Raw genomic sequence first — 144,179 nt, forward strand, 5'->3', positions numbered from 1 at the left:
GTCCATGGACCCGTGGGGGTCCATGGGAGTTCTGAATGGGGCCTGCAGGAACTCTGAAGTGGCACAGTATGTGGGGGGTCTGGGCTGTATGTTCAGCTTCTACTCTTCTTTCCAGCCTACATGAGGCACAGTTGCCATAGTAGTCATAAAAGGGAGGGGTGGGAGCAAAACGAGGACTAAGGGTAGTGATGTCATTTCCAGGGTGTGCCAGCTGGCATCATTTCTGGGGCTCCTTGAAGTCTGAAAAATTATTTCAGGGGCTCCTCCACGGTCAAAAGTTTTTTTTAAAAAAGGCTGCTGTGGACATATGCAACACATTTTCACATATGTATTTATAGCTCAAATGTGATTGATTTTGTTCTAAACTGAAATATCATGATAAAACACATTCAGGGTTCCACATATTATACAGTTTAATTCGATATACAACCATGCTACAAGCCTTATTGTGAGGGCATGAGATTATTTATTTTCAAATAATACACTTCATTATGTTTCCTACAAAATTTTTGCTCTCTCTTTTCAGCTGTTGTTTCGCTGTGTGTGGTAACCTAGCATTGTGTGCAGCCATTTGCAGCTCTAATAATGGCTGTATTCCAAGTTATAAATGATGTGTTTTATGCTGTTAAAAGTAAAATCAGAGAGTAAAAAGTAAACATTACCTATGTTTCTATTTGCCCAGCATGGGGAGAAGGGCCTATTTGGGGGGGGGAATCCTACAGAAATGTCCCCTGTGGTTTCAAAACTTCCACAGATTTTACAGCTTCACCTATATATAAATGCTTGCAGCAAAACGTCCAGATCTTTGAATTTGTGGATGTCCCAATGTTATTATTGCATTGTTCCTAAGGTCAGCCCTAGGGCTTGGCTTCGCATTGTAACAGAGGCATGCTGCGTTTACGGAATACAACCTTTCCAAAACTCCTCCACCCATGTTTTGCTGCCAATGAAAGGCCTCTGGCCCAGTGTAGGGCAACAGTGATCTCATATGATGAGAGATGCTAATGTACTAACTATTAATGATCCCCCCCCCACCAGGTCTAGGGGGCTTGTGGAAAATATCACTAGACGAGAGCACTGGAACATGACAGAAATGAGTAGCCCCTCCACTACCTTTCCCCCTTGAACAATCCCAAGGAAAAATCTATCCCAGGACATAAAGACCTTTCATTATTCATGACAGGGAGATAAAAGGAACCAAATAACCCTGCCTGTTTCAGGAACTGAGAAATCAGGGGAAGTGTTCTGGGCCACCTAATTCATTGCTGTCCCAAAGTACAAGCATTCTTCAGATATTTTCCATGGGTTTTTCCTGCCCAGGCAAGCAAAGAACTTTCCAGCAATTTGGTAACTATACGAGAGTATAGTATTGTTAACTATAAGAGAGTCCACAGTGGCACCTTTAAGACCAACAAAGTTTTATTCAAGGTACTAGAGGTAAAGCCAGCTGCATCCAGAAATACAATGGGCGCTAGCCCATACACCTTCCTGGGTTCTGGCCATCCCCCACCCCCACCCCCACTCCCCGCTCGATCTAGAGATCCAGTGTGGTGAAGTGGTTTAAAAAGTATCAGGCTCTAATCTCTAGAGCTGGGTTTGATTCCTGGCTCCGTCTCCATATGCAGCCAGCTGGGTTGCCAACTTCCAGGTGGTGGCCTGGAAACCTTCAGGAAGATAAAAGAGAGACAGGATGAAAAAGAGAAAAAGAGACAGAGAAAAAAGGAAAAGAAAGAAAGAGGGGGGAGGGAAGAGAGGAGGGAAGGAAGGCATCAGGGAAAACAGATCCTCCTACCCCAATCTCATACAACAGTGTCTACATGGGTCATCACTGTCCACACCTTCTGATCAAATCCCACATCTTCCAAAGGCCAGGCCTAACAGGCCACAGAAGCGTGGGCTGCCACCTTCCCACCTTTCACATCTTCCAAAAGACAGGCAGGGAAGGCTCTGGGGGGGGGGGCTGCCACCTTCCTCCCCCCCCCCCATATTTCCAAAAGGCTGGGCCAGGCAGGGAAGGCCACGGGGGGGGGGGGGGTGCCTATTTGCCATCCACCCCCACATTCCCCAAGACCAGGCTTGTTGGGGAAGACAATAGTGGATGGGCTACCTGCTTCCCACCCCCCACATTCCCCAAAGAACAGGCTGGACAAGTAAGGTGGCTGGAGCTGCCTTCTGCCCATCCCCCCACATTTCCCATGTGCCAGGTTGGGTGGGGAAGGCTGCTGGATCCCTCCAGCACCTCTGAGGAAGGGATGGTGGGAGAAAGCAGAGCACTACAATTGCCAGATGCAGGGCCATGGGGAGGTGTTGTGAGCCCAGGTGTTGTGAGCCCTGGTAAGGAGGACTCCTTGGAGGAGTTTAAATTCCCAAGTTGTTGCAGGAGCTCCTCATTCCTCTGTGCAGCTTCAGCTTCCTGTCTTGCCAACCCCCCTGGCTCACCTCAGCCAATTAAGCAATGTCAGCTACATGCTGGAAGAGATCTGCATTCTAAAAGGTATCACACCATGTTAGTAAGACAGTTGCTGACCGCAGAAGACTGTGAGTCATCACAGAGTAAGGACTGAGAGGCTGCTGACAGCCTATATTAACTTGGGGTTGGGAGGCCTGGGTTGTGGATACAGCCTGTGATCTAGTCCTTCTGCTGATGCCCTTGGACTGCCTGAAGGAACCCTTGACTCACCAGACTAAGTCATTGCATTCTGTCTGTCCCTTGGCATTCTGTTTTTGAAATACTGATTCTCTCTGTCTCCCTGGCCTATTTTGCCTGCCCGAGTTGTAAGAATGCTGGACAGGTAACTGAAGCCCCAAAAGATATTTGATGTAAATGGTTGGCTTTAAAACAAGATGCTTAGTCTCCTGTGTGATTGGGAGAAGGCTGCCTGCCAGATCACCCACCCACCCTCTTTCCCAGCTCATTCCCCACCTCCAGGAAACAGAAAAAGGGTTGTGTTTTGCCTGCCTGATTCCAAAAAGACCTTGGACACTTTAAAGAAGAATTTATTTCACCTTTGACAATATAGGTTTGTGATTGCACTGCAACACAGACCACACCACTTTTTAAAAAATTACTTGGAGCAGAAAATGGAGAGGGCAGGCGTGAGGGTGGGACAAACCTGCCGAGACTATTGGAAATTTCCCCTTCTATTTGGTCTTATCCCTGGTTGCTCACTGATTACTCACCCTGTTAGGATGTGCAGTTTAGGATGGTAAATCCAGATTTGGCTATTCCTGAAATCTCAAGTTAAAAATGGCCAAATCGCAACCTGGCTACTGGACAGCCTTGGGATGTAGGTAATGTCATATGGAGGAGGCTCTAAAAGCTGCCAACATTTGAAGGCTATCCAGGAACATATTCCTCATGCAGAAATGGTCTGCAATTTGAACTAATTGTCTCTCAGTGGCAGGGTGCTGTCCTCCAATTGGTGGCACCCCCCAAGGGAGGGCCAATCAGGTAGAAAGTGAGTTCTCTGCATGCAGTTTGAACTAATTGGCCCTCACTGGCAGATTGCAATTTGAACTAATTGGTTCTCATTGGCAGACTGCTCTCTTCCTATTGGTGGCACATCCAAATGGTGGGCCAATCCGGTTGGGAGTGAGTTAGCTGCACACAAATTGAACTGATCGGCCCTTTTTAGCAGAATGCTCACTCCCCATTGGTGGTAGGGCCAATCAGGTAGAGAGTGAGTAATCTGCACCCAACGTGAGCTTTATAATGTTTAGCAATAGCGATAGTGATTAGTGATGAGCTTTCATGCGCATGCACATTTCCTCGGATACCCACTTGAATCTATAAGAGAATACAGCAGATATCTCACATGAGGCCATTTCTCCTTCATTTTGTCTGTCCAAACTTAAGAGGTTACTTCCAATTTGGGTTTTTACACTTTTCCTGATGCCTGTCTAAGGACAAGTAAGGTGGCCTCAGAATCATTGCTGGCCTGTTCCTGAGGACCATCAAAGCACTTCTTAGTAGAGAAAACCAGTCTGTGACCTAGAATGTTGCTTTGTTTTGCTTGGCTAAGACCTCGTAAAAGCAGCTTTCAAGAAAAGCAATGCTCTTTCATCCAAATGATAGCTATGGAATATAGTAACCCCCCCCCCCCCGACGCTTTTATTACTCTTTTATCACTATGGCTATGATGCTTTGTATTAGTTTCTGTTGTTTGGTAAATTCTGATCACCAGAACAGCACTAAATGTTGACTAATTCCCAGCATGAATAAAATATAGGGGCTTATTTGCCTCCTGCCTGATCGGCAGCTTGAGGCCATGTGATTTGAGATTTGCCAGCTTCCGCTCTCTCCTCCCTCTGCCCTCTCATGTGCCTGCTGCCCCTGGCAGTGCTTTGTCCGGGCAAGCACAACACAACAGAAAACAGTTCTGGCTTCACCAGGGCCGAAAAATGTCAACGTGACAGTGCCAGGACTTTAAAAGCATCCCTGTTGCTGGCCTGCAGGTCAAGACTGGAGTTTATATTCTCCGTAAAAAGAAGAGCTGACTTCAGGCTCTGCCTAGGCACCCTCCTCATTAGGCAGAAGACAACAGGTGGCCTCATTTCAGGTCAGCATGCAATTCCAGCGAGAGTGTCATGGAACAGTGCGGGAGAACGTATGCCATGAGCCACAGAGACCTCAGTTCAGCACAGCCTGACTCAGTGCTGTTCAGCCCGGAACGTCTGTGTGGGCTTTGACAAGTCACTGTCTCTGCTATATCAGCAACATGGCAACAATTACTGAAGGCAGCTTTTTAGGCTGCTGGCATTACTGAGGCGATGTACTATTACACGCTCACCACTTTTCTGAGATATTCCAGGTGGCAGCTGGGCTGGTTTCCTGGGCCTGTTTATCCATGTAGCACGTGCTGTGGGTCCTGCGCTTTCAAGGGCCCCGGGCGGTGCCTTCTCCCCATGGATCAGGGCCATAACCTCTCTCCTCCCCCCTCCATTCCCTCTTTAAGGACATTTTAAGGACATCCTTTCCACTGTGGGGGACCCCTCTGCCCCCAGTCTGGCTGCTCCCACAGCAATTGTAGGGCCCCACAAATCCTTAAACTGGCTCTGGTGCTGTGGGAGCTGTGAATCCTTAAACACCTATTATTAGAACATGATAGCAAAGTTCTGAGGCCTATTGTGACCATCAAAATAATTGTAACTGGCAAATTAATATCAGAATTTGGCATAAATTTAGCTATATTACCCATGTGTGTGCTAAATGGCAACACAGAGAGAGAGAGAGAAAACAGGGCATAGTGTGATTACTCTTTTGCTTTAGCTGAGTCCACTGAACCCACGAGGAGGCACTTCTGTTTTCTGGGAGAGAATAAAACAGAGCCAGAATTAGGAGTCTGTTGTTCCTTAGACAGCCGCAACAGAATGCCTGGACTGGGATCCTCACACTACCTGGCTGCAGTGATTTGCCATGGGGAGGGGATGAGCCAGTAAAGATGTGTTGGAGGGCTGCAGGTTTATGCCTAGTTGGCTCCTCCAGCTCACAACATTTTCTTTTAAAAGCCTCAAAAATGTATTTGCAAGGTGACTTCCAATCCGATTTTTGTAGAAATGAACCAATCAACAGTACTCACTCTTAGCGAGAGGCTGCAGTTATTGTGTGAACCCTGAGCCAATTAAGGTCTTTTGTTATTGTTGTTTGTCTATTGCTTGTTTTCTTTCTGGGCCTTCTCAGGCATCCTAAAGCAGACTCTGGGCTCTAGGACTGTGGAAAGCCACTAGGAGCCCACAGATAAACATTCCCTGAAGCGCCCCCTCCCCTTCCGAGGAACACAAACTACTTGAATAGAAGCAACACCTTGCCTATTTTTCCAGTCCCCCAAAATAACTCCCACCAATCCCTAGACAGCCCACATGCATTCATGCACAGCCCTGGTGGCCTTGAGAGCCCCCACCTTTAACCATAATTTTCTGTCCGCATTTTTGCTCCCAAGGCCAGAACAAAAGCAGCAGCAAGTGCTGTGACTAAACAACCAGCATTTGCTGAAGTAAACAACCATCATATGAGAGTCACATTTCTTCACTCAAGGATGTGCAGCAGACTTACACTGGGGTGTGTGTGTGTGTGGGGGGGGGGTCACAGCTGACCCACAGTGCTTTGCTGTGCATCCCAGTCGCATTTTAGGTGTTTATTGTAGCAGCAGACAGGATAAAAAGAAGCTTGCCCTATAAAATAGCCTTGAGAACCACCAGCCCTGGTTTTACTGTACGTGCTCATTTAGAATAACTGTAGAACAGGTCCGCAGTTTATTTTAATATTTTGTGGGAGTTCCTCTCTGGCAAGTGTATTTAGGACGCCAGCTTTTATTATTAGAGGCTGGGTTTTTTCATGCCACCATAAAAGCGGGACGCTCAAAGTCCATTCTCCTCGTGAGGCCCTGCCCTTCACAAAGCGACGGCCCATGTAACCTTCCCCACAAGCGACTTAGTTTTCCGGAGTCTGCAATAAAAGCACTCTGGACCAACGCAGAGGGATTTATTAACTCAGTCTTTCAGCAGACAGACATCCACCGAGTTTTGTTTGAGAAGAGCCCCAAGATGTCTCCCCTTTTGTGTCTTTGAAAACTGGCCTCTCTGATAAGCTTGACATTTGGAGGACAAACAAGCCCCTTTGCCTCTCCCTGTGACCCCCATCCCTGGAGAAGGTCAAGCTTCCTTTCCATGAAAAAAAGCACCAGCCACCCACAGAGCTGTTTAGAAAAGGAGTTTAAAGGCCAGCTCCCTGACACTCACTTCTACCCACACAGGTTCCCTTTTGTCCCTAAAGCAACTGGAGGGGCCCCCTCACCCTCTAGCCTCCCCATTGCCTCAAGTGCCAGCAGATTGCATGAAGTCTAGCCTCTGACCAATTTGCCTTGTTCACAATGGCTACTCTGGTTACAACCAGATTTTCGAGAAAGGGTGGATGGGGATGCCTTCGTCCCTTGGCAAAGCTGCCCTCCTTTTCAACCTTTCCCACTGCCCTACTGAATGCTTCAATGTGGAAGCTGCTTTCAAATCACAAAGATTTAGGGTTGCCAGGCACAGCAGGAGATGAGGGAGGTGGGGATTTCTGGAGAGGGTGCCTGGAATCGCTGGAGTGATGACGTCACTTCCGAGACAACATGGAAGTAACGTCATTGCGCCAGGGAGTGTGCTCTAGCGTTTGTATGAACGTCCATGGTTTAACCATAGAGTTTCAGGCAAATGACTGTGCATCAGGTAGTGAGATGACAGCTCTTCCAGGTCGTACCATTATCATAGTAGGGATGCCAACTGTGATCCCCCCCCCATTTTGCTCAGCCGTTTGTTTCTACTGCCCAGTTTAGCAGCAGTGGGCAATAGGGACCCAGCAGCACTACAAAAATAGTAGATAGCTATGCCAAGAGTCATCACGCTATTGCTTATCTTATTCAAAAAGCAGGTTCTGTAGTAATAAAACAAAATTAACCACTGAAGAAAGGCAACAACCTCCCTACTTTCTTATAATGACCTCTCCTCTCATACCTCTTCCAGATATGTCAAATTCCTGTAGAGCAGTGGTCCCCAACCAGTCGGTACCGAGCCGCGACTCTCCGTTCTCCTCCCCGGCTGCTGCCTCGGGGGCTGCCCTGCCACTGGCTCACCTTTGATGCTCTCCAGCAGCCGCCATGGCTGGGGCTCCCTCTCAGCCTGGCACTGCGCTGCTGCTGCTGGCAGCCCTCCCCCAGTGGGCAGCAGGAAGTCAGGGGCACCGGCGGGAAAGCAAGTGGAGCAGGGGCTCAGGCGGCGCCAACATCCCTTGGCAAAAGACTACCCCCCCCCCAGGGCCTCAGTAAAATTGTCAAGCGTTGACCAGTCCCCAGTGATAAAAAGTTTGGGGACCACTGAGCTACGAGTAACCATAAAGGTAAAGGTAAAGGTATCCCCTGTACAGATCCAGCATCCCATATAGTTGCTTCCGAGACTTTTGATCATTTTTTCCTACTGTGTTTCTGCTTTACCCCTTCACTTTACTCTTCATTTCCTTTAGCAGACTGGCTCTTCACCCAGCTTTCTATTTTGTCATTAGCCCTCTCCTAGGTTCAGTGTATTGTGTTCACCGTCCTGTTGCCTGGATACTTTTTTGAGAAGAACCTGCTGGGGCGCCTCTTCCAGTATCTCCGGGATTTGCTTGGGCTTTGGGGAGCCTATTTGATGTCGGCAGAGTGCATGTTTGCAGTGACGACGCCCTCAAGACCTAGCATGGTGCAAATGTCCCCTTGCACATTTTTAATGGGCTGTTAAGTCCATAAAACGTGTCACTAGGATACAAGCACCCCCTTTAAGTAATTGAAATGCAACAACACGGCACAGCTGTCAGGCCGTATTTTCAGTTGACCTAAAGGACTGGCTGAAAAACACACACATGAGGCTATCCTTTTGCCCTCTCCCTCCTTCCATAACTCAAAAGAAAGCCAACGCTGTTTGTTGTTCAAGACCTGAGGCCTTCTGCTGACTGAACTTTGACAGAATGTGTCAGGCTGTGAAGCAACATTTTATAGTATGGAAAGAAAGCACTAGGGGAGGGGGGGGGTTTGCAGTCGTGGTTATTCCCTGGGTACCGTAAAGTTAGACAGGGTCAACATAAAGACTTCTTTCATTTTACAAAGCTGCTTCAGTTCCTCCTATAAGACTCTGGTCCTGTTCACTATTTCAGAGAACAAGGTGTTTTTTTGTTTTCCAAAAAGGTTTTCTGATGTCCAAACAGAACAGATGCCACAGGTGAGAGGGGCCATTCTCTTGGCTGTGACAAAGAGTAAGGATTTGGTTCCTACTGTATCTCTTGTGCTGCGTTACTGCCAGTTTCCTGGTATGAAGAGACTAGAGATAAGTACACCCCAAGCCACAAGAGACTTACAAGTACGGTAGTATGTATGAGAAGAAGAGCTGGCTTTGATAGCACGCTTATCTTGAACAGAAGGAGTCTCAAAGCAGCTTACAATCACCTTATTTTTCTCTCCCCACAACAGAGCTGAGAGAGCTCTGAGAGAACCGTGTCAGGCCCAAGGTCACCCAGCTGGCTGCATGTGGAGGAGGAACAGGGAATCAAACCTGGGTGTCCAGATTAGAGGCCGCCACTACACCTCTCTGAGAGGAAATGGTATATTGGGGACCTGCAACCTTTTTGAGCCTGTAGGCACCTTTAGAATTCTGATTGGTAGGCAGAACCACAAAATGGCTGCGGCAGGAGGTGGAGCCAACCACAGAATCTCAGGAAGTGAGGTCATGTATTACTCTAATAAGTAATTCTTCAACAGTTCAAGCAGAATCTCTGTTTAACAGGATATCTTAAAAATGAACATATTGTTTTAAATTATTTTCTGGCGTGGACACAGCTTATCTTCAGCTATACAGTGAAGATCCTTCTGCTGTGGTAGCTGAAGCAACTGTTTAAAAGTCTGCACAGCAAATCAGTTCTCCAGTGGCCAATCAGAAGCCCTCCTCGGCAAAAGTCCCATCTGGTCCCACCCACTTTCCTATCCTTTGATTTAAGCATCTTGACTAAAAATCCTGAGCAGTCAAAAAGTCTTCCGCTAAGTAGCAGCATCCAGACTCAACACTAAACCAATGGAAAAATCTTCCAGCAGCAAGGGTAAGGTGAGGGAGTCTGTCAGATGAAAGGAGTTAAACTAGCTTGTGATGAGACAAAGATGAAAAATTATCTAGATGCTGTGTTAAAAACCTATTTCTAAGGCAAATATTAAGAGGACACTCTGATGTATTAAAATACCTGTTTCGCCCTGAGAACAATCACAAAGGCGGTCTGAATAAGGAATCTTTCTTAATCCCCCCTTCATGCCCATGGTGGGAGGACAGCATGCCGTTCTCCGCCAGCATGCTGTGGGGACCCGGTCCCTCCCCACTCCCCCCCAGCCGTTGGCATTGCCAGGCAGCATCTTGGACTTCCCATCCTGATGCACAGTGCGTGTGCGCGCACTACGCCGGGGCATCCATGTACGCTGGGGGAGACCTGCCCCCATGTGTATATGGGGAACGGCGGGGCATCCTGCCCGCCACAAGAGCACAACAGCCACCCGGCGTAGCAGCCGCCGTGGGTAATGAATCTAAGAGATGCAAAGTGAAGAAGCCTCACAGTGAGATGCAGCCCACAGATATATTAATTTGGGTGCCACAATTAGCTGCAGGCAGCTGCTGAGTTTAAAGTTGGCTTACTTCCACATAGTGCATGAAACGGCTTATTGGGCAGAAACAGTTTTGTTGAGAGTTACTAGTAAATGTGTCTCTTTGCCCTTTGTGTGACTGAAATAAAAACATCCATAAAATGGAGAGTTGTTGAAGAGTCACTGGAGAGATAAGAAACAGCTGTTGGGAACCCTGCTGTAAAACTAAACAGAAGAGCCCTCCTCTTCTCTCAGGAGCTTTCCCACTCCAACACGGCAAAAAAACCACGCACCGAAGAGAACTTGAGATTCAGCAGGAGTTGTTCCCTGGTCAGTTTACAACATCGATGGTTTTGCTTGGTAATGACTACTCAGGGACACTCCAGCCAATTCAACACAGCTATGTTCTTTCCAAGTAACATCGTCAATAAGTAGACGGCTGACCTTAACAACAGTAATGGATCCTTCAGAGCTGTTGTGTGAAGGACACAGTGTTAGAAACACAGGTCCTTCACTCCCCTTGGTATTCGGAGGGAGATTCACACCAAGGCTCCTTCTTTTTAAATCCTGAAAAATAGATCTCGTATGACTGGAGCACGGCAGAATGGGATGGAATGTAGGGATGGGTAGGTAGGCATTGGCTCAACAAAATCCAGACCAAAAATGCACACAGAGATTAATGACATCAATCCCAACTGAACCATTAATGTAATATTCGAAAACCTATTCTTTGGACGTTCCGTGGCTGGCTGGCTTAGCATTCAAGGTGATTGGGGGAGGGGGGTAAGGAGAGTGTGACTCAGCAAAAATGTAAAAACTCCTCATAAATAAAGGTTGTTGAAAAGCACTTTTATTAGTACAAGTAACCAACCAGCCAATGAGTAACCAATGAGCCTCTTGTGGTGCAGAGTGGTAAGGCAGCAACATGCTGTCTGAAACTGTCTGCCCATGAGGTTGGGAGTTCGATCCCAGCAGCCGGCTCAAGGTTGACTCAGCCTTCCATCCTTCCGAGGTTGGTAAAATGAGTACCCAGCTTGCTGGGGGGTAAATGGTAATGACTGGGGAAGGCACTGGCAAACCACCCCGTATTGAGTCTGCCATGAAAACGCTAGAGGGCGTCATCCCAAGGGTCAGACATGACCTGGTGCTTGCACAGGGGATACCTTTACCTTTACCTTTACCTAACCAACCAGCCAAAATGGATTACTCAACTTGCAATGACATTTATCTGGTGAAATAGAGATGTGTAAACCCACTCTTGGGTTTATAAGGATTGCCTAACCTACACTATGCTTCCCCATTGGAATTATGGTAGAATTAATGATAAAAGCAGTTCCAATAGTGGGCCGTGATGAATGCTTCTGTACCTTTCCCTCAGGGCCCCTCTTCCCCACCATCCTAGTTCTCCAGTTATGTGGCTTTGGGGGCCTTGAGGAGCCATACGGCTTAATTTGGATATTATGACACATGATGGTTGGTCATCTAGTCTGGGGAAGAGTGCATACACTTGAAAGCTCATGTCCTGAATAAATCTTTGTTGGTCTTAAAGGTGCTACCGGACTCAGATTTTGTTGTGCTACTTCAGACCAACACGGCTACCCACTTGAATCAATCAAAAAACTATTTACTCTGGAACTGTCCATTAGACCACCACTAGAGTGTATTTCTCAGAGTTGTATGAGTTTGTCATGCAATGATCATAGAATCATAGAGTTGGAAGGGGCCACACAGGCAGGATCAGACTAAAGCATCCATGAGAAGTATCTGTCCAGCTGTTGCATAAAGGCCACCAGTGAGGAGGAGCTCTCCACCTCCTTAAGCAGCCAATTCCACTGCTGAACTGTTCTGACTGTGAAATGTCCCCCTCTGATATCTAGCCAGTACCATTCCACAGGTAGTTTAAACCCATAACTGCGGGTCCTATCCTCTGCGGCCAACAGAAACCGCTCCCTGCCCTCCACTAAGTGATAACCTTTCAAATACTTAATGATGATTGCCTGTATTAAGTAAAGTAATCTAATCTGTCATATATCATTGTTGCACTCAGCCGTATTCTGCTTAGGCAGCCTTTTACCTTGGTGACAGCTGCTTAAGCGATACACGTGGGTGAGATACCCCTTAGGAAATGTCTAAAATGAAAAACAAAACAAAACAAAGCCGTTACTAAGGAAGAGGCTGCCTGTTAGAGGAGAGAACCTTTTAAAAATTCTCCCAAGACCTAGCTGTTCTTGCTTCTCTTTGCATAGGTAAACATTAAACATTTTGCTGCTAATAAAGTTCTGGCTAGAAAAGAGATTGACTTTTTAAATTAATTTGAAACATTTATGTGTTCGTTTATCTCCTTATACTCAAGGTGGTTAACAATGCAACAGGTCACAAAAGCAAAATTTGAGTCCGATGGCATTTTTAAGATCAACAAATATTTGAATAAATCTTTGTTGGTCTTAAAGGTGCTATTGGACTCCAGTTTTGTTGTACTACTTCAGACCTACACAGTTATCTGCTTGAATCTAACTTTTAAAACAACTGTATAGTTAGGAGGCAATGTTCACCACATCATGGGATGCTCTAGGAGTCACTTGAACATCTATGGTAAAAACCAGAAATGGTGCCACAGCATCAATAGACACAACTATTTTTTCTTACCCTGCCCCTCTGAGTGCCAGAGGGGGAGAGCAGAGAACAGAGTATCCAAGAGTATCCAAGGAAGCTGTTACCAGATGAACAAAACAAAGAAGAAGAAGAAGAGTTGGTTCTTATATACCGCTTTTCCCTACCCGAAGGAGGCTCAAAGTGGCTTACAGTCTCCTTCCCATTCCTCTCCCCACAACAGACACCCTGTGGGGTGGGTGAGGCTGAGAGAGCCCTGATATCACTGCTCGGTCAGAACAGCTTTATCAGTGCTGTGGCGAGCCCAAGGTCACCCAGCTGGTTGCATGTGGGGGAGTGCAGAATCGAACCCGGCATGCCAGATTAGAAGTCCGCACTCCTAACCACTACACCAAACTGGCTCTGGAGAGGACAACACAAGCAGAACTTAAGCAGATGAAGGTTTTCCTTCCCTCTTTCCTTGAATATAAAATAGACTTCTTTGAACCGCAACATTATAAAGTCGATTTCATGTTTTATTATAATTCCAAAGTACCAGAATCTGGAGTAATTCTAGACCTCGTTTTACTTATGGCTCCCGCTAAATGGCTAGGGAAGCTGCCCTGCTAGGTTTCCTATGCCATTCCTTGTTTTTGATGCATAAAGTTATCCTGTGTTAACTTCAGAAGAACCGCAGCATATTCCTAACTCCGAGTGGTTTGTCTTTCATAAACCTGAAAGGTCGAAATCAAGTCTGAAGGCTTCTTAGAAGCTGAAACAACCAAACCGAAGATCTTGTACTTTGGTCGCCTTTATGAGAAGACGAGAGGAACTGAAAAAGACAATAATGCTAAGAAATATTGAAAGCAGCAGGGAAAGGGGGAGACTGGACATGAGGTGGATTGACTCCATAAAAGAAGCCATGTACTTCAATTTGCAAGACCTGTTAACGACAGGATGTTTTGGAGCAGGGGTAGGATATTAAGGGTCACCATAATTCAGAAGTAACAATGGCACCTCTCTCTCTCTCTGACCTGTAGCCTTACTTATCCAACAGTGCTTGGTAAAATGGCAGGGGGGAAATGGAGGATAAAACCATAGAGTTTCAGGTGAATCCTAGAGAGCGATGGGGTCATGATGTCATCACTACTAGATTCTTGCCCGAAGGCATATGGTGGGGTAGGCACTTGTGGAAGATGGCAAAAACACCAAAGTGATATGGAGCCTCAAGCATGGAAATCACATGTGTGGGAAAGTCCACAGTCCAATAGACTGAAGGTAGCATAGGGGGTGGGGTGGGGGCTTATCTGCAAGCCAAGTAATCTTGCCACCCTTTATACTTCTCTTTTTTGCGGTCCATTAACCTCAATTTGATCTGCGAGCAATTAACAGGTGGCATTATTTAATTTCATGCTCTTGAAAGCTTCAAAGGCCAATTTCTACTCATTAAACAGTTCAGGACATTCCCTCCAGTTCAGCTGGCAACCTGAAACGCAAAGCCTGATAAGATCTGGGTGTCAATACCTTTCCAGACCCTACCACTGGTTCTCTGTCTACTTTGGCAATAGACAATAGTGCTGGTTGGACTGTAAAATAAGGTGAAATTGTAATCCTAGACTTGGTGCTGGGGGCATCAGGGCCTAAACCCTCCTTTATCTTCCACATGTGCATATCTCTTGCAGTGCCAACTTTCCCTTAAATGGCTCAAGAGTTAGGGATGCCAGCCTCCAGGTGGGACCTGGAGACACCCTCCCCCCTCCCCCAAATGACAACTCATCTCCGAACTACAGAGATCTATTCCCCTAAAAAGATGGATGCTTTGAAGAGAGAACTCTATGGCATTCTACCCCACTGAGGTCCCACCACCGAATTTCCAGGAGTTTTCCAACCGGGATCTGGCAACCTGATCCCCTATTCCCTGGCAACCCGCTGCACAAAGAGTTGGGCCTCTGCATAACTGTGTGCTTGATGTTTCCAGTAAGAAACACAAGGAAGTTGCCCTCTCATCTATAGGGTACCATTTGTTGTTACCAAAGGGCCGCAGGTGCCAAAAGTAAGCCTCAGAAACAGTGCAGGTGGGGACCTCTTTAAAAAATCAGACCTTTTCTTTCCACTCTTGACTTGCATAACCAATTTTACTTTAGGAATTTTGTCCAAAAAATAAGGGAAGCTTTTAAAAGACCCTTTTCAGCAGGCTGTTTGCTGCAGCTGGCCTTTTTATTTTGAATGCGTTCAATGTAATCAAACGCCTATTTAGGGCAATTCATTCTTCAACTTTTACTGCAATTGAAGCATTCAGAAGCATTGAAACATCTCCAGCTGTACATCCTGATCCTGCCCCACACCTTGGGGCCTGGAATCAATATGTGTGCAAGCAATAAACAGGACATTTCGCCAAGCACCTGCTGCTTGCATTGTTTTGGAAAATGCCGAAGGATCTGTGTATTTTCTTGGGCAGAAGTCCCTCTAGGTCTCCACGGCCCTTTCTCTGACATATTGATAGCTGCATGATGTCATCAGTTTTTCATAGACGCTGTCAGCAACTTGATATTTGGAATGGTTCTCAAGCAATCCATTCCTTCTTATTAGAAGACTGAATGCCTTACCTGGTTTTTAAAGCATCTCGCCAAAGGAATGCTTACAGGTAAGCTGCAGAACCGACTGTCGTGAGACTTAGAGACAAAAATGCTCTTTAATTCTCTACAGCAGGTTCTGGACTGTGACTCCTGAACCAGAAATAACACGGAGGTCGCCTTGAAGACAGAGCTGTGGAGCACAGATAGAAATTCAACTAAGCAAAACAGGTTTTCCATATCTGAACTTCTGTCTCTTTTCATGTTGTAGTCATGGGAAGGCAGGCAAGAACCCAAAACTAGTATTTTCAGATGAAGCAGGAACCTTTCTTTCAAAACGTACACTCCACTATGCCACAGTTCAATCAAAGTAGGACTATGAAAACAAATCAGACCACCAGGTGATTTCTGAGCAATTTCAATTTTCTGCTTGTCTCTAAAGGGGAAATAGACAAACTGATGTAGGATAAGGCAATCAGTTCCTGTTAGTCACAGTAGCTAAGTATATCCTCCATATTCAGAGGCAGTGTACCTTAATGCCTGTACTTGGGTACAACAGTTGGTGGAGACGAATCGTCATGCCCAGTTTGAAGAAAGCTGACCACCGTGGGAAATAAGATGTTACAGAAAATGTATTTTTGGTCTTATCCAACAAGGCTTTTTCTCTGTAATTAATTTAAAGAATTCACTCAGTGACACACACACTGGGCAGAGGCCAATTTTATGTCTTGCCATATTTTTAATCAATCTGTTTTTATTTGCTTGGCTCATTTGTTAGCATTGTTTTAGTTGTGAGCTGGCTTCAGTAGGTTCCGGGGATATGGCATACAAACTTTCTCAAAAAACCATGCAGGAAGGATTTGTTTAGTAATTGAACATATTTATTATTTATTACGTTACTAATTAAAATATTCCTGCCTTTTCTCATAGCTCAAGGCAGTTTAGGCATCACAAATTAAAGTATGCAGATGACCTCTTTCAACTCAGCTGTGACTTTCGCTTCCAGTTTGGTAACCTGCCAACACCAGCGTTGTCCCCACAATCCTCCCAAACTCATGTCTTTTGGCAACCCAAGATCCTAGTCAGATGCTTGGATGATGACACATTTTGACCCCAAAATATTTCGACTGGATTTCATCATGTAAATTGCTCTGGATTGTTTCCACTTCAATAGCTCAGTCTTGCTGTCATGTACAGCTATGGTTCTATTCTGTATCTTAGCTAAGTCAATAAAACCTAACTTGGGTAGGCATCCATCACATTCTTCTTCTTCGGTCCTTCCCTGGGAGATTTTATTGCATTAGACTGAGAAGTGTGTATACATTGAGCTCAAACAATCCCTACCCCAGAGTCCATGTGCTCAGTTTACATGTGTAGAGAGTGATTTTCACATGCCTGCCTTGTCACAGAGGGACGGATTTAATTACCACCAAAAATGCAAGATGGATAGGATACCATGCAGAGCACTCATGGCCAGAGATACAAAATGAGTAGGGCATTTCTATAACTAAGCTGTCCATTCACTGGCACAACACAGCCGAACAGACCGAACTTTTCCCATTCCCCTCAATTTCTGCCTATGAACTGGCCATTTACAATTCATGTAGTTACATATTTATTCGTAGAAGAGGCTTCAGCTTTCTCTTGTGAGACCACACACAAAGACGCTCACTGGCTGTGTGGCCTGGGAAATTGTCTCTGACCCATTTTTCTTGCCACCCAGTTCCCTCACCACAGACTTAGGACATTCACTACGAGTGTAGCTTTCATCAGGTCAAACGTGCACACATCAGGTCAAACACACATTCATTAGGTCAAACACGCATGAAACATTATAGTCAACAGTGAAATAAAGGATGTATCCAGAGATGCATTTCAAAGGCAAAGTGCCAAAATAATTTTTAAAAACAATCTGAAGGAGAGAGGGGCTGAGGAACAGACTACATAATCAGAGAAACAGCAACAAAACAGAGCCAAGGGACATACTAAAGCGGGAAGATAACACATAAACTAAATTCCCAAATACTGATATTAATAAATAGATTTAGGAGTAAATGCTGACCTGGGCCAATTTTGTACACATCGGACAATGCACTTTCAATGTGCTTTTGCAGCTGGATTTTCCTGTGCGGAACAGGATAATCTACTCCTAAAGTGCACCAAGAGTGCGTTATCCAACTTGTTAATGAATACATGTTAATGTGGACATGTTAGTAGTAATCAAAGAAGTCTTGCTTGTGTTCATTGTTGCCAGCCCCACAGTCCCTTGCTGATGGGAGTCCTCAGTTTGGGCATATTAAAGAGCATTTCCAAGTTCTAAATGCAAGAGTCAAAAAGCGAGGTTTTGATCGTCCAGTTCCCAGCCCCACCCCCCTTAAATGTATGCATTTATTATTCAAATAGACAAGACGTTGAGCAGCTTTACAGATTCCCAATATCAAACAAAAGTGCTGTTGTTTCACATTTTGTCAGACTCTGACAACTCGGATGAACAAACGGTGACCACCACCCCAAAGAAACTTACTGACTCAGGGAAAGTTTTCAGTCAACCCCTGGCCAGCGTTTTTGCATGTGAAACAAGCTGTGTTAATAACGCAGTACGCTGTGATCTCCAGACTGATGCAGTCCAGAACTAGGTGTCTCTTTGGATAGGTTGTGCTGTATTACTAACCCTTAGGGGTCAAGAGTTTTGGGAACCTATGCAAAAACATTCTGTCCTGCGATAGGTACAGAACATTCGCTAGTAACACTAGGTTTTTTGTTCCGAGACTTGTATTATAGTCAGTCATTTTCTCTTAAAGATTTTTTGTTTTAAAGAGCCTCGTGAAACATGTTTAACTCCTTGTGTCTACCACACCACGATTAAATACGAAATCGCTCTCTAATAGAGGCTTGCTTGTTGCATACTTTAAACACTGGCAGGAATAACGGTAAATTAAATCGACGTTGCTTTCCACGGACGCCTCTTTATTTCCCCGTTTTAATCATCCAGGCAATTTAGTTGATTCTCTTGCATATTTTCATGTAAAGAACTCTGAGAAACTGTGTTAACAGAGTACTTGCTGCCTTGTGGGTACAGAAAGATCCTCCTTTTATTCGTTAGGAACGTAGGGTCATTCATATCCTGGCAAGGCTTAACGTTCATGACAACTAGAGCGTTCCGGACAGAAAGCTCTTAAGGATGGAATGTTTGTCCTCTTCTTTGTGCTCTGTGGACAGAAGGGTCTCTCTTGAGGGCCGGGCCGAGATAAGTATTCCAGAAAAAAAACCCGAAGCTTCCTTGGAACTAGTTCTTTTTCTTTTTAAATGGCAGGGCACTGATTTTTTTTCTTCCGGAAATCAAGTCTGTGCTGCTAAAATATTGTATGCAAATATCTCGTGCAGAGCACTTTTATAACTTAAGAAGAGTTCAAGGCGAATACCATTATACCGTGGTGTGATGATGGTCCAAGCACGGACGGGAAAGAGGAAGGTGGCTCATGCCTATTGGTCTGCACTTGCTCCCCCTCCCTGCCACCAGCCAGCCTCCAGGTGGGGCCTGGGGATCCCCTGGAATTACAGCTAATCTCCAGACTCCATAGATCAGTTCCCCTGGAGGAAAAGGCTGCTTTCAAGGATGGGCTCTATGGAATCGCACTCCATTGAGTTTCCTGTCTTCCCCAGGCTTCATCCCCAAATTTCCAGGAATTTTCCCAACTGGGAACTAGCAATTCTCTGCTAGGAAAGACCTGGCGACCGTGGTCTGAAACCAGTTAATATGCATGCAAAATTATTTGCACGGACTTTGTGCACACTGTTAGAGATCCTGCACACACTGGTATATGCAAAGACCTACAGTTAGGGAACACCCTGTAAAACCAGCCTGGTTTGGGTCCATTTCCAGTTCTGCCCCTGTTTTACTGCCATCAACAGCATACCTGGTTTGTCCTGAATACAATGTTCAGTAGTAGAAAAGTTAAAATACCATGTCACAATGCATATTTTTGAGGAAACGCACACTTAGCTTGTTCTGTTTAATGTAAGGGGGATTCCAAATGGCCATGTTTGACTGTAGCAGCAGATGTTATAGATACGCACTTCTAGGCTTTGGATGAACTCAGGCCCGTCAAAGCTCATGCTGGAATAAGTTTCTTAGCTTTAAGGGGCCACTGCACTCCTGTCTCATTTAATCCGAGGTGGCTTCATGGCCAAAATCACCATGAATTCATTTAGCACAGCTTACCAGGTTTGTGGGTCAGGTGTTTGTATTTCCCAAAGAGTCAGCTAATTGCTTGAATGAAGCCGTGCGGCACTGGAAGGAAGGTTCCCTGCCATCGTTTCTGAATCTACCTTGTCCTTCCACCCCGCGCAGAATACTTTGGGCCTTCAATCCAACTTGGCTTCATTCCAGCACAGAGCAATGGAATTAAATGGAACCCTTCCTGACTGATTCCAATACGAGCACCTAGGAACCAAAACTTTGTTCTATCGGCAGAGACCCCCTGTTGCCACTTCTCAGCTTTGTGCAATAGCTGCCGCATGACTCAGAAAGTCAAGGGGGTCTGGTTGTGTCTGATTCAATAAGACAGCCCGTCAGTAGCACTTGACAGCAAGGGAAACATACTGTAGAAGAGCCTACCCAACCTGGAAGCGAGAGAAGGTCAGGAGACCTGCAGGGGCCCAAGAGTTCCACTTTTAAACCCCCGGGGCACAAAGTTTTATCTCAGAGCCGCCAGCAAAGTCTTTGGAATCTTCTTCTTAAGAGCAGCTCTTATGACTGACCCTTTGCCAAGCCATCAAGCAGAGTACTTTAAAGATAACTACCCTGTGTAGAAAGGGCTTGCTGGCTTTGATGGTGTGCCTTTGGAAGGGAACACATTCCGGAATAAGCCCATCTTTGTTTTGATGTGTTGTTCTGCTATGAAACAAGCCCTGCCTCTCTTTTGCCAACAGAGGCTGCTTCCATATGGACATTTTCCTTGGCCTTGCATCCCAATCTGGAGCGTTTTGAATGGGGAAAGTCTTAACAACATCACTGTGCGACTGTCCACATTCTGGTTTTTCTCCTGCTTCACTGTCACTCCTCCCAGACCTGCTTTGGTACAATCCTTCTGGAAGTATTGTAGTCTAAACAAGTTTTTATCCCTGACGAGGCTGATTTTTAACTTCCTCACCCACGCTGCATCACTTTCCCCATGGTATCTCCTTGTACCCACTGTTCTCCCCTTTGACAACACTAGCAAGATTCTCTGGTTTAAAAAAGAAATTGGTAGTTGCGTCATAACACTCTAGCAAGGTACTGACTACCGACATTTGAAATGCTGGCAAAAAGCCAGCACAGGGTGGAGGAGGGTGGCAGGCATGAGGGAATACCAAGAGAATCACACAACTGTCCTCCAGGTAGATTCTCCATTGCTGTAGCAACGGATTCTGCATTTGCAGTGACAGAATTCACAAGGGGCAATTGCTGCCATGTAGGTGCATCCAAAGGAGGACAAAGTTGAGCAGTAGAGTACATGATTTGCATGCAGGTACCCAACACTGCCAGTTGATCTCAGGTAGCAGATTCTGGGCATGACCTTCTGTCTACCTGATGTGCCCTGGAAAGCCATGAGCAGTCAGACTCCTCGGCTGAATGAGTCAAGGGCCCAGCAATAAGGCTGCTTCCCCTACTTAGAGGTGGGGGAGAAGCAGCAGAACGAAGTTTGAGTCCAGTGGCCTCTTTCAGACCAGCTATGTTTTCTTCAGGGCATAAGATATCTGAGGAAGTGTGCATGCACAAAAAGGCTTATCCCTTGAAGAAAACTTGGTTGGTCTGAAAGGGGCCACTGGACTCCAACATTGTTCATCCATCAATGCACATTCAGCTCAAGAATGCAAAGAGGATGGGTGCCTGCAGCAACGGAGCTTATATCCCAACAGATGGCAGCTTCCCTTCTCAAGGCAGCACTCCAGGACCGTTTCCATACTGGAAGCCTGGTGCCAGGCTGGAGGATGGAGTTTGAATCAGGGCAGATTGCCCCACCTCTTCCTGCTCCCGCACGAGGGAAGCATTTGGCCAAGTGCACTTTGTCCACACTGGATTTGTGCTCCCATATGAGAGCCAGGGACACAAAGTTCCCAGTGCAGAAATAGTCCAGGATCGGTAGGTGATAGTGTGAGGGTGGAAGGGGGAGATCAGCCACCAGGGATCTCCCAAAGGAAGCTGATTTCAGCTCACAAGTGCAGGTTCACTTAATCCAGGGAAGCGTTCATTCCTTATGGCTAAAAATCCTGAGTACAATACAGAGAAAATATATGTTTAAAATGTAGTTATAATACTGGTGGGAGGAGGGCGGCAGCAGGGGGAAGACTAAGAGGACTTTCCCTTTCGTATAGGGGCTGCCCCTCGTCCATTGACCACAGGCACTGAAATCTCTATGCGCTCTGTGGGCAGCACTGCAGAATATTCTCCATCTGTAGTTGGGGTTAAAATGTTATATAGCCCAGGTCGAAAGAAGTCCATTTTCAGCGGACTTTGTATGGTGTCTGAACTGGTCTCCAGGGAAAGGAGGGACTGGCACATATCCATCAACATGGACTGAGGATAGTTCTGTTGGTGGTTCACTCCTTTGGCAAACAGCTTAGCTTCCCCACAGTTTGCAGCTTATAAAAATGGGAGGCAGTTTCCTCTGTCCCATAAGCAGCATGCTCATTCCTTAGAAAAACACCCTACTGTTTTTTTCTATGTGATAAACTGGGATCAAGCAACAGAACAAAATGAGATCTGTAATGATTACATACTTTATGGAAGCAGTTAACTCATGCAGAAAGAATAAAAATCTACCAACAAGGATTCTCACCCCTTATGTGGAACACCCCCCAGACTCCCTCCCCCTCCCCCTCCCCCCCCACTCCCTTCCCTCCCTTCCCTTTGGGCCTCAGAAGCCGGGCGGCCACAGCGCCTGAGCAATGAGCCCCAGCACTGAGGCCCAATCATTGCTCTGCTGCCACCGCCACAGGCCCATCTACTGGTGCGCTCCCTAAGGGGGGAAAATGGATGTCACGTCCGTTATCATATCCGTTATAGGGACCATGCCAGTACATGTTCCACATCAAGAAAAGAAAACCCCATGGAGTCTAAAAATAAGCCAACATATTTTTGCTTACATTTTGACTACCACTCAAACAACTGGGATAAAACGGCTACCATGTATTAAATGCCTTAATCTGTGCCATCTCCCTCTCCCCCAAACAATACATTTAGTTCTCAATGAGGGGGTAAACCTGTTCCTAGGCCATATCAGATGGCAGGGGAGGGTTCATATGACTGAATGTTCCTCCATATAAGAAATTCCCCAAGGATAAAGGAAGTATCCCCTTTCCCTGACAAGTTAACTTTCTGTGAGATTCCCCACCCCACCCACAAACACACACACACCCTTATTGGCACGGAAGAACATTCAGTCATGTATACCCCCACTTGACACTGGAATTGGTATAGTCCAAGTTGACCAGTGATTGGATCCTGTGAGAAAATATATGGGTTTCAGTGTATTTTCCCACCAAAGGCCATTTCAATGCTTTGGGGACGGTGTTCCACATTGTAGAAGATGTATGGGAGAAAAGTGTTAAACAGTTCCTTTCTCCCGTGACCTTTTCCTGATCTTCAGAGCAGCTGCCTGGAGCTGCCAACTCAGCCTTTAAAAAAAAAGGAAAGGAAAACCAAGGAAGAGCCTATACAGGGGGTCAAACTCTGCTTCCGCCGAGACACTGCGGACCAAAACGCTGATTCATAATTGCCTGTGAGACATAAACAATGGCGCTATTTTCTATTACATGACTTTTGGCTTAATTTGATGTTATCTGTATATAAAAAAAGATGTTCTGTCCTAGAAGTGTGCTAGTTGCTGGAAAAAAAAACCCCACATTCCACTGGTAATAGCTGTCTGAGGAGGCCAAACACCTGCTCCAGGTCCCCGAAGCCTCACTGCAGACTGAGCTGCCTTGTTATAACTGCTGCGATCCTCCTCCTGGATCCATCTAGAGAAGATTCTCTTCTGCTCGATGACTGCAGCGCAGGAAGACCGGGCCCACTTAGGTTGCTGCACTTGTACCAACTGTGGGGCGGCACTTTCGTGGCTCTTGAAATGCCACAGATTCCCGGCGGCGTCCTTCCTCTCCCACGATTGGAGCTTTTGTCACCGTGGCCATTGACCAAGCCAGCAGGGGAGAGGAGGTTGCCCTGACTGAGAGGACCCCGTGATGATAGGAAATTTCCACTGACCTTCTTGAGCTCCAGGACTTGTTCTCTGGCCTGGGCCAGAGCTTCAGTGAGCTCATAGCGTTCCTCGCACTCCCTGCGCACCGTGTCCTGGAGAAGAGCGTTCTGCGAGGAGACAGAAAGGCATATTTCATCAGATGCTGCCAAAAAATTAAAAATAAAAGGAAGCATGTGAAACGTTTGGGTGGCTTCTTCTCTTTTCAGTGTTTGAGAAGCGGAGGGCACATGCTGGCCTGGGATGTGCTGGGACGCCGCCCAGCATGCCATGTCTACTTTATAAAACCATTTCTACTTTTTTGGCGACTGCATTTTGTTATCTTGGCTTCACGGGCCAAAAAAAAAAAATACACAGCTGATCTCAAAAGACTTATTTTACAGAACCTTTGAATGCGTTCGTTTTGAATGGTCACATCAAAAACAGCTTTTAAAAAATGTTGCTTCTGAAACTGCTCTGTGTTCCAGAAGAGGCTTCCTTCTCAGTGATCAGGTTTCAGGGGTTGGGGAGCTGCTGCTGTGCGGTTTGTCAGACCCAGGCAAAAGCTGGGCCATAAGAACAACCCAAAGACTTTTTCTTCTAATGTGTCTTAAATTAATAAGGATCCCGTATCCGTCAGTCTGACAAATTATATAGCCGAGCCGTCAGCACAGCTTGTGGCAATGAATTCTATTAGCTCCGTCATTTGTTTGTGGGGAGAGAAAGAATGGCTCAGTTCCCACCTAGATTTCTACAAGTGCAAGAGGGGAATTCCCCCCTTCTTTTGGGAGTTCTCCAGTTTCCCAGCAAGCTATTCCTCAGGCTCCTTCATTCCCCAATAGCATCACAGGGACTCATTATGCACGGCAGGAGCTACTCCGTGATGCTGCTGTACTGTTGCGGCAGGGCAAAAAGCCCCGCTGTCCCCTGTGTACACACGGGGGCGGAGCTCCGCCGGCTGTACCGGCACAATGGCCCCGTGCATGCAACTTGGGGCTGGAAGGACCGGGAGTGCTGGTAAACAGCGGCAGCAGCTGTGGGGGGGGAGTGGGGACAGGGGCCCCCAATGCAGGATGGTGGGGAGCAGCATGGTGCTCACCCACCATAGCGGGGAGTTGCCCCTATCAGCTCCTCGGAGCTACGGAGTCGGCAGAGGCGAGAGCCGTCCCTGCAGGGACACCATAGCTCAGGGGAGGAGCCGGGCCGAAAGCCTAACTCCTCCGATTATGCACGGCGCTCGGGCAGCCTGGCCATTGCCTGTGTCCTTAGGAGTTCTGGGACTCTGGAAGAACCTGTGTTTCATTAATGCGGGTCTTCCAAGGGCCTGGGTCGGGACCCGCCCATGCTGGCGCTGGCAGCATGCATTATCAAGGATTTTCCCCAATGACCTTCTGCCACAAGCGCAAGAATTCTGGCCCGTGCATAATGTCTCAGGGTGAGTTTTGGTCAGCGGCAGTCAGGAGGACTTGGCAAAATTCAGCCCTCCCTCATACTTGCGTGATCCTAGACAGGATCCAAGCCAATTTCTACTCATGCTACCCATTATGTTTTTCTACCCAATCTTCAAGGGATTTGAATAGAGACGTAGGAGCTGGGGGTCCCCACCCTATTGACATCCATTTCTAAAGCTATAACTTACAGCTCCTAAACACTGAAGACCAAAAACACTTTGATCCTGTAGAACCTCCAAGACAGCTACCACGATGAAGATAGCTCGTTTCCAATGACAACCTATGGAGTGTGGTCCATGAGGAACAATTTAAAGCAGTCCAAGGCACATTTCCATCCTAATTCAGCTTCCAACTGGTTCAACCAGATGACGATCTATACTATGTCAAAGGCTGCAAAAGATCTGGTGCAGGTCTGCTACTGCTCTCTCAATTACTTTTCTAAGAAAGGGCAAAACAGAGACTGGGAAATAATTGGACACATCATCCTTTCTGAGTGGCTGGATATTTGACCTAGAGAGCCCAGGCAAGCTGATCCCATCAGATCTCAGATGCTAAGCCCTTAGCACTAGGAAGGGCAACCTCCAAGGAATGCTAGAGTCATGATGCTGAGGTGGGCAATGGCAAACCACCTGCAAATGTATCTTGCCTGGCAGCCAGCCAATCTAAGCATCTCTTGGCTATATTACACACATGACATATGATAGATAGATAGATAGATAGATAGATAGATAGATAGATAGATAGATAGATAGATAGATAGATAGATAGATAGATAGATAGATAGATAGATAGATAGATAGATGGATGGATGGATGGATGGATGGATGGATGGATGGATGGATGGATGGATGGGAGAGAGAGAGAGAGAGAGAGAGAGAGAGAGAGAGAGAGAGTTGTGGCTGGGTGAAGGTGCCATGAATGATCTATGATGGACATCAAGAGCTCATTAATATGGTTCTTATATGATTTTAGCAACCAGGAGAGCATGGATCCAATGAACAAGGAGTGCCCTTGGTAGATCCCAGGATCCTGTCAATGTCCATCATGGTAATTAGATCAACATAGCCCACAAGCAGCCCAGACAAAGTATTATGCATTTCTTCTGCTTGGACTATATTACAGGCAGTATACAGTTCAGAGTGTGTTTGTTTTATTTTATAACCAAAAGCTTTGTGAAGGTATCACTGCTACGTGTCTGTTCCTGAGACAGTAAAGGGTGAGATTTAGGAGTCAACAGATGTCAAGATACCTTGACTGGGATGGTTGTCATGTAGATGATATAACGGTCACAGAAAATGACATTTCTTTGCTACCATCATTACTGCTCCATAGCTCTTCTAAGGCTTGCTCTGTCCGATTCCCTATCAGTTTTCTGCCAGTCTTTCCAAATGTCATCTGGCACTTTTTAGATAAGCAAGCTCTGCAGTCATCCACAAGGCTGCCTTCAGCCCAAGGCCGGGAGAGGTCAATAACAAGCAATCTTGGCAAGAACTTCGAAGAAGTTAATATTCCAAGCTCCCACTGAAATACTAGATATTCATGCTGGTATTAATTCCGTAAGTACAACTTGAATGCGTTGTATTGCAATTAACTAATTAATAATGGAGCAGTACTTGTTTTATAGAGTCATATGGTATGGCTCTCAGAATCTGTTCATCAGTTGAGGTCATTAAACACTGTTTCATAGGGCTGGGAGGCCTGGCCTGTTAAACCATCAGGAAGAGTATGTAGGGTAACAATATGCAATTTCTAGGGAAAATTCAGAGGTGACATCAGTCCTTTCTAGGAATTACTGGAAAAATTGGGATAAGGCGATAGAGGATTTGACAATTCCTAGAGAGGACTGATGTCACTTCCATATTTTCCCTGAAAGTTTTTTTTTTAAATACTCTTTCCTGTGCCGGCTGCTGGCAAGGCCCGCTAGGGGTGGGCGCATGACAACCCTTCTCTTCTAGGTACTCACAGTTTAGGCAAGGGTCTACAAAAGACAGGGCCTCTTCTGTGATTGTCCCTTCCTATGGAACTCCCTCTTAACCTGGTACCATCTCTATTACCATTCAGACACTTTTCAGACCTTTTCTCTCCTGCACCAGCTCCCAGCTAGCTCTTCAGTCCTTTCTAATTTAGGTTTCACTGCTATCTTTATTGCAACAGCTTTTCATTGGTTTTCATATCACTGTTTGGTTTTTACATACCACAGGCCACTTTGAGTGCCCCACTGAGTCAGAATGACATTGTATGCAAACGTATACAACCAGCGAGAAATTCTCCTGCAGAAACGCCATTGCAAGCACTTCCATTCCAGCTTGAATGCTGTGCGATTAATTGGTAATGTACATGCTTTCCAGGACAACATCATGTCAGCAACAGAAGAAAGTCTGAGTCTGGCGGCACCTTTAAGACTAACACACTTTTATTCAAGGGTTTAGTCTGCACGGGGCTTTTTACCCAGTCTCAGTTCAAATAAATCCCTCCCTTCTACAATGAATTTGATTTCCATTTTGATTTTGGGTGCTTTAAAGTGACCCTACCTTTCCCCCACAATATCCAGATGTGGATATAGTCCTCAATATTTGAAAAATCGCCATCAGTAAGTGTACAGATTTCTGCTTTTTGCAAATTAACTTTCTTTGTGCCTCATAGCAAAGCAGTCTCCCCTGATTGGTCAGGGCAATAGTTCAAAGACTTCCTTGTACATGATTGCAAGGCTTGCCTTGCAATCAGGAAGACTGCGCTCCAGAGATTTGCCTCTGCTGTCTCCAATTCTCTCTCCCCACCCACTTTGGTCAAGGAAAGAGACTCCTGCTGTGCTTGGCTCCCCACCCCACTCTGAGCTTCCCCAATCAAGTGTAGAACCCTTTCCGCTTCAATTGGGGGGGGATAGAGGAAGACCCCAGTTCAAATCGATCTGAATTCAGCAGGATCTACAATGGAAAAAACAAAGTAAGTGCAGAATCAGCACTTTTGTGTGCATGCACACTACACCAATACAATTTTGCCTGCATTCACACTTACACCTTGAATAAAACTCTGTTGGTCCTAATGGAGCCACTGCTTCAGGCCCATCTGAATTCATCATTCCATTAAATTAGAGGTGGCTGCCCCCCTCCCCCCCGATGCACCTGAAATGGAGCAGGTTAAGTGTGTCAATAATGGAAAATAAATGCTAGCAGTACATCAATAATCCCTGATCATGAAGACGTGGGGAAATGTTAGCTGTGTTTGCATTTTTAAAGGAAGCTTTAAGAACACACACACACACACTAAGGACCTAGTGAAGGATCTAAATTAGGAACCCAGTAATTTTAAATCTGATTAGTGCTGAATCTGAAAGTAGACCTCATTATACAAGAAATAAATTCACTGCAATTCAGTTTCCCACACAGACACACACCATTTCTTCCTGCCCAAAAGCACAGGAGGAAATAGACTGAAAGGCTGAAAGAATTATCCACAGTCCAATACTGACTAACCTCCAGTGACAGAAAACCAAAGTTAATCAAGGAAGTTTGAGTTAGGCAGAAAACAGAACTTTCCCCTGTTGCCATGTAATTGCCAGTTTTCAGATCTCTGGCAGATAGGGCTGGCAACAATCTCAGGTACAAAAATATCTACCTTAGTTACCAATTTTTTTAATGTGTTAAGAACGGTTAGTAATAAGAACCTGGTCTTGGATCAGTCATGATGCCCTCATACGGCATCTAAGAGGCATAGAAGAGATGGTCTGATTGAAAATGCATTTTGTGGGCACTTTTGGAATTTTAGGTATAGGTAATGGGTCAAAGGCATGGGCAAACAATCACAAAATGATTGCACTGAAGGCATGGTCCATTTATAGCATGTTGGAAGGGTTCTCCAAAGGTTCAGAGCCAAATCTCCTATCATGGAGATGGTGCCAAGAAACACAACGGAAGTTAGTCATGGTGGCCAAAGATTAATGCTTTTGGTGCTACAATTTCATCAACTTGGGTTAACGTTTGGATTTCAGACATCAAGTAAATGTGCTCAGTTTTTCATCACATCACTCACACAAAAGGATAGAAACCTGCTCCTTATTCTTGGATTTCTCTCCCGTAGGATATTCACTTCTATGCATTCCTTTCCCCACCCGCCCACAAGCCTGAAAACATTCATTTTTCTTCTCCATTTCCTTTCTGAACTCTGTTCCCTTTATTTATATAAAGTTTCTTGACTAATGGTCTTTCTACTCAGTTCATAGCCTACTGTCTAATTGTGCTTTTTCCATTCTTTGCCCTTTCCCCTTTTGAGTCAGGTCTGTCCACAGCTGGATTCTTTTCCTCGCTTTAGTTCTTGTACTGCATTTGGAAGTTTTGTAAATGATTTATAAATAGAAATTGATGATGACAGCAGTCGTAACTTTCATGGATGTCAACGCAAACTCCCATAACTAGAAAGAACTTCACGATATTTTCCAAGAAACTGAGGCTGAGGTTACCCAAATCACAGGCCCTTCTGTCAACGTTTGGCATGATTTCATATCATGTTACCTAGTTAGTTGTCAAGAGAACAATTTGGATGTCCAGCCTGGATTGTCTTCCTTTGATAATGGGCTTGTGAGGTTGGTCTAAAACCTCTGTTCTTTGGATTACATTAAACTTTCAACCATCTGTTTTATGGTTACGGCCATTTATTTTATTATTAAGCAAGATTCAAGGCCATCATCACAGGCTGGCTGGACTTACCCATATGGGGGGAAAGGAAAAAAACTCACATTTTTTTCTAAAGATAGGCAATATTCTCCCTTCCCACTGCCTTCTAAAGGAATTGTGCTCTTTAGGTTCCTTATCCACCTTTCCATACTCCTGTATGCATACTACAAATTAGGCATATACCACCTGGCCCTGCATTAGAGGGAAGTTCAGGCATGCAGGTTCATCCCTCCATGGCTGTAGTGTCAGGCACTGTTAAACAGTTAGCACAGATTAAACACTGCTCAAGGATGGATTTCCTTTTCAGTTGTTTTTCTTCCAGATCTCCTGGCATCAGTTCAGACCCTAGACCAGCCAGGGGAGTACCTTTGCAATGTGTTTTTGGTGCTGAACTATTAAGTGATGAGACACTTGGCTATACAAAATCAGTTTTAGTATATTATGGCAAACTCTCACCTCTTCTTGAACTTGATTCAAATCCTGGATTAACTGTGTTTTTTCCTGGGTCATTTTCTCCAGTTCAGAGCCGTTCTTTTTTAATTCTTCCGCCATGTTTTCTGTGACTGTATGATGGGTCCTCCTCTCTTCTACTAGCTGGGTCTCAAGGTCTGCCACCCGCTTTTCAAGGCTTTGCCATTCTTCTGCCTTATTGTTTTTCTCTGAGAGTTTGGCCTGGGCTTCACGGAGCTCTTTCCCAAGGGTTTCCATTTCCATTTTCAGCTTATTAGCGTTTTGTATCAATGAAGGTACCTGGAAAAACAGATCTGGCATTCATTTGTTTGCAAGGCATTCCTTGGTTAAACAGTTTTAAAATATTCCTAAGAAATTTTTGCAAGAGAAAGTTACAGGAGTGTAGCCTCATCGGTCTGCAGTAAAGAGGTAGATTGGAGTCCAGTAACAACGTAGAGACCCACTAGACTTTTTTTTGGGGGGGGGGAGGTATCAGCTTCTGAGAGTCAAAGCTCTCTGAATTATCTGTTGGTCTTAGCATCTAGCAAGAGAAAGGACATGTAGCACTAATAGTATTCTGTGCTTGTCAAAAATGAATGGTATGAAAAGTGCTTTACAGAAATAAAACATGGAGGTAGGAAGAGAGAACCAACTGCCCAAGGTCACAGCAGCACTTGAAATGGCCGAACAGGAAATGGGCCTCCTGCCTCTCAAGCTCGGGGTGGGGGCACGCAGAACTGTTTTGGATTATCCTCATTAAAGTGAGCTGTAGAGCGGTAATGCTTAAATGGTTCCAGGACACACAAGTACACTGAGAAAGAAATGGTTTGTGTGTCCTGACATATCAAATAAATAATTAAAGACTTCTAAAGCCCACCCACCGATACGTCTGCCCAGGGTATATGGTATGATATATTTATTTACATTATTTATAGATTGCCTTTCTCACTGGGACTCAAGGCAGATTACATAGGGTAAGTCAAATATAATCAGCAGCATGGAACACCCAACAAAACAGTGCAAAAGAGAGGCTGGATAACAGAAATCAGAAACAGAGCTGAAACAAAACTCAAGTGTAACCAGGCTCCACTGAAAGCAGGCCATTTGGTAGCTGATTAAGAAGCAATTGGATGGACCCCTAAATGTTGCCCACTGCACAAACACAGCAGGCTCCCCGCACAAGGGAGATGCCAAATGTCACCCCAGATGTTCCTACTCTGGTCTTGCTCGGAGACAGGGCTTCTGCAGAGGCACAGAGGGCTCCTCTAAGGGTAGACAGCCCTTACTACTACATGCTGCAGATGTAATTCTCTGTCTGTAAGGAGGCTGCTGCTGATTCTAATTTGGAAATAAATCTATCACATATTTGAGGAATACTCCTTCGGAGATTGTTCAGAGTAGTTTGCTTAATCTTAATGGAGTCATTATACAAGACAATAAATCTTTGACAAATTTCATGCACCAAGCAATTGCCAGGGCTATTCTGCAAGTCATTATGTACAAAAAGAAAGAAGTAACGTTAAATTTGAGAACAGAAAATACAAACAACAACAATCCCAAAACAAACAAACAAACAAACCAAACCTCTTCCAAAATGGAAACATATATTGGGGGCTGGTATTGCCTCTTTAAAATGGCTAAATGTGCTTAAATTACAAGTTGGGAAAAGGTGAAGGAGAGGCAGAAATTTGCAGGCAGAAAGAAGAAATATCAGCAATACAATAGGAGAGCAACTGAATGCTAGAGCCAGGAATATATATTTCAGAAAATATTCATAGGAGCACTACTTAAATTTGTCCTCTAGTGCAGGGTTAGTCAACCTGTGGTCCTCCAGATGTCCATGGGCTACAATTTCCATGAGCAAGGGGCTCATGGGAATTGTAGTCCATGAACATCTTGACTTGCAGACAACTTTTTGAGGCTGGGGACCGGCAGGGCAACTGCCCGCCCGCGCATGCCGTGCATGCGCAATTTTGGCCACGCATGGCGCATGCGCGGCCCGGCCGTGCATGCGCGATGCACGGGCGTGGCCCTGATTCCCTCTCACCCCTCTCCCGCAGTAAGAAGCTTTTTACTGCGGGGGGCGGGGAGAGGGAGCCAAGGCCCGGAGCCAAGGCCTTCGCGGCCCAACACCGGGCCGTGGCCCGCGGGTTGGGGACCACTGATCTGGAGGACCACAGGTTGACTATCCCTCCTCTAGTGCCATCACAGGCAACAAGATAAAAGCATTTTATTCTTAGGAATGGAATCCTAGGATGAAAAATATAAACATATTCAGGAACAGGCTAGGTGTTACTGCATTGGGAAGGCAAGGTCAGGAGGAGTCTTGCCCCATCAGGCGTACTCTTTAAAAAGCCAGAAAATGGCTTCCACAGATACAGTCCAAACTACGGAAAGTATTGCTAAGGATACAATGGCTGTTGGGGTGGTGAGATGCAGTGGCAAGTGCTGAATAGTCAAGGTTTGAGTTGAAATTCCCACTCTACCACAAAGCTCACCGGGGGATCGTGGGCCATTTGCTCTTTCTCACCTAACTTTACTCACACAATTATTGTAACGTTCAAATGGAAGAAGAAAGAATCACACATGGGGCCCTAAAGCCCTTAAGGGAAGGAAGGGATAAACACATAAATGACATAAGGCGTCCCGAGTCCATTTTGGAGAGAGGTAGCCTAGAAACACAAGATAAATAAATAAACAATCAAATATAATATCATGTTTCCCAGCACCAATATATTGTCTATTAGATCTTGGAGGAAATGTGATTTCTCTGCAGCAGATGACATTCAAGAGAAAGGGCTTAGAGCAGTCAGAGAATGTGATTTATAGTACCATCTGTAGCCTATATCAAGTGTTGCATGCATACTGAAAAGCAGACAGTTAAAATGTTGCATTATTGCTAAGTAAAATCTCTTTTTTCTATTTTACTAATTCATAATCAACCTTACGACATTTCTCCTCCTCAAATTAAACTGCAGTTGCCAGATCCATTTTTATTTTTGAATTAAGATCAGTCTGCAAATTCTTGGCTTGTATTGAAAAGATTGTTTGAACCACCCATTATTATACGCTAAACAGAATTTAATCCAAGCCCTACTAGGGATGGAAAAATATCCTGAAAGAGGTTTTGTTTTATGTTATTAGTTATCTTTGAACAACAGTCCTTGAAGTCATTTCAGCTTCTGATTGGTCCATCAGTTCAACCTAGGGCTGAATGAAAAAGTTAGAATCATAGAGTTGGAAGGGACGTCATGGGTCATCTAGTCCAACCCCCTGCACTATGCAGGACACTCACAACCCTATCGCTCATCCACTGTAACCTTCCACTGCCTTGAACCTTCACAGAATCAGCCTCTCTGTCAGATGGCTATCCAGCCTCTGTTTAAAAATTTCCAAAGATGGAGAACCCACCACCTCCCAAGGAAGCCTGTTCCACTGAGAAAGTGGACTGAACAAGAGCTGGCAATTCATGGTGGAGCTGGAGGTTCTGGAGTCATTTCTCCTCCAGCTTGGCTCAGTGTAAGAAACAGCAAGACTGTTTTTGATGGAATTTGCAATCCCACAGAAGAACACCATGACCCATGAATGACCCAAAATAACCATCTTAGGGGTGTGCCCGAAGCTCCCTGGAATTCTTTGTTCTTGTAGACAGGACAACTCTGGAATGGCAACCTAGGAAGACAGATTACATAAACAAACCCATTTTGAACAAGATAAGGTATCTAAAACATCCTTAGAACATCTGCCCAGGTCAACAAGAACAGTTGGATTCTAGAATTGTTTATTAATGTCAGCCCTACATTATCAAATTCCAAAAGGAGCTCCTTCATTTGTGGCTATGTCTTAACAACACGATTGCCTCATATGACCTGCATGAAAAAATTAAGTGAATATTATTTTCCCTAGTGCATTTTTAACCCCAAAGCAGTTTACATTCAGTTGTAAAAACCTTTTTGTGGAGCAGCTCGTCCTGATCTCTCTGATATTTGGCTATCAGTTCCTGATGCTTCTGTTTCTCGATGTCTAACATCATTCTAGCCTCTTCCTTGATTCTCAGAATCTCTTCCTTGTGATGAGCTTGTTCTTTGTCTCGATCAGCTTCAATCTGGAAAGCAAAATAATCTGACAGTCAGTCAGTATCTATCAAAATTTACAACATCTCTCCGTGGAATAGCACACAATCCAGCATAGTTTAGCTGCTGCAAAAACAGTGAGACTTAAGTTAGTCACAAGTAGGAGCTGGATGAAAGTTTACTCAGAAGTAAGTCCCACTCAGTTCAATGGAACATAGTTGCAATCCAAAATCCATTTCATTATTTCCAAAGAGCTTGTTATGACTGCATGGTGATACCTTGTGTCTTGTGTTGTTTAAAAAGATGGTCAATGATGCGGGCAATGAACAATCTAACTGCCCTGCCTAAATCCTGATAGAATTCAGGGATTTGATATGAGAACCCAAATATTCCACAGCGACTTTAGCCTTCAGAATGTCATCTCTACTGGCACTAGAAGAGAAGCCCAGAAAGAGTTTGGACTAAGAAAGATTTAAGGCCAGATTTAAGGTCATCTGGGTTGAACTTGCTGACCATGGAGGTCCCTTCCAACTCTATGATTCTGCCAGGATATCCTGATGTATATACCTGGATATCCTGATATTTCCTTTCAAAGTGAGGTTGTGGAATGTTGGGAGGGTTTAATCCTCTGCCTTATACTGAGGCAGGAAAGACAAACATAATACAGGTAATAGCGGCTTCAGGAGGGCAATTTCAGTTATGGTGAACCCATAAAGCCTCCTTTTCCCAATCTCCATAGCCCCATTAGGACCTCCACAGATGCATTTGCCTTGACATGGATGGCCCAGGTTAGCCCAATCTCTTCCGATCACAGAAGCTAAGAAGGCTGGCCCTTGTTAGTTTTGAGATTGGAGACCACCAAGAAATTTCTGGGTTGATACACAGAGCCAGGAAAAGGCAATCCACCCCTGTTAGTCTCTTGTCTTGAAAACCCATAAGTCAGCTGCGACTTGATTGTCCTAACAGACACAAACACACATATTCAGTTCATGCTATAAGAAAACATAGAGGAATCAGTCACAGAACTGTATAAACGGTAGCCTGGTCCTCAGTTAGACACCCAGAATTTGGAACTATGAGCTAACTAGAGGTAAAGCATCTTGAGGTGCAGGAGCTCCCAGGAAATCTGATGATGGATTAATAGGTTTGCCCCATGGAAATATCTGTGCTTCTGCTACATTTGACTTGTACATTTGGAAATAAAACAAATATTACAAATGTAGTTACATTTCCAGAGCTCAATCATCTAGTAGAAACTGAAGTTTGCGGAGTTACTCTTGAAATGGCCCATCACTCAAAGGAAGCAAGGAGAATGCATTAATACAGGGGTAGTCAACCTGTGGTCCTCCAGATGTTCATGGACTACAATTCCCATGAGCCCCTGCCAGCGTTTGCATTGTTATAGACATGATGATAGAAAATACTCTTTCTCCAGTATAAATATTAATAAATATTAATCATTCTGATCTCTTTTTTTAAGTGCATTTATTTTGCCATGATTAGTTAATTTCATGAAATAAGTGCACTGAGACCAAGTCAGGCATTGCGAGCATGGGAGAGGGCCACAGGTGGTGGTGGTGGGGCACTTGTCCATGATTTGCTACCATTTTACAGACACTCCAAAGGTTTTAACAAGTCTGCTTATTCAGATACCTGGGCCTCAAACTATCTGGCTCTATTCTTTGGAGTACCTTCAGGGGATTAGTTCCTTTGTTGCTTCCTTTTTAGAAATGTCCTCCACAGAATTCCTTCTCCCTAATCCAGACTCAGACTCTGCCTGGCCACCTCCTTTAAGGCCCTCCCATCATGGGCAGATCTTTTCCTTCACATTGGCTCAGCCCCCCAGGGAATACTTGTCCCCTCTTATGGCAGCCAAGAATGCTATCCACCATTGTTCAAAATTACTAGTCCTTGTCCAAACCACCATGCTTTATTTATTTATTCATTCTTTAGATTGGTATTCCACCCTGTCTTGACTGACTCATCTTGTTGGCTCAGGACTTCTGCCTAGCCGTGCTGAGGGGGCTTCCTCCATGATCTCAGGCTCAGATTCCTCCACTTCAGGGACCGTCCATTGGTGATCTTCACCCCAAGACTCATGGTCTACACATAAACTGATCAATATCAGCCAGGGTCAATAAAATTTGTCTGAGCTTTATAAACAGAGCAAAATTGGACAGTTTCAAAGTGACTACAGAACAGGACAAGAAACCTATCCTAAGGCAAACAATAAACCTTATGAAATAAAAAATGAGCTTTCTTTCTTTCTTTCTTTCTTTCTTTCTTTCTTTCTTTCTTTCTTTCTTTCTTTCTTTCTTTCTTTCTTTCTTTCTTTCTTTCTTTCTTCCTTCCTTCCTTCCTTCCTTCCTTCCTTCCTTCCTTCCTTCCTTCCTTCCTTCCTTCCTTCCTTCCTTCCTTCCTTCCTTCCTTCCTTCCTTCCTTCCTTCCTTCCTTCCTTCCTTCCTTCCTTCCTTCCTTCCTTCCTTCCTTCCTTCCTTCCTTCCTTCCTTCCTTCCTTCCTTCCTTCCTTCCTTCCTTCCTTCCTTCCTTCCTTCCTTCCTTCCTTTATTATCAGGACTTCTACCAGAACGGGATCCTGGTAATGTAAGTTTTCAAAGGAAAACAACTTTTCTCAGTGGAAAGTCCTCCAATTAGTCAATTTTCTTAATGCAATGGATCACTATCCAACAGCTTGTTTTAAACCTTCTTAGTAATCATATGCAAATGGCCAACAGCTCTTGACAGCATGGGGAGAACGTGTAAATTACTTGTTCTGTTCTGAGCTTTATAATCTGCATCTCACAGGGGTTTGGATTCTGTGTGGAATACTGTCAGACCCTGGAAACATAGGCACACACTATGCTTTTATCCAAAACAAAAATCCATGTCATGTTTTTTATTAAGACCAATCAAAATTACACAATGCCTTGAGCAAACTTTCTCCAGAACTCTTCATCAGACTGAACGTTCAAGAGGTGAAGGAGAAAAAACACATCTTTCAAATCATGGCGTTAAGGCGTCTACCTCACACGTAGGATATTCAGCTGACTTCATTGGGCACTCTGGAATGCTGGATGGAAGAAGCAGAAATGGAAGCTGCTGAGGTGAAAAATATAACAATTGGTAGCTGGTCAACTGTCTCTCAGATGCCAGACAGGAGTCCTCTCCCAGGTTCTTTCCCCTGCAGTTGAAATGTCCCTTTCCTTCGTTTCTAAATTCTCATATTCCTCAAGGAGACAAAAAGTCAGTAACTGTGTTGGTGCATATTTCTCAAGCGTGATACCTGTAAGTATCAGAAGTTTCTTTGAAAACAAGTATGGGGCCATACAGTGATAGGAAGAAGCATGTGCTCAGAGGGGAATGCTTCTGGCTGTAGATTAACTTTTCAGGGGAAGAGCAGAAGGGGCAGTCAAGATTCCAGCTGCTAAGTAAAGGGATGTTTTTAGCCTGGGGAAATATATGTGCGGAGCCAGTTGGCACTTGCTTCCTCTTATCCACTGGGGACAAAGTGTTTTTTCTACCTGGACATAATCTCGATGTAGAAGAAAAACAGCTTTCACCGTAACTAGTGAAGCATGGAACAAATTTTTCGCCTTGAGCCTTGGGTCAGGAAGTAGCTCTAAGTGTTTATAACGGCCAGCCTAGTTTGCAAACAGAATTCTTTGACAAAGGGAGCTGGAATGAATTTTGACAGTCCTGACATCCTCCGGAAACCACCCTGTGGATGAAAACATGTCCCATTTAGCTAATGCCTGAAATCACAGTAACTAGTAAGCCAGAATAATGAACATCCTGAAAGATACTTCTCTCGGATCCTGTTCAAGTTGCATAGCAACTACTGATTTTGTGTGTGTGTGCGTAAAACATTTTAATAACCCAAATGCATTTATTGTTAGAATGCCACTTTAAACAACTCAGTTTGGGAAGTTTTGTGTTTTTTTTACCCCTGATTTAGCAAGCACATGGAAGGAAAGAATTATTCTTATTATTATTATTTTAAATCGAGAACATTGTATGCCTATGTAATGGCACAGTGACCCAAGAAAAAGGCGACAACATCTCTTTGCTCTGATGAGAGCATTTTCGGAACACTTGACATTCAGCACATTTTAATAGCTGTTAGCAAATATGTAACTGCTGTCTCCTATTTCTATTAGTCCTGTCTCCTGCTTAAATGTCAAGCTGCACAACAGATTCTGATTGTGCAAACAGACTGACCTCATGATAAAATTACATCCTGCATGTGAGAAACTTGGTTGTTTGAGACAGCTCGATCTATGTATTAGTGAAACCCTAAAATTATGCCATGACAAGTATAATTTATGAAAGGAAAGGTCTGAGGGTTTGAGAGCCAGATGCTGAGAACTAAGGCCTAATGACTGATCACAAGTAAACAGTAAAAATAGTCTTTCGATACAGGAGAGGTTTTAAAAGCAGGAGACTCCCTCATTCTAATCCCCTCCCAGCACAGAAGGCAGAGAGCGATGCTTCACACATTCTTAGAAGTCACCTGATGAAAACCAATGTTCAGTAGCGATGCACATCTGTGAACATACCATTGCTGGTCAAATATATAACATTACCTCCTTGCAAACACAATACCGACCTTCATGGAGCAATGATCCGATTCAATATAAGGCAGCTTTGTGTATGTATGGAACAGTAACGAAGTTATAAGAAACATCATGGGTGGCTTATGCATGTGTGAACCACCCAACAAGGCTTACAAATCAACATTTCACAGATCTGTTTTGTGAATTCTCAGTGAAAACTCTACGCGGACATGCTTTCTTCCATTGGTTATTTGCTCTTGAAGAGAAGATGCGTTTCGCTACAGATATTTCTATGCACAGATCTCCTCTGTACTTAAAGGGAGTCAGATCTCCTCCTTCCCTTCCGTCAGAATCTGCTGATTAGCCCTGGAATTCAACATCCTTAGATCACATAACAGCCCAAGTGACAACATGTGATCCTCCGAGCAAAAATTCTCACCCACTTCTGCCTCATTCATCCATATTCTCAATCATGCTAACAAATACAACATGCATCTAAGTGCTTCGATGATCCTCTTCAGTGAGTCATTGTATAGATGTTTATTACTTAATGGGTCAGGAGAGTAGTTGGTGAACCACACAACTGCAATAGGATCAAGCCTTGTCTCCCGGCTCCCACACAGTACTGCCCAGGCCAGTTGCCTATGAGATGGGAAAATCAACTGAATTTTGCCACCCTATAAATAACTGTTAACAGATGAAGTTGGATCTTGCCACACTTTTCACTGATGCAAGAGGAAACGGGCTCCTTTAGAATCTCAACCCCCCTCTCCTCCCTCCCCCAACTATGCAAGGAACCATGGAACAGGGTTTGGCATGAAGAAGGGAGTCGGGCAACATCATCTCTCTTTCATCCTGCACCAGCAAAAAAGCTGTCAGGATCCGACCCACCGAGTATGGTTCTTACGCTAACACATATATGCTGATTCATGCAACAATCTATATTCAGTATTACTACTGGCAAGATTTTAGGGCATGATTTTGAACATGAGGGGATAATGCATCTCGGTGTGCATGGAAAACATACCCAGGGGACAGTCTCAGTGAAGTGATGTATGGATATGATTGCACAAGTTAGACCAGGGGTAGTCAAACTGCGGCCCTCCAGATGTCCATGGACTACAATTCCCAGGAGCCCCTGCCAGCATTCGCTGGCAGCGAATGCTGGCAGGGGCTCCTGGGAATTGTAGTCCATGGACATCTGGAGGGCCGCAGTTTGACTACCCCTGAGTTAGACCATAGGAAAAGAACTGAAGACTGGCACAGCCCCTCTTCAGTTTTGCAAGGTTTTTCTGGGTGTGCGTGAAAGCTGCATCTGCAGAGTTTCTAACTGGACATTCACTATGCTTGTCGCTGGGATGATGGTTTTATATCATGTGACACACATGAGCGAACCTGAAGATGCCTAATACTGAATTAGTCCATCCAAGTCCACACTGGCTACAGCTCTCCAAAATTGCAGTTAGAGGTCTTTCACATCACTTACTACCTGATCCCTAGCTGGAGAAGCCAGCGATCGAACGTGGGACATTCTGCATGCCATGCAAATGCTCTACCATTAAGCCACTGCCTCTCCCAAAGGATGTGCATGTGGGACTGAACCTCCTATGAATGCGTCAGATGGAATTTAATTGCATGGCGTAGAAGCAGGGGTGACCAAATTGACAGGGGCTCATGGTAATTGAAGGACATCTGGAGAGCCACTCTTTGGGCACCCCTGGAGGGAAGGCTACTTAGACGAACATCTTCCTAGGCCATTCCTTCCAGGCCCATCTCAATTCTAATTTTATATTCTGCTTGATATAGTGACATCACAGCATCAGGGGCAGGAGGAAAAGGGGGGCAGAAGGAAGGGTCTGCCACTGTTATCACCTCCTATTTCAAACGTCTCTAGCATTTGGATTTTTTTTTTAAGTTGCACATCTGGATAGCACCATCCTCAGTCTGTTGCCATTTTTATAATCTCTACGCTATGTACTTGTGCCAAAACCTATACAAACAAAAGCCCTTTAAAATAACTTCACGCCCGAAACAAACTTTTCCATTATGCAGCCTCTCTCTTTCAGGATCTCCCTCCCCAGATCAGTCGGTCTGCTGTGACAGCTGGGGTTTCCTCTTTTATGTGTGAATTAGCAGGCAGCGTTTTTTTCCCCCTTCTTTCTTTTGGTTATGACTTTCCAGAAAGCTTAGTTCATCAACCATGCCCGTGTAAATAACTCATCTTTACTTCGATGAAAGTTCTAAAGGGGGAATTCTCCCACCTCGTAAATCCTTTCCTTAAACCAGTTATGATAGAACCTCTGGGATGATTTTGAATTTAAACAGGACAAGAAAACCTGGATATATTTGTGAAATTTCAAGATGAAGGTTATTTTAAAAACGTCTCTATTTTAGTCATTTTATAATTGATTTCTAGAAATCTGAACAATCCAGGTTTGATTCTCCATGCCAGGTTTCAGGCTAAGAGAACCAGTTGTCCAGATTTTGTAATGAACAGAGCATTCACACTTCATACAGGCAGAATTCTGGTATTAATTCTGGTGTGCCTTAATTAAACTCTGGTGTGCCTCAAGTTAAGGAACTGCTTCTGTGGCTCCATAATTGATCACTGCTGCGGAAGTCCTTAAAATGCTCAAAGGACTTTAGGTAAAAGTCTGTTGGGGGGGGGGGAGAGACACACACCAAATGCAGCCTCTTCGTCATGACAAAAGTGCAGAAGAATGTGTTTCCCTTTGCTATATTTGAATTCAGGATTTTCCTCCACATGCCATTATGAGCCACTGCTACATGCTATTAAATAGACTTTGCAGACTGGTTAAAGTAAATAACATTCAAATAATTTTAATAATTAACATTAAAGTAATTATCATTTGTCCTAACTTTTCTCCTTTTTTTAATCTAGACATATCAGAACATCCATCTGTACATGTGTAGTGAGTCCATGCTTTTTATATAGGTTCAGTGGTTTCCCTCCTACCTTTTTTCCCGAGATTCCTTAATTATTTAGCCTCACCCACAATCTGAGAACAACAACTGCAGTCATTCTGACTTATTTCCCCTGTTGCCATTACAGATTATATTAACAGCATAAATTTATGGGATGGGAAAGAACCTGCTTGTTTCTCAGGTGCATTTCCTGGAAATAGGCCTATCCAAAATCTTGTTCTGGAACAGACTCATTAGCTAGAGATGAGGGACAATTAATCAAAAGATGTGTTGCCATTCCAGATTTCACTCTTACCAAAGCTGATGACTTTCTATTGACTATCCTTAATTTAATACAAATAATTCTGAAACATAGCAGAACAGAAGCCGTTAAGAAACTGCTGCTGGACGCATTTGCCTGGCTACTGACTGAAGCGAAAGAAAACAAATAAACACAGTGATGACTGGAAATGTATTATTACCTTTTCCTGCCAGTTCTGTTCCTTCATCACTTTCTGCCTTAATGTTTCCTGTAGCTGGTCTGTTCTGTTCTGATGGGACTCCCTAAACATAACAAATAGCCATGAACAACATACAGCCAACATATTTCATTCATGGGGGAAGGGACTACTGCTGAGAACTGAGCTACATTTGTGGTTCTGAAACTTGAGAAACCTACAGAGAGATGTTTGGATTTAGGTTGTTTCATGGATTCCATGACCCCTCTACTTCTCCCCCCCCCACCACCACCACCAGTGCCTCACCACTCACCACAGCGTTCCTTTTGTAACTGGAAGGGACGGTGATTAACTGGAGGGCCCACCTGCTCTTTCACCTTCTTTTCATTGCCTTTCAGCCACTTGTCCAGGTGTAAGGCAAAGTGTGGCCATCTCCGAGCCCTTTTCAAAGCACATATGGCAGGTCACACATGTCCCAGGTTGGGGGCCTCAGACACTGACCTGAACATTTCAGGCCAGCTACTATCACTGCCTACGCTGGCAGGTGGCATCTTAAAAGCAAGCAGATCCCTCTTCTCCATTCATTCTCGAAAGACAGTGGGAGACAGCCTGCTGACCCTGTGCAGTATCCTAATGGACACTCAATGGTCTGTAGACCCCAGCTTGAGGAATACTGTCTTAGATCATGAGAGTTCTTCTTCAGCTTGTAATTCACCTACAGTGAGTGGATTCAGATAGGGCTGACTCGGACCATTTAAAGCAGTGGTCCCCAACCTGCGGGCCGCGGCCCGGTGCCGGGCCGCAAAGGCCATGGCGCCGGGCCGCGGCTCCCTCTCCCCGCCCCCCCCCCCCCCCGCAGTAAAAAACTTCCCAGGCCGCAAGCTTGCGGCCCGGGAAGCTACTTACTGCGGGAGGCGGGGAGAGGGAAACAGGGCCGGGCCGCGCCCGTGCAGGCCGCGCCGGCTCGGCCCGATCCGCGGGCGCGGCCCGCGGGTGCGGCCCGATCTGCGGGCGCGGCCGGGCGCGGCTCGCGGGTGCGGCCGGCGGGCGCGGCCGGGCGCGGCTCGCGGGTGCGGCCGGCGGGCGCGGCCGGGCGCGGCCCGCGGGTGCGGCAGGCGGGCGCGGCCGGGCGCGGCCCGCAGGCGCGGCCCGAAGCGTGGGCGTGGCCCGCGCGGGCGCGGTCCCTGCGGGCGCGGCCTGATGCCCTGCCGGTCCCCAGCCTAAAAAAGGTTGGGGACCACTGATTTAAAGTACAGGGATGGATGAATCAGTTAGGATAAGCTGAAAAGTACCTGATTCAGGTATTTATCATATCCAAGTGGAATCACCCACCCCTGTTCTTTGAACGGTCCAAATCAGCATTATTCGGTCACAGCATTATTGCCCGTGTGAATATTAAAGTCAATGGGATACTTTGCCTATTCGACAATTCTGTGGTCTGGGTGGGGGTTTGAGATAGAAGCACCCAATTTGCAGTGTAACTGTGGATGCCCCTCCACAAAAGAACCCCCAGGTTCCAAAAAGACTGGATCTAAGGAGGTGGCTCCATCCGACCTCCACTGTTTCCTCTGAAGGTCAGAGATTACAATGACACCAAATCAATTCGGCCAAACTCGAAACTCCAGATCCAAATCTGCAATTCGAGTGATTTGGATTCAGTTGAATGGATCCAACATGAATCCAAAAAGTAAGGAATTCTTTGTCTGTGCCCATCCCTAGTCAGGGCTTGCTGTCCTCTTTTTCATTGCTTTTGCTTGCTGTGATTGCATTGCATGAAGTAACCCTGCTCGGGACTGCATGTTCCACATTAGTTTTCTATATGGATAAATTTCACTTGTTGGTGAAGATGTTCAGTTCACAAATGACCACCAAAAATTGGTGCAACAAATAAAAAGAGAACCAATGATTAATTTCCAATACAGGTGGTCATTTTCTTCCATTTTAAAATTAGAACCCAAAACGAATGCATGACATTTTGTCTGATGGATGCCAGCTGTCATTCAGAACCAGGGACAGTCATGATGCAAGAGGGAAGAGTGCCTTTAGCCCTGGGCCAAGGATCCGCTGGCTCGACATGATCAAAGCCGATACAGGGATGACCATGAACCAACTAAAAGAAAAAGTCAGAGACAGGGGCGCATGGCGAAGACTTTCCTATAGAATCGCTGAGGGCCAGACACGACTCAACGGATGACATCATCATCATCATCATCATCATCATCATCATCATCATCATCACATGTTTAGCATAGCAACTTGATGCTCTTGATGCTCAAGTTTTGCAACTTGATGCTCTTTTTTCGATGCCTTGTTTTATTTAAACGGGTTGTCATCTTAACTTGTATTATGACTGCAGACCTCAAAAAGCTGGATATGGCCCAAGCCTCTCTGGACATCTCAGAAGATAGTTTAGCACATAGAGCTGTAGTCCTGTGACGATTCTGGTATATGGAGAGACTGCAGTTCTGGTTCCAATCTCACTTCAGCTGCGCAGTCACAAGACAGCCATATAGCACTCTACTGTTTCTGCTCACCCCCTCCCCTATTTACTATGTATGAAAAATAACAATACTGTGCTATGTTTCGGGCTGTTTTAGGCATTACTGATACAATCTGAAGTGTCTTGAAGCCTGATGCAACTGCTAAATATTATCAACATCAAGGGTTTGCCAAGTTCAATCCTGTCTGGGCACCTGATCAATCGATTGTGGAACTACAGCACGGACTCAGATGAACAACCTGTAGGCCACTGTAGGATGGACTGATGCTTTTCATCCTGCTATGCAGACCACAGTATTACTGCGTGGCCATTCTGGCAGGGTGCATTTCAAGCAAGGACAGGGAATTCCAACCACTAGCATACACCCATCAGATAAAGTGGGACACTCTGCACAGAAGGTCAATGGTGTGGCTGTGCCTACAAAGCACAACCCACAGGGCAGAACTTTATTATCCACTACACCAAGCTACCACACCCAGATCTGGCCATGCGACTGAGCCCTGATTTCAACATCTTCAGCGTTCCTGCTTCACTGTGTTCACAAGGCACGTAGGCCAGGTGCCAGCATGCCCAACCTCAATTAGTTCAAAGTAAGTAGTAATTTGGATACAATTTATCTCTTGTACTAATACCTCTCAGAGGCAATCTGTCATGTCAGGAACAAGGAAATGTTTATTGTTTAGAATTGGGAGCACTCTGTGACTTGCAGTTTTCTGGGTGTGTTACTCTGGGGGAGGTTTCCTCTGATGTAAAGGAAACAGGTGAGATTTGGAAAGGCAAGGTCTAATGAAAATGCCATTAAAAACATAAGAACCGCCCTGCTGGATCAGACCAGTGGTCCGTCTAGTCTAGCATCCTGTCTCACACAGTGGCCAACCAGTTCCTCTGGAGGTCCAACAACAAGGCACAGAGACTGAGACCTTCCCTGATGTTTCCCCTTGGCCCTGGTCTTCCAAGAGCCACCAATAATAATAGCAGCTCATAGGCCTGACCTGAATGAATCTGTCTAAGCCCTTTTTAAAGGTGGCTGGAAACAACACTGGAAAAATGCAGGCCGGCTTCTCAGGGCATAGAGATACAAGAAGGGAAGTTAATCCCGTAATGCACAGGACCCTAGAGAGAACAAGGCATGTGATGATTCCATCTACCTGTCTCTTTATCCCGTCCTTCCTCCAAGGAGCTTGAGGCGGCATACATAAGTCTCTCTTCCCCATTTAATATCTCACAACAATCCTGGAAGAGAATGTCTGGCCCAAAGTTACTGGACAGTAACCTTCAGGAAAGAGTGAGTCTCTAACCCAGCCTTTCTCAGCCAGGGTTTCTGGACAGCCCTGGAAGGGTTTCCTGAATAGGTAGGAGTTAATTAATTTTGTACATATTTTTGTATATGTTAAACATTTATCGGGTGATATATATGGTCATATCAATCGACTCACCATCTCCCAAAATGGCCAATGACGGGCCTGGAGGCGGTAGGAAAGGGAGGGGCCGCAGGTGGGTGTGTACACAGCTATGCCTCCCAAGCCTATTCTGCATGATTGTGTCACTTCTGGGGTTTCTGGAACCCTGAAGAATGTTTCAGGGGTTTCTCAACAGTGAAGATGTTGAGAAAGGCTGCTCCAGCCACTCCACAGCGGCTACATTTCTTCAAATGCGAAAGCAGAGGGAGAGAGGGAAGGAGTGCATTAGCTCTTGACTCTTGACTGATCACACCAGTCCCTCCCCTCTTCTCCTGATGTGCCTTTGTGCCTAACCCTGTCCTCATCACAGGGACACGGGTACAGTTTCCATTCATGTTCTGGTGGTCATGGGTAGGTGAGGGAGAGGGCCAGCCCAACTGGGGACACACCTTCTCTTCATGTGCTGTTTCTCTGGGTCACGTCATATGAAGAAGGCTATCCCTCCTGAATGGAGATCTTTGCCTCTGTGACTACAATAGAGAGGTCATCTGGAACTACTGTACTCAGGGAACCCATTCCTATTTTGTCCCACTAAAGGCTTCTTATCAAAGATAATACAAAATCTCCTTATGTGCAAAGAGGAAAGAGTGAATTTTGGCCTGTATTTTGGTGCAAATTGGTCCCAACAATGATGCCTCCTTTAATTAAATGATTACTTATTTCAACTGGGAAGCTTATTGGTAAATCAACCTTAACTAAAAACCTTCCTTAGAACTGAACACCCTGCAGATTAATCATAAATATCACAAGAACAAACTTGTGATTCTAAATTAGATGTGCTCTGTGGCAGATGAGCCAAGCCACAGTTTCCAGCGCCTGACCTGAACGGGGCTCTATGTAGAAGGAACTTAGCATGTCACATGCAGCTTCCTCAGTAAGGAAAGGATCTGCACCTGCTGAACTTCTTACAATTAAGTATCACTGAAAGAAGAGCTTCAGAGTAGGAGCTGGCAAAATGTCATTCACAACTTCAGCTTGAATGTCTTCATTTCTAAGGGCTCAAATTCAGACAACTTTTTCCTCAAAAGTCTTGACGTGTTTAGAATGGATCTGAAAGTGTCCGGGGTTCTCCCCCCGCCCCCCCCCCCCCATTCCACGTAGCATGAATCCAGCAGAAAGCAATCTATGAGACACAAGAAGAAAGGACCACAGTTGTCACTTGGGGAAAGTGCTCAGAGCACTGCCGTTAATTAAATGCTAAGATCTGGTGCCAATGTTAACAGTTTCCCAGAAGAAGACACACTGCCTTGGAATGCATAATCTACTGGGAGGCTTCCTCGTAAGTATTCCTCCGTGAAGGCAAAAGGGTTCTGTTGAAATCAGCCTTGCAGATGACTATCTGAAGAATGTTAATTGCTTTCTGCATGTAGCACACCATATTCCCTCATTCAAGAAAACTCCTAATGGCCTCAGTGTGAGAAAAATTAAGGCTCAGTCGTCTCTGTGCAGACGCTGCTTGTGGATGTGGAAGCTTCAGTACACACATGGGAGCTCCCTTTCCTGCCAGAGCAATGTTAGGGACAACCCTTCTACATACTACATCAACACAACACAACTGTATGGAGACATTAACTTTAACCCAGACAGCTGGGAAAAAACAAGCACGTTCTAACATGGCAGCTCTTGAGAGCTTACCCAAAGAATTCTATTGCTTATTATTCGCATGCACCATCAGAACTTCATAAGACCAAAATGGAGGCACCTGCAGCCTTGGTCTGTAAATAGGTTCAGGTGGGTAACCGTGTTGGTCTGCAGCAGCAGATCAAAGTCTGAGTCCAGTGGCACCCTGAAGAGCAACACAGTTTAATTCTGGGTATGAGCTTTTGTGTGCATATATTATGATCAGGTAACGATAAGGGTGACGTGTGCCTGTACACGAAAGCTCATGCCCAGAATTAAACTTTGTTGGTCTTCAAGTTGCCACGGGACTCTAACTTTGCCCTTTTGTTTGTAAATCTCATTTCAAATGCTATTTTACCACTTACCAGAAAGTTCCCCTCACAGGACAGCATGTTTAAAACAGGCAGGAGAAAAACTGTATCAATGGTTGGCTTTTGGAAACAAAATAGGAGATGAACGCAATTGTCATAAGAGATCAGCATATAGGACAAGACAGAACAGAACAGAATGATACTGGCTCACTGTTCAAGTTGCAAAAGCCCCTAGTTCAACTCTCATATTAGAAGAAGGAGAAGAAGAAGAAGAAGAAGAAGAAGAAGAAGAAGAAGAAGAAGAAGAGTTAGTTCTTATATGCCGCTTTTCTCTACCCGAAGGAGGCTCAAAGCAGCATACAATCGCCTTCCCTTTCCTCTCCCCACAACAGACACCCTGTGGGGTGGGTGAGGCTGAGAGAGCCCTGATATCACTGCTCGGTCAGAACAGTTTTATCAGTGCTGTGGCGAGCCAAGGTCACCCAGCTGGATGCATGTGGGGGAGCGCAGAATTGAATCCGGCTCACCAGGTTAGAAGTCTGCACTCCTAACCACTACAGCAGGTGGTGAACTTTCTCATGTTCTCATGTTCTCAGCATGCCGGTCAGCAATATGGGAACAGCAGTATTGACCCGCCTGATAGGGCTGTGGTGGGAAGCCAATGAAGTGGAGAAAGGCAATGCCCAAGGAGATGAAGCTGCTCATTCTTGCGGGTGGCCGTTGCAAAGGAGGTGGTACAGAACCCACTGTGATGCCACAGCTACAACAGCCCCACAGTGCATACTGCAGCTCCCAATGCAGGCTCTGCTGACTATTCAGCGAACAATGAGCTTAACACAATGCTCCTTACCTCTGCTATCTTCCAGCAACATTGGCTGGGAATGATGTCTCTCCCTAGATCTCCATTCAAGAGGGATAGCATTTCTGTCTGCCCCACTTCCCTGGCACTGCTACAGATCGCAGTTTCTTGCGATTAAAGTCTTATTAAAGGCTTATTGCTACTGATTCCAACCACTGAGATTTGGGCCAGGTGCAATTAAATTTGCGTGGAACTTAACTTTCTCTAAATCCAACCACTCTCATTTCTGCTGTATTGTTGAATATTGTTTCTCCCTTATTATGTTAAAATATCGCTCCTTTCACCACGTAATCATATGCTGTGCTTCCTAATGTGAAGAACCACAAAACGTCAACTTGCAGGGGACAAAAAAGTCAACTTGCAGGGGACTTTCAGTTCGATGACATTCTCAGAAAGAAAATCCTGGGCAGAACATCCTGTCCTGTAATGCTACGCATGACAAGTCATTTCTGATTACCTTTCTTGCTTAAGCGTTACCACTTCTTCCTCTCGCTGCCTGAGATGATTCTTAATTGTTTCCAGTTCACTCTCCAAGCGGCTGGTTCTTCTTCTCAGGCCTTCTTCCTCCCTTTCTTTCTCGGCCACCTCTTCCTGTAAACGTTTGCATACTTTTTGGCAGGCGAGCAAGGACTGCTCTTGCTCTCTCAGAGTATTAGTAAATCTAAAAAGGGGGTGGGGGAGAAGAAACAAAACCAAATGTCACAAGTGAAACAACCAGAAACATACATAACATCTTTGTTTCATGCGGGCCTTCCAGTAAATAAGAACATTATGCAAAGAGTGTGTCTGTATTTAAACAATGTAGTTTCAGTATCTACTGAAGCATGATCCAGATGAAGGATACGAAAGGGTAACAGGAACAAAATTTGGGTATTATGGTCATTATTGTGATCTTTTATACGATACTTGAAAAAAAAATAATAATAAAGGTTGAATCTTGTGTGGTCTGAACACAGTTGCGCTTGAGGAATGGACATTTCCTGCTTCCCCCTTCACTCTATAACAGGGGTAGTCAAACCGCGGCCCTCCCAATGTCCATGGACTACAATTCCCATGAGCCCCTGCCAGCGAATGCTGGCAGAGGCTCATGGGAATTGTAGTCCATGGACAGCTGGAGGGCTGCATTTCGACTACCCCTGCTCTATAATCTGCTGTGTTCCTTCAAGTCTTGCTCCCCGGGTTCGGTGGCACCCCAGATACAGGGTGAGGGGCCAGGTGGAGCTTTGCTGTGTGTGTGGAGTGGGCAGGGCAGGAAACCTTGAAAGCCATGGGGTCCACCCCTGCAGCATTTTACCAAAGTCAGAAAAGACAGACCCTGCTGGCAGGCTTGCTGTCTGTAAGAGATAGAAATGGGAAGAAAAGGAAGATGACACAATTAGAGCAGGAGATGATGTGGGAATTAAAAAACAAACAAACAGACAATCCAAACACAAGAACAGATAACAAGGGGAAACAATGACCGAGAGGGTAAGCAGAACAGCTGTTTAAAAAAGAAGGATGCAATGTTAAACATTTTTAACAGTATCGCTGCATTTGTCTCCTAATTATAACCAATGGAAACCTGTACCGAGATTCTGATTTTCCAATATCGGATTCCAGTTTTCGAAGTTCACTTTGATAGTCCTGGCCTTCTTTGGATGCCTTTCTAGAAAACAAAATTTCATATCACTGAGCTTTCTGCCGATAAAATCGCTATAAACTGCTCATGTAGTGACAGGCTTCCTGGAGAGGCACAGTGTAAATTTAAAAAATAAATAAATACACTTCCTTTGGCAACATTTTAGCACACTCTCAAAGTATTTGTTTTATCCTGCAGCAACATCCACGTCTATCCACTTTTTTTTTGCTATTAAGCTTTAAAAGAATGTTAAAAACTGTACTTTCCCCTCTCTGTATCTGCAACTAGAATGCAAACAAATTGTATACCATTCTCAAACTAGCCCTTTCCCCACTCTGTTTATGTATCGGCTCTGCAGCACAATTGATTGAATTCCACATCATTTTCACAGTTATAAGGACCAGGTAAATTGCTGGCAATTCTCCTTTACCCCCTCTCCCAGTGCAAAAAGGGTATGGGAATGGATGGGTACATTTTTCCACTGGTGGGAAAGGAAGGGGAGGGTCTCTCTAACTACCCAAAAAGGCCATGCTGGGGATTGCTTTAGGATGCTTTGGGCTGATCCTGCGTTGAGCAGGGGGTTGGACTAGATGGCCTGTATGGCCCCTTCCAACTCTATGATTCTGTGATTCTGTGACTGCAAGTACAAAAGCCATATTGGATGTGGGCTCCAGTTGTGAGGGTGAGGCTGAGCAAAAAGGCTGACTGGAACCGACCTATAGCGTACGAGCAGTGAGGCGACCTGCCCTCACTGTTGGCAAAGGAAAATCTGTATGGCTGCCGTTTTGTCCTGAATATTCTCTTTGGTGAAAGGTGAGCGAAACAGAAATGCAAAGGAACTGAAAAGTGTCGCTAAACAGAAGGGGCTGAAAAACAAAGTTGCACTGACCTTTAACTATCGTTCCTTGTGTGTGTAGTATCTTCTGTGGAGGCACACATGGGTTCTGTGCCTGAGCAGGCCTGCCGCCACAGAAGTTTTTGCAGCTAAGAGCCTCCAGGGGCGCTGTGTGCCAGAGTCAGTTCATTCTTGACCAGGAACCATGTGCTTCCATGCAGCAGCGCCCCCTCCCCACCTTTAGTACACGGAGCATGCAGCTGGGCAGGAGAAAGGCATGTGTGCCTACTGTTCTGGATCTGAATCCCACAGGACCTGACGCACCAGTAGACCAGTGGAGAGGCTCTACCTCTCCATCGAAGATCAAAACCGGAGATGATCTTGGATCTGGGGATGCAGTTCTAAGATTCTCTTGACGAGCTGGAAGAGGCTCAGGAGTGTGAACTGGAAGGAACCCACTGCTGAGATGCAAATTTGTGTCTCTCTTTATCTTGAGCTTGGTTTTCTCCCTCTTAATTGGTGACTTCAATGAAGCACGATGAGCTTGAGGGGAACATGACCCACTGTGACATGGTTCCAGGAGGCAGAGTTGATCTCATTGATTCTGAGATAAGGCAACAGATGATTTATCCAGAGCCAATTTGGATGAAAGCTCTGAGGCTTCAAGGGCTTTCCCCCACAAGGCTGACTTCAGCTTTGATGGCCTAGTCCCTTGGGCTTTGAGGGTGAAGCATTGGTAGGCCTTCCAGGTGTTGTGTTCTTCAGCCAAACAGAACAGATAGAGGTCATGCTCATTAGTCTGGGTCATCTTCACTCCACAATGGGTGCATTGTTTGAAAAAGAGCTTTCCGAGCCATTAGATTGTGGAAGCCAAAACCACCCCAGCCAATTGGAAACTTCTGGCTCTGACGCACAACGCCCCTGGAGACTCTCAGCTGTAAAAACTTCCCCATGGCAAGCCTACTCATGCACAGCCCCTCTGTGTGTTTGCACAGAAGATGATGAAACAAAGGAAACAAGACTCAGAAATAAAACTTTGATAGAAAATAGTTTAGGATATACTCTCTAGCAGAGATCTGATGGATATCCAGCTTATACTTAATGAAAGGATATTGGCAAATCCCCTTGAGGGAGAAGAACTAAAAAACCCTGTAGCTCAACACAAATGACCAGAGAGCTGATAGCATATTTGGGAGCTGAGGTCCCCCTTCTTCCAACCGAAGTGCCACTGCTAAGGCCATTGGTAGTGGAGCAGCCATGCATCCCTTGATGATGCTTCAATCCAGCACAATTGAGAATTCTCTCCACAAGAAACATTTTGTATGGGACTTTCTGTTAGACTCTGATATCTGTGAGCTCCTCTGAGAGCCAACGTACCATCGTAAAGCAGGGTTAAAATAAAAATAAATAAGAATCCACCAATTGTTCTGTCAAAGACTGAAAGCTCATTGTGCATCCAAGTGAATTCCCATGTGTACAGATTAACTGCTAACTGTGTTAGCAAATGGGGTCATTCTAGACAGGTACACCAGTAACTCTAAACTGTACAAACAAATAAAGCTTTCTTACACTGTGTCAAGCCATTGGCCCTGTACTGTCTGCCATTTAGGCAGACGGAAAGCTCCAAAACAGCGATAGCCGCCACCATCTCATTAAATCAGTATAATAAGGAAACATACCTTTTGTAGAATAAATAAATAATGTCTCACACATATATATTGAATTACTGTTTTTCAAATGTATGCAGATGCTGTTGCGATTAATAAAATACAAATTCACCGAAGAGCATTATTGAATGCTCATGTATTTTCTCAATCAATGGAACCTAACAGTATAACTGCTATCATATTGGGGTCTGCAAAAACAAACGGCATTACAAAAGATTTCTTGTATATGAAAAGGTTGGGAACCAGTATTCTAGAGCATGGCTTTCTGCATGGACTTTCCATGGAACTCATCTCTGAATTTTCTTCCTTTTTTACCATCAAGTTGCAGCCACCTTATAGCAACCCTAGTGGGTTTTCAAGAGATGTTCAGAGGTTGTTGGCCACTGATTGCTTCTGTGAAGCCCAAGACTCCTTGGAGGCCACCTCTAGAGCTGTTGATGTGCCCCATAAAAGGTCCCAAACCTGTGGATGTTCCCCTTGTGGTTTAAGATCACATACATTGTACAAAGGTAAAATTCTTGAGATCAGGGCCCTGCCGGAACTTCCACAATCCCGCAGGGCCTGCAAAAAGGAGCTCTTCTACCAGGCATTTGCTTGAGGCCGACTGACCCATAACATCTACAGGGTCCCCCACCCCCACGCCCCAGACTGAGAGGCTGAACCTACCAAGGGTAAGTCAAAGTTACTGTTGTCGAAATACTGTTCTAGTTGGTATGTTATTGTTGTTATATTGCTATATTGATACTGATACTGTTCCATGTAAATGTTCCAAAATGTTTTCTGTAAACCACCCAGAGCTGTAGGGAAGGGCAGTATAAAAAATCTAAATAAATAAATAAACAAATTCTTTTAGAGACCAGTGCCTACATATGCTGAGGTCCAGAAGGTTCCCAACGAATAAAGCAGGCTGAAGATAGAATCAGATCTTTACTTTGAAATACAGGTCAAGAACAGCAAGAGGCTCTCGGAGAGCTGCAGGTTTTCATTCACACAGACATACCTGCCATACCTTAACCTAGCGATCCCCAACCTGTGGGCCGTGGACCACATGTGGTCCTTCGACTAATTGGAGGTGGGCCCCGAAGGACACCTTCTCCCCCCCCCCCGGCCCTTTACTTCATCCCCCCCGGCCCTTTACAACACACTTCGGGTGTCATTGTCTCCCATCACTCCCAGATGGGACTATCTCGTTGCAGAGAAACAAGCTCAGGGTTCCCATTGATTTGTCATTGTCATGAGTTAAAATTTCCATGAAAATAAAATGTTCCTTATGTTCATTGTTGTGGCGTGTCTGTATCTTATTTGGAAGGGATGTTTAAACATTACCATAACGATCAAAGAGCGTTAGGGCAGTGGTTGAGAGTAGAGGAGTAAACTACCCCCCCCCTCAGGGCCTCAGTAAAAGGCGTTGTTGAGTGGTCCCCGGCGTTGAGTGGTCCCCGGTGATAAAAAGGCTGGGGACCACTGCCTTAACCCTAGACCAGAGATAGTCAAACTGTGGCCTTCCATATGTCCATGGACTACAATTCCCATGAGACCCTGCCAGCGAACGCTGGCAGGAGCTCATGGGAATTGTAGTCTGTGGACATATGGAGGGCCGCAGTTTGACTACCCCTGCCCTAGACAATGTAACACATAAGCAATAAAAGCATACGATCAAGGGAGCCAAATGAAAACAGGCAATGAACATGGTGAGAGGGTTCTGAGTGGGAGGACAGTGAGGCAGGTGGAGACTGGGGCCAGCTCCAGACTTCTGAGGGCCATCTGTTCAAACTACACAGGGGAAGTAGTGGGATGGTCCAACGTCCTGGGTTTCTGGTGGGTGGGGTCTAAATTTATACTGTGAATATAATGGAAGGTGAGCAGCAAGTGGCCTTCATAGCCAGGACTGGCCTGGAGCCAAAACTTTGGAATCTTACTGGCCAATTTGATTCTGTCTGATGAGGAAAATTACAGATGCAAAAGTGACACGGCTGAGGATGAGCAACTGGAATGAACTAGGCACTGGCTGTTCCAGAGGATGGACCAAGATGGGATGGTCGTATCCTGGGAAAACAACAGGCTTACAACAGGAGTGGCTGCTGATTAGATCCTTCCATGGATTAAGAGCATGTTATCATAGCTAATAATTGAGACATTGTCTGGATTTTTGAGTAGGGAAGGGGCTCATTCAAGGAACTCCCATGTATAACTAGTCAGGCTGCTTTTGAAGTTACATCAGCAGTCCTTGTCACATGCCCCAATAGCCACCTCCTCACTCCTTTCCTTGTGGGTTCCAAGCCCTTCTCTTTTGCAGCAAATTATAGTGGCTTTACATTCAAACCTACAAGCTATAGTTTGTGCAGTTGGAGGACAGGCACACAAGCCCAGCTCTGGTGTGGACTTATATCTGAACCATGTCATTGCTTTTAGAAAAAAAATCTTTCCAGTATAAGAGAAAAGCAACAACAGAGGGACGGAGGAGCAAAAAGGGGATGCTACAGAAGATTCTGCTATGCCGTGTGCCAGGAATTTGGCTTCAGGAGATAGTGAGAACCCATCTGTTTTGCATACAGAAAGCCCCAGGCTCAATCTCACACATGTCCATTTAAAAGAACCAGGTAGCAAGAGATGTGAACGACCTGGAAAGCACCTGCCAGACAGAGTAGACAATACTAGTTTTGATAGACTAGTGATCTGACTCAGCATAAGGCAGCTTCGCATGCTCATGTGTCTTCAGGGCAGAATACATTCACTTCCCACTCCAAGCACCTGTCATGCCTGTGAACCTACACAGTCTATCTCTTTTCTATGGTACTAACAAAGCTCTTGGAAGACAAATTGAACCAGGATGGGAGAAAGGGAGGACAGTCCAAGGGCGACACAAGCTGTACCTCAGGAACAACTTAAGACTCAGAAGCTAGGTCTGAATCACCACCTGGAGAGGTTCAGGTGGGACCCAATTACAGCCATCTGTCACCTGATCCTTGCCAAGTTGGTAGTTACTACCGCCCTACATGGCCTTGGAACTTTTTTCCATACAGGGAGAAAAGCAGATGGCAGACAGTTTTGAGGGTGACAAGAGTACACCGAGAAACTGTTAAGACTTCTGTGGTTACTATCCGCTGAAAAAAGGACTTCAGGAAAATTCAATGCACCTGCATATAGTTTGGCCTTTGGTTATTGTTGTTGTTGTTATGTGCGAAGTCGTGTCCGACCCATCGCGACCCCATGGACAATGATCCTCCAGGCCTTCCTGTCCTCTACCATTCCCTGGAGTCCATTTAAGTTTGCACCTACTGCTTCAGTGACTCCATCCAGCCACCTCATTCTCTGTCGTCCCCTTCTTCTTTTGCCCTCGATCACTCCCAGCATTAGGCTCTTCTCCAGGGAGTCCTTCCTTCTCATGAGGTGGCCAAAATATTTGAGTTTCATCTTCAGGATCTGGCCTTCTAAAGAGCAGTCAGGGCTGATCTCCTCTAGGACTGACCGGTTTGTTCGCCTTGCAGTCCAAGGGACTCGCAAGAGTCTTCTCCAGCACCAGAGTTCAAAAGCCTCAATTCTTTGACGCTCGGCCTTCCTTATGGTCCAACTTTCGCAGCCATACATTGCAACTGGGAAGACCATAGCCTTGACTAAACGCACTTTTGTTGGCAGGGTGATGTCTCTGCTTTTTAGGATGCTGTCTAGATTTGCCATAGCTTTCCTCCCCAGGAGCAAGCGTCTTTTAATTTCTTTGCTGCAGTCCCCATCTGCAGTGATCTTGGAGCCCAGGAAAATAAAATCTGTCACTATCTCCATTTCTTCCCCTTCTATTTGCCAGGAATTGAGAGGGCTGGATGCCATGATCTTTGTTTTCTTGATGTTGAGTTTCAAGCCAACTTTTGCACTCTCCTCCTTCACCCGCATCAACAGGCTCTTTAGTTCCTCTTCACTTTCTGCCATTAGAGTGGTATCATCTGCATATCTGAGGTTGTTGATATTTCTCCCTGCAATCTTGATCCCAATTTGTGACTCCTCTAATCCCGCATTTCTCATGATGTGCTCTGCATACAAGTTAAATAGGCAAGGCGACAGTATACAGCCTTGCCGAACTCCTTTCTCAATTTTGAACCAGTCAGTGATTCCATGTTCAGTTCTCACTGTTGCTTCTTGACCTGCATATAAATTTCTCAAGAGACAAATAAGATGCTCTGGTATTCCCATCTCTTTAAGAACTTGCCACAATTTGTTGTGCTCCACACAATCAAAGGCTTTAGCATAGTCAATGAAGCAGAAGTAGACGTTCTTCTGGTACTCCCTAGCTTTCTCCATGATCCAGCGTATGTTGGCAATTTGATCTCTAGTTCCTCTGCCGCTTCGAAATCCTGCCTGTACTTCTGGAAGTTCTCGGTCCACATATTGCTGGAGCCTAGCTTGTAGGATTTTGAGCATAACTTTGCTAGCATGAGAAATTAGTGCAATGGTGCGGTAGTTTGAACATTCTTTGGCATTGCCCTTCTTTGGGATTGGAATGTAAACTGACCTTTTCCAATCCTGTGGCCATTGTTGAGTTTTCCAAATTTGCTGGCATATTGAGTGTAGCACTTTTACTGCATCATCCTTTAAGATTTTGAATAGTTCAACTGGAATGCTGTCACTACCACTAGCTTTATTGTTGCTCAGACTTCCTAAGGCCCATTTGACTTCACATTCCAGGATGTCTGGCTCCAGGTCAGTAACTACCCCATTGTGGTCATCAGGGATGTTAAGCTCGCTCTTGTATAGTTGTTCTGTATAATTTTGCCACCTTTGTTTAATCTCTTCTGCTTCTGTGAGGTCCCTACTATTTTGGTCCCTTATCATACCCATCTTTGCATGAAACGTTCTCTTCATATCTCCAATTTTCTTGAAAAGATCTCTGGTCCTCCCGATTCTATTGTTTTCTTCTATTTGTTTGCACTGTTCATTTAAGAAGGCATTCTTATCTCTTCTAGCTTTTCTCTGGAATTCTGCATTCAGAATTTTGGTTATTACAGACTAACTAACTTGGTGCTGAAGCAAGTGATAATATATTATGCTGACTGGTGAGGGTTTTTTTGTAAGTAGAATTTTAAAACTTCCTTTCATAAGATAATTAGTCAACTATTCAAAGATTCATTTGCATAATTATCATTAACTAACTGCCACAAGAAAGTAGAAACATTTGTTGAAGAATGTATGAAGACCTTCAAGTCTAAAGGATTTCTTTTGATGTCATGTCTAATGATTCCCAGAATTGGCTGTCACTATGATTTATGTTAACTGCTGAATTAGAGTATTATATTCAAAAGAACACTGCACGTGGCATATAAAACATGGGCTTACTTAGCTGTGTTGCTGGTAGGTATATACATTTGATGAATGTATATATTCTTTGTAACACAGCACAAATGCCCAAGAAGAAAATTCAGAGAAATGTAACAGACATCACAAATATAATGCAATCATAATTACAGACGAATGGCACCTAGTTTGAAGCACCAGAACTGATATCATAACGCATGCAGCAGGGGTAGTCAAACTGCAGCCCTCCAGATGTTCATGAAGGTAGGACGCTGGCAGGGGCTCATGGGAATTGTAGTCCATGGACATCTGAAGGGCCGCAGCTTGACTCCCCTGGCATACAGCATGTTGAATTTTAATACAATCAAACAGTTTGCTATTCAAGTCATATGAATGTATAGGTTTGGTTTCAATTAGCTTTTCAGCTGGTGAAAAAAGAAAGAGAAATCCCATCAATCAACAAAGATTGCTGTACTGGGGATCATGGGACTTACATGAACAAAAGTCATGTGCAATAAGAAAGAGAACAGAGTACCGATGTGTTGGCTAGATCTTACCCAAAGTCATACCATTGCTACGTCAAACTCCATTATGTTCTTTTAGCGATTTGAAATATTTATAATATATCACTTTTCCAATTCATTCAAAAGAGGTACTTCTTAAGGGTCTCAGGCAGAGAAAGGCATTTCCCAATACCATTTTGGTACCAATGCACAAGGCTCGTGCATGAAAGCACTTAAGAAAATAGGGAAATGTACAAAATGGATCCATCAAGGCAATTCTTAATATTCAAGACTGCTGAGATAAATTAAAGCGGCTCCTTGAAATTCAGACACCTTATAAGAGATGAAAATTACCCATGCTCTATACCGGCCTTTTTCAACCTTCTGATCATGACGGCATCTCTGAAAGATCCCTTGGGAGTGATGTCAGCTGGCCATACCTCCCTGCCAACTGGCAGGATCAAGGAGGACTAAGGGGGGAGAGACAGGAGGTGGTTTAAGGCGGGAATAGGCAGACTGGCTCTGTTCCCTCCCAGACACAGAAACCATTCATGCTTGGGAGGGGAGGAGGGGGTGCAATGGAAGTGGCTGTCTCCCTAGTTTGTAGCCGAGTCCATTATGGCAGGAGAAGAAAGGCCGCAGACCACCTCTGGAGCTCCTGCGGACTCCTATGGGTTCGCATACCCCTGGTTGGGAATCCCTGCTCTACACATATACACACAGAGAGAGAAAGAAATGTATTATTGTAGAGGTACAAAGTGATCAGCAAGCACTGGAAATACTATCCTGAGTCTGGATTATCATTTCAGATTCCACACATCCCTGGCTAGTTTTTGTTTTCCCCCAGGGAACAGTCCATATAATGAAATTTTCTGTTCTGACAGACAGAAATGAAGAGATTCTTTTGCATGTATGTATGTATTTATCCTTATCCATTGTTCCTCTTAATATTTGTGAAACAGCCTGGGGGGTGGAACGTGTCCAGGGTGTCCGAGTTGGAATAGGGCCAATCAGGGTGCGGCCAGCAAAGCTGGCCACATCCTGATTGACCCTGCACCTACAGCTCCTGCCCTCCATTCCTTAATGCTAGCCACTTTGCTCTCAGACACGGAACCAGTAGCAGGTCAGGAGAGAGGGCCCTGGATGAAGGATGGTTGTGGAAGGGGCAAGCCCCCCGGGCTGCTAACAAGCAAGCCCCGGTTTTGGTCGGTCCCGCCCTGCTAACATGTTCTTAGGAACGGGCTTTGCAGCTAGTTTATTTAAAAATGAAGAGGAGATTTGGAAAATGCAGTAGGCAGAAAGGAGGGATTCAGCACAGTATTCTGGGAACACGTCTTCCAATTGGAGCCACCCGTCTGGGTGATGACTCCTGTGGGGAAAATTTGCTTGGCAGTGATCATCAGGGCCTAACTACAAGAGGGAAAGCATGCCTCCGGAGATCACCAGGCCAGAGATGGACAGGGCCTGCATCCTGCAGTCTTTTAAAACCATGCACCAGCTGATATGGAGCAGCTACAGTTTCTTCTGGCTGTGTATATTCAGGCTGAATCCGCACAATGGAAAAAGAAACATGATCAGCACTGCATGGGCCAGCATAACATTTGGTAGCGTCCAGCCTTCATTTTACGCTACGAGATTCCAGCGCCTCCCCCAGCTCGCGCCCGTCAATCACTTCTGACAACCAATCACTTTAAACCCCCGCAGCTCGCTGCGAACTCTTTATTTATTTATTTTCTTCGATTTTTATATTGCCATATGGCTCTGGGCAGTTTACACAGAACGTTATGAGGTACACTAAACATCAGAGGTATAAACAACAGTTATTACATAACACAATATGAAGTTTCAACAAGGATGTTAACAATTACTGTAACTGGTCCAATTGAACAATATCAGTAGGAACAATATTAACGGAACTCCTAGGGTGGTCGGAATCGTGAAGGGGATGTTGATGGGTCGGGTTAGCCTCAATTGATTGCCTGGTGGAGGAGCTCCCATTTGCAGGCACTGCGGAATTGTGGGAATTCAGGCAGGGTTTTGATCTCTTCAGAGAGCTTGTTCCACCAGTACAGAGAAGGCTTTGGCCCTTCTTGAGGTCTGCCATGCCTCTTTGGGGCCAGGGATCACTAGACAGTTGGTGGTGGCAGAGCGTAGGGCAGAGAGTGTAGAGCAGAGAGATGATCTCTCAGGTACACTGGGCTCAGACCGTGTATCACAAGATGTCATAGTCCTGCAGTATACCACTTTGGTCAGGCCGCACCTGGAGTATTGCATGTAGTTCTGGAGGCCTCACTTCAAAAAAGAAACTCTATGATTCTATGTACATCGTGGAAACCTGGAGTTTGTTTCAAGGTCTCCCAAGCAAAGAAAATTCTGCATTAGCTGGAAAGAGAGCATTCTATCAAAAAACATAGTTGGTTGTGATGGCTAAATGGGCTGATGCTGATTTTTGAAGAATGAACTTTGATGTGTTTTAAAACACATTTGCAAATATAAGCCTGATCTTTCTTTACATTATTATTAATATATAAGTGAAAGAACTGGGACAGGTAAAGAACAGCCCCAGTCTTCCTTGGGGTTTTTAGAAGCAGACAGGCATACCTTACAAGAGAGGGATTTGCTGCCTGACATTTTAAACTGCAGCAATGTATGTTCTCAGTGTAATTCAAATCTAATATGTGATCATTTACTGTAGCAACCACAAAACACTGAATATGCAGTGCCTGTTAATTTCAGTATCACAGAAATGAAATAGCAATTGAAACAATAGTTCAGGCTGAAGACTTGGGAGAAATTTCTCATCATTACATCCTGATAACATTACATTAACTTGGGTTGCTATTAATACATCTAGCTAATCATATTTACATTTAAACTGAAACGGAAGATATTATTTTGCCAAATTAGATCCAGATTATATCCACATCTCAAAAGCACACTTGGAAATTCATTGCTGCCTGCATATTTACGTACATGGCACATGCTGTTCTTTTAATTTACATTACTGCTAAAATATTTGGAATGCTTAGCAACAGAATATCTGCAGTTCTGATAAAAATGAGAATGCGGGGGTTGGCTGTGTACATTCTACAAGAGAATCTTCTTCAATATTCAAGGAAGTCTATGAAATATGTATGTGTGCGTGTCTCACTTTTTAACTTACGGTACTTTGATTGAACCTAGGTCTCCTACATCCAAATCTAACACTCTAACCCAGGCTTTCTCAACCAAGCTTTCGTGAAGCCCTGGGATTTCTTCAGATTTCCTGAATGGGTGGGAATTGATTTTTTTTTTAATTGTTAAATTTTATCGGGTGATATGACCATATATGGTCAAGCTGACCCACCCACCCCTCCCTAAATGGCCAGTGATGGGCCTGGAGGTGGTGGGAGGGGAAGGGGCCCCAGATGGGCACATACATAACCATGCTTCCCAGCTATATTCTGCACAATTGTGCCACCTCTGGGGTTTCTTGAAGCCTGAAGAATGGGGTTTCTCAATGGTAAAAAACTTGAGAAAGGCTGCTGTAATCACTAAACAGAATCTGGATGGAATCCAATGAGGTTTGTATGGGCGTAGAGCCTTTTTGAGAGGGTATGGAGAAGGAAGCAGCTGATTTCTTCTTGCAGCAGTAGCCGTCCATGGAATGCTGCTCTGGAGGGTTCCTTGACTTCGCAATGAACTCTTCTGGGTTCGCTGTGGTAGGAGGGAAGTCAAAATGTCCCCACGTACAAGTCCCAGGAACCTGTCCTTTTTCAAATCAGTGGGAGATGGACAAATGAGCCAGATGTGGCCTGGCTGGGACTAGCATTATGAGCATGATTTTTCAATGTGTTGGCCCATTGTTACCACTCCCACCCAGATACCTTTAACTATACAGACAATCTCCATGGGTAGCATTCAGCAGTAGGACCCTGTCATGCAGGGCAAGGGGTCAGACACCTCTCACTTCAGCAAACTGTGGTCTGTTCTGAGCTAGCCAAGCCCTCGCAATGCTTTCCCCGCCCCTGGTCTACAACTGTTTTTTTGCATGTGTGTCTATCTCATACGGGTTCTGCCTGGGCTTTAGATTGGTGCAGGTGTTTTCAAGATAGCATCTGAACCTTTGGTCTCTCTCTCTCTGCCTCCCTCCGGCTATCTCTGATTGTGCAGGATTTCCTGTTTTCTTTGCAGCTGCTGGATATTAGACTATTGGGAGGGCAGTTTGCAGCTGTTCCTTATCGCAGCAACGTCGACCTCTTTGTGTTGGAAAGCTGAATCTGGCTGAGGCTTTTGTCCTGTACCTTCTGTGCCACTGCATAGTCCTTAAGAGAATCAGCCTGGTTTAGTGGTTATGAGCAACAGCCTCTAATCTGGAGAACTGGGTCTGATTCCTCACTCTTCCTCCACAAGCAGCCAGCTGGGTGACCTCGGGCCAGTCAGTATTCATTCAGAACTCTTTCAGCCTCACTTACCGCACAGGGTGTCTGCTATAGGCAGCAGGAAGGGAGGCTATTGTAAGCTGCTTTGAGACTCCTTCAGGTAGTAAAAAGCGGGGTAAAAAATACTTAGCTCTTCTTCAGCTTCTTCTGCCTGCCTTTTTTTTTCTCCAGTGCCTTGGCACACCCTTTGCTTGTTTGCTTCTCTCCACATCCGTTCTCTTCTTGCATCTGTGAAGCAGGATACTGGAAAGTAGCACCTGGGTGATGCGCTAGTATGGGGCACATGTTATGCCCATACTCATTACTGCAGCATCACTAGAAGGAAAAACACTGTGGCACAGCTGGCAAACCCGACCCAAAGATCCTATTTTCTATTCCAGTTAATATATATTATTTTGCATTAATATGAGACAAGGTTCCCGTATTGAATACCTCCTTTCACCTCTGCTTTGATATAGCATATTTCGTCAGCACCGACAAGCGGTGTAGTAACATGCATTGCATAGATCCTGTCTGTTGCTCATATTCATTGTTGAACAGCGCCTTAGGTTTGCTTATTTATATCCTGCTTTCCTCCCTGATCGGGTACCCAAAGCAGCTTTTCACATAATCTCCCCCCTCCAATTAATCCTATCAACAATCGCCCTGTGAAGGCAGGTCAGGCTGACGTACTGTGACAGGCCCAAGGTCGCTTGGCAGCCTCCCATGGCGAAGCGGGGGATTTGAACCTGGCTGTCCCAGGTCCGAGGTCCATTCCGCACACGTAGGATAATGCACTTTCAATGTGCTTTGGCAGCTGCATTTTCCTGTGCAGAACAGGAAAATCTACTTCTAAAGTGCATTGAAAGTGCATTATCTATTGTGTGCAGAATAGGCCCTAGTCTGACATTCTAAGCACTACAGCCCGCCAGCTCTCATGTTGGTTGCCTCATGGGCGCAACTGGGAAAATCCAGGATTTCTCATACTCATAGCAGCTACTCAGGTTTGTGGCAATTCAGGTTTGTGAAAGATCAGAGAAAAGCCAGAGGAACCTTGGAGGGCACACCAGCGCACTACAGCGATGTGGGCAAGTACCAAAAGCAGCACATCCAGTGTAGATCACCTGTGTGGAAAAGGTCTACTTGTGGATGCAACAGCATTTTGTGTTTCCTAGTCTTCTGCAGTCAAATTGGAATGGTCGACTAGGCCTCAGCTCTTTCATTCCCCCAGCTCCTTGCCTGTACTTTGTCAAGGACCACTCTTGTTCTGAATTCACTGCTGCCACGGAAAACGACAGCATTCCCATCAGTGCCCCCACAGGGGCCTCCAGGCCTCAGCAGATAACCTTTGTCTTGTGGGTAGCTTTTAATTTGAGCACACGGCACTTTCAAAATCAAGCACCATCGTGAAAACAAGGAGGTTTCGTGAGAAGATCATTCATGAATTCATTTCCCTCCCCGGCCCAATTCCCTTTTGTGAGGTCAAATCCCTAGCTACAACCTGCAGACAATGAAGTGCTGAAAAACTTATTACCTAGCTGTCTTTTGTTCTCTCTTTTTTTTTTTAAGCCCTTCATGAAAAGATCTAATCCCATCTCTCCCCTTTTAGTTCACGGAAGATTATAATCTGTTATATGAAAAGCCTAAATATAAAATAAAACCTTTCTTTATCAACACTGTCCATAAGTCCTACCCGTGCCTTCTAGCAATCAGAAATATACCTGGTGGGACTCCTACATGTACCATGGCCAGTATGTCTGCCGTCTATTGATTGAGTGACTGTGAGGTAGGAAAAGCCCTGGATTATATACTTAGTGCCCTTTGTCTTGCTGTCTTCCTGACGCCAACATCAGGAGACTATACACTCTGCACACTTAAGTCTGTCTTTTGACTTGGGCTCTCAAGCCTGCCTTCCTTGGGCTCTCAAGAACCTTTGCCTGTCTGCTCAGCTTCTTTCTTGCTGCTTACTTCAGGTAGGGTTGTATACATATATAATTCACATTATAATAGATGAAAAAATATGGCTTAGAGCTCCCTTGAAACTTACTGCTGGCAGCAGAATGACTTTCTGCAGAGCGTGGTTTCCTTGCCTCTCCCCTTCCATTTCAACCCCAAATGCTGAGGTGGGGGGGACGGGGGACCTCAGCAATAGCAGAAGAAGGGGGGCATAAAACCTGCCATCGGAGAAGGAGGCAAGAAAGTCAACAAAATTCACACACACCCCCTTATGTCTGTGGATCTATGTGATGGCCTCCAACCCTATGTGCCATACAGCAAGGAAGGTGAACGTTCAAATCAACTAAAATGTTGTGATGTTATAAAAAACATTTCCCCCAGTTTCCTCATGGGATAAAAGACTCTCTGCGTCTACCATTCTATTTGTATTACAGTTCCTTTACTCATTGAAGAAGATTTCAGGCATGTAAACCCTGGGTACAACATAATATACAATGTACTAAAGGCAGCCCAAACATAATAACAATTTTTCCCATGGGTCATAAACTTTACAATAACTAGCTCTGCTACGCTCTCAAATCAACGGCACGGGTTTTAAAAGTTATTAATTTATTCATTATATTTTAGTACATAATTACAGAGGAATCAGTTCGAAAGAACGGTACCTGATATGAATAAAATTAGATGTCTTACGTGAATAGCTCTTTATAATAGCCTGTTTCGGCAGCCGCTTTCTGGAATTTGCATTCTGTTGTCTCTACTCGACCTGTTAATTCTGAAACATAAAAATTACTATAATTATTAATTCAGTCCTGCTTCCCCCTCCCCCTCCCCAGCATAACAGCGGACAGACATTCATCGTATGATTTCTATCTTGGCGACCGACTTCTTGAATTGCCTCGGTTCGTGAACTGTAGTGGACATACTACAGATGTCAAAACAGAAATCTGGTGGGATTTCACACTATTCACATATATACCACCCCCACCCCCCCAAAGGAGCCTCCAGTCCAGCTCACAAAACCTGCTGATAATCCCCAGCCCCAGAGAGGTAAAGATGGCCTCAGCCCCAGACAGGGCCTTTTTCGGCCCTGGCTCCAGCCCGGTGGAACAACCTCCCAAGTGAGATCAGGGATCTGAAGTAATTCCGCAGGGCCTGTGTTGTTCCGCCGGGCCTACCGTTGAGGCCCATAGAACAGCAAAGATACTGGCCTCCCTGCACATGCTCAGCTACATACTGAGAAATAAGCAACTAACGCAAAAGGCCTTAAAACATCCCATTGGTACTTTGCTCCTCCCCCTCACTCCAAGGAAGGTTTAAGCTCCAAGGGAATGCAATTAACACCAGAACCAGACTCTTAAAACTGCAATAATAATATTAACAATTGGAACAAACTGTTTTTATGACTGTGATTTTATTTTTGTATTTGTAAACCGCCCGGAGCCCACAAGGGAAGGGTGGTATAGAAATGTTTTTTTTTAAAGAAGCACAAGAATATAATGTACTTTTGGTACAGATACTCCATAAAAATAGCCAAACATACATTCTTAATTCATCACCATGATTCTTTATTGTATATTTTGAACTGCTTTTTAAAACTGTATGATACTGACGGTATGTCTTTATTCCGCTCGAATAGAAAACCTACACATTTGCATTTCTATAAAAGCAGTTCAGAAAAGCTTACTTGTCACTGATATCCATCAGATGGTTTTCTGTACAGTCCCACATTGGCGCACAGAGGTCCCCACATGCACAGTTCCCAAAGTGGCACCACAGAGAAGCCACAAAAGCTGAACACATTCCTTCTGTTCTTTCTGTGCTGCTCCTTTCCAACTGCATTACAAGTTCCAATAAACTCTCACTGCTCCTAGAAACATTTCTAAGCATTCGTATAATGGGAGACCATAACATTCCGACAACTCCTTTAGCTCACAAATGAAAGAGTAACTTAGTGAAGGCTGATTCACGTTTGACTTCTTTGCAGATGTGGGAGTTGCTTGTTCACCTGCACCCATGGGGGCAATGTAACATTATGTGGGGGGTTGTAGCTTCCTGGCAGGCTGATAGACATATGGGCAGCAAGATATAAGGCAGAATCCCAATGCTGCTCTGAAAACGACATAAAGGTAAAGGTAAAGGTATCCCCTGTGCAAGCACCGAGTCATGTCTGACCCTTGGGGTGACGCCCTCTAGCGTTTTCATGGCAGACTCAATACATGGTGGTTTGCCAGTGCCTTCCCCAAAAACAACATAGAAAAGCAATTAAGCTGCCATGCTGGCTGAGGGTATGCCAGAATAGGATTGGACTGACGTCCCAGCATAAACCTAACATAGATGTAGAGGCCAAAACTGGACAGTGCTGGGAGCATGTCAGGAAGGGAGTGGGATTCTGTTGGCATCCTAAGCCCCATTGGAACCAATGAAACCTGCAGCCAATCACATTTATTTCAAGCACAATATAAACCCTAGACAGGATTACAGTAGGGCATGTGACCTGAGGCTACATCTATTAGGTGTATATGAAGTTATCTTATACTGAATAAGGCCACTGGTCCATCAAGAGCGGTACAGTCTACTCAGACTGCCAGTAGCTTTCCAGGGTCTCAGGCAAAGGTCCTTAACATCAGGGGTAGTCAACCTGTGGTCCTCCAGATGTTCATGGAGTACAATTCCCATGAGCCCCTGCCAGCATTTGCTGGCAGGGGCTCGTGGGAATTGTAGTCCATGAACACCTGGAGGACCAAAGGTTGACTACCCCTGCATAACATCACCTACTATCTGATCTTTTTTAGCTAGAGTTGCTGGGGATTGAACCTGAGACCTTCTGCATGCTAAGCAGATGCTCCATTACTGAACCGTGGCCCTTAGCTGTGGTCTTGTGTTGACCATACTTGGAGCACTTAATACAAAGAGCACTTCATACAACTCTGCAGAAGCACACTGTAAGAATAACAAATATCGCCACAACATTTGACTCGCACTGCACTTTCGAAACCAGTTAGCATTCCTTTTCATGAGCTCAAGATGCAAATGCTCATTTGTATCCCTTACTACTTCCACTCAAGATGCAAGGAGATTTCATTGGCCAGGGAAGCAAAGGAGGGGAGGGCCCTGGTGCAAGCTCTGACCGCTGCTAGGGTCCCCCTTCCCTCACAGGCACCCCTCCTTCTTCAGGAATTCTCAGATCTGCTTTGTACACAAGGGGTCCATGATAGCCATGCACAGTACTCCAAGGAGGAGGGGACGTTGCAATAATGTGGCAGCTCACAAGGCTGTCACCCCACATGCCAGAGGTGAGAGACGGGTGGCAACCCACCACAATCATTGTCACTGTTGGCCAGATTCTCATGGAGTTTGCTACCACATGGGATTGTAGTCCCAAATACAGACACTACAGACTGAGGTTCCATGGAACTCCTTGCAATGAATGGATCAGCCCACAACATGTATTCTAACTAATTTAGCATTACACTGCACTCCCCGGTGAAGGACAGTGTGCATGCATGTGTCTCTCCCATCCCTGCCTATAGCTCCTCTGCTCTAACCACCTCCACAAAAACACTTGTATCTGCCATAGTTCCATTTTTGCTTCTTCATAGATACGCTCCAGAATGCTTAAACTGTTTGTATTCAGAAGATTTCTTTATCTTAAGATTCCTCCTCACAGAACATTTTTATATTGCTGTTCAGATAACAACACTGGGAACGTCTGAGTAGGACCAAAAAACCCCACACAAAAAAAACCCTCCCACAATCTAGTGTTATGTCAAAATGCTATTGTCAACAGCTATAACAGAACTGGTCACAATGACCCTTCTGTTACAAGCCGGGCATTGCAGCTATATTAAAGTTTCCACACAACAGCACCAAATGTTGCGATAACTTTAAGTGAACTTTTTACATTAAAAAAAATACTCTTCTCAATAAATTTAATTTACTGAGAGAAGAACAAAATTGTATATATAAAAAGTGGAAGTGCTGTTTTATCCTAAATGCTTCCCTAGCAACTGCAATTTATACAGTAGCAAGGATAGATCAATGGGCCAACAAAGCGGGGGGGAGGGGGGTAAGAAAAGGAATATTAGAGCAGAGTTCCCCAATGTGGTGCCAAAGGGTTTTTTTTTAAGTGGTTGGGGTCTTTGTCGAGCAAGGCTTCTGATTGGTCGTGCAGGGTTTTTTTTTTTAATGTTGCTTTGGCAGCAGCTGCCACAACACAAAAATCTTCACTATGTGACTGAAGATAAACTAGGAACCGTTTAATGGCGGGTCCCACCTTTCATGGAAGCCATTTTCTGTCTGTGCTATGTCGAAACGCCAAAGGTGCCTGGGGACTCAAAAACTTTGTGCACTCCTGCATTAAAGAAATAAACCTTGCTATAAAAATGAATAGAGCCTCTTGTGGCGCAGAGTGTTAAGGCAGCAGACATGCAGTCTGAAAGCTCTGCCCATGAGGCTGGGAGTTCGATCCCAGCAGCCGGCTCAAGGTTGACTCAGCCTTCCATCCTTCCGAGGTTGGTAAAATGAGTACCCAGCTTGCTGGGGGGTAAACGGTCATGACTGGGGAAGGCACTGGCAAACCACCCCGTATTGATTCTGCCAAGAAAACGCTAGAGGGCGTCACCCCAAGGGTCAGACATGACCCGGTGCTTGCACGGGGGATACCTTTACCTTTACCTTTTACATGCAGAATGGAGTGATGGAGAAACTTGTAGAACCCCTTCTCTATGCATTCTGAAAAACACAAAAACAAAAGGTGAAATTGGGGAAGATTGTTGCCCCAAAATGTTTGTAAACAGTTGATGATAGAGTAGTTATCACTTTGGTCAGTGTCACTGAAATTCTGAGAATATGCAGATTTATTTACACTCAGTAGACCATTAATGAATTAAAAGTCTGCCGAGTAAAACATTTTACAGTGCCATCCTAATCAGTATTCCATCCTTCCATCCTTCCGAGGTTGGTAAAATGAGTACCCAGCTTGCTGGGGGGTAAACGGTAATGACTGGGGAAGGCACTGGCAAACCACCCCGCATTGAGTCTGCCATGAAAACGCTAGAGGGTGACACCCCAAGGGTCAGACATGACCCGGTGCTTGCACAGGGGATACCTTTACCTTTACCTTTATAAAAATTAATAACAAATTGGTAACTACACATTCAAGATGAATCCTATGCAGAGATACCCCAGTTTATGTTAGTTGATTTCAGTGGGCTTACAATGAAGTAACTCTGCATAAGACTGCACTATAAGTAACCTAAAATCTAAGGAACAGTTCTTATCTTATGGGTTCTACGTGTAAAGTACTGGATGCATATATCAGGCTATTTCTACATGGACTCTATAATACATGTGAGCCAATCATTATATAGATGAGCCTCATTTTATGGAAAGTCTCTATCAGACCTAGTTACTATTAAAACTATACTCAGCGTGGACATTATCTGCCTGTCTGGACCTCATTAACTCTGGTTGTAATAAGCATGGGCCAGGAAGTCCTCATGCTCACTTGCTTCATCTTCTCCTCTTGTAAGACTTAAGACTTCCTGGCTTCAAGAGACTCCAGTTTGTTGTTATGCTCGGATTGGTCAAAGCGATAAACTCTGGTTTGTGCTCTTGCTCCAAACCTGGATTCTAAACCAGGATTAAATGAGGATTTGGAATCCTGGTTTGTAGTGTGAGATCAAAGAGTTTTCTCCTTCACCCAGTCCAAAAATCATAACAAACTGCAATTTCTTAAAACTCTTGGCCTGGCACATGACGGGGAGAGGGAGAGAGTGCACAAGCTCAACGGCTTTCTAAATTAACCCTCATTAAACTAACCAGAGTTGGTTCGTTTGATAACGGAATCTTGTATAACTATATAAAAAGGGAGATCTAGATCAGCGGCCCCCAACCTTTTTATCACCAGGGACCGGTCAATGCTTGACAATTTTACTGAGGCCTGGGGGGGGGGTAGTCTTTTGCCAAGGGACGTTGCCGCCTGAGCCCCTGCTCCGCTTGCTTTCCCGCCGGTGCCCCTGACTTCCTCCCGCCCACTGGGGAGTGCTGCCAGCAGCAGCTGCGCAGTGCCACGTCGAGGGGGAGCCCCAGCCATGGTGGCCGCCGGAGAGCACCAAAGGTGAGCTGGCGGCAGAGTGGTAGGGCAGCCCCCTAGGCAGCAGCCGGGGAAGAGGAGGAGGTGCTGCGGCCCGGTACCGACTGATCCACGAACCGAGATCGGTCCCCAGACCGGGGGTTGAGGCCAGCTGATATAGATGGTAAGCACCCTCTCATACATGCTGGCTTCTGAACAGAGCCCCTGCCAAAAGGCAAAAGGTTTTGTAACATCATCTTACATAGAAGCCATGATATATGGTGAGCCCTGGTTTACATCAACCAATTGGTTTGTCTGTTGAAAGTCATCTTGTGTGGAATATTTCTCTTATGTGAAGTGGGACGGGAGGGGGGGGGAGGAATGCCCAGCTATTAAGTGTGAGTAGTTTTAGTGCAGAGGCCTAGGTCCAAGGTGGGCATTTCTTCTTCCAGTCAGTCTACTCCTGCTAGTAAGCTGAAACAAAATACACACAGGAAATTAGCTTTGCTCCCCATCCCCAATGCTGTTTTGTCACAACTTGCTATACAAACAGAGCACAGACTTTAAACAGAACACCTTTGAGAGAACAGGTTCATGTTCTTGTGTATCAGCTTGTACTGTTCTTTGGAATCCAATCTCGCATGGTGCAAACATGACAATGCTAGGTACAACATATGCAACATAATTGTGTTTTTTTTAAAGGATAATAAAGTATATTGACTAAGGGAACAGAATAGCAAGGGAAGAGCTGTGCAGCCCAATCCGTGACACTGATGCCAATGACATGCTCCAGAATGTTAAAACTGTTTGTACATCTATTCTTGGTAAAGGACATAAACCTCTCTTGCCAAGGCTCGGGCAACACTATACTGCCAACCTCCACCCATTACAGTGCAGTGTGCCACAGATGCCCTGTGAGTGACATAAGTGGACTTAGCTGGTTTATGTAGGAGGAGGATGATGAAGATATGGTCACGGTCTGTTGAAATCAGGCAGTCAACATCTACATGCACAATACACTGAGGGAGGAACCAAGGAAACACAGTTCCCCACCACCACTGGGATGCACAAAGCACTAAATTGTCCCTTGGCATCCAGGCGCTCAGTAGTGGAAGACATAGAGACAAGACCTCAGAACTTGGAAAGGAAGATGGCAGTCCTGACCCTCTAAATGGGCAATTCGTGCAAAGGTGGCAGCAAGTTACCCGAGAGAAAGATACAAGTGGGCAGGGTGGAACAGGGCCTACAGACCAGGGTCTCCCACTTTGGTGCCTGTGTCTTTCTTAGGACCTAGCACTGTCACCCAAGCACAGGGACTTGGTTAAGAGTTAAATCTTATTCTTCAAATGTAATGAGTGACACTGTATGGCATCTTCTTAGCAGGATCAACCAAAATATCACAGAGGAGCTTGCAAACTTAGAGTGAACCAGAACACTTAGAATTTTCAGCTAAAAAAACGTGGGAGAGTTGTTTCGGGGCATCATGAAAAACCCTTTATTTGCAGACTGTAGAAGCCTGAAATGGAATAGGGGCTGTGTTGCAGGCCTAATTGGATAACACAACAGTTTTGGGGATGCATTAATAGAAACTGGGACAGACAGACAATGATAAAGCCCAGCAGTTAATCGTTTCCCCAGCACTAATTGGGGTACACAGATCTTTTACAATAGAGTTAAAGAAAAATGGGATAGCTGATATTCACACGGTTTCATCAGATGGTAGAAAACCAAACAGGGCCACTAGGAAGATGAGATGCTTCTGTATCTTTTAAATTCCTCTTTAAGCATAAGAACTGAAAGATCCTCAGTACTTTCCATAAATTAACACTGAAGAGATGCAGGGCTGGGACTTTGGACATTGGATTAGTGTTTTCTCCAAACAGTGACACTTTGCTTCCAATATTAGTGCTAGTCAGGAGAGAAAAGCTTTGTGGTGGTCCTCGTGCAATTCGGTATCCAACTCCATAGCACAAAAGGTTTCTGCAAACACATTTTAGATTTCCCAGAACTCCTGGAGGGAACAGATCGCTCTGAATGTTAAACACACTTTTAAACCAAATCTGTGGGTTTACAAGGGGGGGGAGGGAATGTAAGTATTCCATAACTAGTCAAAGTGCATTCTTGCTTTTTAAAGTCTTGCATGGGGGGAATGTGAATTAAATTTGCAGTTCTTTATTTATTGTACTTTTTTGCCCCATGACTTGTCATAATGGGCTTCTGTTTACTGAAAGTAGGAGAGCACTCCGCACCTTCTTCGGGAAAACAGGAATGCAGTTTACTAATTTTCTGGTCATAACGACCTCTAGGAAGAGAAAGAAGATTAGGAGGGGAAAAACAAGCATTTTAAATCATGAATATTTTCAAATCACTTCTCTGAGAACAAAGCATGAATTTATTCATACACCCATTTAAGGGCCTAACAGCCCATAATACTGCCCTGCCAGCTGGTTAATACATTTGTCCCTTTAGTGAAACAACTCATGTCACGTCTGCACACAGAATTATACTGCAGCTTTATCTGCGGAGGTTAAAAAAAGGTAAAGGTATCCCCTGGGTCATGTCTGGGTCATGTCTGACCCTTGGGGTGATGCCCTCTAGCGTTTTCATGGCAGACTCAATACGGGGTGGTTTGCCATTCCCTTCTCCAGTCATTACCGTTTACCCCCCAGCAAGCTGGGTACTCATTTTACCGACCTCGGAAGGATGGAAGGCTGAGTCAACCTTGAGCCGGCTGCTGGGATCGAACTCCCAGCCTCATGGGCAGAGCTTTCAGACTGCATGTCTGCTGCCTTACCACTCCGCGCCACAAGAGGCTCTCTGGGGAGGTTATTTTCTGCTAAAATCCTAAAAGAGAACCCTGTTTGGTTGGAAAGGCAGCACAGAAATGCTTTAAATAAATATTCAAAAATAATTATGTCAGTGGAACAGCACAAGGAAGGCGGGACCTACTACATACAAGATACAACCAAGTAATGGACAGGATGAGGAGAGGGCAAGAGATTGGTGAATCTCAGTCTGGGCCAATTTCCTCATCATGATTTGCAAAGGAGATGGCAGAACAGTATGTTGGTACCACCATGGATGCTGCAGGACATGACGAAAAAATGTTCTGCATCAAGTCCAAAAGCCGCTGGTCTAGAAGCTGGTGTGAGCATGGATGCAGGTGTTTGGCCTGTCATGCTCAGAACTAGGGTTCCGCTCAGACTGCTTCTACAAAGTCGACTCATTCTGAGACAACAGACCATGATACAGCAGCTAATCCTTCAGCCCGTTCGTTGATTTGTGCATTGATTTATTTAGAATATTTTTCTATGCTGCCTCTCCAGAGTCCTGCTTGAAGTGGCTTACAGTTTGAAATGCAAGCAATTAAATAAAACATGGCAGAGTCCATAAAAGACAGCAGACCCGTTCAAAACACCTGATAAGACAGGTCCCTAATTAAAACTTTAGGTTAAGAGATGTACTTTAGCCTGGTCCACAAAAGACAGTAAGGAAGAGAACCTCAAGGGAGAGGGTGTCACAGAAGAAAACACCACCGGTCTCACCTCTACAGGTGGGAGCCCAGAGAGCAGAGCGTGAGAGGCAGCTCCTAAATGAAGTACCACCATTCCTGTCCACAATATGATGAAAGACATTCAGTACCACAAATGCTACCATCCCTCTACATTAGCAGTGTTGAGCAAGGAAAAAAAATGCAGGCAAATGAAGTCACAGATGAGAAGTGGATGGCAGGGAAAGCAAGGGGGAAAAGCATTCCTCTCTCTCTGTAAAATCTCCCTCACTGCTTTGTAGCAGAAATGTGACATGTGAGATTCTCAAAGACTTGAACATATGACATCAGTTCTTCCCTTGCTCATATTTCTCTGCGTTTCATTTAAGCCTATTTACCACGCAACCCCACTGCTTTGTTCTTTTCCAGCCTTGCTTCACAACCCTTTTCTTGGTGGAGTACTTCAAATCAGGCAAGGGTTATGCAGGTGCAGGGGTGCAATCATGCAAACAAAATTGTGCTTATTAAGGAAAGAAAACATCCTGATGGCTGAAAATTCCAGCGGAGGGAGCACATAGAGACACAAACAATGGACTGAAAAATGTGATAATGGAAGGGTCGGGATGTCTAGCCCACCGTGGCAGGAAGCAAGCAAAAAACACGCACACTTTTGGAAAATGCTGCCTTCCAGCTTGTGTGAAACGTGTGGCCCACTTTCTCTTACCCTGTGTTTTCTTCTGCAGTTCCTGACATCTGTTTTGTAATTCGCCCTCTCGCAGCACAGAAGCTTGAAGCTGCTTGACCTGCGCTTCAGCCACCTCTGACATCAACTGCAACTGCTTCACCTCCTCCTGGAGCAGAATGTTTTCTCTCTGGCATTCGGCTAAGCTTCGGTTCAAACTGGATATTTCTAAAACGTACATAAAAGTGGGGACAGGCAACTGTAGTTAAACAGAAAAGGTGTGCTCTGTTAGCAATCTGAAATTCATCCACATCAATTGCAGCATTTAAGAGATACTGGTTTGTTACAGCAGAAGTCTAAAAGAGGTGGCAACTACTCTCGGTTCATTTATGCTGGCTTTTTAAGTACTGAGCATGGAATGGAATGCAGCCAAAGATGTGCAAGCAGAGCCTGGCTCTTCCCATATTCTTCTGCAGCTCGGATGCAGCCTCCAAAAGCTGGTCATGATGGTCAAGGGGGGTTCTTCAGAATGTGTGGGATGGGGCATGCGTAGCTTTGAAGTGAAAATCAGTGTCATCTTGCACAAACAGACGGACACTTTTGGATCCAATGAATGAAATGGATTTTTAGTGAAAAAGCAGCAGGCCCTGTGCAGATTCATAACTACAAACTACAACTCAAACCAGCAAGATACGCTTAGCTCCTTCGAAGCAGCTTTGTCGACCTGCAAATTGATATAACAAAGAACATTTAACCCTGTTAATTATTAAAATTCGCTCTTGACTTTCCCATCTGAATTAATATTTAATTACTGGAAAGATATACATTAGGAACAATACACTGCAGGTAATTCTGGCATTGCTCCTAATTCCATTTTCTTTCACTCATCCTGCAGCTCTGTTTCTAGTTCCCAAGGAGGTCCATATAACAAAACTGAACTATGGTGGGGGAAATCTTGGCCCAGATCCAATGGAGAGTTTCTGTGAGCGGAAGGGAACACAAGCCAATTCCCCCACCCTGATGCTGTTATCTGGGGTCTCCTGTCCCCCAAAGGCAGTATTTAATGGGCCAAACCCAATTTTTTTAAAGTGAGGTTTTTCAAGACTGCCAGATAGCTGCAGTTAAAATGCATTTAAAAGTGTTTCAGTCCCTTTACATGCCTTTTGAGTGAATTCTCAGCTTGGAGAAGGCATTTAAAAGGACTGTGAAGCAAACTAATTCATTGTGAGACAGAACTACAGTTCTGTCAATGTTTTCTACAGCTATGAAGCAGTTACTCTTTATTTATTTATTTAGTTAGTTATTTAGTTATTTAGTTATTTAGTTATTTAGTTATTTAGTTATTTAGTTATTTAGTTATTTAGTTATTTAGTTATTTAGTTATTTAGTTATTTAGTTATTTAGTTATTTATTATTGATCTTTTACCCCATCATTCCCCAAAAGGACTCAGGGTGGGTTACAATAAAAATTAAGAGTAGATAATTAAATATAATATAGTTGTTGTTGTTTTTTAGATTTTAAATTCAACTAGTCCAGGTAGAGGACCCACGGTCATCTCTTCTTATATAATATTGAGATGAATTTCTGCCTGGGGAGCCATATGGAGTGCTTAAGATGTTGCCAGAGGGTGGACTTTCAGGCAAGGAGGCCTGTATCTTCTCAAAGTCCTCAACCATAGTCCTGGCCTAACAGCTCTGTCTTGCAGTCCATGGGGAACTGGTTAAGGGCTCACAGGGCCCTGATGCCAGCTGGCAGAGCAGTCCACCCGACCAAAGCTACCTCATTGGGGAGCACAGTAAGGAATGCATGTTTATTAGGGTAACCCCAAGGCTGGCATACAACCTCTCAATCAATTTCCCCATCTTACTATATTATTGACATCATTCAGATAACTCAAACTCTTCTGATCATTGAAACTATTTAGTGGGTCTAAAGTCCACTCATTGTGCATTTCTTTGCTCTTGCCCAATGCATATCTGGCAAAACAAGTTCCTGCCTCTGGACAAAACTCTATGAATCTGATGTCTGTACTTAACAGAGGCCCAGACAGCAGCTGAGAATCCCTGGGAAGCCAGTGCCCTCACCTTTGAAGACCAATGGGTGGATGTTAGGTAGGTTACTCTGGGGACACATAAGGCTTGGCAGAAATCAAGCTGGTTTAGCAGACTTCTTATTGGTCTGGCCGCTTTCTCAGAAATAGCAGTAAACTGCTGGCTTAGGCTGACCTGGACCCAATAAATAGCATCCTGTATGTTTGCACTGGGATAGTTATGTCTCAGACAAGACAAACAAGCTTAATGTGTTTTGATTTGAAAGTTTCCTAGTAAAATAAATCCGCAGCCTCAAAAGGCAACAGCTCCCCCTCAGCCGCCCTTTCCCCCTACAAAAGTCAATGGATCACCAATAAAACATGAATTATAAAAACAGGGTAATAGGAGATCAGAATAAGGTTGCACACTGAGTAAGAAAAGGAACTGAAATTAGATATAATAATAAAAAGGATAAATTGGGTGGTGGCAGAGGGCTTTACATGGGAAACCAGCTATAGCTTCAGAAATCAGTGAGTCTCTGTCTTAGAATCATAGAGTTGGAAGGGGCCATACATCTAGTCCAACCTCCTGCTCAACGCAGGATCAGCCCAAAGCATCCTAAAGTCTTCTAAAAGAAGGCTCACTTGAACTTTGTCATTGTGGACCGATCTGCTCAGCCATGGAGTAAAGTAACGTGCATGGGCAACGGAATGGATAGGGCAGTGAAGCAGTATACGAGATGTTGTTTTGGGTTGGTTGGACTGACAGGAGTAGGAGCGCTCAGCATGGGGGACGATTTTGTACCTTCCTTTCAGACAAGCCAACATAAGGTAGTTTAACCCTATGAACATCAGTTGGTCTATGCCTGTGTATCTTGTGCACACATTTTCTACTGGAAAATACAAACAGAAAATGTTCAACATCCAGCACTGAGGCCTGTGAACATGCACTGGGGTTTTTTCCAGGGACTCCCATATTAAAAAGCAAATTACCTATGCCTATTCCTGCACTTATGGAGTCTGACTTCACACCAGCCTCTACTTCCCTACTTTGTTTTCGGAAAAGTGATCAGAATTCTCAGAGGTTTCAATGTCTAAGAAAGGGACGCTTTCCATTAAAAGGCAATTTGTGAAGATGTTAAGGAGGAAAGCAAACAAAAACATTAACTCAGACATATAAATCATCTTAACAAAATATGCTCTACAATATTGTTTTTTTTCCTACCTCTCTAGTTGCAAAGGTTCCATCACAACAAATGTATTTATAAACGAATGATTTACAGTGCAATTTGGATTGCCCTGTTGGAGTCCTCAACTTAATTGTCAATTTGTACAATGTATCTGACAAGTGACCTTCCTATTCAAACACAGGTTAGGGCCCAAAATTCAGTTTTCCTTTCCTAAGCACGAAAATGTTGTGTCAGTTGCTGTCAGAAGGTTCATTAATCATGACAAGCAAGGGCTGAATGACTAAAATGGAATGTAATTATAGGCACGGTTTGACTTGCCAAGTGCAGGAACAGCAAAAAACGGTTCAAAAATGTCAATTCATACAGGGGTGGTGGGGGTGGGGGTCACAATGTTACTCAGTTGTTTGAGCTTCAGTTTCCTCTGCCCAACCTCTGTTAACCAGAGGCCCACTTTAAAAATCAGATTTCTTCTACTTGTGCTTCTCAGGGAGAGAGAGAAGTGAAGAGAGAGAGAGAGAGAGAGAGAGAGAGAGAGAGAGAGAGAGAGAGAGAGAGAGAGATGCACAATTTTACATTATAGGAGCTACTTGGAATAGTCTTACACCATCTGCTCCAAAAAGCAGAGGTGAGGGTCATCTTTAGGCAGAAATGCATATGGAACAAGACAGCTGCCCGCATTCGAAGAAATCTCCTGTAATGATTAGATAATAAAAGTGCATCTGAATCAAGTGAAGGGCAGATTTTTGAAAATTACTAGGGGGGGAAATGACATACTAAAGCTTCACTTTGTGCCCCAGAAGCAAGAGGATCACTGCAAAGGTTATATACGCTGGGAACAAGAAGTTTCTGTTTGCACTGGAGCGCTTCTGCAAGGAGAAAGGCAAGAAAAGTCTGCGAAGGGTGCTTGGCTCAGTCAGACTTACTATACCTCTGCTTGCACAGGATTTTGCACAGGGAAAATGTATAAGCAGAACTGTGCTGCCCTTTTTTGCTTCCACACCACTGGAGCCCAGCCAATACCTTTGTATGTATCTGCCTACTACACATCTGATGTTGTTGGACTTTCTGCACTGATCCAGTGTCGGAACATGTCAAATCACCTTCCTGCACCAGACGGCTATTCTGTTTTAGGCCTAAAATGCTGCAGTGAGTTGGACACTTGCACAGGGACCTGATGTCACTTTGGGTGGAATGTGGAAGCATAGAAAACAGCATCAGCAGCTGCCTGCCAACATGTCCTTCCCTTGCCCTTTAAGATCAAATGGATAGCGAGTTCTCCCAGAGCAGAAGTCTTCCCCTTCAGGCATCTTTGGAGATTTCAGATTCCACAACTATTCAGCTCTCTGGCTGAAGGGGAAAGGTGCCAGTTCCGATTTCTGTGATGCAGAAAATCCCCTCTGTTGGATTTTGCTCAAGTTATTTCACATCATAACCCACCCACCCCTAAAAATGTCAACAGTCACGCACTGGAGACAGCTACACCTGATGGACAGAACCGTGTGGTGAACAGAAAGTGCAGGCCTTCTAGCCCAGAAAACATTCTTCCTTGCGGGTGCTGACCCAGGCAACAAACGCTTTGCTTGTACAGTCTGGCAGGCAGAGTTGCATAAACAAATAAACAAATCAGGGGATAGGGAAAAGAGGGACCAGACAGAGAGGCTACGCTGTTACACAGTGAAAAAGCTGACCACCACTCCCCTGCTTCACATACCCAGATGAAGGGGGGAAGACAATCCTTTGTGAGCGGTATGGTCCCTGAACACTTGATCCCGAGTAAGTAGAAAGCAAAACATTACAAGACGGAAATACATTCCCACTGGCCAACTCAAGAATACAATATAAAGAACAGAAGAAAGAAAAACTCTGATCTGGAACCTTTGCTTTGTTCCACTTATACAGGAAGCACTTCTGGCTTGCACAATATTCCTTCCACTTCTCCCATCTCTTGTTGCAGGCCCACCGTCTGCTTTCCAGTGCTCCCCCAGTATCTATTTATGCTCTGCCTACCTAACAGTGTCTGTCACCAAGCACAATGGGCTCAGAAGGAGGAGAGAGGGAGGAAAATTGCATGCAGTGAGCTTTCCAGCAAGGGCAGCTCTTAATTTCTTCAAATCTAACCCTTTGCAAACTGCCTTGGATACCAACACTGAAAGAAAATCAACTAAAGAAGTAAAAGGCTCCCTAGTGAGAATGACAACTGGATTTCACAAAAGTAATCAGAACTCCTAAGAAGGCCAAGGGAAATGTGCACATCCCATCTTACCTCCTTGTGCTCAAGGTGGCCAACTATTTGAATGCTTAGCATTTATACTCCCCCTTTCTTCCTAATGGGGACCCAAAGCAGCTTACATTGTCTCCTTTCCGTTTTATCCTCACAACAACCCTATGAGGTGGGCCAGGCTAAGGGTATGTGACTGGCTCAAGATCACCCAGACAGCTTCCACAGCAGAAGGGATTCGAAAAAAGGTCTCTTCCGGATCCTAATGTGACAGTCTAGCCACAGCACCACACTGAGAGAAGTTGTAAGGTGGCAAACTTACCAGCCAATGCTGTATTATTCATGGTTTTGATCTGTAAAAAGGCCTGTCCCTTTAGCGCTATCCATTTGTGGAGACTGCCAAACAGGTCTGCTTTAACTCCTTTTAGCTCTCCTCTGAGGAGGGGAAGAAGTGCAAAGGCCTTGGCCAGGACTGACTGATGCTGCTTCACTGTCTTCCTGTATGAAGGGGGGGGGAGGACGGGACAGGGATAAATGATCATTCATTTTCAAAACACAATATGTTATTTAGAGCAGGGGTAGTCAACCTGTGGTCCTCCAGATGTTCATGGACTACAATTCCCATGAGCCCCTGCCAGCATTTGCTGGCAGGGGCTCATGGGAATTGTAGTCCATGAACATCTGGAGGACCACAGGTTGACTACCCCTGATTTAGAGATCTCAAATAACTTTTTGACTACTAAAAGAACCCAAAGCACTTTACAAGCCTATATATGCACAATCTTAGCTCACAAGTCCTTTCCCCAAACTGTCGACATGCTACTGGGAAAGAAAAGATCCACAATGCATCACGATTATGCTCACCAAAAGTCCTCTGGAAAAGAATTGCTCAGCAGCGCCTTCTAACAGAAACAGAGCAGGTGCCTGCCTCACTCATGTTCATTAACATTGTGAATGCAGCACAACAGCTGGTAAGTCTCTTGCATTTTACGGAGCGTTCTGAACCAGAAAATCTTTCAAGAAGCCTGGTTTAAAGCTGATAATGAGCAGATTTTGGCTTACGAAGTACAACCTGCAAGCAGCAATTCAAGCAAGGGAAGGGAGAAATCCTTAACGTTCTCCCTATCTGTGTGAGGGCTTTCAATCCTAGCTACTTTAGGTCAAGAGAGAAGGACAGAAGGAACCACTGAGATTCAAATGGGGATGGGGGAGGAGAGAATCTGTGAATCCCTGCTGGTGTCATTAAACTAGTTTGGTGTAGTGGTTAGGAGCAGCAGCTTCGGTTTCTAATCTGGGGTGTGATTCCTTGCTCCTCCACATGCAGCTGGCTGGGTGACCCTGACTTGTCACAGCCCTGAAGTGCTGCTCTCACAGAGCAGTAACATCAGGACTCTCTCAGCCCCACCTACAGGGTGTCTGTTGTGGGGAGAGGAACGAAAGGTGATTGTAAGCCACTTTGAAATTCTTTCTGGTAAAGAAAAGCAGCATATAAGGACCAACTCTTCTTCTTCAAATAGATCTTACTGAATTTCAGGAACAATTTATGATGCACAGCTTTCACTAGCTAATCTGTGCACTGTATAAATTCTCTTATGGAGCCAGAATGATATAATAGTTAGTCATATTAGGATTTGAAAGACCCAGGGTCTAATCCATGCTCTGTAATACAATCTCTCTAGGTGACCTTGGGCCAGTCACTGTCTCGCATCCTAACCTACTTCACAGGACTGTTCTTACAGTAAAATGGAGACGATGGGAACAATGTCAGCTGCTTTGGATTCTCACTGGGGAAGGAATGCAGGATACAAATATACATAAGATATAATTTGTTAGACAAATGCACCCAAGCACATGGATGAGTTGTCCTTCAAGTCAAAGACAGATTTAATTCTTTTGGGGGATACAACCCTGTGACTTCAACCAACAATCCCACTGATAGGAACAGCATGCCCAGGCTTCAGTGTATCACACAGACATAGCTATGCTTCCAATCATTTGCGCAAATACATCTAATCATACATGGCAGGGGGAAAAAATCCAATATCCTGTATCTTGCTCATGAGATTCCTTACCTTGATATCTGTATTTGCCTAAGTGAAGCTTCTTTCTCTTCTTGGAGGCATCCCAACAGTTCATTTAGATTTTGTATTGCATCTTGCTTCTGTCCCAGCTCCAGGTGTAATTCTTTTATTCTGCGAGAGGTCAATAAAATAGAACATAACATTCACATAACTTAATACATCCATGTCGTTTCCTCGGGCGGGGGGGGGGGGGAGGAGAGGAGGATATGCCTCCTTCAAGAGATATCAGAAAAGGTAGAAAGCTTTTCAATTATGCCAAAAATCAAACAAACTGTGAGACTTACTGCAACTGGTATCTAAAGCATGTACATATCCAAAGGTTCTTGGATATCTTTATAAAGGTCTACAGGAGTGTAAAAATTCTTTTTATACAACAAGGGGGCTCTTTTTTGGTAGCTCACATTCCAAAAGTAACAATACAGGAAAGCTTGCAATGGAGCATTCTCATGACTTAGCACTCTTCATTCTGGGCGTAAATTTGACTACGAAAGGGAGGGGGGAAATGCCAGGGTGCTGTAATTGGGGCTGTGCTTTCAGCCAGTGGGTGGCGTCTTCTGGCTAGGGCTGCATACCAATGACAGCAATGACCTCTGGCCGGTGTGAGCCTGAAGTGGGTCACCACTTGGTTCGCCCTCACAGGAGAAGCTCCTCCTATCATTTTGGATTGCTCCTATGGGGAAGGAGCCATAGTCCATTACGTAAGCAGCCGTGGTCAATTATGCATTAAGTTCCAACCTCATGCGCTGGAGAAGGCTGCCTAGTGCGTTCCTTTAAGATACAAAACTAGGTCACTGTCATTAAAAATGAACTCTTCACTCCTATTAGTGCCACTGCCAACACCCCGAGAAAGCCTTGATATGTCACTCATCATAGAATCATAGAGTTGGAAGGGACCTCCTGGGTCATCTAGTCCAACCCCCTGCATTATGCAGGACACTCACATCCCAATCGCTCTTCTACTGTAACCTGCCATCCCTTTGCCTTCACAGAATCAGCCTCTCCATCAGATAGCTATCTAGCCTCTGTTTTAAAATGTCATATATAAGAAATGGCAGGCAGGGTGCAGTGGGTAAGAGCAGCGGCGTCTAAGCTGGAGAACCGAGTTTGATTCCCTACTACTCCACAGGCAGCCAGTTGGGTGACCTTGTGCCAGTCGCAGCTCTCTCACAGTTCTCTCAGCCTCACTGGGTGTCTGTTGGGAGGAGAGGAAGGGAAAGCAATTGTAAGACACTTTGAGACTCCTTTGGCTAGTAAAAAGCAAGATGCAAAAAAACAGCTCCTCCTCTTCAAAACTTCAATAATGTAACTATATCCCTCAGAAGAATAGTGTTATAAATATCGCCTACGAAGCGGCTTCATACTGTATTCTGTTTCCAGGAACGTAGCCGCAGTTAAGCGTGCAATTTTCCACAGCAAATTTCCTCTTCAACCAAAGCCTTTCTCCTACCTACTGTTCCCTTACTATTAAGGTAAACAGTCATCTCAGTTGAATGACATGCATTCCTAAGTGGAGTTACACCCTTCTAGGTTTTCTGAAATCAATGGGCTTAGGAAGATGTATTACTGATTAGGATGGCACTGTAAAATGTTTTACTCGGCAGACTTTTAATTCATTAATGGTCTACTGAGTGTAAATAAATCTGCATATTCTCAGAATTTCAGTGACACTGACCAAAGTGATAACTACTCTATCATCAACTGTTTACAAACATTTTGGGGCAACAATCTTCCCCAATTTCACCTTTTGTTTTTGTGTTTTTCAGAATGCATAGAGAAGGGGTTCTACAAGTTTCTCCATCACTCCATTCTGCATGTAAAAGGTAAAGGTAAAGGTATCCCCCGTGCAAGCACCGAGTCATGTCTGACCCTTGGGGTGACGCCCTCTAGCGTTTTCATGGCAGACTCAATACGGGGTGGTTTGCCAGTGCCTTCCCCAGTCATGACCGTTTACCCCCCAGCAAGCTGGGTACTCATTTTACCGACCTCGGAAGGATGGAAGGCTGAGTCAACCTTGAGCCGGCTGCTGGGATCGAACTCCCAACCTCATGGGCAAAGCTTTCAGACGGCTGCCTTACCACTCTGCGCCACAAGAGGCTCTTGCATGCACACAAAAGCTTATACCAGATTAAACTTTGTTAATCTTAAATGTGCCACTGGAATCAAACTTTATTCTGTTTCTCCATTTAGGATATTGTCAGCTGTACAACAGAGCAAAGGGCGTCCCCATAGGGCATCTTACTGTTCTTTTCTTGTAAATGGAAAACATCAGAGATATAAAGCAGACAAAGGGGGGGGGGCAACTGATTTTTGCAGTAGTTGTAGATTTCAACATGCTCATATTAAGAGATGATGAGGTCATAAACTAGGCCCACAGCAATACAAAAATAAAGAGAAGTGTATAACTTTTAGGGCACAAAGCCATATTGATTTAAAACTGACCCTTCCCAAGTCAGACAGGTAACAAGAGAAATCAAAAGTAGTAGAATCAACAGCTACAAAAGGTGTAAAGGATAACCACTGCTAGGTCACTCCATGGACACCACCGCAGAGATACAGAGGCTAAACATCTCCTCCATCCACAGTGCTGGCCTGGTCTGAAAATGGCAATTTTTCACTGGGTACCAACGGCTTGGGGCTATACACCACTGATGTCTTTAAGGTTTATGGCTGGCTGGTTCCTCCCCACCACTACCCATTCTCTTTTCCCTATGCCACCCATCTGCTGGGAGCCTGAATATTAAATCTTTGAGTACTGGTCACTCTGCTCACAAATATATTTCATCTTCTGTTTACAGACAGTAAAAATATGGACATTCCTTTATTTTAAAGCCATCTAGCAGTCCTGTGATAATCGTTCGGATCCCGTATCTCCTTTTCACTGCATCTTGCTCTTGTGAACGGGTTTTCCTTCTTGTTTAGTAGAGCCCTCGGTTACTGAAAGGGAGAACAAAGTTGAAGCCCAACTGCACCTTTAGGACCAACTAAGTTTTGCCACTCAACCCTCACGGAAAGTGCGTTACAGGATCCAAAAACCAATGCAAAGATCTGCTGCTCCAAGGTCTTAGATTACGTCCCATCTGCCTACAGTAGCAAAATGTCAAAATGTTTCCCAAAACCTGATATGGCCAGGAGTGTTAAAGACAGATATGTCAGCAATTATATTTACAATTGGAGTGCTAGGTTTTTCTTTTATAGCTGTGCTTTATAGCTGTCCATTTTGATCAAGGGGTGATTCGCCACCGGCCCATCCCCAGTCTCTGGAACCACGCCTGAGGAAAAAACAACCATCAGGGGCAGTGGGAACACTGTAACTGGCAAAGACTTTAGTGAGTGCAGTAGCACCCCCACAGCAGTGGACACCAATGACAGGTAGGCTACTTACCTGTAAGTAAACAAAACTTTTCTTCACCTCAGTGTATATATAGAGTATTTTGCGGGGGGCTTTAGAGGAGATGTATGTTTAGTATGGTTGGAACAGGAACTTCCTGATGATTTTCAAATTATCTCTTCCTGATTGGCTCAGCAAGAGACTTCCTGCTTATTTGACCACACTTCCTCCTCCTCGCCTCCAGAACAGTTGAACAACAGAAGAATGACGGCAGACAAGTTAGTCTCTCTCTTTCTGTGAATAGTTGATTCTCTTCCAAATAAAACTATTTTATTGCTTAAGCAGCTTGGTGCTCCACTCTCTCTGTATATTCAAACCCTGCCAACTGTTGGGAGAACACCATGTGGAGGGGAAAGGGAGGAAAATCACCAGCTGCTTCCTCTTCTGTCAGCAAAGCTCTGCTCAACAGGTAGGAGGGAGCAATTTTGCCCCCTGACCCCTCCACTCTGCCCCACCTGACCCTCATGGCTACTGCGGTCTCCCTTCACAGCAAGGTGTTTGCCACGTACTTCAGCTTTACAATGGTATGAAGGATTCAAGGAAGAGTCTTACAAAGGAGAAAAGCGCGTCAGGACACCTTTGCAGCAGCAGAAGGCAGAACTGGATGTCCTTCCACTTGAATATTTAATCAAATGTTCCAACTGTATGCAAAACCAAGCACAAAGACAACATTGTTGTTCAAATGTGTCTAAAACATAGGATGAAAGACACACTAATATATAAATGAGCAATTTCTGCCAACCAAAGTTCTTTAGGGGAAACCAATGACTAGCAGGTTTTTAAACCAGAGAAAACTTTTCTTCACTTGAAGAAAATGCAGGTAAACACGGTGGGAGACCCAAAACTTCAAGAATTTTTTAAAAAGCTGACAAGTGTCTGTGCAGTCCTGTTTTCCACACTGCAAAGCACTAGGGGATTCTCTGCTGTGTTATCAGCCACTGTGAAAAATGGGAGTCACACGATCTCATAACATGGAGGAACATGTTGAGTGTACGGAATGCATGGCAGAGTCCACTGACACTGGCACTGCAAGAAGTAATCAATAACCTGTGTGTATGCACATGAGCACTTGTGCAAAGTCAGCTGCAGCTCTACCACGCTTTGCACACGGCTGCAATTTGCATGAGTGAGGAGTCCTATAGCAGAAGCTCTGGAGAGCTTTTTTAGTCTTATGTCACTAAACTGAAATAAATGGTGGGTGGTGGGGGTATTTTCGCCAATGACCTAGCACAGCCACACAGTAATACTAATTTCCTGTCCTTGCTTACTAATCTGAATAGTTTTCTTTTTGCGATTCTCTAATGTGTTATTGTGATTCTCTAATTTGATCCTGCACACTGGTTGTGATATTGGCAATTATTTAACTAAGCCAATTACACTGGTTCCTCACAATGGATCCATCCCAAGTGTAAGGTGACCAGATTGTCCCACTTTTGAAGGGACATCTGGGGGTACCTGGCAAATTGTACTTATGTTAAAATTTAAATATATATATATATATATATATATATATATATATTACAATACTATTTTTGTGTTCTGTGTGTTCTATGAAACTTTTTGTTGCTCCATATAGACCAAATTTTTAATCAAGAAACCCCACCCTCCCGGTCAATGGTATCCCGCTTTACCAATGTTAAAATTGGTAAAGTGATTCTTAAGTTCAGCTGTTTGCAGAAGGTCCATTCAGTTTAAATTTGCAGAAGGTCCATTTGGCCCAGCTGTTGTTATTATGTTAGGTTTCAAGAGAATAACTACTCCCCCCCTCAAAAAAAGCTTACTAAAACATTAAAGGGAAAGGTATTTTCAAAGCTTTAGGCTTCCCATCCCAGTAACTCTCTCTCTTTAAATCTCACATCAATTTAATTCCACTGACACCCCCCCCCCCCATTTTGTCTACATTCAGCACTGAAATCTTTTTCTTTTTTGCACTGGGGATGCTGCCGTTTCTCTCCTCTCCAATCCCTCTTTCATGTCAATACCAGCAGTGAACTAAACCATATGCAGCTCCTTCTAAACTTCCCCCATCATTTCATTTTTTTTAATTTAGCGATCCAAAACTAGCAATAGTCTCATGTGGTTAGACTCACGGCACTTACAGAAAAAAATTAAAACAAGGGGGAAAGTAATCAATGGAACTTATACACTGAAGCAGGAAGGATGGCGGAAGGTGAGAGGAACAACTTCAATGTGGGTGGAGGAGTGACCTTTGAGGGGTAGCAAAAGAGCAGAGGGGGAAGGAAATTCAATGGAATCTGCATACTTTCGAATTACCTTTGACTTGGAAGTGAAACAAGGGAAAAAATCAGCACAAAAGACCTCATAGAAGACCTGCGGAAACAGCAACTAGAAAGTGAACTAAGTGCTGAAGGGAGGAAAATCAATCCAGAACGTACAGGTAAGTGAGCATCACTGAAGGTCTTACCCACGTTTCTGGCATTTTCTTCCAATAAGTGTTTTGCAGTTCTTTGAATACCAGAGCCTAATTTCATGTTACACTGCACCTAGGCTTCCCCATTTCTCTGCAACCTAGACATGCATTCTGAGAATTCCACAGTCAAATTTAATTCCTGGACTTGTGAGGACAGTGGCCCTGTTCTAATGGGACAATAGTGACTTGAAATGGCCCCACAAAGGCAGTCTTCCCAACTGAAGAAGCTTGTACTGACAAGCAACAGAGAAGTGTACCTGATGGGGCAAGCTGCAGCTCCTCAGGTCAGAAAAGCTGGATGGGCAGAGGTAAGGTTAAGCCTTCTCTCCCCATACACTGTGGTCCCAGTCTGAGTCAGCCAAGTGAGGTCTGTCTCAGACATCTGAGAGTTCAAACCAGGGCACATCTGGTTTGACAGGACCCATAGAAGACTAGAAACAAGTATAATATGCAGCTGGACCTCAGTGTTCCTTGAGGGTTTCTTAGAGGCATCAGCTTGAAGAAGAGTTTGGTTCTATGCTCCACTTTTCACTACTTGAAAGATTCTCTAAGTGACTTACAATCACCTTCTCTTCCTTTCCCCATACCTGTGTCTGAGAGAGCTCTGAGAGAACTGCTCTGTGCAAACTGCTCTAACAGGACTGTGACTAGCCCAAGGTCACCCAGCTGGCTGCATGTGAAGGGATAGGGAATCAAACCTGGTTTTCCAGATTACAGGCCACTGCTCTTTACCACTATATCACGCTAGCTCTGTTGGGGACAGGATGTCGAATAAACAAGCGTCCAGTCTGATTTCACACAGCTCTTCTTATGTTCCATTTACACATGATTATTTTCATACATCAAGTAGCAGTTCAGCTACTGAAGGGACATGAAGTATGGGTGGAACTTAAAAGTCCAACTGAAGGCTTGCCTTTGAATAGTGGGAATTATGATTCTCCCCCTCCCCTTTGAATAAAAAAAACCAAACTGCTTCTGAAACCTATACATGAGGGGAATCACATTTCTAAAGGAAATGTTACGCATACTGGTCAGTGGGGAAAAAATGCCTAACGCATTCTCCAAATGCTGGATTGCAATGTACGGCATCACAAGAGAATCCTGGGCTTCTAGCTTTCATCTGCCCAAGTCAATAAAAATATTATCCTATCCCCTGCAGTGAGGTGAAACAGCCATGTTCACACGTCAGGATGCAAAACAATGGGGCCCACATGTTGAGTCCCATGAGAGTCCAACTCAGAGAAAGGGAGTTTGTGTACAGCAACACATGCAAGCCACATTTTTCTTTATGAAGGCAAACGGCAAGATGGTTATCCTGCCATCTCCATTATTTAGTAATGCTATCCGTAATACTTAACCAGATTATTGTTCTACTGGTGAAAGCCCCATGGGGCCACCTTAAGTCAGGATGGAAAGCCACATCTGCACGCTACAAAGATAACACACCCAGTCAGTGGAGAGGCCACCCTCAAGATTTCTGAAGGTGGTAACAGTGCCATTCAAAAGTATTTAACTGCAAAAATCACCCAATAAGAATGACACAGTTACACCAAGTGCTTACCGAGTCAACCTTGGGAGTTCTCAAATAAGGGCTCCTAGTGATTAGCAAGCCTCTGTACCCAGGCAGACTTCAGATAGTACTTACATCAACAACTTTTGTGTCCTGCCTTCGTAAAACTGGAGAAAAGGCCATTGCTCAATTATCTGGGAACACCTGGGCTCTGAATGCTGTGTATTCAAGAGCCCAAATCAATAATGCTTTATCTTGTGCATACAAGGCACTTCCTCAAATGTCCAGCCAGGGCCCCAGCCCTTTTCTTTGTAACCTTTTCCCCTTTGAGCTTTTATGGCCTGCTGTTCCTGCCTTGGCTGCCAAACAGATAGGCATATTTGCTAGATCCTACACAGCTCTCCTCAAAGGGAACTTTTGGTGACTGGCATTGCCTGCATTAAGAGGACATGAGGTATTTACGAGCTTCAGCAGTTAAAGAGGCCAAGGCCACAAGAAAAAAAAATCAGCAATACAACAAGGCAGCTTGGAGGACCAGACCAGTGAATGGGTAGTCACAGAGTCAAAAGATCTCCCTTTGCATCTGCAGGAATTAATTCATCATAACACCATCCTGCTTTACAGGGCTGTCAGAAGGACTACTGAGATAATATAATTGAAGTGCTGTGAATTCTCTAATGCCCACCATGATTGCTGCTGGGCATGCCATACCTCTGGAGTCAGCAAACTTTTATAATTCAGAGAGCCAAGCTGTATGAAAATTCAGAGAAAGAGGTCAACCAAGAGGCCATATAAGAAAGTCCATTTGTACAACTGAAAGCTAACGTTGCTGATAAGTAACATGTTGACCCATACATTTTCTGCAGCCCAAACTCTGATTGGCGTGAGTTCTTTTTAGGAAGTGATACATACAAAATAATGCCATATGTAACAAATGTGACTGTTTTGCGTCACACAAATCTGTGAATGGGCTGCTGTGAATTACCAGCAACTGCTGACCTCTCTAATTTTCCTTCCAATAAAGCATCTAAGAAGCCCTTTCATATCATAAAGATATTTTATTTTGCCTGCCACTCAGTTCATATATTGTTATTCCAATACCCCACCTATCCCTTCAACAGATCATCTTCAGGAGTTCTTTCCCCAAAAACTGTATTTGGTTCCCCACTGAGGCACATTTGGCCCTAGAGCCATATGGTTCTGCAGGCCCTGCCATATCTTATTTGTGGGCCCCAGAGAGAAAACTTTAGTTTCCAGTCTCTCATGCACGCCTCTGATGCAAACCAGGTATATTATCGGAAGCAAGATTTGTATCCTATAGCTGCAGGCAGCACCAGCCATATGATAAATGGCCAGGCAATTAGAGAGTGAAGTTGAATATTTCTGTTTTACATATTCTGTGAAATGATGGAAGTGTAGGCGCTTTCCTGACTGCCTTAGGCAGGCCATTCCACAAAGTGGAAGCACCACAGAGAAGGCGCAGATACAAGCTGCTGCTTGTTTCTGCCATTTGCAGAGTGGCATCTGAGGGAGGCTTTGCTCAGATGAGCAAATGGAACAAAGCAGGAGAAGTGGTCCTGCAGGGATGTGCCTCCAAGACTGTTTCCGCACTGGGAACTTGGCTGCCCCACCTCCCATGGGGGAGCACAAATCTGGGGCAGACAAGGTGCACGAGGCCAAATGCTTCCCTGTGCAGGAGCAGGAAGAGGTGAGGAAACCTGCCCCGACTCTAACTCCAGCCTGCAGCCCAGCATGAAGCCCCCAGTGTGGAAACAGTCCAAGGTTCTCAAAGGCTTTGCCGGTGACAACCAGAATTTTGGAATTAATTCAGTCACTTATTAGGAACCAGCGGAGTGTCTATCCAATGTGTGTGACGTGCTGCGTCAACAGGAAGGTTGTATGAAGTCTGACTGAACGGTAGGTGTACTTCTATGCGTGAGAGCAAAAGGCACAAGCCACACCTGGGAGGGCAACAGCATGAGGTCACTGTCCGTCACAAGGAAAACCTTCCAACAGTCAGGAAACGGGTGAACGAAAAGTTAAGTTTCACTTTCTGATGACAGCAGGCTTTAAAATAACTTTCTGTTTTTCTCTCCGTGATGTGATCAACCAGTGCTCAACGGTCCAAGTGGCAAACAGCAGGTTTCAAATGACAACATTTCATTAATGTGAATTATACCTGCTGCAAGCCATCAGGCAAGTCAGCCAAAGTCTGTTTTCCTCTGAATTACATTACGGAGCCTATTAACTGGAAACCCCAAAAGTGAGTACCGTGTGCCGACCTTGCTGTTTTTGATTCACTGGCTGCTGTGCACTGGGCGAAATCTTGACTCAGGTGCTGTAGCTTTTCTTGAAGTAGGCTCTCCCGTTCCACGCTTCCTTGGTAAAACTTCATCTTCTCTTCCATCGCTTTGACTTTCTCTTCTAGCATTTTAAACTCGTGAAGGATCAAATAGCTAACTCCACAGTATTTACACACCGTCTCATCCCGGGACATCTAGAAGAAAATAGGAAGCAACGTATTTAGGGAATACATTGAAGGATAAAGGGCCTGGAACAGAAGGGGTGGACACAGCCCTTGCCAAATCTGCACACATCACAAAAATTGGGAAGGATATCTCACACGTGAATAGGCAACAAAAATGGACCAAAGGTCCCAAGTTCAATCCCTAGCATTGTCAGGAGTTAGGTCAGAGTTGATATAAAAATCTTCAGGCTGAGACCTCGGAGAGACACTGACAGTCCAAGTAGACAATACTGATTTATTTTATTAAATATTTTAATTTGTACCCTGCTTTTTATCTTGGCTCAAGACTTGATGGACTAGTGCAGTGGTCCCCAACCTTTTTATCACCGGGGACCACTCAACGCTTGACAATTTTACTGAGGCCCAGTGGGGGGGGGGTAGTTTACTCCTCTACTCTCAACCACTGCCCTAACGCTCTCTGATCGCTATGGTAATGTTTAAACATCCCTTCAAAATAAGATACAGACACGCCACAACAATGAACATAAAGAACATTTTATTTTCATGGACATTTTAACTCATGACAATGACAAATCAATGGGAACCCTGAGCTTGTTTCTCTGCAACGAGACAGTCCCATGTGCGCCTGCCGGATCGTGGATGAAGTAAAGGGCTGGGGGGGGGGAGAAGGCGTCCTTTGCGGCCCACCTCCAGTTAGTTGACGGACCACATGTGGTCAGCTGCCCACAGGTTGGGGATCACTAGACTAGTGGTCTGATTCAGTACAATCCTGCTGCATGTATTAAAACTTGTTAGGGGTCCCTGGCCCCAAAGATATCTATGATAGCTGCATCAGGGCCTTCTGACCCCCAATAGGGAGGGGAGGTCTAAAAAACAAATTATAAATTAATAAATTTAATACCTGAATAGGTTGTAAAGGTTGGCTGAATCACAGAATCATAGAGTTGGAAGGGACCTCATGGGTCATCTATTCCAATAATAGAGTTGGAAGGGACCTCATGGGTCAACGAAATGAAACTCGCCAGGGACCAATGCAAAATTCTGCATGTAGGTAAAAAAACTAAAATGCACAAGTGCACAACGATGGATAACAGCACATCTGGCCCAGCACATGGGAAAAGACGTCAGGACTGCGGTCAGTCGCAAGCTGAACACTGGTCAGTAGCAATGACAAGGCTACAGAAAGGCTAATATTGATTTAGGCTGCATTAACATAATGCACCATATCCAAGTCAAGAGAAGTAACTGTTGTACTCTTATTCTATGCCAGTCCGATCTCGACTGCTGTACTATGTCCAGTTCTGGGTGTTCCATTTCAATTTTTTTTACAAACACAGACCAAACTGGAACTGGTTCAGAGGAACTCATGGGCATGGGGAAATAATCCTGAAAGGAAAAGACTGAGCACAGTCAGCCGGCAGTAGAGGAGACCGTGGGGAGACACGGCAGCACTCTTCAAATATCTGAAGGGCAGTCAGTCACATAGAACAGGACAAAGACTTATGTTCCAAAGGGCGTAATGTAATGTAGTTTCCAAATGAACATCAGGAGAAATTTCTTAGTGGTCAGAACAAAACGCTCTCGTCTGGATTTCCTGCAGAGGAATCAACTCCCCATCCATCTTTATCATTCTAATCTCAAATTAATTGGATACAGCAGCCTCAAAGGAAAGTGTAGAAGCAACTGGACAACAGGGAGTTCCTGCCCCTGCTACCCTTAACATAACCTTGAAAATATTAGCAAACCCCCCCCCCAGGGCAACAGAAGTTAAGACCTAAAAGCAGACCTTCTTTCTTGAAAATGGCAAAGAATGTTTCCGCTCCTTTTAGAAGGATCTCTGTCCTGTGATGTTTCCCTGCTTCTCTTCCCATCCAATATCGGGCCTTTTCAAGAGTTTAGTGGCCATCCCAGTTCTATGGATTGCCTTTTAGGAAGTGCATCCAGCTCTTTTGGGAGGCAATCCAAAACAGCCCCGCTGGATCAGACCACATCTAGTCCAGTATCCTGTCTCACCCGGTGGCCAACCAGTGCCTCTGATGAGCCAACAACAGGGCAAAGAGGCCGAAGCCTTCCTAGATGCTGCCTCCTGGTTCTGGGATTTAGAGGCTTAGTGCCTCTGAATGTGGAGGTTTTGCTCAGCCACTGTGGCGAGTAGCCTCCGCGAATCCATCTAATCACCTTTTAAAGTTGTCAGTGGCCATCAGCACATTCCCTGGCAGCAAATCCTACATTTTAATCAACTGACGTCAAAGAAGTATTTTCTTTTGTCCGTTCTGAAACAACTGCCCATCTGCTGTACTGGATGCCCCCAAGTTCTAGTGTTTTGGAGAGGCAAAACGTTCTCCACCCCATGCGTAATTTTATCAACCTCTATCGTGTCCCCGCTCAGCCATCTCTTTCCTAAACTGAAAGGTCCCAGACCCTTTGGTCTTTCCTCGTAGGGAAGGTGATCCAGCCGTCTCCAATCCAATTCCTTCGGTGGATTTATTCCAATGGTTCCTTTGATTGACTTTTAAATTATTTCACTCATGTAGGTTTGTATTAAGCTAAGTGGGTTCTTATGTTGTTAACTGCCCTGGAAGCCAAGCCTGAAAGGTGGCACATGCAGCACACAAAGCAATTAATAAATAACTGCAGGGGCTTGCAACCTGAAGGGGAAGAAGAATGCAGTGCAGAAGAGACAATGGGAGAGGAAAAAACATTTTCTGCAAGGGGAATGGGGTTTCTTGCCCTAGTGCAACTGTATGCTGTTCTCCTTTATGTACGCAACTGCCGTCAAGTTGCAGCTAACTTATGGTGAGCCCAGCAAGGGGCTTTCAAGGAAAGCGAGAAGCTGAGGTGGTTTGCCAGGACCGTCTTCAGTGAAGCAATGTCCCGTCTTCCCTGGTAGTCTCCCATTCCAAGCTCTGACCAGGGCTGACTCTGCTTAGCTTTCAAGATACGGTGAGATCAGGCTATGCCACGCTGCCTTTCCTCCCTCCCTCCTGGTAACTGCCGTGGACAGCAAAGGAGGCTGACCGGAGACCAACAACACAGCAGGGGTTGCAATGGAGGCAGGAATAAATCTTCGGTTCTCCACTGAAGCTACTGAAAGCTATGAGGGCTTTGCTTCAGGTTAACCACAGGCTGCTCAAGCCTTAATAAGGCTGCTTCTCTAAATTTCAGTCACGATTCCGCATTATCAGCTTCTTTGGAGGACTCTCCGTTTATGTTTGTAACCCGCTAGCCTTCAAAAGCACTCCAAAGAAATGATATTGGCATCCCTTTCCAGGCAGCAAGACAGTTTGACAATACCGCATTTGTGGTCCATCTAAAACCACGAGCGGGGAAGTGTTCATAGAAGGCATCACGTGATCTACTGTATGTGAGACTTCTGAGTCATATGGAAACTTTGAAATTTGACAGGTATGAAATCGTTCTTCGTCTACACAGGATGTACTTAGGCACACAACGCCCAGTTTGTGTGCATTTAAGAATCCTCGCAAACAAAACATCGCATCTTTTTGAGGGCCCAACAAACTCCCCCCCCCTTTTTTTTTTTTTACATTTGGGTAATTGGCCCTAGGAAACCTCCTCTGCTTTTATTGCTCCTGCCTGTGTAGAAGCAAAGAAAATGCCCCAAAGAGGAGGGGAGGAAACCCATTCCTTCCTGAGGTTCCCTTGGCAAGGCTTTTGCACAACAGCAGAGCTACATGAAGAAGGAAAATCATACTTGTACAACACCTGAGATGCTGAAAGAGTGAGCTGGATCCAACCAGCTTTCCTGCAGGTGGAAAACGATGGAGACAGTGTCTTCGGCCAGCCAGAAAAGCTGTGCTGGGAATTATGTACCTACATGGGCTAATACAATGTGGACCAGAGGGCTATGGTATGGCAGAGAATTGAGTGGAAAAGATGCTGAATCCAACCCAATAGGACTTAAACCCAAAGTGTTAGCCCACCCCACAAAGATGGCTGAAAATTCTGCCTTGTGGATAACAGCAGAAATCCAAGTGCTGTGGGGTCTGCAAGTGAGGGGTAGTCAACCTGTGGTCCTCCAGATGTTCATGGGCTACAATCCCCATGAGCCCCTGCCAGCAAACACTGGCGGGGGCTCATGGGAATTGTAGCCCATGGACATCTGGAGGACCACAGGTTGACTAACCCTGTGCAGGTGCACTCACGTTCTGCAGATACTTCCAAACTCCACCAGCCCCACCGTGCCCCTCCACAGCCTCTCCCAATCTTTGGAGAATGTTCTGAAGCTAATTACAGCACAAGGACTTCCAGCCAAGAGGAAGAGGAGGAGGAGAAAGAAGAAAAGGAAGAAGAAAAAGAAGGAGGAGGAGGAAGAACTTGGGTAAACTCCTTTTTACTACCTGAAGGAGTCTCAAAGCAGCTTACAACTGCCTTCCCTTCCTCTCCCTGTGAGGTAGATGAGGCTGAAGGAGCTCTGGGAGAACTGTAACTAGTCCAAGGTCCCCTAGCTGGCTGCATGTGGAGGAGTGGGGGAATCAAACCCGGCTCACCAGATTAGAAGTCCGCACTCCTAACCATTACACCAAGCTGGCTCTCCAACAAACAGGGCATAGAAATCTTCCTAGATCTACCCCTGGCAGTAGCATTCAGAACATGGAAGTTTTGTTAAAGTCATCACAGCTAGCAGACCTATCCTCCATTAATGTACCTAATCCCCTTTTAAAACCACCTATGCTGATGACTATATCCACTGGCAGTGAGTTTCACCATCTATTACTCATGCAGCAGGAATTAACATTTTGGGTTCTTCATTAAGATGAACCAGCTATGGAAGCACATAAAAACATGTAGAAACATCATCCTTTACATCCTCCTGCATCAAAGAAAGCATAAGAGATACAGAAGAGGCAGAGGCAGCTTTGGCACCTGAAAGTCTGTACCTCAAAAATCTTGTTGGGCTCACATCTAGCTCTTCTACCACAGGCCAACATCACTATCACTATCTGACATAATCTATTGTGTGTCCATGAATATGACATGCTTATTTTAACATTCTAAACTAGAAAAGAGCCTCTTGTGGCGCAGAGTGGGAAGGCAGCAGACATGCAGTCTGAAAGCACTGCCCATGAGGCTGGGAGTTCAATCCCAGTAGCCGGCTCAAGGTTGACTCAGCCTTCCATCCTTCCGAGGTCGGTAAAATGAGTACCCAGCTTGCTGGGGGGTAAACGGTAATGACTGGGGAAGGCACTGGCAAACCACCCCGTACTGAGTTTGCCATGAAAACGCTGGAGGGCGTCACCCCAAGAGTCAGACATGACCCAGTGCTTGCACAGGGGATACCTTTACTTTTAAACTAGAAAAATTAGGAGCAACCAACACAAAAGGGATAAAGGAGTTCAGATCAAGAAAACGAACCTTGAGAAGAGGAAGAAGAAAAATATTCAAACATAAACAAAAGAGCAAGAGAGATTAAAATAAATTTGCCACAATAAAAAAACAAACAAACAAAGTAGGGTTTTACAAGCCACAACCCAATGAAGAATATCAATGGCAGGCACTATAACTGCCCTTTGAAAAAGCTCTACGTCCAAAATGTTGGTTCTGAACCCTGTTCCGCCAAGCCTTATTTATCCTAATGTTGTTTTCTTTTACTTTTTGCTTCACAAAGACTGATCATAGCTACGGTGGCTCTGAAGGAAATGAAAAACTAATTCTTAATTTCCTGGCAGTCACAAGTTGTGCTTGGAAATATGAAACTGTTATTCAGAATAAATACCATAAGGCTCCAAAGTACTAAAATTACTTATTGAAAGGGACAAACTGAACTGTAATGGGAAAGGAAGGGAGGGCCTGTTATCCTGAAAAGAACACCGTGATGCCTTACAGCACCGCCACTTCTGTCTTTCAAAATAAACGGTTCTAGACAGTTCACTGCATGCCCTGGGGAGGGAGGGAGGGAGGGAGGGGGAGAACTCCCTTCAGTGTTTATCTAAAAATTTGACAGTGAACAACATGCACTGAGAGCATTTCAGGAGGGTAGCCATGCCGGTCTGCAGTTGAGGAGCTAGATTAGAGTCCCGTGGTGGTGGAGAGCCAGTTTGGTGTAGTGGTTAGGAGTGCAGACTTCTAATCTGGCATGCCGGGTTCGATTCTGTACTCCCCCACGTGCAGCTAGCTGGGTGACCTTGGGCTCGCCATGGCACTGATAAAACTGTTCTGACTGAGCAGTAATATCAGGGCTCTCCCAGCCTCCCCTCCCTCACAGGGTGTCTGTTGTGGGGAGAGGAAAGGGAAGGCGACTGTAAGCCGCTTTGAGCCTCCTTCAAGTAGAGAAAAGCGGCATATAAGAACAAACTCTTCTTCTTCTTCTAAATGCTCTCAAGGCACAGCTGATTTATGGCAATCTTGCAGGGTTAGTATATAACAGTATCCACTGTAATCCAACAAAAATAAACCACACTATAATCCAACCTAAAGTATAAGTATGCAGAGTAGCACGTAAAAAATCATTTACATCATTTTCTCTCTTTTTAAATTGTTTTAGTTTTTAATTACATGTATTTGAATTTTGGTCTGAATGACCGTAAATAAATATTGATTGATTGATTATTTACATCATTACAACCTCCCCCCACCCCAACAAAAAGAAAAGGATTAGGAATCCAAGGGTAAAACATCTATCCTTTCTGGCTACTGGTCTCTTTGTTTTGTCCAGGTTCTCCTAACCATCTTTCAGTCCTTCCTAGAATCAAAACTTTACCAGCCACAGGTATCAAAAGAAAATTTACTTCTTTATTAAAAATGCATTTATGCCTCCTTTCCACCCAGTCTGGGTTCCCAATCGCAGACTGGCATCTTTGTCCAGACTTGAGCCCACACCCCCACACTCCTCCTTAATGGCATAAATAACACAGCTGTTTCAAAAATGTCTCATGAAAATTATTAATGATTCTGTTGAAGAGCAGCCAATTATCTTTCCAAAGACAAATTTCAATTTATTTTAAGAGAGATTTACAAGATGGAAACCCTCTTCCTCAGAGTATTTAATAGGAAGGTGGATCCCACAAAGACGCTACTTTCTAGTTAAGTATACATAGGATTGCAAAGTTAATTGCACCTACGGTCAAACTATAAAAATGGTTATTACGAGACACCTTTCAGTGAGGATTTAATTTAGTTTGGGATTTTCTTTTAAAGCCTTTCATAAATGTATTAGGATGCAATTATCTGTTCCACAATATTTCTGGTAAGGTCTTGGAGGAGGAGTATGTCTCATGGCTTAAGTGCCACTCAGTGCTTAACACCCACTCAGGTGGCTGTCCCGCCCGAGTGCCTCCTCCTCCAACTGGCTTGCCTGTCTGTCCAGCGGCCAGCCAATCGCCTTCCGTCCCCCACCTCTGACCACCCCCTCCCCCTTACACTTCCCTCTGAGGCTAGGAGGCTGCAGATCCCTGCTGTGTGAGAGCTGCCCCTGCTGGTGAGTTCCATAACAGCTGCCTGCAGCCTTTCCTGCTGTTTACTATGATAGGATCCACATTACATTTCTGTAACTCGAAAATATTTAGCATTAAACTTCCAGTTTCCCCTGGGAAAACTATCAATTTAAAAAGAAACATACTCTGTAATTTGAGTAGTTAGATTACTCCGGATGCCTCTTTTTCGGGCCCCCATCTTGTTTATTTATTATTTAGAAGATTTATATCCCACCGCAATCAAAGTTTGTCACATGTTGGGTTACAATTCTGATAGAATTGTAATTACAATTCTAAAATATGAAACCCCACAAAGATTGAAAGTTAAAAATTAAAAGCCCAACCATATCCGGCTGTGCCTCATTTCAGATCCTTTCCTTTTCTATCAGCTTTCAGCAGAAACTAAACTTCTTAAGAGTCTGCACTGGGTTCTACCAGACAAACTCTAACTTTTTAAAAGCCTGAAAAACACAATTCCAAGAGGAACGAAGTATACACACAGGCTATGTATAAATATTAGTACTACGGTCAATGCAGTTCATTAGGCACATTAATAAACGGCAAAGAAACTAGCAACTGCAGCATTCTATATTGAAGTCAGTGCAGTTGCACTAATTGAGTCAGTATGAAGAGCACGATGACATCAAGTTTTTCCCCAGTTACATACCTTCAGTAATTCCTCCGGTAACGGATGCACGGGAACATGCCGGTCCATAATAATCTAGGACTTAAGAGGAGAACACGACTGCCAAAGAAAAACATTAAGAGAAAATTAGCAGAAACTGAGACAGGAGAGTAACACAGATCCCACAACCCCATATCCCATATCAAATCCCTGGTTTCTCACAGGATTGTCGAAACAGCTTATTTTCCCAATGCTGTCATATCAATCCCGTGATAGTAACCACATATGGAAATAGGTGCCAGAGATTTACAAAACAAACACAAAAGCCAACTGTGTGTACAGGGAGAGGGGCAAGAAGCCCACACCCAGCCTACAAGAGTGGGATAGCTAATTTTTCAGAGGTAGGGGAGATCAGCCTCAGAACTCCCATCAGGGAGATGCTGTGATAGCCAACTGAGAGTAGGTAGGCCCCAGAGCTATTTCTTGTTAGAAGAAGAAGAGTTGGTTCTTATATGCCGCTTTTCCCTACCCGAAGGAGGCTCAAAACGGCTTACAGTCGCCTTCCCATCCCTCTCCCCACAACAGACACCCTGTGGGGTGGGTGAGGCTCAGAGAGCACTGATATCACTGCTCGGTCAGAACAGTTTTATCAGTGCCGTGGCGAGCCCAAGGTCTCCCAGCTGGTTGCATGTGGGGGAGCGCAGAATCGAACCTGGCATACCAGATTAGAAGTCCGCACTCCTAACCACTACACCAAACTGGCTCTCCGGAAGCTGTTCGATGAAAAGGAAATAGTAACTCAACTGAGCATAACTTAAGAATCGCCTGCTCCCACATGGACCTACCTCACCAGTGTTGTCATCTTCAGAGGCCCTGCTTTGGGCCCCTCTAGCGTCTGAGGTTAGACATGTGGTGATTAAGTGTGCCAGACAAATATCTGAACATAGAGGGGAAGTGTGCCAGACAAGTATCTGGGAGACCAGGGTTCAAATCCCCACTTGTGCCATGGAAGCTTGCTGGGTGACTTTGGGCCAGCTGCACTCTCAAGTTAACCTACCTCATAGGGTTCTTGTGAGGATAAAATGGGGAACACTATAAGTGATTTTGATTTGGGTCCCCATTGGGGAGAATGATGGGGTGCAAATGAATCATCAAATAAATAAATAAAACAAAGTATCTCAGTTGTGGCATCAAGATTATGGAACCCCCCAGGCCAGACTTGGTGGTCATTTTCTATTACTGTCTTCTACCAGCAGGTGAAGACTTCCCAGTTTTGTTGGACATGTCCTCCATCATGTTCATTAGTTTTGCACCTGTGTTCATGCATTCATGTTTGGTTGTTTCATATGTGTGTGTGTGTGTATTTAAACATGTTTTAATATGAACTGCTTGCTGCCTTGAGGACCCTGAACTGGATGCAAAGGCAGCAACAAAACATTCCAAATAAATAAAGTAAAAAAAAAAGATTTATTAAAGCAACCACTTCATTTAAAAAATAAGAAATGAGCTTGTTACAGCAAATGCAGCTGCTGCTTTAACGGCATGCTCCATGATTAATAGGCTTTTGATTAATGGGGTTTTGTTTTTCTTATTAGCAGGTTTTTTAAATTCTACATGTCACTGTGAGCTTTGAACATTTTATATGAAAGGCTGGGAAAGAAACTGTAACCCAATACAAGCCTAAGAACACAATCCCATGTCTACTTACCTAGGAGGGGACTCCATTGGGATTTATTTCTAAGGAAACACAGGTTCAGTTGGGCTGCATGTCTTCACAAATTTACGCTCTTGAACACTCATCATGGGAGAAGACTGCTCCGAGCAACTTCCCTTGGAAGTGCCTGACAATCTCAAAGATGAAGGAGTCAAAGGGGGAAGGGGTTCTCCTGCTGCCTTCTCCCTTCTTGCTCCTTCAGAGGGAGGGGGGAGAGTATGTCTAGAGCCAAATGAAACACATGGGTCCTTTCCAAGGTCCACAGCAGAAGGAGAACGTGCTAGTCATCATAGTTACAGTCCCAAAGATTAATTTTCATTAATGCGCATAACCAAAAAAAAAAAAAGAATCAATGGAAGCCAAACCAGATCATGCTACACACTGTGTCAGGTTGGGGAACCACAGTCTTCCCTGTGGGATTATTTTTTCTCCACTTGACAAATCCCTCTCTTTATGGACTAAATTCATCATAAAAAGAATCCAGTATTCAAGGCAATATCCCCAAAGACCTATGTAATACACCTTATCGGGAGCAACGAAGGTATTTAATTATTTTATTTATTAATGTATAGCCCAGTTTTATTATTATTTATTAAATGTATAGCCCGCCCACATTCCTCCTGGGACTCATAAAACTTCAGGGGCAGCCATTCTGTCCCCTCCAGTCAAATCTACCTCGCAGGTCTGTTGTGAGGCTCAGTCGCAGGAGGGAATGATGACTCCTCTCAGGAAGGAGAGGCCATCAGCAGGAAGCCACTGCCTGCACCCGGACACCTGCCCTAGGCTTGGTTCAGGAGGGCTTGTCAACACAAGCCTGCGCAGCTTTACTCCGCAGCTCCACTGCGCTCAAGCCATGCGCCTGACTGCCAGAGTCGCGTGCATAGGATTGCCGCCAAAATCGACGCAGGAAGGCGTGAGCACATTTCGGGACGTGCCTCCAGCGCTCCAGCTGCTTCCGTGGCTTCCGAGCCGACGGGAAAGCCTGCCAGCCCCGCATTTACTCACCCCGAAGGGCGACCAGCCGAGCTCTGCGGGCGACAAGGAGAGCGGCGGGATCCGCAGACGCACCACCTTGAGGCGCTCCGCTTCCTGGTTGCCCGGGGCAACCGGCTCCGGAGGAACTAGGAAGGAAGGAAGGGCGGAAGTGGTTTTCCTGGCTTCTTACGGCCGTATAAAGCATGCGCAGCTTTTCGAAGCGCGTTGAATGAGCCGCGGCACCCTTAAGGCCCGCAAAGCTGTATTCAAGGCATGAGCTTCCGCGTGCACGCGCACTTCCTCAGAAACGATGTCGGAGAGAAGAGGACATTGTATCTGAGGAAGTGCGCGTGCACACGAAAGCTCATACCTTGAATACAGCTTTGCTGGTCTTAAGGGTGCCGCTGGACTCTGCATTTGTTCCAGAGCTAAGCTGTAACTCTCCCCCTCCCCATTTGCGCTCTTACTCGAAAGAAAGTCCCAAGTCCTGCTAGGCAAAATTAATGCACAGGATCGCAGCCGTCCCGAGTTCTGCTAGGCAAAATTAATGCACAGGATCGCAGCCGTGCGCAACGCTATCCTACCGAATGACTCCCTCCCTGAACGAATGCCCGCGGCACAATCAATGAGCTCCAGTGGGACTGACTTCCGAGGGAACATGGGTAGGATGAAGCTGGGGTAGTCAAACTGCGGCCCTCCAGATGTCCATGGACTTCAATTCCCATGAGCCCCTTCCAGCATTCACTGGCAGGGGCTCATGGGAATTGTAGTCCATTGACATCTGGAGGGCCACAGTTTGATTACCCCTGCATAACTGCTACATCACAGTCTAGATTTGTTTGTAATATACCAGCCAATACATGCCAATATAAAAACTAGCGCTATCCATTGGCTAAGAATAACAAACCCAATAACAAGCACTGATTGAGCAACTCCAGAGTCTTTCTGCAATGTAATCCCAAACAGGTCTGTTCAGAAATAAATCTCGCAGAGATCAATAGGAATTAGTCACAGGTAAGTGGGCAGAGGATTAGGGAACCAAGGCATGCCCATGAGTTTTCTTATGCACAGGGCATTTCATCTTCCCTTTAAGGTCCCAAAAAAAACACAACAAATACTTGCATATGTGTTTCTGTGGGTGTTATTCGTTTTCCGAGATCGAAATCCATTAAGAGCCAGGCATGAGGGGGTAACAGTATGGTAAATTCATATAGCTGCGTTTATAAAACACCCCAAGCATTGGAGGAGCTTTATTTATGCTACATTTATAGTCCACCTTTCTTACTGCAGCGCAAGTCCACGCAATCACTGAATAATGTAGGTCTGTAATGTGTTTTAAAAATGCAAAATAAATAACCAATACAAATACTTAAGAACTGCGAGTAATCACGCTTCGTTTTAGTCAGAAGAGTAAATTACGTAACAAACGGCTTGGCCGAAAAGCAGCGGGAGCTTTGACTTGGCAAAGCTTAAACCCTGAGAAAAACCGCGTTGCTACTGGCCTTGAATCTTGCATTTTCGTAACAACTCTCCTATCACCCGAATTGTGGTCCATCCTCCATAATGCGCCAGGATCTGGGAGAGCCAGGTTTGAATCTCTACTCCGCCATGGAAGCAGGCTGGGTTGGACTAGTCACATTCTCAACCTAGCCTACCTCACAAGCCAATTATGAGGGGGGAAAGGAAGATGGGGAGAATGGTCTTGTCAGTTGCTTTGGGTCTCCGTCATGGGGAAAAAGCAAAATGTAAATAAATAAATATTTTTATATTTATATGCCATCCACATGATCAATAGCCCCATTGCCCTGTACGGGCTCTGTCGACACTCATTCCGAAGTTTCAGCGTGAAATGCAAGTTTTGAGCTTTCAAGAGGCGTGTAAAAGCACAGCTTGCCCCACTGCGTGTCCAGGGGCTCCTCCCCATGAACATTCTCTGTGCATCTGATGTTCGGCAGTATAGCCCGCATCCCCATCCATGAGGAAAAGCAGTCATCTGCCCTTGTTCTCAATAAAGCACTGGGTGCGCAGAAATAGCAACAACACTGGGAATGTTTCCTTTGGCAGCACCCCCTTAAGAGCACAAGACATCACCGGGACAGATAGCACAAACTGATTTTGTGCCAGTTCCTGTCACTTGTGCGGACTGGCAGGAATTCGCACATGCTGAAGCAAGCAATGCCGAAACACAAAATTAGAGCTGTCTCAGGAACTTTGAGTTGGAGGGCTGCCAGCTGACCAGAGGTCTGTCAAGCAAGGCAATTTAGCAGTCACTAGGCCCTCTGTAGGGATGGCCCTTAGCAAGAAGGAAGATAAAGCCACCACACCAGGCCACAGATTTCAGAGGGGGCCCATTTACCTGACTCCAGCCTCCCCTTCTGCTTATCACTTGATAATCTGGACTGGTAGAACAAAAAGTGCCTTGTGCTAGTTGAGCCCAGAGCATACAAATGATTTCTTAAAACAAGCCACAGAAGCAGTGTCTAGAAAGGGACAGGAGGCCTCGCTTGAATATGAGCAAGCTTGTTGTGTTTGGGAGCTGGACTAAGATCTGGAAGACCCAGCCTCGATTCCTCCTTCTGCCACAAAAGCTTGCTGGGTAATCCTGGGCCAGTCACATACTCAGCCTAACCTACACCGCAGGGTTGTTGTGAAAATGAAATGGAGGGAAGAACAACATTCTCAGTTTATCCTTATTGAGGAGAGCAATATAATAATAATTATTATAAATGTCAAAATATAAACATACACACAAATATAACTAGCTTCAGGAAACTCTTCCCATATCTGTTGCTTTGCCCTGCACATCTTCCACACCTAGAGATACATGTTGCAACGGATTCTGGGAAGTATTCTGCAGGACATTTTCAGTTCAGGTAGGGCCTTGGCTGGGTTGATTGGGCCTTCCTGAACAGACAATGCAGCCTAAGCATACTTTGTGTTTCCTGGTGGCTCCAAGTTGCGAGAAGGGGTCGGTCTCTCTCTGAACAGGGCCAGCCCTAATAGGAACTTGGACAGCAGAGCACCGAGGAAGTCTGGGGTCACCATGCGGAGGCATGTCCTGGCAAATCACTTCTGTTCACCTAATTTGAAAACCTTCCAAGGCCTTGAGCTAAGCCGGCTGTGATTTAATGGGGCTTTCCACCAAGCTGTTTTATGGGCATGATTAAGTATCCCAGTAGATATTGTGCAGAAGCCCCGGATGCATTTCCAAGAAATCCTAGGAGACAACAATTTGACAATGGCTTTTTTTTTGCATAGCTGAGTCACCCCAGGAAGCTTACAAGACAATAATATTCTAATCAGGCACTGATTTTCTTAGGGCAACACCCAGAAGCAGCGTCCCGGTCGGGGCACTTCTCCAGAATGAAGGGCTGATTGAATCTGTACCATCTGATCACAGAACGTTCTGGGACACGGCTTTGAAAGAAGGGGGGGGGGGGACAAAACTGCTGGCAGAGAGAGATCCCAGATCTCCTCCTAGTCCTTTCTAGTAATGTGATGCCACCCAGCCCTGCTGCTCAGCTGCTGTGCAAGGTTTGAACTGGGGTGAACCCATGAGCTGTAGCATGTTGCTCTTGCGAACCCTTTGCCCGGATGTGTCCTGATTTCACTGTGTATATTCCCTGCTGCTGCATGGCGGATGGCGGCACCCGCAGCCTGTTAGGGGACCCCCCTCCCCACTCACATGTTAAAATTTGCAGCCAGCACAGCATATTCAAGGCAGAAGGAAGGCACATTCAAGGCAGAACAGAAGGAAGAGGCCAGTAAAACAGGGAACCGCCTGCTAATGAAACCAACGCTGAGTCCGGATTTCACTGGAATTCTCCATGACCCAGAGCAGTCCCTTAAGCCCAGGTCAATCCCTTTAAACTAGGACATCTGTTTACCCTCTACTTGAACTGCCTTTGCTTTGCCAGCCCTCGATGAAAGCTGTTTTGTTTTTTTACTTTCTTTCTTTAGAGTGCCACACAACAAAAGGAAAACGAACAAATAAATGAGGTGATCCGCCAAGTAGGCGTTTCTGTTGCGATTCCATCCTGGTGGAATGAATGCTGTTCATCTGCTTAGGCGGTGTTGTCATTCTCAGTGTTCAAACCTTCAAACCCTCGCAGAGTCAAGACTGCCGGCTTGCCCTAATTTGGCATAACGTGCACCCATTTAAACCTTTGTGTAGGCACATTTTATACGTCTGAGATTTACCCACCAAATATGTAGGCTGACCTTACAGCTAGTATCCAACCTTTGCTCGAAGACTGGCAGTGAATGTCTAAGCCCATGAACAGCTTGCTGAGTGAGGAGTGTTTTGTTGCACGATAAGCCAGTGGAAAGAGTAGCCCAGCCTGTTCCTTAGTGCACTATTGCCTGCTTCATGCGGTGGGCCCATCACTGCCTGCGTCCACTCAGTGGACTTCTTGGTTATGATGAAGGAAGGAAGGAAGGAAGGAAGGAGCAATGAGCAAATCGCTTGCAGCTGCCAGAATGGCATCATGTATTTTTCTCAGACTTGGCAAGACCACGGCTTCCCCAGTTACAAGATTCAACTCCTGGGGTCTCGTATGCATGCACTAAGCGAGGAACTGCGGACAGGGAAATGCGTCCACCTCCTTTGTTTGCTGTTCAGGATTTAAAAACAGGATCTATTGCATGCTTGGGAGAGAATGTGTAGATCTGGTTCCAGTCACAAGCCCAGGCGTGGCTTCAAGGCTTTTGGGTGCATTCCTCTGCCATTCTGATACCGAGAAACTTTTATTCTTCTTGAGAAATCAGTAGATTAGCAATTGTCCTTTCTGTTAAGGTGCCCCCCCCCCATTGTCAGGGGCCTTTAATCCACAAGGCGTCTAGGTAAACAGGGGATTAACAAGCCTTAAAAAAAATCATCCCCTGTGCAAATACAGTGAATTACATTTTAAAACCTTCCTACTGCTAATTAATTAGTCAAATTGTGTTACTTGGTTCCTTCAGTATCAGTTTGATTAGGCAACACAATTCTTGATCAAACATCTGCTACCATTCAGAATTATTAAAAGCTTCCTACAAGCACGATTAAAGGGAAAACAAGGCAAGCCTCCTGATGCACCATTCACCTAATGTATTTTCATTCAAAGACAGCAAATTGACGAAGTGTCATTCCTTATTCCAAAATGAAAAGACTATCTAATGCTGACTGGGGGTGCAATCATAAGCAAGTTACACCAGATCATGCAGATCAGGCAGAGATTTTTAGAAAGCCGTTTTAGAAGAAGAAGAGTTGGTTCTTATATGCCGCTTTTCCCTACCTAAGGAGGCTCAAAGCGGCTTACAGACGCCTTCCCATTCCTCTCCCCACAACAGACACCCTGTGGGGTGGGTGAGGCTGAGAGAGCCCTGATATCACTGCCCGGTCAGAAGAGTTTTATCAGTGCCATGGCGAGCCCAAGGTCACCCAGCTGGTTGCATGTGGTGGAGCGCAGAATCGAACCTGACATGCCAGATTAGAAGTCCGCACTCCTAACCACTACACCAAACTGGCTCTCGTTTTATAATGCATTATTATTAAATGCAAGTATTCATGTACAGGATTGCACTGGAATTAATATTCAAAGGCTCGCTTTAAAATTAAATTGCAAAAACAAGTTACATATAAATGGCACTTTTTGATATACTTCATAATAACTAGTAAGAGCCTCTTGTGGTGCAGAGTGGTAAGGCAGCAGACATGCAGTCTGAAAGCTCTGCCCATGAGGCTGGGAGTTCAATCCCAGCAGCTGGCTTAAGGAACTCAGCCTTCCATCCTTCCGAGGTCGGTAAAATGAGTACCCAGCTTGCTGGGGGGTAAACGGTAATGACTGGGGAAGGCACTTGCAAACCACCCTGTATTGAATCTGCCATGAAAACGTTAGAGGGCGTCACCCCAAGGGTCAGACATGACTCAGTGCTTGAACAGGGGATAGTAACTAGTGAGACTGCAATCAATACCAGAAAGCTGTTTTTTGAAGCAAAGATATTGATGCCTTTAGAATCCAGACTTAATACACAGGTCCATATAATGTCTTGGGGAAAAGAGCCTCTGTGCATAGCACTAGATGAGCCTGAAGAATTATCCCATCACGGGTGGAATGAAAAATAGCGAGAGGAAGACTCCCTCCCTGTGGCCCCTCTCCCCAGCCAGCCTAAGTACCGCCCATGACCAACAGGCATGTCTGTTATGAGGAAGAGGGTTGCCAATTTCCAGGTGGGAGCCTGAAGACCTCCCGTAATGGCAACTGATCTCCCACACTGCAGTGGCTCAGTTCCTCTGGAGCAGGGGCTCATGGGCATTGTAGTCCATGGACATCTGGAGGGCCGCAGTTTGACTACCCCTGCTCTGGAGAAAACAGCTGCTTTGTAGGGTGGACTCTTGGTATGTGACTCACGGAGGTTCTCCCCTTCCGCTTCCAAATCTCCGGGAGTCTCCCAACCCGGAGCTGGCAACACTGGATGAAAAAAAAAAATCCTGCAAGAGGTAAACAAACCAACAAGCCAGGCTGGAAATAATGTGAATGAACGTCGGCAGCTGCCAAGCCACCACAATGAACTTCTCCTAGACTTGGCAAGGCCCACACGGAAGCCTGACTCAAAGGCAGGGGTGGGGAAGCGTGAGAAGTGGAGGAAGCGGTGCCCACATACCTGCCAAGCAGGTGGAAATGTATGCATTGGCCCTGCAGGTGGGGGACAAGATAGAAGTCAGTAAGGAGGCGCCACTTGCTTGCCTAACACGTTTGGAACTCCTTCCAGCACCAGCGTCACCGCCTGAAGGCGCATGATTCAGCTGCTGAGCAGGTCTGGGTGCAGCCGGTGCCGAGACCTCTAAACAACACCATGTGAACTTCCACAAGTTCTCTGACGGAAGAAAAGTGGGGCAAAAATGCAATGAAGCAAACAGCCGTCCTCCGCGATGCTGTGCCGCATTCTCCAGGCACCGAGGATGGAAAGGACGGAACGAGCCAACATGCAGTGCTCAGGCTTGCATAACTGGCTTGCAGGAACAAACTGGAATCAATAAAACATCGCAGGGAGAGCGCACACGAGTGTCCCTGCAGATGAAGGACATCACGTTGCAGCACATAAAAGTAGGTTCCCTTCGTTTCTGAGCTCAGCCCAGGCGTCTGCAGACTCACACGTCCCTACCCTTTAGCAGAATACATTTAAACTTTAACTGTTACATAATCCTGCAGGGGACCTCCCCCCCCCCCCTTTCATATATGCAGATGCCTCTTCCGCTCAAGCCCTGCCCAATCTCATTAAGCCTTGGAAGTTAAACAGGGTCAGCCCTGGTGAGCATCTAGATGGAAGACCACCAAGGAAATCCAGGGTGCCTCGACCATGGAGCGTCCCTTGGCTCGAAAAACTCAAGGGGTCGCCATAAATGGGCTGCAGCTTGTAGGCACTTCCCTCCCACCATCACCTACTTCAAAGTTGGAAGGGGGAGGGGCGTTAATGAGGCCTGCTCCCATTCCCAAATTTTAAAATCCACTTCCATGCGTCATTGCCGCCTCTGATTTGACGATGCGCTGATTTTATGGCCGATACCCGCCTCGAGGCCAAGACTTGTGGCGGGCTTGCACAGGCGTCATCCAAATAATGACCCTGGAAAACCCGCTTTCCCTAGGCGAGGGGAGCGGGTCCGCGCCCATGTCACCCCAACCACTGAAAGAGGGCTGCGGGGCAGAGCGCGAAGCCCCGCCCGGAAAGCTGCGGCCGCTTGCGAGGCGGTGCCGAGAGCCTGCTGGAAACGGCGCGCTGCAGGGCCAGACGGCTTGGCTGGCCCCGGGCGGGGCGCGTTGAGCAAGCCGGAGTCGCGGCGGCACCTGCATGCCCGGGCGGCGGCGGCGGCGGCAGCAGCAGCAGCAGCAGCAGGCAGAGGGCGCAGGGGTCAGTGGGGCGCGAAGGAGCGGCAAGTGCGTGCGCGCCCTGCTGCCAGCCCGCTGATCCCGTCGCCTCACGCAAGGCCGGGAGCCCAGCAGGCAGCGCCAGCTGGCCTTGCGTGCCAGGCGCGCACGCAAGCCGCTGCACAAGGCAGAGCCCGGCACGGCAAGCCTCGCACGCAAGGGACACGCGGGGCCGCCCCCCCTCCCCGTTCCCGGCCAGCGCTCGCTCGCGGTCTCTCCCTCCCTCCGCGCTGCGTGGCTCGACGCTTGCAAGAGACCCAGCGACGGAGCAGCGCTTGTCCTCCCGCGGAGGCAATCCAGTGCAGGGAGCGATGCAAGGCCGGGGACGGGGCCAGATGTGGCCGACGCTGCAAGGCATGACTGGAGGAGGGAAGTTGGCACTGCAAAGCGCAAAATACAGGCGGGAAAAGGAGGGGCGGGGAGCAACCTCAGCGCCTGACCTATTTCTTCAATATGAGGGAGGCGGGAGAGGGCCTAATCCCCGTTCCTGATGGGGATCTCTTAAACGGGACGCCAGCCAAGCCTTCCGACCTGCGAGGGCACAACGTTGCATTTTTTTTTCCGCATCAAGAGTGCATGGTGATGCTTCCCCACCCCGGCTTCTCCATGGGCTGCGCTGCACCTGTTGTGTTTCCGCCTGCCTAAAAAATAACCAAACACACCCAAGCACCCTCGCACGAACCCTTCCGAAAGGAAAGAGGGCAGGCGGCTAATGCAAGATGTGTGGGCCGGCTGTGATTGCCCAGTTCTTCCCATGGGTTTCATTCAGTTCGCGCGGCCCTGAAAAGAAGCGCCGGGGCTGAGCCCGGGTTTAGATTAATTCAATTAAGCTCTTGGACGTGTGTGAATGCAGGGGTCACGAGCAGGCGCAGGCCGGGAGACGGCTCCCATCTGAAGGCGCGACCTACCCAGGGGGGGAGGGGGGTATTGAAGAAGGAAATCCTCACTGGTTCATTTCGACCTCCGAGGAAGTAAGAGGCCGAGAGCGTGGGTTGCAAAGTAGTAGCCTTTGGCCTACGTGCAACCGAAACTCCCCGCCCGGGAACCATTCAGCTCAATCCCGATTGCAATTCTGGACACCAGAATGCGTAGGGAAAGAGTGCTTCTGAGCACAAGCAGAGCGTTTTCCCCCCACTAACATTCTTTACGCTCGCGGGAAGGAGACGCGGACAAAAGTGGTCATTTTTGCCCCCTCCCGATCAATTGCTTCGGTGTCTACGCCTTTGCTGGCGCAAGAAGGGAAGACGTGTGGATTCGCGGTCTCCAGGAGCCGTCGTCTGGGCCGTGGCGTCACGGCTTCCCCTCCCCAGCTCACAGCCGCGGTGGCCGCTGGCTTGCTTTTGCAGACGCGCCTCGCGTGTTAACCGGCTTAGCTGATTGCAGCGAGTCCCGCGGGGCCGGCTTCGCAGACGCGCTGCTGAGAGCTTTGCGTGCCGACCTCAGAACTGGGCTGCCTTCGCGTTAATCCGCAGCTGGGCGAAAAGAGCCCTTTGATCTCCCGAGGGAAGGGTCGCCCAGCCTCGCAGCCAGCGCTGCCCCGCGCCCTGCAGTGGGGACGCTGGGGGCCCGGCGACCCGCAGCCCTAACCGCTCAGAGTCTCGTCCCAGAGGACGCCAGATCCCCCCCCCCCCGCCAATCCAGACGTTTTAGTGCAAATTGCATTGCAGAATGTCCTGGAGATCAGTACCTGCATTCGGGGTCCCCAGCCAGCTAATGGCAAAGGGTACCCCCTTTGCTCTTGTGGCCACCACCACCACCCCAGACTGCGTGCTCTGTTCATGCACATGGTCACAGCTGCCCACACCATTTGCATGCCCTTCTCTGGGGGTGCTGGACAGCACGTGGGGCCAGGAGCCCAGGTGGCTTGTAGTAGATGGGGTCAAGGCATAAAAATGTGGTTTGGGGGCAGTGGCCCTTGCTGGGAATCCTAGGCCCTGACAGCAGCACCACCTCAATGTGTCCCTATGCCAGCCCTGACTGGTAAGCAGGCCCAAACCATCACGATGCTGAAGGTGAGGACAGAGATAGTGCCTGTATGCCACTTTAAATAGGTACAGGTAAGAGCTGTGGTGTCAGAATATTGCGTGTGTACAGGCATGCCGATCACATTCTGCTGAGCAAAGGATTTCACCTGGAGCAGGATTTAGTAGAGGTTATCTCTTGAATCTGTTTCAGGGCCAGAGGGCTGATCTTGAGGACATCTGCTTATACAAAGTCATAGGAGGCAGCGACCTTGAGCATGTGCAGAGTGGCTTTCCCTGGGCCCCTATTACACACATGTCCACATGCAGAACTTCTTTCAATAGCAACCTTTTTACACTTGAGGAAAAGTGGGTTGGGGACACGCTATACCACCTTTGCGGTACCTCCCCCCCCAGTTAATTACTGCCATGACTCAACTATACGTTTGCTGTGTATAGTAACTTTTCTTGGCTTTTTTTATACTCTTCTCCCCAACAGGGACCCAAAGTAGCTTGCATTGCTTTTTCCTACATTTTATCCTCATAATAACAACAACCCTGTGAGGTAGCTTAGGCAGAGTGTGACTGGCTCTAGGCAACCAAGCAAGCTTTGACAGAGTACAGGGGCTTGAACCCAAATCTCCTAGTCTCTAACCACTATACCATACTGCCTCTCAGGTCTGGCTTTCTAATCAAGGGACTGGAGCATCAGGGGAAGGCAGCAGTAGCTAGCTTTGTGATGCCTCCTTGAGACTCACTTCCCCTCAATATGATTATGCTGCGGACTAGGGTTCGAGCCCGTTGCATTCAGGAATATAATGGGTGCTAGATTAAGAGGGGAGGGGGGAGTAGAAAACTTAGCAGATGGCATCCCCCTCCCCTCAGGACCTGAAAAGGCTGCAGACAGCTGTTAGGGAACTCACCCGCAGGGGAGCTCTCACGTGGCAGGGATCTGCAGCTTCCAAGCCTCAAAGGGAAGTGGAAAGAGGAAGGGGTGGGGAACGGAAGACAATTGGCTGGCCGCTGGACAAACAGGCAAGCCGGTTGGAAGAGGAGGCACTCAGGGGCGGGACAGCCGCCCTGAGTGGTGTTAAGCGCTGAGTGGCACTTAAGCCATGAGACCAGCTCCTCCTCCTCCTCCAAGCCCTTACCAGAAATATTAAGTGGAACAGATGAGCTAAACCCTGAGTCAGGAAGTGGTGAAGGCCCGAGAAAACCATGATAGTGGTGGGAAATGGCATCAAGTGACAGCCAGCTTATGACCATCCCCCAGGGTTTTCAAGGCGAGAGGTGTTTATTTATATTTATTTATTATATTCCTATACCGCCCTCCCCGGAGGCTCAGTTTAGAGGTGGTTTGCCATTGCCTGGCTCCATGTTGCAACCCTGGTGGTCTCCCTTGACGGTCTCCCATCCAAATGCTAAGCAAGACTGGCCCTGCTTAGTTTCTGACGTCTGATGAGATTAAGCTATTGGGGCAATGCAGTTCAGGGCAATACAACTGTCCGGTTTACGAAAAGCCATGCAGGAATCCATCCCACCTTTGATGGCTGTCCGTTGACGGTGCTGTTCTTTCTTGCTCTCCCTCATAGTGTCCTTATTGCAGGCCCTTCAATTTACTGGTCTGGAGAGCCTCTGGCAGAAGAAGAAGCTGAGCCAGCCAAGTGCCCCTGTGGTCCCGGCTGTGCCATGAGGACTTCTTGGGTCAGCTGAGCCTACACGTCTTCTCGTGGTCGCCACGGCTCAGGCCCCAACCAAGCGACACCTGCAGCCGGGACAGCCTGATGCCGGACACTCAGTTCAGCCTGCCCCAGAGAGTGTTCTAATAATAATTATTATTATTTCATTTTTGTAGGCAACATGTTTACACCAATCAGACAATAGTTAAATTGATTAAATTAGTAATTAAACAAATCAAGCGTGAAAGGCAATTTGAAAGCCGCTGCCTCTTTTTCGGTATATACCCTGACGGAGAGGGTTAGCTGGTCTTGAGCGGGTTTAGTGGGTTGGAGGGATTCTCAGGCAGGGAGGCCAGCATTTCCGAATGTCCTGTTCCAGGCCTCAGCTGCAGGCCTGCTGGAACAGCTCAGTCCTACAGGCCCCGCAGAACTGTTTTAAATCCTGCAGGGCCCGGATGTGATCCGGTGGAGCGTTCCGCCAGAGCCAAAAATGTCTTGTGGCATTCCAACGCCCTGCGCCATTTGTAGCAGGTTGCAGTTCTGCAGCCCTTGTCATTCATCCAGGTGCACCCAGCTTTCAGCTCCTTGTGTTTTCGTGAGGAGCTGGGCAAATATAAACCTAGCTGGAGCAAGATCAGTGCCCGGTTGGTCTTTTTGCCGTTGTCTCACTTTTGCCCCGAATTTTCCACAGAGAAAGAGTGTTTTTATAGGGGACCAGCTCCTAGTGAAGCACAGCGGCAGACACCCAGTGCCCTCGGTACAATGATATTTATTATGCTTCTCTCCTGCCCTTCGCCCTGACAGCTCAGAGCTGCTGCTGCGTCGTTCCCACAGTCCTCCATCCGGGCAGGTTACAAAACAAGACTTGCTTCGCATCAACAGAGGAACTACTTCACATTCCTGCAGACAATTCTCCGGGCCCTCCTGTGAGCACGCTGCCTGACACAAAACAGAGTGAGGCCTTTCCCAACCAGTTTGATTGGGGGGCCGGGGGGAGGGAGTTCTGCAGAACAGCACGTTGCTTCACTCGCTTTTGCTGGGTCTTCTCTGCAGATCGCTTGAGTGTGTTTTTTCCCCTGAAGATAGATTCAAGTGGGTAGCCATGTTGGTCTGAAGCAGCACAACAAAACAAAATCAGAGTCCTGTGGCACCTTTAAGACCAACAAAGATTTATTCAAGGTGTGAGCTTTCGAGTGCTTGCAAAACAAAATCAGAGTCCAGTAGCACCTTTAAGACCAACAAAGATATATTTGAAAAAATCTTTGCTGGTCTTAAAGGTGCCACTGGACTCTGATTTTGTTTTGTTTTCCCCTAAGTGTGTGTGTGTGTGTTTTAAGAAAATCACACAAGCAAAGCCCTGAGGCGGTTTGCTGGGCACAGGAGAGGCCCCTGCAGTAAAAACAGAAGATTTGCTGATAATTCATTACCGCTTAGAAAAGCAGGTCAGACAGAAGTCCAATGAACTGATTGTACAAATGTGCAGAAACGGATGAGGTCATCTCTGGTGGTCAGCAGCTTTTGGGGGTCTCAAGGTCATGGTCTTTCTTGTCACCCATTCTTATAGAATCATAGAATCATAGAATTGGAAAGGGTCACACAGGCCATCTAGTCAACCCCCTGCTCAACGCAGGATCAGCCCAAAGCATCCTAAAGCATCCAAGAAAAGTGTGCATCCAACCTTTGCTTGAAGACTGCCAGTGAGGGGGAGCTCACCACCTCCTTAGGCAGCCTATTCCACTGCTGAACTACTCTGACTGTGAAAATGTTTTTCCTGATATTTAGCCTATATCGTTGTACTTGTAGTTTAAACCCATTACTGCGTGTCCTTTCCTCTGCAGCCAGCGGGAACAGCATCCTGCCCTCCTCCAAGCGACAACCTTTCAAATACTTAAAGAGGGCTATCATGTCCCCTCTCAACCTCCTTTTCTCCAGGCTGAACATTATGGCCTGATGCTTGTAACTGGACATGTCCAGATGTGAACTGGCATGTCAAGTGGATGCTCTGTGACGAAGCCATGGTCCCACCCAAAGCCTGTGACGCTGATTTCATGTATTGGTGTCCAGGAGAGACTATTCTCATGCAGCACCTCATGCAGACAACCGGACTAAAAGGTTCTGTGCCCTGCATGTTGGAGCTCTGGCTGTCTCAGTGGCTTCCCCTTGCCCCTGGAACAGCCTTTTCCACTCCTGGCTTTCCAGCAAGGAATTTTCAGCCAAACTCTGGAGGCGGCGTGAGTCTGGTCCAAAGCTGTGCACAGGGAGTTCATAGAATAATTTTAATACATGCATGCATGCATGCATTTGTTTTTGACATTTTTCATAGTGTGGTTGTGTACAGTTTAATAGCATGGCATATAACAGGCAAGGACCACAACGACTCCCATTTATTTTAATGGGGCTTGCTTAGACCTGACCGTATCCCATTGTTTCCATCTGCTGCCACTGTAAACAAACGGCCTCCTCGCCTTGCCCGCTGGTGATGTCACCTCTGTGGACCTTCTGTCTTTGTGGACAAGCCAAGGCCATGGGATCTGGGCAAAGGATGTTCTGCCGAAGTAGCTAAAGACTAGTAAAAGCCAACGTGGACTTTCACTTCCGAGAGCCAGTGTGGTACAGCGGTTAACAGCACGGCCTCTCATCTGGAGAACTGGGTTTGATTCCCCACTCTGCATGCCACCAGCTGGGTGACTGAGCCAGTGACTTTCTCTCAGCCCCACCTACCTCACAGGGTGCCTGTTGTGGGGAGAGGAAGGGAAGGCCATCGTAAGCCACTTTGAGACTCCTTCAGGTGGTAAATAAAAGGTAAAGGTATCCCCTGTTCAAGCACCAAGTCATGTCTGACCCTTGGGGTGACACCCTCTATCGTTTTCATGGCAGACTCAATACGGGGTGGTTTGCCAGTGCCTTCCCCAGTCATTACCGTTTACCCCCCAGCAAGCTGGGTACTCATTTTACTGACCTCAGAAGGATGGAAGGCTGAGTCGACCTTGAGCTGGTTGCTAGGATTGAACTCCCAGCCTCATGGGCAGAGCTTTCAGATTGCATGCCTGCTGCCTTACCACTCTGCGCCACAAGAAGCTCTCAGGTGGTAAAAACCACTAATGGTGATGACCTGGCCTGGTGGTAGCCTCTTCTATGGGGGCCCATCTGATCTTCCATGTCCAAGTCACCCAGCAAGTTTTTATGGCAAAGTGGGGATTCGAACCTGGGTCTTCCAGATCCTAGTTCAAAATGTTGAATTTTGTAGCTCGGCATCTGGGAGGGAAAGGGTTTAGAGAATTCCCTCCCTCGCCCTATCCTCTCATTGGTTAGATGAGCTACTGCTTGCCTTCTGTCTCATCTTAATTATGTAAGTCCTCTTCTCTCTCTTACCTGGGTTTGGAGCTGCAGCAACTTAACCTTTTTGAAGTCAATCTGTTCACAATAAGTTCAGTGTCCCTACGTGAATATGTCATGTAAGATGTTCTTCTAGTTTCGTAAGCAACATTTCTGTTTCTTGTTACCAGTGGAGTCAGGTCACCTCTGATTTGTCAGAACAGCCTTTCCCCCTAAACTGGGAAAAGGCAAGGATCAGGGACACTGCATAAAGCTGCTGTGCTTTCAAGGTTTTATTTTTACATCTACCCCAATAGTCTCAGCGTAAGTGACTCTGGTGTCTCCAACTTACACAAGAGATCCAAAGGGCATAAATACACACACACAAGCATGCACACCTGTTCCCTTTTTAAGAGCCAGGGAGGTTCTGCCTGAAATTCCAGGCAGGGTCAATCTGTGCGTGCAGATCAGAAGAGGAGCTAGTTTTTTGCACTCCACATTTTACTACCTGGAGGAGCCTCAAAGCAGCTTACAAATGCCTTCTCCCCACAACAGATGCAGGTAGGGCTGAGGGAGCTCTGATAGAGCTGACTGGCCTAGGGTCACCCAGCTGGCTGCACATGGAGGATTAGAGATGGCCATTATTAACCACTGTATCAAGCTGACTCTCACATGATGAATTCCAGGGACAGGGAGACAACCGGACTAAAACGCTCCTCTTTCAAGAAACGGGAGTTAAATGATCTGTGGGGTATCGTCAGAAGCTGGCCTCAGTCTCCAAGCTCCCTAGGAAAGGCTCCGTTTCTCATTTCCCTTCTCCAGTCTGCAGGATCTTTTAATAAACTGTCACCTCAGTGAGCTCCTTAACATGAGTGTATCGCATTTTACAAGGCGAAAAGCTCCTTGCAGGCTAATTGTGTGCTGTCACGCAGGAGGGCCATATGTTCAAAGGTCAAAACCAACGGCTTGAAACTTTGTTTTCCCCAAATGCTAACTGAAAGTGCTGGGCTTGTCTGTCCTGTCTACTTGGACCTCAAATGTATTTGCTGGCAGGTTCTTTAGAATCATTTAGTCATAAAGGTACTGTGTAAACAAACACATTGACACCCAACAGTCTATCAGAGAGTTTCCAAAACGGATGACGTTTTTGTAGGGCTTGTGACATTCTTGTGACATTCTTCTTATGGGTCAATTTTCTTGTAGGAGAAAAAGTGTTTGTTGCTTCTGAAAACTGTTTTCTGAAATGTATTTTTCCTGTAACGTAGAAGATGCAGTGTAAATTTTATCCCCAAAGATCTGAACACTCAGAACTATCAACCTGTCCTTTGGTATCTATTCCTGCTAAAGCACTGCCCCTATTTTGCTATTTGGTAAAATATTGGCCACGAGAGCTCTTAACATTTATTTTTATGTATGTTATTTACTTTATTTATAATCCTGCCTTTCACTCCACTGGAGACCCAAAGCAGCTTAAATCATAGAATCATAGGAGTTGGAAGGGGCTATACAGGCCATCTAGTCCACCCCTCTGTTCAATGCAGGATCAGCCTAAATCCTTTTGCTTTCCTGTTTTATCCTCACAGCAACCTTGTCAGGTAGGACAGGCTAAGTGGGTCAGGCTGGGCCAAGTTCCCCCTGCAAGCTCCCCTTGCACATGTGGGGATTCAAAGCTAGATTTCCTAGATGCTAGTCTGGCAGGACACCACACTGACTGCTGACTCAGGACCCTCCCCTGGTTCCCTCGAACAGGGGTATTCAACCTGTGGCCCTCCAGATGTTCATGGACTACAATTCCCATGAGCCCCTGTCAGGAAGCGCTGGCAGGGGCTCATGGGTATTGTAGTCCATGAACATCTGGAGGACCACAGGTTGACTACCCCTACCCTAGAAGGTAAATCCCAGAGTGGATAAGTGGGTGTGTCTTGTCTGTACTGCATATGCATATATGGGGACATACACGAGGCCATTAAGATGCTATAGCATTTACAACCTGCTATTTGATCGGCTGGTGGGGCTCATTTTGAACTGTTGGTAACAGATTGTATGTGTGTTTGTCAGGGTGAGAGGGTGAATCGTTTAAGATGATCTTGCATTAAAAATAGTACAGGAAGTGTATTTTGGAATAAATGTATATAGGACACAGCAGATGGAACAAAGTCTTCAGCAGTGTGTGACTGGGACAGGGAAAACCCGGGACTGTTGTCTTTGCTATGAGAAGGCTGTTATACAAATGTCCTTTCCTTTCCTCATTCTCACCTGTGACATGTTGGAAGGCATGCCGATGATCTTGTAAGCTGCTTTGAGTTTCAGGTAGAGATAAACGGCATACAAGAACCAACTCTTCTTCTTCTTCTTCTAAATATGTAACCAGCTGCTTCCCACCCCAGCTGTACCCAGTAAAGTTAGCTAAGAAGGTTAACCCACCTGTGGCCAGTGAACTGCAGTGGGGGAAGGGGATCCATCTGTGCTGATTTCACATCATCATCATCACTGATTTATAAAAAGTCAGCCGTGGGATGCAGAAGAATTGGGTTTTATACCCTGCTTTTCATTACCCAAAGCAGCACAGGAGAAATATTTTAGTACCCTCTTCTCCAGATCTTTCTGTCAGAGAGCTCAGGGTGGCATGCACTGAGCATTCCTGCCTCCATTTTATCTTTACAACAGCCATGACAGAGAGCGACTGGCCCAAAATCGCCCAGCTGCCTGGCAACGGGAGGATTCGAACCAGGCTCTCCTGGATCCCAGTCCAACACTCCCACTGCAAATAGATTATAAATACACCAGTCACTGGTCTCCCACGCAACATATGTTTGGACAAACGGTGCGAAATGCAAAGTTCAGTCTGCCACAGCTAAACTGAAAGAACTGGTGTCCCCTTGAAAACTCACAATTTATGTTCTGTCCATGTGAGTTGACAGCTGCCTTCTCCCCTTCATCGGCTGCCTGGTGGGTCCTCAGAGAGCCTGCTGTGCTGTTTAGGGCAGGGGCAGCATTTGCTGGTAGATGCTCATGGGAATTGTAGTCCATGGACATCTGGAGGACCATAGGTTGACTACTCCTAGACTAGAGGATGCTCAGTAGGGATATGATCTCACATAGTCTACCCTCTATACTGCTATTTTCTGGCAGGGGCTCATGGGAATTGTAGTCCATGGACATCTGGAGGGCCACAGTTTGCCAACCCCTGGCTTAGGGTTTGATTCTGCAGGTAACACTTGACGCACTGGAAGGAGTGTGGTGGAGCCCTCAAAAGCCTATGCCAAGAGACTAACGCGGTGGCTGCCCATCTGGAATGCCGCCAAACTAAATATATCAAGGCGCCACTAACTTGTGTTTTGTGGGTTTTTTAAAATCCCCCCCCCCAACATTTCAAACAGCTGCAATGGCTATAACTGGGCCATTCTTCTCCAAATAACTTAAGGGCAAAGGGGGGGGGGAGTCTTTTTTTTTAAATAATAACCTACGACTGCTATAATTGGAATCCTGCCTTTTGGGCCAGAAACGCCGCTGCAGCCAGGTTGCGTGCGAGGCCACGGGGCGCGCGAAGTGAACCTTATTATCATCACCACTGGAGAGAGTTTAATTTGCACGGATAGGGGGGAGGGGGGGCTCCAGGCCCTTTGATCAGCGTCGCAAGACAAAGGGGGCTCCCCTCCGCCTTCGCGCTCGCCCTTTGAACACGACGCGCCTCCCGCCGGGGCCTCGCGCGGTCGCTTGCTTGGGGAGCGGCAAGGGGGGCTCGAGGAGGCCGAGGCGGGGAAGGGAAGGGAGCCGGGGCTGGCCGGGCCGTCCGAGGCCGTTCTCACGCGACGGCGGCCGGGCTGGGTGGAGGTTGCAGCAGGCGAAGGGTGTCGTGCAGCTCCGCAGCGCGATCAGCTTGAACAACCGCAGTGGTTGTGAAATGGAGTAGTCACGCAGCCGCCAGCCGGCAAGGGCTGGCGGAGGAGGAGGCGGCCAGGCGAGGCCGGGGGGGGGGACACACTCTTCCCCCGCGACGTGCCGCCGACGCCCGCCTTGCAGGACTCTCCTCAATGAGACGCGATCGCGGTGTGCTCGCTCGCCCTGCCTTTTGCATGGCTTTTTTCTTCTTCTTTTTCTTTTTTTTTTTGGGGGGGGGGGATTGCGTTGGGAAGGGTGACTCACGGGCGCCTGTCTTTGCAGATCGGTATAGAGCAAAGTTTAAAACGTGAGAGGCTGCAAGATCGCCGCGGCGGGGGGAGCCTCGGTGGGCGTCGGGAGGAGAGGAGAGGGGCGTGCGGGGAAAGGCCAGACACGCGCACATGCACACGCACACGCACGCCAGGAGGAAGGCGCCTGCCGGCGGCGATGGTGGCTGCTGCGGCCGCCTTCCGCCTTGTCCGGTTCCGAAACGGGTTTTTTTTCCCCCTCCCGCCCCCGCCACCTTCTTCTCCTGTCAATCAGGCAACGGGCGATGCTCGCTGAACCAGAACGCAGCCGCAGAAACGGGGCTGGAGGAAGATGCTCTGCAAACGCGTCTCGCCTCGGCCCGGTTTAGGTCCCTTGTGGCATGGCTGGCGCTCCAGCCGTCGATGGGCAGCACTTCGGCCGGGGGCTTTCCAAGCGGAAGGGCGATGAGCAGGCGCCCGGTGCGTTTCCTAAGTCAGGGGTAGTCAACCTGTGGTCCTCCAGATGTCCATGGACTACAATTCCTATGAGCCCCTGCCAGCGTTTGCTGGCAGGGGCTCATGGGAATTGTAGTCCATGGACATCTGGAGGACCACAGGTTGACTACCCCTGCTCTAGAGTAGCCATACCCCCCCCCCAGAACTGACCTCTGAGATCAGTTGTAATTCCAGGAGATCTCCAGGCCCCAGCTGAAGGTTACAAAAACCAGGAAAAGGTCCGGTGTTGTGGCTGAACAATTTTAAAAAGTCTTAGAGACAGTCTCATTTCTTTCTTTAATGAGTGAATAGTGCTCAAACCAAGGAAGCCTGGAGGTTGGCAACCATGAGGTTGGCAACGGGCACCTGGGATTAAGGAAAAGTGCTTTAAAGATCAGTGGTGGTGACTTCTACATGAAGCCCTCCTTCTAACCTCACACCTGCGAATAAATTGGGGTTCTCTCCCACCTAATGTTCTGAGTTCACAGCTTGAAACAGCTTCGCATCAGTATGGTCAGTGATAGTCTGATGTTTTGATATAAGGAAAAGCCCTTTAAAATTCACTTGCTTCCTCCACATTCCTATGGCCACCCTGCTGGCTGCTCTTCATCACTCAGTAATTAATTTATAGACGTATGTAGACGTACCAACCCAATTCAAATAAGTCAGCCGGGTACTGAGGGGTCCCTAGCAGTTCATTCTCTCCTTTGAAGCTCTTCTTGAGGTTTAGAATATTCCAGTCCCAATTGCCGCATCCTTAAAAGACATCTAAGAGTGCCTGAACTGGAAATAAAATGATAAAACTAGCAATGTTTTGTTTTAATAGTTCTAGCAGATGGTTCGAGGGAAGTCCCATTGATTTCCACAAACTGGATTTATGGCTTGTAACGACAATATTTTTATCTATTTTTAAAAAAATAACCAAGTTCTGTTTAAAAATATTTCCGTAAAGGTTCTTTGTTGTAAAGAAGAGACAACATGCAGCTGTATTTGCGATGGACCATGAGATGTGAGGTTCCAGGTCTTCACTCTACTTGCTGGGTTATGTTGGGACAGTCCCATAATTTCAGCCTACCCCACTGTTGTAGTGTTGTGAGCACAAAACAGAGGAGGGGGGCAAGGAATGGCAGGATTAAAAACGTATTAAATAAATAAAAGGGCTGTAGATTCAGATGGCAAGATCAAATGTTCTGTCAAGAAGGATGACAGCCAACAAAAATAACGGGAGGCCGGACCTTTGAAGAACTTACGTACCCACTGCCAAGGTGGGCCTCGGTTTTCCTGCCTGTGCTACCGCTGATATACACTGGTATGGAAGGTGTGGGGCAGCCCATTCTGTCCTGAACCTTCCTGCTACTAGTTGAACAGGAACTGTCTGGCCCCTGCTGGGTGTAGAGGTTACAGTGGTTGTGGCTTGTGAGGTCAAGCAGAGAGGTCTGCATAGAAACTGCAAGTGCAGGGTTGCCCTGAGCTTTTCAAGAGTGAACCAGAGAAATGTGTACTGACCATAGGACTGGGGAGCTGGCTTAACCGCCGTAGTGGTTAAGACTGGTGGCTTCTAATCTAGAATCCAGTGGCACCTTTAATCCCCCAAAAAGTTTTATTCAAGGTGTGCGCTTTCGTGTGCACACACATTTGTCTGATGTTGTTGGTCTTAAAGGTGCCACTAGACTCTTAAGTTTGTTCTGCGGCTTCAAACCAACGTGGCTACTCACTTGAATCTGGCTTCTAATCTGGCAAGATGGGTTTTATTCCCTGCTCCCCCTCCACATGCAGCCAGCTGGGTGACCTTGGGCTCCCCACAGCACTGATAGAGCTGTTCTGACTGAGCAATAATATCATGGCTGTCTCAGCCTTACCTACTTCACAGGGTGTCTGTTGTGGGGAGGGGAAAGGGAAGGAGAGTGTAAGCCGCTTTGAGACTCCTGGTAGATAAAAGTAGCATATAACAGGGGGGAAGGTCGATGACCATCTATGGTCATATCACACAAAAAATGTATAACAAACTTTAAACATATATAAAAAATTAACTCCATTTGGGAAACCCTTCCATGGCAGTCAAGAAAACCCAGCGTTTCAGGAATCCCTGGCTAAGAAAACCTGTTCCAACTACTACACCTACATTGATTTTTGCGCTACACAGGCAAGACCCCCTCCCCCGCTATTGTTACCAGCAATGCACTGGTAGCACTGTGGACAGAACATGCAGGTGGGCTTTAAGAAATGAAAGGTGGGTCAGCAACTAGGGATGCCATCTCTGGGTTGGGAAATTCCTTGAGATTTGGGAGGGGAGGATGAGGGGAGGATTTGGGGACTAGAGCAGGGGTAGTCAACCTGTGGTCCTCCAGATGTCCATGGACTACAATTCCCATGAGCCCCTGCCAGCATTTGCTCGCAGGGGCTCATGGGAATTGTAGTCCATGAACATCTGGAGGACTATAGGTTGACTACCCCTGGACTAGAGGATGCTCAGCAGGGATATGATCTCACATAGAGTCTACCCTCTGTACTGCTATTTTCTCCAAGAAAACTGGACTCTGTAGACTGGAAATCAGTTGGAATTATGGAAGATCTCCAGGCCCCATCTGGAGATTGGCGACCCTGCCAGCAACTTTTTAATGGCATGTTTGATGCATTCCCTCTTCCATCTACGAAGAGGGGACAGCAGCTTCTCTTGTGAAAGAACCTGAACGAAACCTCCAGGCTTTAGTCCTGTGGACAGACTGGTAAATAAACCTGTTGAACTGAGTAGACTGCCTTTTCTGAACAGAGAGACAGCAGACTGGGTTGCTAATGATGTGTCATAGAGACTGTTCTGTACAGAAAAACCAACGAAAGAGAAGATTGGTTGGAGGGAAAGGAAACAATGTGGGGTGGGTGGGCAAGCAGTGCTCCGATCTTCCCCTGGCATCTTAGGGTTTTTTTCCCCTCCAAACCCAACCCACACACAAACACAAGCTGTATTTCAGGGGTAGTCAAACTGCGGCCCTCCAGATGTCCATGGACTACAATTCCCAGGAGCACCCTGCCAGCGTTCGCTGGCAGGGGGCTCCTGGGAATTGCAGTCCATGACATCTGGAGGGCCACAGTTTGACTACCCCTGCTGTATTTTGTCTCAGAGGTTTCCAGTCATACCTTTATCCTTACAAAACATTTCTCTGGAATTTCCTGAGAAGAAAAGCAGTGTGTACGTGTCTGGAGGGGGATTTAGGGTGGGAAAGCGAGGAAAAGGTTGACCATCTCCTCACCTTCCCTGCTGCTTTTCCACTCAAAATATCCGCCTCCCCAAAGCCGTTTTTCTTTACAAAGAAACACATCAGAATTTAAGGAGAAAAGAGAAGGGTATTATTAAGTATTGGTTGACTTGTGGTGAAGTCTTAATATCCTGAAACTTAGCAGAGTGCCTGGCATGGCTAGCAAGCACAGCGGGCAGAGTGCAACAAAGAAAGAAAGGCACATTCACAAAGGCGGTACTTAAATATAGTAACTGTTTATTAAAGAACTTCATTCTTCATACTTGGAGGTAAAGAGAATATTCCTATTCTAATCTAAATAGCTGGATGGGGAGAGATGCTTGAGGCATCTCTGCTCCATGATGTTGCAGGCTTGAGGACCAGAGGAGAAGAGAACAAAGACTCAAGAGATAGGAAATGACCCTCTAGGGACAGGTCAGCGAGATCAAAGGGGAGTGGTCAGTGTTCTTGTCTATCTCACCATCTCTACAGCAGTGGTTCTCAACCTTCCTAATGTCGTGACCCTTTAATACAGTTCCTTCTGTTGTGGTGACCCCCAACCATCAAATTACACAAGTGTTCTTTCACAGAAATTAAACCAAAACTGACCCATGGAATGAAGATCCATTGTTCATGATTGTATATACATTGGCTTTTGTCCGGGGATTCTTAGTTCAGTTTTGCTTGTTGTCCCACCATGCTGATCCCGCTCTTTTCCGCCTGCAGGAAGAGCAGCAACAGTGGCAGCACCTCCCCCCCCTGCCAAGCTGCTCATCCTGCTGCAACCCCTGTGAAAGGGCCGTTCGGCCCCCAAAGGGGTCCCGACCCCCAGATTGAGAACCAATGGTCTATATTTCCTGTTTGAGTCTCAAGTCAGGAGACATCGCACAGAAAGCTATTTCCAACAAAAGGGACCTCTGGAGTCCTAGTGAAATCCCTGCCGTCTCTGCTTTTGCACAGATGTGATGGGGGGGGTTAGGAAAGTGGGGGCAGGTTGCAGCATGTGGATGCGATTACTAAACTGCTTTTGCGCCCCCCGTTGAGATGCAGCCTCCGTGTGACGGCCGGAATATCCCTGAGGTAATATGGGTGACGGCAAAATTTTGCTTGCCGCTGAACGTACAATTGCGAGAGAATGGCAGTCAATCCCTGCATGATTTCCCCCTTCATGTTCACACAGTACATCTTTACATGTACACATCAAACCTTTTACAAGCACGCTTAAAAAAAAATTCTAATGTCTAAAGCGACTCTGGGAACAACCTGGTTTCGAAAGGCATGCGGTTATCATCTTTCCCCTTCCATTGTTTTCCTCCAAGGGAAGTTTTAGATTGACTCAGAGCTGAAACACACACAGGAGACTTCCCACGGCGGTTAAGGAATCACGACGCAGAGGAGCAGGCGGCCTCGGAGCGTGCATCTAGGAATCAAGCTAATAAAAGGCAGGGACTAGGTGCTAAGAGACCTCATTCAGAACCGTTTCACATCTTCTGTGGGTATTCTTTTCCTCCTCGTAATGGGGCTTGCCTGCACAAAGCAATCATCTCACAACTATTTTTTCCCCTCCCATGTCTAGTGAGAAATAGATTTGCTGAGGAGTGTTATTATCACGTTGAGATACGAGAAGGAAAACGAAGATAAGACGACAGCTTTTATCTGACCCATCCACACTGATAGGAAAAAGGGGAAGCTTTTGAACTTCATGACGAAGGAGGTGAATAGGGCCCGTCCCACCCCGAAGCCAGCATATAGGAAAAAATGTAACGTGTTATCTCAGCATTGCCTGATAGGTGAGTCTTCTGTCCATGCACTGCTTCATAATTCCTTGTTTCGATTGTATTCATAGCCTTCCCTTCTTCCTTCATGGAATTCAGAAGGTTCCCTAACCTGGCACTAACCAAACTTAGATCAGTTGTTGTTTCAGCAAGGAGGCCCTGGGTCAGGGCCGGCACCAGCATCACCTCTGGTGGGGCTGCTGCCAAGACCAGGACTTCTGGAAGAGCCCACTGCTGCCAACTCATAGAATTATAGAATTATAGAGTTGGAAGGACCTCATGGGGTCATCTAGTCCAACCCCCTGCACTATGCAGGACACTCACAATCCTATCGCTCATCCACTGTAACCTGCCACCCACTTGAGCCTTCACAGAATCAGCCTCTCTGTCAAATGGCTCCCTCCTTCCCTTATCGGCTAGCCCTCCACCATGTTCCCAGCTGCACTCCCAACTGGGAAAACTGGGAATTGGTGAGCATCAGCAGAAGGGAATCTTCCAAAGCAGTCCTTCTCCGTGACTAGTTGCTATTCTGGGAGATCTCCAGCCACTATCAGGACTGGCAACCCTAGATACAGTTATAATGATAAATAATAATTTTTAGCCGCTGTACTTAACACCTGTCCTTGAATCAGTAAAGAGGCTGTTATGGGCGAATGCCAGCCATGGCTTTCTTCAGATCTTTTGTTTGCTGCTTTAGGCTTGGAGCCATCCTCTGTGTTTCTCTGTGGGCTCAAGCGAGGACTCCTGAGCGTCCCTTCCCCTCTTCCTCATGACATTCGGTTCACAATGACTCAAAATTGCTGACCTATCTTGATAGCCAGAATGATAATGTTGCAGTGTTGTGCTGCAACCAGACAAATTGAAACAGGTGGCAACCCTTCAGGACAGGACAGGGTGTGCTTTTTATTATGTGTTCTTGTCTTAATTGTGACCTTCTGCTTCACAGCTGGAAATAAATATTGCCTAATAAGAATGGGCCTGTTGTAATTTGGCTCCCGTTTACCTCAGTGGCAAAACTCCCACTGACTTTGAGAGACTGCAGGAGGAGATGCTGTGTGTAATTCGCTTAATTTGTATTATTTTTTTTCCCTGGGAACACTAACAATCAAATGCTAATAACTTGGTCTCGGTTTTTCTGGAAACAAAAAATGCTTTTCAGAGAACAAGAGGATGTGGAAATTAAACATAAACATTCGGAGTGACAGCTGACCACGACACGCTAGATGTAAACGAAACAAGTAAACAAGGAATAACGTGGCCTCAACTTACCACACGGTGTTTGCATCCAGACTGAAGCTGGTTCAGAAGCAACAGCCAAATTATTATCTGAGGTTGGCTACAGATATCACATGATATGCCAGTTCAGGCAGGATTTCATTGGCTTCCTATTGCCTCTGGGTCTAGTGCCGGTCATTACCTGTTCAAACCCAAGCGGTATGGGTTCAGGGTACTTAGGGTTGCCTTCTCCTGTAAGAATGCAGGAGGAGCTCTGGTGGGCCAGCCCAGGGTTCCAGCTAGTCCTGGGGTTGCCATCCTCCAGGGTGTGTCTGGAGATCTCCTGGAATTACAGCTGATTTCCAAGCAATGTAGATAAATTAATCTGGAGGAAATGGCTGCTTTGGACGGTGGACCATGGCATTTTATTCCACTGAAATCTCTTCCACGAGCACCACATATCTCTCAACCTGGAGCTGGCAACCTTAATCTAGTCCAACATCCTGTTTCACAGTGGCCAACCAGTTGCCTCAGAGGGTCAACAGGGATGCCATCCTCCAGGTAGGACCTTAAGATCCCCTGGAATTACAGCTAATCACCAGATTAAAGAGATCCATTCCCCTGGAGAAAAGGGATGCTTCAGAAGGTGGACTTTATGGCTTTGTACCCCACTGAGCTCCCTGTCCTCCCGAAATCTCGAGGAGTATCCCAACTTATATCGGGCAACTCTTCCCATAATTAGGGGGACCAGGCAACCTTATTGGAGGCCCTCTATGCCCCTTACCAGCCATTCTGCTCTTCTGTCACGTCCTTCTCCACATGAACCCCATGTTCCCCACGGTCTTTTCTGTAGTGACATTCTTGTTTAAGAAACCTCTTTCAAGTTGAGTTTTCCCTGGATCATAAGTCTGGTAGCTTTAGGCATCAGGCCAAAATACTGCTTTATACTCAGAATTGTAACTGAGGTTCAAGCAGATGAATGGGGGGGATATTTGTCCATGAGCTGGAATCTCCCATTGATGGGCCTGCTATTACCAAATTAATTCTTGTAACTGTCTATCTTTTATTTATGATATTGTTGTTGCTTTTTAAAATATGATTGTGAAATGCCTCTCAAATCCACATGGGTTGAAAGGGCAGGAAGCTTTCAAAAACCAAGAAAGAAATCCCGTGTATTTGAAAGAAATCCCATGCGTAGTAATTTCCTGTTATGACAACCTCCCCTTCATCCCTCATTCTCCCTCACTACATGCTCTGTGCTGGAACAGGTGGAAATAAATGATTACACAACCACAACCGGTATAGGCCCAGGATAAATTACTACAGAAAATGGAAATGGGAGAAGAACCATGTATACTGCCCTGTGCTCCTCAGGACTGGGAATGGGGCAATAAAGCTGTAAAAGAAAAGGTTTCTCTACAAAGTTAGTTTTCAGTTTCCTGCACTGAGTGAGAAGCGTGCAGTAATTTAGCTCTTGCTCTTTTCCTACACCCAGCGGTGAACACTCATCAAAGGAAACAGTTCTAAAGTCAGGAGTGATCGCTAACGAAGGCACCGCCCTTGACTGTTATATGACTCAATATTGAACAAAGTGCTGCAATGTTCTTTTGTATTGTACGTTTCAGTATCGCATGTGAACATCCTCTTTCCCCCCCTTCGCCTGGCTCTTTACAGAGGAACAGGCTGTGGAAATGACTTTATTATTTCTGATAAGTGACACAGGAATCAGTACGTACACAAGAAGCAAGGGGGTGAGCCATAGACTAGTCCCCGACCAGAACCACCTCAGAAAATAGGTTAGGGTCAAACAACATGGAGGGGTCCATCCAAATGTCACCCAGTGAGATTGTGGGCTGAGTGGAGATTCTGACCTGGTTGTCCCCAGTCCAAAGCTGCTTCCATGTGGGTGTTTTGCACATGTTCCTTACAACAGCCTTGTTGAATGATGACTAGAGCGTCTAATAAATAAATGGGCTGGCCCTGTCCTTTCCCCAGCTGCCTCCCCCCCCCCCAAAGAACATAAGAGAAACCAATGGACCATCCAGTCCAACACGCTGTGTCGTACAGCAGCCAAAACGAAGTGCCATCAGGAAGTCCACCAGCAGGGCCAGAACTCCAGAAGCCCTCCCACTGTTGCCCCCCAAGTACTTTCATAGTGCATGTGCTGCTTGCAGAATGCATTTTAAAAACCACGTTCCCTCTAAATGGTTTCCCCTCTCCCACTGAAAACAGTGGAGGGTGGGGGCACCTTCTTTAGAGCCCCATAGAATTGGACCCCCTAGTTCAATATTTTTGAAACATGAAGGGTTTTTAAAGAAGAGGCACCAGCAGCTATGCTGCAAATTTGGTGCTTTTACCACAAAAAACAGCCCCCCAGTCCAGAAACCCCCTCCCCCTTGATTCTCCATTATACTTTATGGAGATCATTGACTATAGTGGTCCCCACAGGGCATAATGGCGATAAAAAACATTCAAGAATCCTGAATATTTACCGAATATGAATACCATACCAGTATTAAGAATCAGGAATATCAGGGAAAAGTATTTTTTTAAAAAATCCAATATATCTACTGATAGTGTTCCTGATAATTGAAGGGAAATCTGCTTGGGGGTAACTTGGGTTGGGGAAATAGCAAGCTAATGGTTAAGAAGCCCTGCCTGACCTCTGCTCCTGATGTCCTCCACTGGAAGCAGACTTTTCTTGACTATATGGGTCAGTGGACTTCCATTACACGTCCGCTTTCGGCCCCTCATAACATCATGGTACTGGCTGCTCATCGTTTTGTCCAAAATTTTGTTGACTACTTTTTTGCTTTGTCCTCTTTATTTTCCCAATGGAATTTTAATGTCTCTCTTCATTGTAAGAACTGCCAAGACCACAGCTGCATCAGTAGTAGAAGAAGGCCTCCAGCAAATTGCTGTCATTTGGGATTAATTGTGGCCATTGCCACAGGAAAACTTGGTGGATGAACATGGCCTACATACAACAGTCTACAAGATCTGTTTTTATATTCATTGATTCCTCTCTCCAACATAGAAAACAAGTTGACTTAAAATATATAACAAGTTGACCTTCTAGTCCTCTGTCATATGCAAAGCAGAAAGACTGCAACCTGATTTGACCATCTTTAAATTTAAATGTAGGGCAATGCTACTGAACTCAGTTTCATAATTTTTAGGTTGCATTTAGATGTCATAGTAAACCTTATTTTGTTTAAACAATGGTTTGTGCAACAAAATCAGGTTAGTCTACTAGACATAAGAGGCAGATAACAGTGGTATTCTCCACTTGTGTATACCAGGGTCCTTATCTTATAAACTCAAACCAGTTTGAAATAAAATGACTGTTGAAAAAAAAATTAAAGTAAAACTTACAAACTTGCCCACAAATTAAACTAAGCATAACACAAGAGAAAAGACAGAAGTGAAATGGTGTGATAGGGGAATACAAGGGGGAAAGAAAGTATATAGTTTGAGGTAGAAATGACAGCATTTCTGGAAGAGATGATGCCCACAAGCATGTAGGGATCTTGGTATTGGTTCCAGGAAACATCCATACAGAGGGCTCTGGTGTGTGCCTTAAACAGCCAGATTTGTATCCTGAGGCTAAACTAAGATTCGGCACTGTAGCCCCTAAAACAATGTGCTCGGTGGACCCTTGATGAATGTCTGAGGCAAAGAAACAAAGACGTGATTACATCACATTAATTAGACAAAAATGCTAGTAGTGCCATGATGACCCTGAGATTAGAGGATGGGAAAAGGACTAGGTGCTTAGGTGTGTTAATCATGACTAATGGAATTCATTAGGTGTGGCACCATAGGAAGAAGCACCATAGAGGTGATAAGATTAATAACATTCTTAGGTGCTCCATTGACCTGCAAATGGGCATTGTTTCTAGAGTTTCTAGAGTGGGGAGAGAAAAGCTAGCAGTTGAGTACCCATGTGGGTCTATGATGATGTCATCTGAGGAATCCAGGCAGCTCCTAGAAAGCATGGTTTCTGGCTGGAGAGTACATTTTCCTGTTTCTGTTGAGTGCAGACATTGCTGGTCAGCCTGTGGTGAAACTGACATCCATTTGGACATTTCCAGCACAGAGATGCGACTGTGGAGTAACGTAATAGTGAGGTTCAGGTAACATTGACTAAGGGTGTTTGCACACAAACTTCCCCTCAAAGCGAGGAGGGGTCTGACTATTAACACACCCTCTGAAGCAGTTCTTCCACTGTGAGGTTTTGTAAATCACCTGATACAGTGAGCTCTGACTCACAAACAGTCATGCTGTTATAAATGCTGCTAGTCTTTAAATGCTTAAGTCCAGTGGCATTTTTCAGACCAACAAAGTGTAATTCTGGGCATAAGCTTGTGTGTGCATGCACACTTCTTCAGTTTACTCCAGATATCTGAAGAAGTAGGCAGACTCACAAACGCTTATACACAGAATTAAGTTTTGTTGGTCTTAAAGTTGCCACTGGACACAAGCTTTGTCCTGTTGTTTCAGATCAACACAACTACCCACCTGAACCTGTCTTTAAATGCTGTAAGTTTTTAAGGTGCCACAGAAATCCCAGAAGTTTGTGTATGAACTCCACCTCATCTGCTTTGGGTCTTTCCTGTTACCCATCAGTGACGATAGTTTTGCTTTGGTGCTAAGTGGACCGAAAAGGCAGCAATGCTCTACAACGTGGCTTGTGAATTCAGGGGTCACAAGAAATCACAGTCCCAACTGCAGTTGGAGAAACCAGCCACAAACCCTCGTTTGAAATCCAAGTTTGATGCCAGCTAACAACTTTGTGGAGCCCCCTGCTATCAGATGTGGGACCTGATTGCTCAAACAACAGTATATAAACCACAGTTTTTATAACCTCTGAATGTGGCCGAATTGATCATTCCCACCATCTGTGATGACCACGTTTGTGTTAGAATTTACTGCCCACATATTCAAGTGCCAAGAACGACAAGAGTGCTGTAGGAGCTGGAACAATGTTTGCATTTTTGCTGCATTCATAAAAGTCGTTGATGTGGTATAGCACCTAGAGATCACACTTAACCTGTGAGTGGGATGGCTGTTTATGAAGCATTGGTGGTATAAGAGGGAGGAAGTCTGCCGTATTCATGACATTTCAAGGGGAGGAAGATTAGGGACAGCTTGGGGGAGCCTTCGCTGGAGCGTTTTGACACAGTGCGATTTGTTTTCAGATTCATGAGAAGGGCGCCATGAATGATCCTCCTACCTGCATGGTAGGTGAGCCAGTGTGGAATTCGTGCAGAAAGGAAGGTTGGTTGGCAAGGACAGAGCTTGTAGGAAACTCCCATGGGTGAAAGCAGCATCGCCAATGTGCGGGCTCTCGCATTTGCAGCAACAATGAAAGCGGTGCAAGGAATCTTCACGAGGGGGAAGCAGTTTTTAGTCTGCATGTGCTGAAGCTATTTCATGCTGCCCCTTCCCCAGCCAGTTCTTACCATCAAACTGGTGGGCAATAATGATGGGCTACGGTAAATGAATAATGGGTCCCAAAGCATAATTGAACATAAACTGAGGTTTCTTGCTGTCTGATCACGGCTATAGGAATAGCACCGAGAGAAGTAACTGGGATGGCTTCAAATGGAGAAAAGTTAAGAATGCAGAAGACAGGGTGTTTTCGTTCCAAGCCTACACTTCTGCATGTTCTACCTCTGGCTCATTTGTACCTTTTGAATATCTTCCCCACCACCACCACCCACTTTTGACCGGCTTATTTTCCAGTGTTCCCATCATCTGCAAAACAACGTTGAAGGAAAGAATGCTCAGGCATCGGTGCCAGCATAATCCATCTGATTTCATTAACCTCCGGGGAACTTGTTTGTCAAGTGGCAGATTTTGATCTCTTAAGAAAGCTTTCGCTGGCTGGTGTCTGACCTCGGCACGTATAGTATTGCCAAAGGTACACGAGGAGATGCACAATTTGTTTGCCTTCTGGAAATGCCTGTGGTGTCTTTATCCGCTTGCCAGACAAGATTCTCGTAATCGTCTTGAGAGAATAAAGTTACCCATTGTGGACTCCAGCCTCACCAGTCCCCTTCCTGCATATAAAGCAGTGGGGAAGACATGTGGTGCCCCAAGTCTACGGGTTCCCACACAGAAGCAGTTTCAGAGGGAAGCTGTATTGGTCCCAGGGAGAAGAGCTGGATTTGAGCCTGGGAGCACCGTAAGAGACCAACCAGATTTTGAGGGCATGAGCTTTTGAGAGTCAAAGGTCCCTTAGTCAGATACAAGTAGGAAGGGAGATCCCAGAGACCTTATAGCCCTGTCAGAAGGTAGGACAGGTGTTACAAAGGAGCAAGTGAGGATGCAGAGTATAACGCAAAAGATAAAAAGCCAGATTACAGCAGGGGAGAAATGCTTAGGAGACAAAAAAAATTAGCATCTCTAGTGAATTAAATGACCTGGGTATAGTCTGCAGTTACATTTTTCCACTGTAAATCTTGCTGAATTTGGGTTGATTTGAACCCGTATCTATAGCCATCCTTTTTCCTGATTTTTAACACATTGCACTTCTGCATTTCTCCCAATTTTCACTCTCCTTCCTGCTTGATTGGGGGGGGGGGGGCAGGTGAAGCTTCAGCCGGCATTGAAGGAACACAAGGCTGGAGAATGCTTCATTTTCTGCAGCCAGAGCAAGCTGGGGAAGGGGCAAATGGAGCACGAGGCTGCTTGTTTGTCTTTTTTTTTTCTTGCAGGAGCAGGGAGGGAGTGAGGGGAGGCAGCAGCCTTACAGAGAACGAGGAGGGGAAAGTAAATCCAAGAGGCAAATCTCTGCTCATAGAAGTGTGGGCTTTTGGAGTGCAGTCACTTTAAAACAGATCCCAAAATGAGGGCAAAAATAAGTCTGGTGAGGGAATAGCAACCAGGAACCAGGCAATCTTTGAAATGACACCCTGACCAATCAGTTACAGACTGCTTCTCTACATCAGCGTTGGAGGCACCGGGGAGAAAGTTAATCCGGCAAAATGCAGAACATCTAGCCTTAATACTGGGGCTCTCAGAGCGTATTCCTCAAATATTTCGAGCTATATCCGCTCCAGGATATCGTGGGGGGAAATTAGGGTCATCGCAGATCAATCATAGACATTGCAGAGGGAAAATTTAAAGTGCTAAATATCAAAATGGAAGTCAAATAACGTGCAGATGACTTTCTTTAATTCAGGGTCACCGGGGATAAAGAGTCCAGTTCAGATTCTACCCTGGTCTGGATAGCCCAGGCTAACCTGATCTTGTCAGATCTCAGAAGCTAAGCGGGGTTGGCCTGAGCCAGTATTTGGATGGGAGATCACTAAGGCTCATTCTGCACATGTTGGGTAATGCACTGCCAATGCACTTCAGAAGCAGATTTTCCTGAGAACTGACCTCAAGATGGCGCCATAAGGAAAGCTGGACTTCAGTTCAGCTCTTAAGCCATGCCGAGGGTTAGGTGCTTATGCACCTGGCTGACCTGAACAGATACGCAAATCTGTTCACCGGTCGCCCCAGGAACCGGGAACGGTGACCTGAGGGTCCTACAGATCCGTAGGGAGAAGCAAGACCTCCTTGGATTAATAGCGGCTTGAGCTCAAGGTCAAGATGGCGTCTTTGTCGCAAACAACGTTACAAGCTTGAAACGACCAGCCGACCTCACATTCTTCCCAGACCATCATTTACCAGATTGATAGGAGCAGAAGCTGACAGAAGCTGAACCTACAACAGTAAGAATTGAAAGCTTTCTGGCTTTTCTCTCTCTCCTCTCACAAGCTCTTCCCTCCCTCTCCCTCAACCAACTTACAAGCGAATTCCTTCTTTCCCCGAGTGAGAGACTCCCAGCTAATTACACCCATTAACCAAACAAAGAGAGTGCTTTGAAGATTTATGGGTGAACGTTCAGTGGGAGAATTTGACTTGATACGGAGATCGACAAACTGATAATTTGGGATCGCTCGTGCTCCCGCGAGACCTCACGAGACTTTCTGTTTATAGTTTGTGACTGCCTAGAACTATGGAAGAATTATCTAAGGCACAGCTTTTCCATTTGTTATGCAAAGGAAACTCAGAGATACTGAAAGCAGTCAATAAGCTGGAAAAGGAAATTCGTGGGACTAAGGGGGAGTTTTTGGATGGAGCCCAAGATCCGGAGAGACCAGCTGATGACGCAGCTCAGCCAACAGTAAATCAAGTGAAACTTCAGGAGGGAGAGAGTGCCAGAGATGTAAAAACCCAAAGGATCTTTAAAGAACCTGGGAAAACAGATTCATGGAAGGAAAGTACCAAAAACCTGGAAGTCTATTCAGAGCAGGAAATGACTTGGATCAGCAAAATAAAAAGAGTCTATTCAAAAGCGACAGCAACTAGGAAGCTATCAGGAGATATTTCTGTGCGACCAGAGGAAGAGATCCAGATTGACAAAGGATTCAGAGCCCCCTTAAAGGCGACTACAAGCAAGAATCAAGCAAGAGATTTCTCTGGCCCTGACAGAAGGACAATCAGAAACACTCTACTATGGAAAAAAATACAATTTCATTTTCTGCGACCACCTGAAAGATGAGCTGAACAATGGAGTATTCTCCTGGCTTCTTGTGAGAAAAAAAAAAAAAAGCAATAGTAATCTTTAGGACAGGTCTAATATATGAAGGGAACTGACTTTATATCACTTAAGACAGTAATAGAATATATCCTTATAATAAATTATACCTTCCTATGTATCAACTACTACTTTGTTAAGAAAGATGGTAATAACTCCTAGATCAGGATTAATATGCGATGGGAATTGAATATGTATGTTAATAAGTATGCCAAAAGAGGATGACAAACCATATTTTATAGGCATTAACAAGACAACAGTAGTAATTCTTGGGTTAGGGCCAACTTATGAAGGAGATTGACCTAATATCATTTAAGATAATAACAGAATGTATTCTTATAACAGATCTCATATGTATTAACAATCACTTGGCTAAGAAATATGGTAAAAACTTCTAGACTAGGAATAATATGTGATGAGAACTAAATATCTATGTTAAAAGAGATGGCAAACCATATCAACTGGTCGTTTTCTCCTTACAACTTCTCTGTAAATGCTTTATATAATAATAAACAATAAAATTATTATAAAAAAAAAAAAAAAAAAAGAAGCAGATTTTCCTGTTCAGCCTAGGAAAAGCCAGCTGCAAAAGTACATAGCTGCTCCAACGGAGACGAAGACAGAGGAAGGGCATGCAGCGAGGCTCCTTTAAATAGGGGCTTGGCCTGCTTCCACAGCCTAGTGCAGCTGGCCAGCCAACCAATGAGGAGAGGTGCTTTTCCCACTGCACAGCCATGCAGCACAAAATCCCTCCCCTGCCCCCCCCCCCCACCGTCAACTTTAGTTAAGCAATGCCCATGGGACAACAAAACCCCAAATTCCAGGTGAGGGCCTGGAACCCTTCAGGAAGATCAAAGAAAGAAAGATAGGATGAAAGAGACAGAGGAAGGAAGGAAGGAAGGAAGGAAGGAAGGAAGGAAGGAAGGAAGGAAGGAAGGAAGGAAGGAAGGAAGGAAGGAAGGAAGGAAGGAAGGAAGGAAGGAAGGAACGAAGGAACCCTTGACTCATTGGACTGAGTTAAGACATTCTTTGCATTCTGTCTGTCCCTTGGCATTTTGTATTTGAAATACTGATTCTCTTTGCTTGTCTGGCAGCTTGTATATGCTTCCTTCCAGCAGAAAGCTGAAACCTGAGACCAACACAGGAGGCAAAGGATGTAGCTGGCTTCCTCCCTTGCCTGGAGGAAATGGAGTGTGGGAAGAGGCTGAGAAAGAACAACTTACCAGCAGCAGGGTCAAAGAGACCAGTACCTCTTCCACCCAGCAAGTGATAGGCTCTCATTGGCAGAGTGTTCTCTCCCTATTGGCTGCACACTCCAAGAGAGGGCCAATCAGGTAGGGATTGAGTTGTCTGTATGCAATTTAAACTGATTGGCTCTTATTGGCAGATTGCAATTTGAACTGATTGGCCCTCAGACAAAAGCAGACATATACACCATTCCAAACTATACTGCATTATGCTAGTCATAGTTACATTACAATCTACTTGTTCAAGTCAGTTAATAAAAACATTAAAACACAATAAAACCCATAAAGAGCCTCTTGTGGCGCAGAGTGGTAAGGCAGCCATCTGAAAGCTCTGCCCATGAGATTGGGAGTTCAATCCCAGCAGCCGGCTCAAGGTAGACTCAGCCTTCCATCCTTCCGAGGTCGGTAAAATGAGTACCCAGCTTGCTGGGGGGTAAAACGGTAATGACTGGGGAAGGCACTGGCAAACCACCCCGTATTGAGTCTGCCATGAAAACGCTAGAGGGCGTCACCCCAAGGGTCAGACATGACCCAGTGCTTGCACAGGGGATACCTTTACCTTTACCTTTAAAACCCATAAAACATCCCTTCCGACAGGGCAGAGTGACAATTGGGTCTCTGCAGCCCTGTTCCAAAACCAAAACAATGCACTTCCTCTCATAACAACATCTAATATACCTTTCTGATACATGATTTCCAGGTAGGCCAGGGCAATTTAGCTTGAACCTCTTGATTCAAAGTTTTAATGAGCCCGCACTTATCGGAGACGGAGCTCCTATTTAGAAGCCTGCTTTAGATCGAAATTACATGTTGCATCCAAGGCTTGTTATAAGAAGGGCCATGGCCTAGAACAGTAGCACTTTTGGAGCCACCAAACAAGTTCCTGGTTACTATTTCACATGAAGACCTTCCCCATTTATGCTTCAAAATATTGTAATGGGAGACAGGACAGATTGGTGCTTTATTTAGAAAATCTATATGCCACGTCTCCTGAGAGCCACCAGGTAGAACACAGAGAAAAACAACACAATAAAACAATTTTAAAAAAAAATCCAGATAGGAACAATTGATAATAAATGAGCCAGGGCATTAAAAATAGCACAGAAGAAGAAGAAGAAGAAGAAGAAGAAGAAGAAGAAGAAGAAGAAGAAGAAGAAGAAGAAGAAGAAGAAGAAGAAGAAGAAGAAGAAGAAGAAGAAGAAGAAGAAGAAGAAGAAGAAGAAGAAGAAGAGTTGGTTCTTATATGCTGAAGGAGGCTCAAAGTGGCTTACAGCCATCTTCCCTTTCCTCTCCCCAGTACAGACACCCTGTGGGGTGGGTGAGGCTGAGAGAGCCCTGATATCACTGCTCAGTCAGAACAGTTTTATCAGTGCCGTGGCGAGCCCAAGGTCACCCAGCTGGTTGCATGTGGGGGAGCGTAGAATCGAACCCGGCATGCCAGATTAGAAGTCCGCACTCCTAACCATTAAACCAAACATAAAACTCTCTCTTTCTGTGTGTGTGTGTGTGTGCACATGTGTGCATGGGCAAAGAGCTGTCAAGTCACAGCCAAGGGTGTTCAAAGCAAGCAATTAAGCAGAGGTGGTTTGCTGTTGCCTTCCTTGGCTGTCCTTTGGCATCCAAGTGCTGACCCAGCTTATCTTCTAAGATCAGGCTGTACTATATGATTCCACATCCCCAGACAAACAGTGAGAAGCCTCAAATTACATTCATAAAACTGTTCTCAAGATAGAAGCAGACCATCAAAGCAGCTACCAAAGATGGAATCCCTGAATTCAAAGCCTGGGTAAAAAAATAGTTTTGGTGTGGCATGAGAAGGAGAATAACGAAGGCAACAGTCAAGTCTTGTTGCTGATTTCCAGGAAGCAGAAATGTATTTTCAAGCTCAGATAAAGTCTGTGAGGCTCAAAAGATGCTTAGCTCTATCTCTGCAGCATCCTGAGTTTGAGATATACAAATCCCTAAACCAGTGGTCCCCAAACTTTTTATCATCGGGGACCACTCAACGTTTGACAATTTTACTGAGGCCCGGTGTGTGTGTGTGTGTGTGTGTATGGGGGGGGGGAGGGTAGTTTACTCCTCTATTCTCAACCACTGCCCTAACGCTCTCTGACTCTGGTCACTATGGTAATGCTTAAACATCCCTTCAAAATAAGATACAGACACGCCACAACAATGAGCATAAGGAACATTTTATTTTCATGGAAATTTTAACTCATGACAATGACAAATCAATGGGAACCCTGAGCTTGTTTCTCTGCAATGAGATAGTCCCATCTGGGAGTGATGGGAGACAATGACACCCAAAGTGTGTTGTAAAGGGCCGGGGGGGGAAGGCGTCCTTCGGGGCCCACCTCCAATTAGTCGAAGGACCACATGTGGTCCGCAGCCCACAGGTTGGGGATCGCTACCCTAAACCACTGGGCAAGCTGGAATGCCACAGCTGGCTGCAACTCTCTGGAACACGGCCAGGATGTCTGAAGACACCAATGTTTACAGGAGCAAAGACCAGCCCAACACTAGTATATTTAGAAAGTTGTCTTGATATGTTAGCCTGGAGGCTGCTGTAGAGGAGCACATTCATTTGGACACTTTCAGATACAATTTTTTTCAAAGTCGAATTTAGCTTCTTGCTGCTCTAAAAAAAGAAAGTGCATGCAGGTGCCTTGCTGGATGAAAACAACGGTCCAGGGAGAATTGCTAGTGGTAGTAATAGTTGGCCTGGCTCCTGGCCATGGGTACATTAATTAGGGAAGCACAGTTCCAAAACAGAAACGGCAAAGCAACATTGCAGGGCTAATTTCATCTATCTGACCTCATTTATTTAGATCTCTTCTACCTGGGTGTACCAATGGGTACACCACAAATCCTGCTGCCATCTTAAGATGCTATTCTGTATTTTAAGTGTTTGCAAAACTTGAGCAAGGCTGTTCTCGAGAGGATATTTTGGAGGTCCTTAATTCATAGGGTCGTCATGAGTCAGGAGCACCTTGATGGCGCTTAGCATACAAGCCATCTCTTCAGTTTCCTTTCGAAGGCTCCTCCTCCCCACCCGACATAAATAGAAGACATTATTTCTTTAGGTGTTTGTACTCCACTTCCCTCTTGTAGAGCCTCTTGTGGCGCAGTGGTAAGGCAGCAGACATGCAGTCTGAAGCTCTGCCCATGAGGCTGGGAGTTCAATCCCAGCAACCGGCTCAAGGTTGACTCAGCCTTCCATCCTTTCAAGTTGGGTAAAATGAGTACCCAGCTTGCTGGGGGGGTAAATGGTAATGACTGGGGAAGGCACTGGCAAACCACCCCGTATTGAGTCTGCCATGAAAAAGCTAGAGGGCGTCACCCCAAGGGTCAGACATGACCCGGTGCTTGCACCGGGGATACCTTTACCTTTACCTTTACTCCACTTCCCTATCCATTGGGGATGCAAAGTGGGCCACAATGGCGTTCTCCCCTCTTCCATTTTATCCTCACAACCACACTGTGAAGTCAGAAAGGCTGGGAGCCTGTGACAAGACCACGCTCAGCCAGCCAGCTTCCTTGGCAGACTGGTGATCTGACCCCAGGTCCCCCTTGTCTTGTCAGACACTGTAACCCCCCCCCCTTCCCAGCTCTCTAAATGGATGCATTGTACCCTCTAAAAAGTTGCAACAAACTGCCATGTAATCATGGGCTTTTCACCAGCTCATTTTTTAAAAATCTTGGTTGTTAGAAAACAATGTCTTTCTTGGCCTCTCCGATAGCCAGTAAGTCACAGCTGCAAGTCAGTGTGCAGAGCCAATTGTGTAATTCTCTTGTTACCTCCTTTGGCAGGACACCCAAGGGGCAGATTTGACCTGTTGTTTCTTTGATGTCTGTGGCCAGGTTAGGTTGCCCGTGTGAAGGAACAGGCAGCTGGCTTGCCAGGTCATTTCCAAGCAAGGCAATTAATGCTGATGAAATTTATGAAGCACAGGGACTGTCTTCAGAGGAGCTTCCTGGTTCTGCCTACCCATGCCGGAGCAAAGAGTCTGTTTGCTGTTAAACTGGCTGCCAAAGGAACACTTGGCGAAGAACCTCCATAGACATTCTACCTCACAGTGGAGGCAGAAGAAGTTCTGAGCCACCGACTTCTTCCCAGGTTGGGAATCCTACTCCTATTTGAATACTGGCTGGGATTGTGGACTAAATGTGTCAAGACCGCACTAAGGTAATGAGTTGGACACTACACAACTTGACCTGGACTGCTTGAGGTAAACGTTGGCACCCAAAGTTCATCTTGCAGAAAGAATCCTCTCTTGACCAGGCACAGGCAGAAGGTCACAGTATTGATACCAGGCCTGGTCTATCTAGAAGAGGGTTTCAAGCTCTGGGTTGGGAAATATGTGGAGACCGGGGATGAAACTAGCAGTAGGCGGGATTTTGAGGCTATGGAGTCCACCCTCCAAAGCAGCCATTTTCTCCAGGGGAACTGATCTCTTTAGTCTGGAGATGACCTGTAATTCCAGGGGATCCCCAGCTGCCATCTGGGGACTGGCATCCCCAATCTAGAAGCTGAATATTGTCTGAGTCAGTGTTACACTCTCTCTTCAGCACTTCAACAGGGCTCTGTGACCTGGCTTCATGGAGACCATGGCTAAAACCAGCCACAGACTGAGTCTACCTCTTCTAACCCCCCCCCCCCAATCTCTCAAGAAGCAGTATTGTTGCCACAGCCAAGTATGAGCTAGGACATCCTGTGACTGAAGCTTTGGAAATACTTACACCTCAGCATGTCAAAACCTTCTCATACCGGCAGACCCAGCTTCTGACACCCCACAACCAGGAGCAAGATGACCTTGAGACTCAACTGTCAACAAGACAGCCTTGGGATTTGCAACGGGCCAAGTTAAAATGCGTTCATTTGTCTTCATTAATTGCTTCAGGATGGCCTCCAGCTTGTGAAGGAGGAGGAGGAGGAGGAGAAATAGGCCAGGGAACAGGGTGGGGGCACTCCTACGAATAACTTATGAAACAGGCATCAAGTTGACAGGATGTTGTGAAAGCAGCTGGCACAGAATGAGAAGCAGAAAGAATGATCAACAGAGTGAGATTTAACTTACATAATTCTGAATGTTGCCTTGTGTGTTGTGAGTAAAACATTCCAAAAGCACGTTCTCCCCTAAAATACCGAGATATGGTTTTTCAGAATGTATTTATTTATTTAGTTTCTATACCGCCCTCCCAGT

General features: G+C 45.7%; 1 protein-coding gene across 8 annotated transcripts; it reads right to left on the reverse strand.

Moving 5' to 3' along the window:
• Positions 1-1,562: 1,562 nt before the first annotated feature.
• Positions 1,563-103,606, reverse strand: LEKR1 (leucine, glutamate and lysine rich 1). 8 transcript variants are annotated; one of them, XM_077348608.1, is made up of 14 exons: positions 103,456-103,606; positions 100,779-100,856; positions 92,476-92,690; positions 82,856-82,975; positions 81,106-81,281; positions 75,388-75,573; positions 65,791-65,872; positions 50,403-50,480; positions 49,293-49,496; positions 42,110-42,191; positions 34,026-34,181; positions 30,083-30,376; positions 23,535-23,636; positions 1,563-1,664 (listed from the first exon to the last, which is right to left on the reverse strand). In XM_077348608.1, exons 2-14 carry the CDS (start codon positions 100,824-100,826, stop codon positions 1,578-1,580), a joined length of 1,830 nt encoding a protein of 609 aa, XP_077204723.1. In that variant the 5' UTR covers positions 100,827-100,856; positions 103,456-103,606; the 3' UTR covers positions 1,563-1,577. The 8 variants fall into 8 exon arrangements, with proteins under 8 accessions (XP_077204723.1, XP_077204725.1, XP_077204719.1 ...); XM_077348610.1 differs by lacking the exon at positions 1,563-1,664 and adding an exon at positions 15,406-15,482; XM_077348604.1 differs by lacking the exon at positions 1,563-1,664 and having other exon boundaries at positions 22,177-23,636.
• Positions 103,607-144,179: the final 40,573 nt, after the last annotated feature.

Source organism: Paroedura picta, chromosome 8 (assembly GCF_049243985.1).
Source record: "Paroedura picta isolate Pp20150507F chromosome 8, Ppicta_v3.0, whole genome shotgun sequence".
Classification (NCBI taxonomy): domain Eukaryota; kingdom Metazoa; phylum Chordata; class Lepidosauria; order Squamata; family Gekkonidae; genus Paroedura; species Paroedura picta.

Coding starts and splice junctions, on each gene's coding strand:
- LEKR1 (XM_077348604.1), bottom strand. CDS start 100,826: ATGGACCGGCATGTTCCCGTGCATCCGTTACCGGAGGAATTACTGAAG. Junction 92,691..100,778: donor TACCGGAGGAATTACTGAAG/GTATGTAACTGG, acceptor ATTTTCTTCTAG/ATGTCCCGGGATGAGACGGT. Junction 75,574..81,105: donor GAATAATACAGCATTGGCTG/GTAAGTTTGCCA, acceptor TGTACGTTTTAG/AAATATCCAGTTTGAACCGA.